General features: G+C 35.6%; 14 protein-coding genes across 23 annotated transcripts; 8 read left to right on the top strand and 6 right to left on the bottom strand.

The window, feature by feature from the left end:
* Positions 1-21,881: 21,881 nt before the first annotated feature.
* Art7 (arginine methyltransferase 7) lies at positions 21,882-27,756 on the bottom strand. 3 transcript variants are annotated; one of them, XM_076122929.1, is made up of 9 exons: positions 27,691-27,756; positions 27,252-27,487; positions 26,887-27,132; positions 26,363-26,541; positions 25,863-26,088; positions 24,930-25,705; positions 24,622-24,770; positions 24,077-24,233; positions 21,882-22,416 (listed from the first exon to the last, which is right to left on the bottom strand). In XM_076122929.1, the coding sequence occupies exons 2-9, from the start codon at positions 27,463-27,465 to the stop codon at positions 22,312-22,314; spliced, it is 2,052 nt and encodes a 683-aa protein (XP_075979044.1). In that variant the 5' UTR covers positions 27,466-27,487; positions 27,691-27,756; the 3' UTR covers positions 21,882-22,311. The 3 variants fall into 3 exon arrangements, with proteins under 3 accessions (XP_075979044.1, XP_075979042.1, XP_075979043.1); XM_076122927.1 differs by having other exon boundaries at positions 27,557-27,750; XM_076122928.1 differs by having other exon boundaries at positions 27,628-27,726.
* A 370-nt stretch (positions 27,757-28,126) lies between these two features.
* Positions 28,127-33,618, top strand: Cyt-c1 (Cytochrome c1). Its single transcript, XM_076122688.1, has 7 exons — positions 28,127-28,282; positions 28,591-28,641; positions 29,199-29,347; positions 30,267-30,393; positions 31,184-31,301; positions 32,457-32,638; positions 33,000-33,618. Exons 1-7 carry the CDS (start codon positions 28,178-28,180, stop codon positions 33,228-33,230), a joined length of 963 nt encoding a protein of 320 aa, XP_075978803.1. The 5' UTR covers positions 28,127-28,177; the 3' UTR covers positions 33,231-33,618.
* An 814-nt stretch (positions 33,619-34,432) lies between these two features.
* On the top strand, positions 34,433-37,602 carry BHD (folliculin). Of its 2 annotated transcripts, XM_076122822.1 has the most exons (7): positions 34,433-34,912; positions 35,301-35,486; positions 35,993-36,128; positions 36,322-36,584; positions 36,795-36,993; positions 37,088-37,190; positions 37,419-37,602. In XM_076122822.1, exons 1-7 carry the CDS (start codon positions 34,646-34,648, stop codon positions 37,555-37,557), a joined length of 1,293 nt encoding a protein of 430 aa, XP_075978937.1. In that variant the 5' UTR covers positions 34,433-34,645; the 3' UTR covers positions 37,558-37,602. The 2 variants fall into 2 exon arrangements, with proteins under 2 accessions (XP_075978937.1, XP_075978938.1); XM_076122823.1 differs by lacking the exon at positions 37,419-37,602 and having other exon boundaries at positions 34,436-34,912; positions 37,066-37,190.
* Positions 37,603-37,938: 336 nt separating this feature from the next.
* On the bottom strand, positions 37,939-39,740 carry RpL18 (ribosomal protein L18). Its single transcript, XM_076122825.1, has 4 exons — positions 39,677-39,740; positions 39,462-39,548; positions 39,068-39,329; positions 37,939-38,166 (listed from the first exon to the last, which is right to left on the bottom strand). Exons 1-4 carry the CDS (start codon positions 39,677-39,679, stop codon positions 37,967-37,969), a joined length of 552 nt encoding a protein of 183 aa, XP_075978940.1. The 5' UTR covers positions 39,680-39,740; the 3' UTR covers positions 37,939-37,966.
* Positions 39,741-40,437: 697 nt separating this feature from the next.
* On the top strand, positions 40,438-44,263 carry LOC142978328 (kelch-like protein 10). Its single transcript, XM_076122719.1, has 7 exons — positions 40,438-41,318; positions 41,390-41,571; positions 41,730-41,941; positions 42,245-42,393; positions 42,699-42,885; positions 43,193-43,315; positions 43,395-44,263. Exons 1-7 carry the CDS (start codon positions 40,476-40,478, stop codon positions 43,583-43,585), a joined length of 1,887 nt encoding a protein of 628 aa, XP_075978834.1. The 5' UTR covers positions 40,438-40,475; the 3' UTR covers positions 43,586-44,263.
* Positions 44,264-44,446: 183 nt separating this feature from the next.
* On the top strand, positions 44,447-50,135 carry LOC142978387 (15-hydroxyprostaglandin dehydrogenase [NAD(+)]-like). The gene is made up of 6 exons (XM_076122824.1): positions 44,447-44,750; positions 46,973-47,096; positions 47,774-47,880; positions 48,197-48,370; positions 48,626-48,780; positions 49,096-50,135. Exons 1-6 carry the CDS (start codon positions 44,658-44,660, stop codon positions 49,199-49,201), a joined length of 759 nt encoding a protein of 252 aa, XP_075978939.1. The 5' UTR covers positions 44,447-44,657; the 3' UTR covers positions 49,202-50,135.
* Positions 50,136-50,158: 23 nt separating this feature from the next.
* tral (LSM14 family protein trailer hitch) lies at positions 50,159-58,138 on the bottom strand. Of its 6 annotated transcripts, none has more exons than XM_076122815.1 (10): positions 57,903-58,138; positions 56,823-57,236; positions 55,532-55,641; positions 54,693-54,971; positions 54,467-54,557; positions 54,023-54,240; positions 52,240-52,406; positions 51,913-52,059; positions 51,490-51,623; positions 50,159-51,365 (listed from the first exon to the last, which is right to left on the bottom strand). In XM_076122815.1, exons 1-10 carry the CDS (start codon positions 58,021-58,023, stop codon positions 51,358-51,360), a joined length of 1,689 nt encoding a protein of 562 aa, XP_075978930.1. In that variant the 5' UTR covers positions 58,024-58,138; the 3' UTR covers positions 50,159-51,357. The 6 variants fall into 6 exon arrangements, with proteins under 6 accessions (XP_075978930.1, XP_075978931.1, XP_075978932.1 ...); XM_076122816.1 differs by having other exon boundaries at positions 54,693-54,956; XM_076122817.1 differs by having other exon boundaries at positions 54,693-54,944.
* Positions 58,139-58,748: 610 nt separating this feature from the next.
* On the top strand, positions 58,749-63,850 carry barr (non-SMC condensin I complex subunit H). The gene is made up of 12 exons (XM_076122993.1): positions 58,749-59,029; positions 59,410-59,574; positions 59,798-59,998; positions 60,283-60,445; positions 60,682-60,790; positions 60,979-61,152; positions 61,318-61,442; positions 61,604-61,816; positions 62,010-62,247; positions 62,487-62,664; positions 62,837-62,947; positions 63,041-63,850. Exons 1-12 carry the CDS (start codon positions 58,901-58,903, stop codon positions 63,341-63,343), a joined length of 2,109 nt encoding a protein of 702 aa, XP_075979108.1. The 5' UTR covers positions 58,749-58,900; the 3' UTR covers positions 63,344-63,850.
* Positions 63,851-64,113: 263 nt separating this feature from the next.
* Positions 64,114-83,377, bottom strand: tud (tudor domain containing protein). 2 transcript variants are annotated; one of them, XM_076122464.1, is made up of 12 exons: positions 81,289-83,377; positions 80,987-81,184; positions 78,843-79,018; positions 76,629-76,712; positions 75,057-75,227; positions 74,310-74,465; positions 72,629-73,656; positions 69,709-69,857; positions 69,234-69,395; positions 68,594-68,760; positions 67,832-68,067; positions 64,114-67,630 (listed from the first exon to the last, which is right to left on the bottom strand). In XM_076122464.1, exons 1-12 carry the CDS (start codon positions 83,185-83,187, stop codon positions 64,860-64,862), a joined length of 7,197 nt encoding a protein of 2,398 aa, XP_075978579.1. In that variant the 5' UTR covers positions 83,188-83,377; the 3' UTR covers positions 64,114-64,859. The 2 variants fall into 2 exon arrangements, with proteins under 2 accessions (XP_075978579.1, XP_075978580.1); XM_076122465.1 differs by lacking the exon at positions 74,310-74,465.
* Positions 83,378-83,655: 278 nt separating this feature from the next.
* On the top strand, positions 83,656-85,070 carry JTBR (jumping translocation breakpoint protein JTBR). Its single transcript, XM_076122897.1, has 4 exons — positions 83,656-83,910; positions 84,080-84,234; positions 84,445-84,538; positions 84,843-85,070. Exons 1-4 carry the CDS (start codon positions 83,855-83,857, stop codon positions 85,009-85,011), a joined length of 474 nt encoding a protein of 157 aa, XP_075979012.1. The 5' UTR covers positions 83,656-83,854; the 3' UTR covers positions 85,012-85,070.
* Positions 85,071-86,368: 1,298 nt separating this feature from the next.
* Positions 86,369-87,846, bottom strand: Mt2 (tRNA (cytosine(38)-C(5))-methyltransferase). Its single transcript, XM_076122895.1, has 3 exons — positions 87,619-87,846; positions 86,927-87,405; positions 86,369-86,847 (listed from the first exon to the last, which is right to left on the bottom strand). The coding sequence occupies exons 1-3, from the start codon at positions 87,677-87,679 to the stop codon at positions 86,386-86,388; spliced, it is 1,002 nt and encodes a 333-aa protein (XP_075979010.1). The 5' UTR covers positions 87,680-87,846; the 3' UTR covers positions 86,369-86,385.
* Positions 87,847-88,228: 382 nt separating this feature from the next.
* Positions 88,229-100,734, top strand: LOC142978148 (sphingosine kinase 1-like). Its single transcript, XM_076122466.1, has 3 exons — positions 88,229-89,012; positions 97,881-97,980; positions 98,310-100,734. The coding sequence occupies exons 1-3, from the start codon at positions 88,363-88,365 to the stop codon at positions 99,159-99,161; spliced, it is 1,602 nt and encodes a 533-aa protein (XP_075978581.1). The 5' UTR covers positions 88,229-88,362; the 3' UTR covers positions 99,162-100,734.
* Positions 100,735-100,768: 34 nt separating this feature from the next.
* On the bottom strand, positions 100,769-102,123 carry LOC142978149 (uncharacterized). Its single transcript, XM_076122467.1, has one exon. The coding sequence runs from the start codon at positions 101,934-101,936 to the stop codon at positions 101,136-101,138; it is 801 nt and encodes a 266-aa protein (XP_075978582.1). The 5' UTR covers positions 101,937-102,123; the 3' UTR covers positions 100,769-101,135.
* Positions 102,124-102,279: 156 nt separating this feature from the next.
* LOC142978367 (armadillo repeat-containing protein 8-like) lies at positions 102,280-114,462 on the top strand. The gene is made up of 14 exons (XM_076122787.1): positions 102,280-102,464; positions 102,549-102,762; positions 103,003-103,209; positions 104,155-104,386; positions 105,617-105,751; positions 106,526-106,628; positions 106,877-107,092; positions 107,423-107,494; positions 107,669-107,804; positions 107,930-108,021; positions 109,901-110,080; positions 110,325-110,471; positions 110,811-110,980; positions 111,337-114,462. The coding sequence occupies exons 1-14, from the start codon at positions 102,441-102,443 to the stop codon at positions 111,374-111,376; spliced, it is 1,968 nt and encodes a 655-aa protein (XP_075978902.1). The 5' UTR covers positions 102,280-102,440; the 3' UTR covers positions 111,377-114,462.
* The last annotated feature ends 344 nt before the right edge of the window (positions 114,463-114,806 follow it).

Raw genomic sequence — 114,806 nt, 5'->3', positions numbered from 1 at the left:
GTTAAAGCGACAATGTCCAGGGGAACGCTATTATCGCGTTCCGACAACTAAAAGGAAGTGTGGGGAATCCATTACTGAGTGAACGGTACGTGCAGAATTTCCGCTAAATAAATTATATTTAAAAAAAAAAACATCGATTCGATTTGTGATCGTGTCTGTGTGCCGCCGTGTGACTCGGTGTGACGCATCCGCAATTACGCGGGAAAATCAACGGCTACCGGCCTAATGGATCTAAAACTTCTTTTTCTTGAGAAAATTGTCACGTAAGTATGTCGATGAAAGACGTGTCCCCAACATGGATGAACAAACCGGCTCCGTCACGCGAGAACACAGAATTTCCTTGCATACCGTTAGATATTTTTAAATTTCACACTAGTTTTCTCGTAAATTGCTTTCCCGATGCTATAAAGTACTTTCTTTGGCGATATAATCCAATTAACAAGTGAAGACCGTGTGAAAAAACTCAGCCGAGAAAAAAACGGTTAGCATTTTTACTGGCAGCATTGCAATGGAATGGTTGTAATTATATATTACACCTTTAATCCATGTTTATTTCAAACGTTCGTTGGAAATTGAACTTTCACTGTCCGGAATTTTGATGCAATATTACCATTTAATTTTAAGTTTTCACCATAATTGATACCACTACTAGGTAAACAAACTTAATAAGTATGTGCACTTGTTGCAGTAAATTTCGTGACCAATTTAAAAACTGTCAATCAGCTAATTTACTGTATTACTTTCGTTACACCTGCGTTTCCTAAAAAGGAGACTTCGTGAGCCATACATTTTGGTCACTTTTAACAACTGACCTTAAAAGTGTTATCCGAGACAGTTGCCACTTGGATCAAAGCTATAGACATTTGAACTAAACCAGTACCAATGTGAGCTAAGATAAAAACAAATCCCTTAACTGATATAAAACAATATAAGGCTTCACGCGGCGACATTCCACAAATCTCTCACCGTCAAGAAGGCGATGGGCCGTCTCCACACGACAAATAGCCTCGCCGGCCGCCGCAGGCTATCTATTTTTAATCGCACACTCTAGGAAGCTGTCTAAGCCGTTTACAAACGTTTCCCGATGATTGCGAAACCCTTGCTCATTCTACCTAGCTAATTATTCCTTACTGTGATGAATTACCCTTCTGTATACACTTTATGCAAATAAATGGTACCCAGATAAGATTGATGTATACATTTTGTGAAAATTGCAGGCTTTTATGCATCGGTTACGCTTTAAGAAACAGGTTCAAAGATACGGATATTAGATTGAGTTGTGACTATTAATCAGATGACTTTGAATTAGTGGAACTAATTGTGTTATATATTATGGGTAGTGGTCTAATTACTGTGAAACTGTATTTTATTTTGTAGATGGAGATATAAAGTGTATTATTTATGAGTACGGTAGCTTGTGACCATGTGTTTAGTAAACAGTGGTTACAACAATGTCTCAGTAGCCGCTAGCACTAGTGCTGGGCCACTAGTGTTGTGCCGTTAGCTAAGTTTACAATGTAATGTAAACGGTGTATGGGGAATGCATGATTCATTGAATGATTCTAATCCTTAGCCGCGAGCACACGCAGTAAAGTTGAATGAAATATTCATGGCTGCTATCAGCTGCTTACAAATTATATTTATGTTCGTTAGTGACTATATTTCCCAGGGTTTCTGAACAAGAAAAGCATCTATAGAAAAAAATCTAGAATTTTTACTTTCAATTATTATTCCAAATCATTGTCTCGTTTAGTTGTGTCATATTCAAGATTCCACTAAAATAAAGTTAAATCACGTTTTTTTTCATAGTGTAGGCAGATACCACGGAACGCCACTTGCTAGAATCCTACAAACACATTTTGCTTCATTCACATCTAAAAATCTCCAATAACAAATCTACTGGTATAGACCACAAACAGTCCAAAGAACTATGAATCTCGCAAACCTTTGACCTTTAGCGAAAGGCTTACACGTCGACCACAGAGGTAAGATGGTAACAAGCCCTAAATTCTATGGGAACATTACAACAGCCTGATAACTTTAGCTATGAAAGCTTGGGAACCAAGTGGCCACACCTGTGAACGTTATATTTCAATGATTGTAATACACTTTCTTTACTCTTGTAGCATCTTACTACTTATTAATTCATTTTTGAACTATCGCCACTTGCACTCATAATAAGATAGGGAGAAGAGAGTCGTTTGCATTCAATACCTCTACAGTGTTTGTTATTACATATTATGCTTTTTAGGTTTTTCTATTATAGATGGATAATTCCCAAACGTAGGATGTTTTTTTCTAGACTTAGTTTACTTCCAAACCGTGATTTGTAAGCAGCTTCTAACTGTCTAAGAACAGGAACTATTCCAAAAGTAAGAGTAGTCATTAAAAACTAGTATTTCGTGGTTTACTGTCTATTCTGAATTATATGAGACGGTATCGTGGGAAACTAATAAAAATGTAAATCAGATCCAAACTTGCATTTTATTTAATATATTTAATTTATTATTTCAATTTATCTCGAATTTATGTAGAAACCTCTTAATCCCGTTAACTATGCAAAAGCAAAACTAATGTATGTCTTAGTTACACTTTAAAACCCAAACTCAACCAATTTAGATCAAATTCTATAAAATGATTTAGGAGGTAAGAGTTATGTTTCGAGTAAGAAAATAGACTATTTCCTCAAAAATAGTGCAGGAATCATAGCATGCTAAAACTACACTATAAGCAAAGTTTTATGCAAGCACTTGCATTTGACATAAAATTGATTACGTTGTTACAACTATAGTCCTGCAACTTAGTAGAACGATCGAATTTGGTGTATGTTTAAAACAAACCGCAATCGTAGACAACCGTTTTCTGCATAAGTGCATGGTCTGGACCTACATATTGTATGCCTTCGCCTCTCGCACACATTTCATATAAGGCTCTGTATAGGTAGAATTGGTAGAACAGTCAACCGAGAATCCTCTGCAATAGATCTACTTTCAGTTAGCCTTTTGAAACTTGGTACTTGTGTTCAAGTTGTTTACTGACACCTATACTAAGTTGTTAGACTATGTCCTTTTGCTATCACAAAATATGAGTATTGCGATCTTCGACATGACTAATGTAATAGTGTTTACTTGCTGTTTGAAAGTTGAACTGATAAAGTTTCAACGTGTGGACATTTGTCAACCGATCCCGCTGTGTTGCGGACTGATAATAGTTTAGATTGTACCAGTATTTGTTGAAAACGTTTTGTAACCAACATTTGAACAGATTGTGTAATGTATTTCTGTTTTTGGACATAAACGGTATTGCTTGGTTGTACAAAGTATTTGCACAGATATGACTGCAAACATCTGTTGTAAAGAAAAAATATGTTTACTAGAATGAGCCTTGTAACGAATTATTCCTGGACATACCAAAAACAGTTCTTCACCAGTTATCATTTTGTAATTTAAAAAATATATAGCATTTCCTTATATGTAAATAAAGGCCTTCTATATGAATGAATTTAGTCAATAAATACCAAATAGATATGTATGTATTTGGGAAACAATTACCAAAGCATTTCGTCTGGATTTGAAAATCACTAAAATCCTTTTGACAGTCCAAAGGAATTACCTGCTCCATACAAAACGGTAGTGATTAAGAGTAATTACTTGAACATGTGAATTTGTCTTGTTCTGGTTCTAAGATCATATTATTATAATTGATGATAGAATAAGTAAAAGCGACGGTGTCGAAATTATTGTATCCTTTGAAGTGCTAGTTTTACATCTTATAATATGAAAACTGATTGATAGATTAAATACTTGTTGAGAGAAACACGATTGCAAAGGTGCCGTAAGATTTGTTTTTAAATCTCAATATTCATCGTTATTGATGCCCTCCTTTATTATTATGCTTATGGGGAAATCTACTTATTAGAGTCACAATAACTTTACCTAAACGACTAAAATCTTTACAAGGTATAGAATATATTTGCTAGCAAATGATAGATACACATTCTTCCTACAAATTGCTTTCGTTCATCTTTTGTCATAGGGTATGGTGAAGACCATACTCAATAGCAAATGGTCAAACATGGGCTTCTTAGAGTGTATACTAAACAAACCTAATTAGAAAACTATCAGGGGGTTATCACGTATCTCAGTTGACAACTATTTGAAAGCCACTATAGTGTACATTGTTTTCTCCTTTAGATAACAGTGATTTACACATAACGTCAAAGCCGCAATGCATAGTAAAGTGGGCATCAATACACACTAGTTGTCTACTGAGATACGTGATAAGCCCGCAGGTCATACAGTCTTAGTACCACAGGTGCATTAGAAATATAATTTATCTATATTGTATGGACAAACCGACAGTTCTATGTATAGTATTCTTGTTCCCATGTGTACATATAACGTGTAATTTACTTCTTTTACTTTAAACAACTTGCTTTCAACATCTCCACTGTATGTTTCAGGGATGTTATGACCGTAACTATAACCGAAATTATATCCGAAATAAAATTGTATCCGGAATCGTATACGATATAAAAATTTTGAATAGTTTCGGATAAGGGACAAAAAAATCGTATATTCGAAATAAAAATAATCGTAAATATTAAAAGAGTTTCTATTTATTTAGGATAGAGTAGTCTAAATTGATAACTTATTCGTTTTTTACTTTGATCATTTCTTTAAAATGAAACATACCGAAACTAGCAGAAGCGAACGAATAAACGCATTTAGGACCGATGTAATGTAATAATATTGGACATTACTATTTACATCTTACAAGATCATTTATACTTGTTTTGTGGGAATTAGATAGTTAGTGACAGAGCTTATGAATACATGCAAAAATGTTAAATCAAATGTATAAAAAAGCTGTTTAAATTCCTTCTGATAAACTATCTAATAATGATTGATTCAAAAATAGTGAAAAAAGTATCGGTTATTATAACTGGTATAATTAAATAAGTATATCCGTATCCGGATCCGAAACGTGACAACATCCCTATTATTTTTTCCCGGTTTTCATCGCGAAGTACAACCACATATTATATCTATAATTACTTGGTTCCAGTTACTCGGGCTAAGTATAGGGCTGTCGGCTACTGGTGCTTAAGCTTTTTTGTTTCCCAACTCGTTATTATGTGTGAATTTTAAAAATGCAGCAACTTTGTAATTGTATGACAGTTTTTTTTATTAAAATTTCTACAAATGGATATAATTTTTCATGCCTTCTTTAATTTTTAACTATTGAATCAATTACTTTAAAAAGAGTAAAAGTCTGTGGTTGAGTTTCAGACGCAAGGCAAAACCATTCACTTTCGAAGTTGTGTGTGTATTAAAAATAACTATGTATCACTTATTCTAACATTGAAGGAACTTAACTGCACGTTTGCCGCAGTGTTTAAAGTCACCAGTTATTTAAAACATTTCTTGAAGGTACGCAGTCTCCAACCCTCATTGACGAGCATCTTGGACTCAAGTTTCATTTGTTTAATTTATTTAGCCCATAAGGGCTGGTTTTTTATCCAAATCTCTCATTCCAGTGATTCTGTCTGTTCGCAAATGTCGATAAATATTTTATTAAAGGTTCCTCAAAGCAAAAAGTTTCAAATATTAATTAAGCTAAGTGCACACTGTCCTGTCAGCCCTGTGTATCCGTAACAGCTAGCATTAGAGCGTCGACACACGCACGTAATATGTTTATCTACATTATCTTCAATGACAACTCGTTACATCCGAGGTACCGCCTTACTTCACCACTACACACCGGCACCATTTAAAAATACACATGTTTTTGCCTGTGAGTTCGGCTGCCTATAATAACCTGTGTCCACTCAAATTCGAACAAAATTCAACGATTTTTAAAGCTTTTGTAATGTGTTACAAAAGCTTTAAAAATCTTGGGACAAAGTAATTTTTGGAATATGGTGTCTTACTAAAATTATATACACGAAAGTTTAGTTCGATGTTTGTAAAAAATCTACTAAACCCCGGTTTCTGAGGTACATTTAGCGGTAGTTTATCTATATAATAGCGCTTAAACTCATATAAAAACGACGATGTACGAGATATCTTGTGTATCTGGTCAAATAAAAATACCTGGGTTGGAACAATGTATTGGATGTAGACTAAATAGTGGAAAATTTGCTAAGGTACTTAACGCCTTTTTGTTTAAAGAGAAGACGTTAAAAGTTTAAATTCTATGAACAAACAAACATTTTTCCCCGTCACATCTAAGATACAATGACGCGTTCAAAGTAGTAAAACACAGTGATTTGTACAAGCTGGCTGTTGAAGTATCAACACGTCTCATGTTGTCACTTATAATATGCACTTACAAGTTGTTTCACAAGCTGCCCGCAAGCTTGTAAACCAAAATAATTACCTCTCTTATTACACAAATATTTTTGAAACTTTAACCGGCGCTTATGTGAAAATTCCATAGAATTCCCAACATTAAACTCAGGCTTATTGATAAACCAAGTTTTACAATAAGCGATAGTTATTTTTAACTGAATATTGTTTTGTGACTTGTGTTAACTGTGGAGGTATTATTGTGAGAAATCGATCATTGTTTTAAAGTGCGAAAGGGATAGTGCCATATGCTTTGTATAGCTGCATCTCTCTCTTGCAGTAAAACAATGATCACTTGTAAATGTCAACTCTTGAGAGTTTGTTCAAACATTTCAAAGTTCAAACGAAAGCCATGTTTCATCACCACTAAATAGACATTTGTCATTCATTTTATTCTAACTAGCCCATTTCATTTCGCGTCCCATACAACGTAATGAGCGATGTTTAGCACACATAGGTCCCCTAAACCCCTATTTAATTAAAAGTAAAATTAAAGTTTTAAAGCAGACCATTTGTAAGAAAGACAAACACATTGTGAACAACGTCGATATATAAATATATTCCAGGATGCTAACTTTATACATTACTAACTTCTACCCAGGACTACAGGAATATATCTCGTCAAAAACTAAGTATATTATAATCTCTACTCGTGTTCAATCAATTTTATAACAAACACAAAGACACTCTCAAATCTACAATATTGTAAAATGTCTCATTAATATGCAAGTGATTGCTTGAAATCAACATAGAACACAAATAGTAAGATAAATGTGCACATCAATTGCGAAGAAAATGCAAATTGTTTAGTGAAATAGAACGACTGACACTGATTGCATGTCTGTTTACTACGAGTTTGTTACAGAGAGTTATTACAAGTTATGAAACAGTATATCGTCCGAATCCGAAAATCTAGTCACTTTGACTAATGTATATGTTAGGTACTGTAAAAGCCCGAACGGTGGTAAATCCTAAGATTTTCCGGTATAACCTAAGATTTACCAACTCGCAATGCTAAAAGTCCGAACAATTCTTTTATTTCGAACTTTTACCTATATTCACTTGATGATGTCGAGATGTCGCCGGAGCCCCGCTTCGCGGGGCTCCTCCTACTGGATGGTTAAAAAAAAGCCTTCTAACCTAACCTACCCATGTCGCTTTGCCCAAAACTCCTTCTTTACAACTATGTCACAGTATATAATTATACCGTGAAATAGTTATAAACATAGTTATGAGGGAGGATTTTTTTATATATCGTAACATAGTTTTTAAACTCTGGCTTGTTCGGACTTTTACCATTGAGAGTTGGTAAATCTTAGGTTTTACCGGAAAATCTTAGGATTTACCACAGTTCGGGCTTTTACAGTAACATATAAATAGGTAATTTTAAGGTTTCCTACCTAAAAGGTAAGAACGGGACCCTATTACTAAGCCTCTGCTGTCTGTCTGACCGTCCGTCCGCCTGTCACCAGGCAGTATCTCATAATCCGCAATAGAAAGCGAACGCATATAATTTACGAAAATGTTTTTCGCAAATTATGTATTTCCGCTGCCGCTATAACAAAATTTTAAAACAATTATAGACTATTCAACACACTACACAGTAAGACTTTTCAATTCGGACTCGTAGTTCCTGAGATTGGTTCGTTCAAACAAACAAACTCTTCAAATTTATATTATTAGTATAGATATAGCAGAGTTTCATCGTAACGTGTTACTGTGGCCCAAAATACACGGCTGGACATAAAGTGAGTAAAATATTAGGAATCGAATTATTTATGGACGGTTAAAACGGACGGCTTATTTTGGGATGGTGTGACGGGTTTCTTATAGGATGTAAACTCTCGAATAAGTTGTTATGCATTGTGCGTAGAAATTATTTCGTTTCTTTGTACCTACCTTTCAAAAGTCTTGTATCATATGTTGTCAGTTTTCTAAGCAATTGTTAATAAATTTGTTCTGAGATATTGCAACTTGTACAAATTTTACAGTACCTTAGTACTTTAGCTGACTAAAAACGATACATACAATTTGGTCGAAATAAAAAAGGTATCAAAATCTATGGGCTTCATCATTTTGTATGAATTAATAGGTATGCAAAATATCTACATAAATAGTTCTACGGATTTGTCACCTAGACCGACTTGTATGTTTATATTCAAATAAACGCCAAGTTATATCGTGATTGGACAACCGATTTTCGTGTAAATAGTCAGTATTCAGAGCCTGCGGACGTGAAACAACATCACATATCTTGTGCATGACACAGGAGCTGTACTAACTAGCTTACTACTAGTTACTCTCGATCATATTAATTTAATGTTATCACTTCATAGCGAGCTTCTAGTGCGTTCCCATAAATTGTCACTGACCTTTCAGCCAGTGTATTTATAGCACAACTCTAATCGCGTTGATATATTGATATTGGACAGTAAATTTCATGCTAATGAGCCTGGCAACACTGGCTAGAGGTGCGACTGTACTAGCGAATTGCAACTAACGCGCAATTACAAGATGGCGCGCTTAGAATAATGGCAAACATTTTATTTATTGCGCTATTGAAAATGTATGAGAATGAACAAATGTCGTGGCAGCTGATTGGCTTAATAATGCTTAAAAGTCAAGTAATAAATAATGATATTATAACACTATTTATTAGGCAATTAATCGATCAATTGACAAAACATGACATTTAATATGACACGTGGCTAACATTTTACAAGAGTTTTGTTATTATACAGAGTGTTAGGCAGATGGTTGTCTAAGCCAAACCTGCACCTGGTCTGGACTGTTGCTCACACGTTGAGATCAATTTACTCATTGTTTCGGAGATGATACTTCCAATTCTTGAAATTGTGCTTTTTGGTCTGATCGGGGCGGACTAAATAAAAGTTTAGTAAATACTTACTCAGGGTTCACTTATGCGCTAGTTTGTAACCTAAGGGTACGATTTGATATTAACTCGAATCCAAGTTGATCGATTTCAAATTCGATCCCGTCGAGAGTAAGTCTTCTGGGACCTATTCGTTTAGACCACCGTCTAGCCTAGGCCTCGGGCTATAATCAGCTGCTCAGTTCAAGCTAAAAAGCAGACGTCAGTGTAGCTTTTATAATAGTTAGGTTGATATTTTAGGGATAATAATAATTGTCAAATAAATATGAACCTTATTGAGTCCTCAGTCTAAGTATCTATAATCCCACACCCTACTATTTCACAGTGCAGGTACTATTGACTATAATAAAGTATAATATACGCTAATTATTGTATTAGATAGCAAGGTTGATCAGAACAGTGGAGTACAAATTATAACTGACCCAGTTCTCAAGACCATCCCACTCATGCATTCTACTGGATCGTTACATTCATTTGATATTAAAATCAAATACTATGTTGCTAATATCAAATTAATAGGTATAATCGCTGTACAATAGGATACAGGTTTCAAATATTCTTAAGTAGCGTCCTACACGTACAGTTGAATTTTTAGCTGAAAATTTGGCCTGCCATAAGGTAATCTGTCTTAAAATTATAATTCTGTATTGAAATTCAATAAAAAGCTAGGCATTTTTTCGGATTTCATTATCTTAGTTATAACAATAAACGAATACTAAAAAGATCTTATGCGCGGTAAAAACTCAGAATCGGCCTGCGACCAAGGCTGATGCAAGTCGGTCGAAACGTCGGGTAATAAAAAAGGTATCGTATCGTACCTTTAAATTATCCAAAACCCATTATGTAGATTAGTATTAAACTACTTTACTTAAAAAAACAACGAATTATTACAGCTGGTGCAACAATCCTTTAAGGAGTAAACATAACTAATCTTTAAGATCATTATTTCCCTTAATTCCGTACATTCAGTTTAGTGCTATGTACCCGTTATGTACAACCGTTGCATTTAGTTAATGGCATCGTTTGCCCGTGATTGAGTAGTGGGACTGCAACCTAAATACCGCGCGGAATTACCTACACCTTACTTATGAATACTCGATAACGTTGTTCATTGCCACGTTTATAACTAATACATATATACTATGACTTTGCTACATGAAGGGAAAATGCCTATATATTTCACTTTGATTGAATGTATCAGTTTGTCAACTAATATTCAAATTAATTCAGTCTAATCGTGCATCGCACTTAATTTTTGAGATGTCTTCCTACTTGTTTAGTCGTGATTGATAGGTTTTATGGCTATCATATACTAGGTATAAAACAAAGAAAGATAAACTAAGATCAACAAAGATAAACTTTTTAGTTTCTCAGACATGAAAAACTTTAAACAAATATGTTAGATTATTTTCTTATCGATTGGCGATCAGCCAATGAAAAAGCTCAGCCTTAATTTATGCGACAATAGTATTGAATAGCCACACATCTATAGCATGACCACGTTAAACGTGGCTTAATTCGTCTACCGAATACTTCATAAACTGATGGGCTCGTCTTAATTAGAAATAGTAAGTAATACACATTATACTTAGTACAGTAAAGCAATCCTCTCACAGGGCGGGAGCTAGATTACAAGATCTTATCTCTTGACCTTTTCATAGTCAATTTGCTAAGTACCTGATCTGACTCATAAACAATAAATTAGGCACAACATCGGTGAGTATACTGCTAAACCAAAATGTTATATGCAAATAAGTAATTATGATCGAAATCAACAGGATATTAGTGACTGCCGGGATACTTAGAGTTAATATGCACTGTCGACAATGAATTTGTAAATCAGTCTATAATAAATAAGTAACTGAAACAGTTCCTTAATCTAGATATATATAACTCAAAGGTGACTGATATAGTGATCTATCAACGCACAGCCCAAACCACGGAACGGATCGGGCTGAAATTTGGCATGCTGGTAGATATTATGATCATAGCATTCGCTGAGAAAAGAGGGGATAAAAGTTTTTATGAAAATGTCCTGAGTCACAAACCACGCGGACGAAGTCGCGGGCAAAAGCTAGTGAATAATAAGTCGCTCGTACGACTGGTGACTGTGTTACGTTTATTTAAACTTCAGAAATATGTCTCATAATACTTCTAACTGACTGACGAGAAGTCGGGCGCAGAATGACTTTACATGTTCTACGAGAAACAGAGACTTATACTCCTAAATATTCCTAACTACAATATTTAGGACAACACTAAAAAGTCTGTACAGTAAATCCCCCTAGTAACCAGCTACTTATGTAGACAAGTATTCCAACTGTAAAAAGCTCCACAGGCTAATTCAGTCTCTTAGCAATTCAAAGAGCTAGTGGCCAGAGGTTAAATTAAGTAGAGACATTTACAGTCTCGACTAACTGTCCAGTGGCTAGTATACAGTGCGTAATAGGTCTTAAAGTATAAAGGGCTCGTTCATTTAACTGATAATACTTAATATTCGCACGGAGTCGGAGGTACGACCTCTGCAACCTTATTAGCAATCGTTTATATACCAAGTAGTCTATGGGCCGCGGCTTCCGTTGCATACTGTCACTAGTGTCAGTATGATCTTCCTGTATGCTTCGTAATATGAGAAAAACTTTGCATAATTAGTCAGAGATATATTTAATTTATGCATTAACGGGGAGAGGAGATCTAGGTTCTTGTGAAAAATATTCGACTTATAAAGTACGGCATGGAAAGGATAACTAAAATTTCAACTAAATATATTTAAGAAATTGAAAAACCTAACCTAACTACTTCTCATTCTTGGTGCACCTTCTAATTCTACAATATGAGAACACGCTTATTTTCCACCATACATATCAAAGAAGAAAAATATTTTCTATCCAAACATATTTATTTAATTACTCAAAAAACCACTAAGAAAATGAGGATAATCATTTTCTTAGTGGTTTTTTGGACCGCTTGATCGACTTTCGTAAAATTAAAATTATGTCTGAGTACGTTAGCTTGCCAACTTCGTGCTTGTTTCCGAAAGCTCATTTCTTCAAACAACGTACTTTTTACCATTGCGCTAAATAACCAGCAACCCATCGAAAAATAATTAGCAGCTTATAAAAGCAATCGTTTTTAATGAATTATTACAGGAATTATTAGTAATTTTATATTATAGAATAAAGTTTAATATAGGGCTGGTAAACACGCCCATCTTTTTTAACTGTTTTGTAAATCTATAAACCACAATTTGATGATAATATGGTTTGCCTACGGTCACTGAACATGTTCATCATTTTGATATTAAAGAGAGATGCAAGAGAGAGCCTTATGTACTAGGTTTGCGAATATTAATATTATTTGTATGAAACATTCAGAATAGACCATCAGTGACCCGAGGCTTACGGCTACTTTATTTTGGAAATACAGAATTGTTACTTAAAACTTATATAAACTTCTCTATTAAGTGGTCATACTATAGTTATTTATGTAGAAGCACAGTAATACTAGTTCTCTGCTACATTTTTATTGTTTGCAGTTGGACCAGAGTTTAATATATCAATGGGTAATAAACGGATTTTTTTATTTACACGACGTAATTCTAGTACCAATTAAGGCAGGTTTTATTATACTATAGTATTAAAGTATATTATAAAACTGACATTTGAACAATGTGGGAGGTAGCCCTACTTATAGCAGTTATATGGTTATACCCCATGATTTTCCATCGATGTTATCTCCATTATGGTTAAATACCACTATGAATCGACTCCCCTGACCTTTGCAAAGTACTTAACATTTACTATTGTATATTTCAATTGTAATAAACCAATAAATTTATAAAATTAAACATTTGTTAACAACTCAATTGCTTGGTACTGCTCGTTATAAAAGTTCAACGTTTACATTAAACTCTTGTGAAATGTTTGGGCTCTTTAATTATTAGTTTTTTATCTACTTTTAATCATTGTTGTACCGACAAGTTAATTGTTTTACTGCTGTAATAAAAATATAAGAAATACTCATATAGATGATAGATTAAAGTTGAGTGACTCGTGTATGTTGTTTCCAGGATAGCACAGTAGCTAAAGTACTACTTGTTTTCTATAAATCACGTGATAAGTTATAATCTATGGCTAACCTGTCATACGGTCAATTTATATGCTGAATAAACGCCCTCCCTCCATTAAAAAATATTTCTCATTTGTTATTGATATCGCATACCCTTTAATACAAATAGTATTAATTCTTAGTAGCAAGCTATAAGCAAAGGTTATCATTATTATTTTAAATACAAACGTAAAGTTTCATGTATTATTTACTTGGTTTGATTAATAGTAAATTATAGTTTATTAAGAATGGATAAAATCGATATGTTGAACACAGTTTTAAAGCGAGACAATCTCGATCTCGATTTGTCAAATGCATCCATGAATTCTCTATGGAAAGGTTACGTCCGCCTCCTTTGATTATAATCAGTTTTAATCTTGTATCTGTTTTAATTGATCTATTTATTTTTAATCATAAAAGGTAGCCAACTGTGCACGCTATGTTAATGTGATAACATCATCTTATTTAATAGTCAGCTCCCGATAGACGCAATGTTTGTGCTGGGTGCTCGAGCGTATTGATTCTTTGTTACATAAATTATTATCAGTCTAAATTGAAAGCAAGTATCGGGCCTATTAAAATACTGCTTATAATGCAATATATCACAAATGTACAAATGTAAATGTTGTTTAGAGAATATTTTACAAGCCTAAAATCTAAATGTAATATACATTGCATTATGCATTCAAAATCTCCTTATTTAATATGCCCAATAACACACGATTCCGTTCAAAGTAACGACGAAACTGCACGCCTAATAAATAAAGTATCGAATAAATCGTCGCATTACCGCAGTTTCTTGTTGTACGACCATATTTGCATCTTGCGATTATGACAAAGGTATTCGAAAAGACTTAATTTGGTAAACATTATCATTTGGCCGACATATCGGTATAATGATTCGAGTATAACTGTCACGATTCCTGCATAAGTTGAGTACTTAATGCTTTAATGCCGTATTAGTGGGTATTACGGAATGATGGCGATATTTAGCGGTAATACGGCAATGGTTCGCTGTACGGAGTCTTTATACACGAGGGAACACATTGTTGCACAATACAATTGAAGTCTGCAACATGATACCTCTTGTATTGTGAGAATGTATCTGTGTATGTGCTTAAAGCTCTATAATTGCGAATCTGCCTTGGAGATATTTCTTCCTATGCAAATATAATTTTTAAAAGTGCTATTTATTTAGTAAAATTTCACCAAAAAAGTAGTACTAATACATCAAAAAACTGTGAAGTTTTTCAAAACTTTACATTTCTATCTGTATCTTCAAGTATCTTGATTCCCAGCAACAAGTTGCTCGCAAGAGTTGCGTACAACGGCTTGACATCGCACAGGCAAGGCAGATATTCAATTTATAATCTCATAAATGGAATAAGGTCACTGCGCCTGCGGCGGCGGCAAAGGTTAATCGGAACACGCCAAAACACGTCACACAGTACCTTAGCGTTCATGGCGCCATAGCTCTACAATACACAGATACATTGAGCAACTGAAATCTAAGATCCGTTACGATATTTCGCGATTGATTGCTATCGGATTTGGTAGAGTGATTGTTTTGTATGCAGCCTTGTTTTGTCATGACTGTGTAGGGTTATGTCGTGGGTGACATGTTAGAAGGTTAGCTATACTCCCTTACACTTAGCATATTGTCGTGAAATATGAATGTGCTTTGTGAAATATGATATCTGGTTTATCGGTGAACTGATAAATGCTAAACACTAACACGTCGATGTTGTTACTATAACTCTGAGAAAAATGAGCTAACTATATTCTCTAAGATACTTTTAATTAGCCTCTCCATTTTCAACGCTGTATTAGATGAGTAGAATTGAAGATGCTATACTTTAAGTGTATCTTCAGCAGGTGCTACGGCTACCCACTCCCTATACATTAACACCCACTATTCCCGGCACCCCGCCGAGTCACTAAGCAAAGTTCATATAAAGCATCCGCGGCTTTTTCAATAAAAAATATCTTCAATTGTACAAGCTGTATGCTATTGTACCGCGGTGGTATTAAAGCCCCATTAATATATAGTTTCTCGTTAAAATACTCAAACAGCAGGGAGTCTAGTGTAGTGTTATCTTTGTTCATAGTTCTTGCGGCTTTCCTAGACTTTCCCATTATTACTAATGTAAAAAGTCTTTAGTTTCCAACAGAAATCTATTAATTGGCGCTAATAGTCCACCATAACTATAATGTATAATAAATTAAAGGTCTTTAGCATTTATGTTGAGACACCAATCGTACAAACCAGGAGAAAGATTATTTTTCTTTTCAGTAAAACTTATTATTTAGAGAAGCATCTAGTTTTAAAGTTAATTTAAACTTGCACCTGCTTAAAACATGAAGAAACATTCGTGATTTTTCCCATGCGATATGTGGTATCAGTAGGTAGGCGTAACGGCAGGTATCGTATGCGCAGCTTGTCGCGTCCACATCGATATTCCGCCAGTGCGCACGCGCACGGTGCATTATTCAGCACGACCCGCGCTGTCGCATTATACCGTACGATCCTTAACGCCTCGCTCACACTCCGCCCGCATAAGGACAGCCGGAAAAACTAACAATGTCGTACCTATTACATGACAAATTGCAACTATTAACGTCTGAGCTCTCTTGCTTTAAGGCAAGCAACACTCGCCCTAAGGTTTCAACTCACCGATGATTATGGAAACGTTGTTATTCTGTTCGCGGAAACGTTTTTATACGATGCGCCTTTTTAGAACTGTAACCGAAGTTGTGAGTTGCGCCACAAGAAATGTCTTGGTGGCCAGCTATGCCATTTGTTAGAATGATAAAACGGGAGCCAGTGATGGACTACGGCTGGTTTATCTACTCAGTTATATTAAATACATACCAAAGTAAATGCTCAGTGAGAAAAAGTTACAACGCGCCGCCACGGGTGACAATATATTTAATCGATCGCTATTAAAGTTATTAATTTTGGCATTAAAGTAAAGGTAATCGATTGTTAATAAGTCTATCATACTTCTTGGCGGCCATAATTATATGACATTTAGAGATAATTGATGATTTATAGTGACATTAAATAGACGTGTTAATTCTGCTGTTATTTAAGTTGCCGACGAACATTTATTTGTGGACATAAACATAACTATCAAGTAGGACCTTAGGCTGAAAAGCTTTCAAATTTTTACATAAACATAACTATCAAGTAGGACCTTAGGCTGAAAAGCTTTCAAATTTTTACATCTTAAGAAAAATCTAACTCTTTTTTTTGACTCCACATTTACAACTATCTAGGGAAAGTCATTAACTGGAACTTTAACAATCAGGAGGGTTTGGTATTTGGCTTATAAAAAAACAATTATTTTTTCCATCAATTCAGTTTTTACCAAAAACACAATCAAAATAATCAAGGACCTACTTTAGATATTACATTATCCGTTGACATCTGATCGTGAAAATAACAGATTATAATAGTGCCAAATAAAGCAAAACGACGTATGATTTCGATACTTACAAAGATCTCCCGCACTATCTTACTTGAATACAACATACTACAAAGCGCGGCAAAAACATGGCTTTATCTGTGATGTTCACCAGCCTTGCCATATTCCCTCCTCTTAGTAATGGTTCCCAGTAAACATTCATTTTCATCAAAACTAACAATGGTTCGTACAGTCGCCTAATAGTCTATTACATGGAGATTTATGTCAGAAACCGAGTAGATTGAGGCATAGCCGGCCGGATTACCATATAAGAGTAAAGATAAACTATGTAGGTAGGGATTTGTAAAGTAAAATGATTGTCGGTCCGATGTTTAGTGAAGCCGTATAAGTTGCGCACATCGATCACGAACGTTTGTATCGTGTGTTTGGACGCAAATTAGCAGGTTTCTTACTGAATATATGAGCTTGATGCAAGATAACTTAGTGTGGACGATGCCGAACATTATGTTCTTGTCGGTTCCTACTTACTTTCCAATATTATAACTTTAGCTTTAGTGATATCGATGCTTAGTTTAAAAAAGTAAAGAGGTTCATTTCTCATTTCAATATAAATATTGTACGTATGTTAATTGTCATATTTCTGAAAACTATTGAAATGAGGTCCGGGTGATCTTAAATCATGGATTCAAAGAAGACTTACCAAATTGTCGAACACGAAAGGAACAAATAGAGTATTTGTCTTATCATCAACTTGAGCTTTCCTTTGCATTATCCACTATATTACATCCTCGTTTAAAGTTAGCCAGTCATACTCAGGATTCTATTGAGTGGCCACTTGTATATCTCTGACATAACATTTGTCAACCGGCCCTGAACCTTGGTACTGCAGTAAAAACTAATATGTGCAGGAGACCGGTTCTAATGTCCAGTTGTTCGGAGTCGGTACGTCTGCGGCCACCCTTAAGGCCAGTTTTTGATACATCTCGCGAGTAACAGTACTCTGACTACGCTTAAGTGATAAATAATTAATCGAGCGAGTACAAGTATGTGTAATGATCTGTAGCCCGATTCTCTGCTACTATCGAGTATCTACAACCGGCTAGCTATCTAAATTTTGTATGAAAATCAGATCGGTGAATCTAGCGGACATCGTAGAAACTATTATGGCAGTACATTTTTAAATATCAAACTCTCGATTACGATGCCCGCTAGAGTTGCTGAACCGATTAACATCCAACATTTTTCGACAGCTGGCTGGTTATCAGTAGACGATAGTGGTAGAGAAACACGGTACTGAGAAAGGAGTATTCAATCCATAAAGGCATGACTGTAGAATTTTTAGGTTGTTTACAGCGAGATATTGGTAAAGCAACTACCAATAATATTATTTTAATAAATATGTCTTGATATAGGAACTTTCTAGGACTAGGACTAATTATCGTTAGCACATAAGTTAAGCTTGTTGAATAGACTTTTGTTTCGATTGCAATCTGACTTCCTAAAAATGTAAACAAAGATGTGTTAGAAATACAGTCCTATCAGAAATCGTTCAGTATTTAGTTTCAATTAAAAATACAGTTATAATGGCAGTAGATACGCACACTTGTTTATGTTAGTTAAACACGATTGTATCAAAACCCATCTCACCAAACTTGTTGGTCGTGTATACCTGCTTCTTAGTAAACAACATCTTAGCCCTTAGCACAGAATCCTAATAATACCTTGTTTATAAATAAAACTGGTCCATATCAACTACTAAGTATTTAAATATACGAACGTTCAACACCGGCACCTTTGAAGCGATTTTAAACTGTCAACACAATTTATTTCACTCACAATTTAGTGTTTAATAGTTTCAGAACGGCACTCGTTGCGTCATATTTACGTTTTAACGACGAACCAGATGTCATCGGAGTCATGAAAATGTTTTGTAATAGGCGTAATTTAAGACTTGGGATTATGAGGCAAACGTATGGAGATTAGAACAGATATAACAAATAGGAAATTTTAAGTCTCATGCCTATTTTATCTATATCTTGCCAAGTATTTTCTGCTGTCAATATTTAGCGGGTAGTTGGGTATAAGTTTCTGTGACAGCAGACGTAGGGAAATCTTTTAGAAAGTAAGCACCTATTACTCCTGCAATAACATAATTCACTTCGGTCATAGTTTAAGACACTGTTTCATTTAAGATTATCTATATACTGTGACTCGGTTGGTGTTTTAGTTATTTTACGACAAATATACTTAGACGTTGATAGTGGCTCAACGGCTCGAGAGACGAGCGTTTTGTATAACGCTAAATCATTATTCCTGTCTTAATAAATTAGCTTGAAATATAGTAAGGTTAGTGCGACAGTAAAGATAGCTTACTAAATCTTAGAACAAAGTGTCTCGTCAACACTAGTCTAGTAATTTACCCTGTAGTATTAAATTTCATGTAGACGCCCCACGCGGCGCATGTAAATGAAACATAAATCACTTCCCACACTTGCATACACACGTTTATTAGTTATTACAATAAATCTACGACAAGGACAATTACGAAAATCCCATTACATTATACGAAGTACCGTGTGGGAGATAACGAGAATAAAAATAAACATGCAACAGTACTGAAGCAATACTGCACTCATGAAATTGAAATGATCATTGGTTCTAAGGTGTGGCTCTCGGATACTTGCAGTAACAGCGTTTAAGTGCCATCACGATTACTTTACTGGCCTTAGATAAGATTGAGACTTAATAGGCCGAGATATTATTTCTTCGTTATTTCGCAATTTATTTTCTTGCAGACGCCATAAAACGATTAAAAAATCAAGTAAAGAAAGATTTATGATTAGTATGTATGCTTATAATAACAAACAAAAATATCTTCGGCCCTTCAGTTTATTTCTTAGAAAAGCATACTGTTTACAGTTTTTAACCCAAGCACAGAGCGCTAGAAATAAATGGTTTAAGATTCTTCACACGCCTTTTTCAGTAAACATAGCGATTGTCACATATTACATTAAGTACCTACCTACATACGTATTTGCAAGTTGTTTGCTCTTTGTTGTTCAGTTTAACGTTTCTTCTTGGGTGACCAGCAATATCTATTGGTCGCGAGATTTTAGGAGAGCCAGCACATACCTACAGACCACCTACGAACGTTACGTGATATGAATGAATTAGTATTCGTTTTATTACCAGTAAGGTAAAGGTTGTAAACTAAGGTCCCTATCCAAGTATGTAACACTTCATAAAAATATGAGAGAATAAAAATCACAGTTGCTCACTTTTGTGCAAAAGTAAGCAATATTTTAGCACTTTTTTATATGAAGCATTCATTGTTTAAGAAGAGAGATGAGCATTGAGCATTAGTTTTTTAAGACGACGCACGCAAATAGACTCAACGCATGTTCATCGCACAATATTTGTTTTATATAGGAATTGTTCACGCAACTTACAGCTGTAGTAGTGGCAAGGCAACCACTAATGTAAGCATAATATTAAATGTTAATCAATTGCCAACTGTTCTGCTGTATTCATTAACAATTTATGAACTAATAACTCCTATAAGTTATAAGTAATAGATTCAGGTATTTTATCTACGATATCAATTATATCCAAGTATTCGTTGCACCTACATTCACCCAGTGGGTCAGCTAATCGTTTACAACATTACTGAGGTCAAATGTTATTCGCCTTAGATCGCACATATTAAATGTCAAAGATATGAAATATTGAATGCAAGCTGACGCCGACCACTTAATAAACTTATGACATAAAGCTCTATTCGAGATACAATGTTGTGAATATTCGTTAAGCTTTAAGCAGTATGATGTTATGAAATTTATGAGTTTATGAGTTACGGCGAAGGTAGGACAAGAGATAAGAAGGTAGGTAAATAACTATGAAGTAAAAGTTTCTAATTTCAAAAGCAATGTTACAGAACTTGCAAGATAAAGATATGATTAAACACTTTGAAAGCAACTAAAAACATAGAGAAAGCTCCATAATTCACAATCTTGATAAGGATCATAGATAGAGCATAAGTTAAGTCTCTAAAATTCCCTGTCATCTTACGAAAAGCCTGCTTCTTGTAGTCTGCAGGTGTTCCTCACCTGCCAAGTCATAACTTCCACTCATGAAGACATTTGACCTCGCTGATTACAGTGATCATTAACTCTGCACCTTACATTCCCAGCCCACTGCCACTTCAGTTTACGCGCCCGGTGGGCTATAAGTTATTCAGCCAAAATGAAATGCACAATAATCTGCAACGCACGACTATTAACGTTAGCAATTATTTGTTGACCTCTCGATCTCGTAGCTATTAAACCTCTAAGCTGACCCAACGCACTTTATTCCCGTTGAACGCTCGTAACAAGTACCCATAAAAGTAAGAATTTGAAATTGAAAACACGTACCATTCGTGTGAAAATTACTCGTTAAAACTAATAAAAATGTGATTTGTTATATTTGTCAATGCGAGCGCTGTACGCTATGATCTCGCTGACCCTAACCGACCAGTTACAGTACAGTTATCTATTAATATCAATAAATATTCTGCTTTTAGAACTAGGCTTCGTGGGTCAAGTCGTAAACGAGAACGCTATTCGTGAGATCAGTTCTATGGGCACATTTATGTAGATGCGGATTTCCGCGATGACTGTTATGTGCATTTATTTAACTTTAGGCGCTCACAATTCGCCATTCGATCAACTGGAATACTTCTTTCATCCACAAACTGGAAAGCACGATGATAGATATACTTACAGCTAAAGCTAAATAAATGTTCGTCGTATAAAGAAAGTAATAAATCAAATGAAGTCATCAAACCTTTGTCTAGACGGCTAGCGATCTTGGCTCCATACAGAATCAGATACATCTAACTGTTCAAAATTCTTGTGATAAGATTATTGATAACATTTATTCGTCTAAGGAGTCATTTCTCTTTATGACACTTATGGTAGAGTGGTTTTATACCCCTTAATTTACCAACACATCCTCCGATCTATGGAGGACATTTCCATCCCATCGCACACTATAACGTGCCAAAATACATATCTCTATTTTTTTTAAATGTTAACCGTAGAAGCAGTAATGAAACAACAGCACTCATATAAGAATCTATGTAATATTGTATAGGCATGCCGATCCCACTCACAGTGGGACGAATAGACACAAAAAATTATTATATTTATTCACGTCAAATATTTGTAGTACAAGTAAACATACTTCGGAACAATTCTTTCATGACAGGACTTCATGATTTTAAACATGCGACACCTCATTTTGGACCTAGGAAAGATTTTTTCAATCCGACCATATAAAAGCAAAACTTAAACAACAAATAATTTATTTAAATTCATATTATAAAAAGAAGCAGCGTCGCCGTCATAAAAAAGAAAATGATTTGTCGCATATTATGTAAAAGACAGTATCATGAAAGAATAAAAATACTATCGGATATTCTATTTTAAATGCTTGAGAATAAAATCCATTTCATAATAAACTTAGTATCTTCTTGTAAATCTTCAGAATTATATTATTGTTCTTCAACTAGGTCCAATTTGATGTCAAAATGTCCTTTATTAAGGTCGAATGTGACTTGATAGCTCCAACGTAGTGAGTCCAACTCGTACGCCTTTTCCTGTAACAATATATTATTTATTGAGTGCTAGAATGTCGTATGTAATTGTATAATTGAACTACATTTATGTGTACGGTGACTAGATATTAGGATCTGTGGAGATTATTTGCTTTGGACTTGGCATGCCCTCAAGATATGTGTCATCGAACTTTTAGGCAAGGTTTCATCACGATATTTTTTTCACCGTTAGAACAAGTGATAATGATTTCGTATACGCACTTAGATGAAATAGTAGTAAGTTATAAAAATAAGTGTACTTAAGATCAATATACTCAGTCTATTAATAAAGTTGATGCGTTTCATTTGTCTTCAAAAGAAACTTTCGAACCCTCAATCACTTGCTTGGGTATATGCTTAAACCGAACGAGTATTACTATATCACAAAGTTAAACTAGTTTTTATTTTCTCGACACAAATATGGTAACACTATTGACAAGTAATCAATTTAATTACCTGGCAACAGGGAAGTAATAAGTAAACCATGCTTTATTGACTCATTATAAATACAGCGCTCGTTTGTATAACTAATGGAAAATGCCGCCATTCTAAATAATAATATATTACACTACTTTATTGTGTTGACTCTTATATATTCCCAATCAGGCATTATTATAGATAAATTTTAACATATTCAACTAGTGGTCTATTTCTTTACATTGCTTCTTCATTGCGAATAAATCTTGATTAAATTAATTGTTAGTACAAACGATGGATATAACTATTATCATTACAATTTTCTATGGAAATTAAAACACTAAACCTGGCCTTAACTTCATTGACCACAGTACGAGCATGGTCAAATAGGGAATTTAGAATTGCCTAAAACCATCATTCCATTACTTTATAGTCATTGTTCCTACTTGACTACCTTTTACAATTTGTCCCACTTTACTTTTTTTTTTAACCCATTACTGTCCCGCTGCAGGGCAAGGGTCTCCTTCCAGATAAAGGGGAGAGGTTAGGCCTTGAGTCCACCACGCTGGCCCAGTGCGAGTTGGGGACTTTGCATGCCCTCAATAAATGTATTAAACAATTTTTTTAGGCATGCAAGGTTTTCTCACGATGTTTTCCTTCCAACGAAAAAATATATTGACACAAATATCTATGTGATCAAGTCTATACACTGTACAAGCCCGACCACTGTTAACTCTCGTAACAAGATACAACAACGGCTGATCGCTTTCAACGCGCACGTAATTCCCGCACTCACCCGCCTAATGACAGATTAACTGTTAATACTGCATATTAAATGACCAAGTTAAGCTTATGCGTGTAGGGAGGCCAAGTACATGATGTAATGTGGTGTATTGGATTCGATGCCATAGTGTTTATTTAAGTCATGCATTGTATTCTCCGTTGGCTGGACGCGTTACAAAATCGCTAGTTTTATGTAATAAATGAATAATATTTGAAAACATCTGAATATTAACCAATTCGACAGAGTTCATTTGTCTTCACAAAAAATTGAGATGTAATTCATATAATTGATGGGGACATTTTATACGAAAAAAGGGGTAGTTTTGGATTATTTCATCACATTTGGGTTACCATTGGTAGAGCCGTGATCGAGTTTTGACCTAACCAAAACATTTTGCTTTACCTTTACTATACATAATCATGTCCATTTTTATATACATACCAGAAATATAAAACTCCTTACCAATATCTTAACAGCTTGTCTGGTGTGAGGGTCCCAGTCGACTCGCTCGCCGACCACGGGCGTCTGGACCGGGCCACAACTCTGTCTACCACCGATATTCCACACCGCCCATACAGCGAAGCCGTTCACTAACTGAGCCACTGGATTCTCGGTCTTACTAGAAAATTCATTAAAATAATTCGGTTACTATTTTTGTTGTTGTATTATCCGTATAACACTTTTGTTCCTTCACATGTTTAATTTAGTATTGTAAAGAGGAGTTTAATAAAGCTAACTATAATCTTTGATTTGTGAAAACATTTGAATAATTAATAAAGTCAGAAATTGTTGATAAAATTAATACTAGGTTTATCATTTATTATTCATTCATAGAGTAATTTTTACCACAAGGTAATCTTAGATTGTTAATCCTATAATCAACTTCTGTATATTATCTAAAGCTGAGTATCCATTTGAGGCAGCCTCGGGTCGAAACATCCGCTTGGCAAGTGGATACCCAGCTTAATACATTGTACTTTTGTAAACGAACTTATCAGTAAACTTACGAGATTTGTTCTACGCCGTCGGTCGCATACGTAGACTTCAGGTCTGTGAAGTCGACGGCGAGTAGTTTGACCGGCTCTCCTCGACTCTTGCAAGGATACTCCCATAGCGGTTGTGCCTCTATCTCTGAATCGCTTATTGTTCGAGAGGACTGAAATATAACATTGTAACATATGTAGACAAATAACAGGCTTATAATTTAAAAAGTATTAACCATGGTTGGTTATATACTTTGATAATTACAATCATCATCCAGATGTATTCTATGGATATTGTTTTATTTTTAATTCGTATGTAGAATAAAAATTACCTCAACTAATCTGTCAAATATATCCATGTCAATTCCTTCACACCTTTGCAAAGGTATTCTTATCTTATGTAGATCTTGGAACTCCACTGGCATCGCCCATATTTCACAACCTTCAGGTATTATTGACGAACAATTGATCAACTTATCCTTGTACGAATGGAACAAATGCGCTAGTTTCAAGTTCTCCCAGGGCAAAATAGCATTAACAAAATTAGGATCACAAATAATGTTTGTCACTTCATTCAATATTTCATCAGAAACCTCTGACACAAAATGTATATTTTTCAAATCATTCGTCGCTGCATATTCATTCAAAATACTTAGATTTAAATTCATACTCTCTAGTACATAGACTGCTTTCGCGCCAATTTTTGCCGCCGATAAACCCATGAGACTACTGCCATTCAAATCTAGAACGACGGAATTATTTGTGACCGTGTCTTTTAACTGCTCTAGGAACCTTTTACTTCGTTTACCATCGTTTAAATACGATACGTGAGTTCTTGACAAAGCCATATGGACACCACAGTCACAAACAGGTCGTGGGTATTTTTGATATTTGTTTTTTTCGTCTTCTAAGAAGAACCATAGAGAATATTCGTCTTGGCAGGATATGAGTGTGGCCTCTGCGCCTTTCTGGACGGTGAGTTCTTGAGGTAAGTAGTAAACTGCTTGCATCCAATGATCGCGCCATGGTATGGTGTCTTGTGGTCTTTCTGCTGCTAAATCAGCATCAGGGTGAGTCCACCATGGAGCACAACTAAGCACTATTTTACCTGAAAAGAAAGTGGAAATAAACTATTATCTGCAAGCTATGAAAGGAGAATAAAATGACTAATATGTCTTAAGTAGAGTATTAATGTGCTTAGCAGCCTATGTATTATTTCTTTCATGATTAGTTCTAAAAAATATTAGTAATGCCTAATTGCTAACCTTCAGTATCCATATTTAGTTCCCACCACATAAACACAACCTGTGCTTTCCCTGTGTCAGTTGCATTGAAGTCCTGTTTCACTGTGCGTTTGAATATGATCGGCGTGCGGCCAGACCAGTCGTAGTAGAACACTGGTATAGGCTCGGACAGCTCTCTGAATGAGCTACGAGGGAGTTGGGAGAGCTGCAAATCGTGGACTGCTGCTGAACCGGCACAGTCTTTCATCTGGAAATTGTTAAATATTTACAATAAATAATTTTTCATTAATTATCCTACTGTGTAACAGGACAGGGTTATGTGTTTTTTGCAAATATTTTATAATTCATTCAATACACATTTATATCATTAAAGTATTGGCATAATTTTGAGAAGCTCCATCACTGTCCATTAAGACAGATCTAACAAGGTCTGATGTATTATCAAAAGAATGATAAAGCATCAAATAAAAATAAAAAATACTTAATTCATTTCTAATTCTAACAAAAGAATTTATATTTACCCTTTGTGGTGTTCTAAGCACAACATCTAGGTCTGCATCAGCTAAATCATTGAGTTTATTCCACTTCCATAGTGTGGAGCACTCAATAACTTGTGCGTAAATAACCGCTGAGTCTGGTACAACAATGCAGTCCTCCTCCAATAAGTACTTGTGTGCATGAGAGAATGTGGACAGGGCTCCTGTGAATCAAAAAATAAAAATTGTAAGAAGAATGAATGTTACGTTAATTTCTCCGAAAAATATAACAGGAACAGTTAAGTTAGGAAAATTTACAAAAACAACACTATAATGACTAAAGAACTACACCTGACTATTAATATGCCAGTTTAATATAAAAAAAAAGCTAGTTAGTTCCACAGTAGCAAAGCAGAAAATACAAAACAAAATTGATTAATACAGATTTGTTTATTACATACCCCATAAGGAATATAATTACGCTTCTGGTTTATTTATCTATTACCTAACTTAGAAAAATGAAATATATTTTTGCTATACCATATACATAATTTCAAACATTTACATACCTTCTCCAATCAACTCAGTATCAAAAACCTCAGTGACAAGGATGTTTGCTTTCCTCTTCATGTCACCGTTCTCTCCGACTGTTATGTCCGTAGACCTCTTAGGTACAACATGTATCTTATCCCTAACTCCATTACGTTCCAGAATCTTTAGACAGCACTCAGCCATGGGCAGGAAGGCTTCACAGGCTACTATTGAGTCCGCTCCACATCGGGCGGCCATTATGGATAGTAAGCCAGTTCCCGTACCTGTGATAATACAAAAACATTGATATTAAATATCATTTTAGCATTTGAAAATCTCTTTAACAATTTCGTCATTACTGAGAGTAAACTATACAGGCGCATATTAAAATTATCACACAAACCTATATCCAAAACGTGAGCCTCCTTTCCCTCATTATGCATTTTATTTATTGCAAGCTGCAGAGCTCTGTAATACTTCTTGTTTCGCTCAGTATCGTGCAGCATGTCAGCGAATGCCGATCTTGCGATTTCTTGATGATAATCATACTGTTCGTCTTGTACGTCCCACTCGGTGGTCCCAGTAATGGGATTCTTCTTCTGCGTAAACACTTTCATCGTCGAAACAGATGTTTTCGACCTACAAGATAGTTTTAGAACTGGAATTCAAATAATAAAACACCGGATAACCAAACTCGTCGTGATATACCTTTTAACTATAAAAACACTACAAAACCTATTCAAATATGTAAACCTCATTTAAATCAGCATTACATGAACCTTAAATTGTCACCCCTGTTATTACCAACTATATTAAATCCAACAAATACATGCAATTATAACCTCAAATAATTATTTGTGAATTTGTTTTATGGATGACAGACTTGACATATCATTGGCATTTCAGTTGACTGACAGTTTCGTCAGCCGTTCTGAAATAGGTATGTAATAATAAAAAATTGTCGTAGCTGCCACACGTAAAAATAGATTTTGATTTTGCATAGGCTTTAGGTAGGTCAGTACATCGATCACTACATCATGTTATAAAAATAATAATTGCATTAAATAATATGCAACGAATACGACAACAATTTTTGGTAAAGCGGTTAATTTTTAATAATAATCATTTTTCCATGGCCAGTTATTTAAATGACAATATGGTTGTCGTTTTGACAAACTCTGCCAAAGTACACAGTCAAAAAATTCAACATTATTTATCTATTTATTTACGATATATTTACATCAGATTGGTGCTTTTATAGAAAATAATTTATCAATATATTTATCGTGTTGTGTTTTTTTACAAATGGCAGTAACTGTTGTGTCCTAGATGTCAGTCGATTCATCTTTCCGACGTTTTGCTATCATGGCGGCCGCCGTCGGTAGGATTTGTGGGGCACGACTTTTGAAAAATTATGGGCTAGTTGCACCCCAGGTACTGAAAACTGTTCTAAACAATTAGACGTATAGTTTAAGTTGGTAGAATGTACCCATAAAGTGCTCTGTATGTTACTAATGACGGCGAAGTTCAAGTTCGAAGTGTCGCAAGGAACTGCAGTATTTTATCAATTTGCGCTTAACTCAGAGTCTTATAACGTGTCAAGGGTAATGATGTGGATGTTCAAGATTCCCTGAAGCGAAAATATGTACAAGTGTTCTATGTAATTTTCACGGGCAAGTGATAACCTATTCTGCATTATGTAACAAGTTCATACAAAATCTAATGGAGGCCGTACATTGCAGGTTTGTCAGCTGTCCACGAACACTCAAGGATGGACAAGAAACAGGAAACTGGTGAGTACTATCACAATCATTTATAGTGATAATCAAATTTTATGGAGTGGTTATGGTGGTCTAGTATACATGCGTGTTTTATGTTATAGTTATTGATTGTGCAATAATAAAACACTCCCATTTCGTTGTTTCTCATCTTGGATTAACAATAAACATTTTCCATGACCATTATGTGTTACAAACATCACTATCAAAAATCTATGCTGTGATTGCCTGAACCTTGAAATCTTTCACATTTGATAACAAAAAGATATTGTGTAACAACAATAGTACAATGTGGTAGTACTAATTATGGCTCATTACTATAAAATATATCATAGAAATTTACATTTTAGTCTTACATAAAGAGGTTTAGTTGCAAATTTATTATTGATCCATACAGATTTACTGTTTTCAGAAAATACCATGTAACTTATAACTAAAAAAGTGTTCAAGTATCACTCATAGCAATTAATGACTAGATAATTAGCACAAACCTTCTACTAATAGATAAAGATAGTACATTAATATTGCCCTTATTCTTTAATCTTAGTATATCTGTGTATTTTTTTGTTCAGTGGCTGTCAACACTGGGTGTGGTGGGTGGAGGTGTTGGGGCACTGCTGTTTGCTCTGGAACAGTCAGTCCAGGCCTCGGGGTCGGAAGCCCATGCACCTCACCAGCCATGGTCTCATGACGGCTGGTTCAAATCTCTAGACCACGCTAGGTAAGTCAATTATTAAACTAAAGACTACTCATTTATGAATTTATTTACTAAGCCAGTTTTTCTTTTAGTACCGATTTGGTAAATACCATAAATATATTCACATTTTTATCTAAAAGAAAATCCAAACTTGGGTAATGGGGAGTAGATCAATGTCAAACAGTCTTATATTCTTTAATATAGATAAAAAGTAATGACATGGCCCTTACATATAATCTGTAAAAGGTAGTGTGATGTAATGTACAATTTCTCTTTGCAAACATTTCCCTTCACTGTAACAGTCTATTTAAACTTAGAAAGCTTTAGTTAACTGCTTTACCATTGTATGAGTCATACAAGACTTAATTGTTTTTATAATTATAATGCAAAAATTATAAGAAGTATGTAAATCTTTTCTAATGTTGCCCTACTGATATAAATCTAATGCAATGTTGCCAATTATTTTATAAAATTGGTAGTTGCTTTGTATGAATAATCTCTTTATACAGTTGTATGTCAGCTATTTGGACTTCCTATTATACAACAATATGTTAGCATATTATCAGTAGAACAAACATGTTCACTATTTTAGTTTGACAGTTATATGTAATAGACATTAAAATATCCTTGATCAGTTTTGTTCTAGTTGTATTAAACATGGTTATTTTACAGGACTTTGGTTTTTACATATTATTATTACAATTAAGTATAAATGCTTGTAAGATGCATAAAATGATGCCATTTTATGAACTAATGTTTTGGAAAATGAGTTATGCAACAAATAATTTTATCCTTTAAGACTCATTGCATTATAAAATTATTATGCTACATCAGTCATCCAATAACCACGAATATAATACAATTCACCAAAAATGTGTCATAACATCTAAATAATAGCATTCGGCATGTATTTTTCCTAACACAAACATTTTATTGTGTGCAGTGTACGTCGTGGCTACGAGGTGTACAAACAAGTATGCAAGGCATGTCACTCACTGCAGTACATTGCCTTCCGAAACCTCGTCAACGTCACCCACACCGAGGAGGAGGCGAAGGCCGAGGCCGCTGACGTAAGTCTATATAACCCATAACCTATTATAGTAAAAAAATACCAAATATAGTACATTATTCCATAGATAAGTAATACATTTTGATGTAGTAAAAAAACCTGTATTTAATCTTCTTGAAAAAGGGGTTTATGAACTGAACTGTAACTTTAGTTACTTAGCCAAACATGGCAATTTTGGCAATATTCCAGCAGGTCCATGCCAAATTGTTGTAAAGTTACTAAATGAATAATAAAATATTGTGAAATAGTTTGTAAGTACAAATAAATATTTACTAATGATACAACTAATTAATATTTAAACAGCATACTCATCAAATTACACAACTTTATGGTGTATTTTAGCTTCTTGGTAACTTAATTATGGTGCACTTTTACTAATCTGTCATTTGGAAATGAATGTAGGTTAAGGTGATAACCTGCCCCAATGAAAAACCTAAGTGTATGACCTAAATAAATAATGCGTTGGCTATTGGCCAAGGAAATTTACGTAATACTATGTTTTTGCAAAAAAAAATGCCTAGTGTTATTTCCTGGCACTAGATTTAAAAGCTGTATTTGAATGGGGATCAACAAATATTTTTATAAAAAAAAGACCATGCGTGGCACGTGGTCTTTTTTTCCTATTGTAAGAACTCGTGACAATCTTAAAAATCGAAAACAAATTTCGATTCTAATGATTTGGTAAACTTTAAAAGTTCAATTTTGCCTAAATATTTTTTTTTATTTATTACGATTAATACGTTTTTTTTTCGTACGTAACAAAACCCTTAACAGAGTATATTGGTTGGCAGGTGATGGTCAGAGACGGTCCTGATGAGGAGGGCAACTACTTCGACAGGCCGGGCAAGCTGTCTGACTACTTCCCGTCGCCTTACCCCAACGAAAATGCTGCCAGAGCTGCCAACAACGGTAAGTCTACTTGCTAGTTTCATATAAAGGCGTAAAGTGGGATTGACATAACTCCGAATTTACCCAGATTAAAATTTATACTCTTTTCAGGATGTCAGTTCATTTATACTATTATGATGATTTTGAGGCATACTAATCGAATTTCAGTTCAAAGTAGAGAGAGAGAGAGGCAGAGGGCTTGTCGAGCCGCAATTTTAATTACATAGCGAGTTGTCTGTCACATCTGTCATGTGACGACGTCCACTTTAGGCCCTGCGCACTTAAACGCTCACATTGTGCTATTGGGAGTTACTAATAATTTATTATCTCACATTCCATTCTAATCTTTAACGTATGGCAACATCTATAATTTTCGTAAAGCCGTAATGAAATATTTTCATGTGCTGACTCTTAACGTTATTTTCCCTCGTGTTTTATGATTTTTATCGCATAAAACGCCCTGTTGACTGACTGCACCTATACAATGAAATTAATCATTTTGATATGCTTCATTCAAATGTTTATAGTCTTAACTACATTGTGTGCAATAGAAGATTGAATGCAATGCTTCACATGATTTGAAAAGATTTCATGTCTCAATTACTTTGAATAGAAATCCAAGGAAAAAGGCTTTTTTACTTTTTCTGTTTGTCCTTGACCAGATTATATCACGAAATATTTTTAACTGGATTTGTAAATATAAACTTGAATTGATAAGGCTTATCTTACCAATGACCTACACTAACTCGAGGCAACAAGAACCAAATTCAGGCTATTTTTTGTTTGTTTTCCTACTATCTGACTAAGTGCCAAAACTTATAGACAAAAGTGTGGGCGATCGCTTATAATGTTAAAATGTACTGTTAGGAAAAAAACTGGGTTTGGATATTCGTTTAAAAAAAAGTCACGTGTTTTAGTGTTGGACAAAACTCTTATGACAGCATACAAATACTTTTTTTTTTGCAAGCATGTTCACCTTTTTTAATAATTTTGATAAACAGAATAAATCCTAAATGTTCATAGGAAACTGTTTCTATTTGGATATTAAAGCTATATTTAACTAGTAAAGATGTCAGGATAGCACATTAATTTCTTAACCCTGCGTCAAAAGCTGGCCCACTTCTTTACTATGTGTTATGAACAAGTTTTGTAATGTATCTTTCGTATTGTTATCAGGTGCGTACCCTCCGGACCTGTCGTTGATCTGCTCGGGTCGCAAGGGCGGCGAGGACTACCTGTTCGCGCTGCTCACGGGCTACATGGAGGCGCCCGCCGGCGTCATACTGCGCGAGGGACAGAACTACAACCCGTACTTCCCTGGCGGCGCTATCTCCATGGCACAAGTACTATTCGACGAGGTGAGTCACATGTTTTAAACCTTTTAAGAAACATGTTTTATCTTATTAAAAACCTCCGTCGTTTTTGTAGTCTAATTATTTTTTAAAGATACTTTAAAGTTATATTATGCTGTACATATATCCTGATAATGGTGACATTAGTGTCAATATTAGACTATGGTGGTTGTCACATTTGACTGAGAAACAACTAGATTCCCAAACATGTGAATCATTATCTAACCATATGTTTAAGCAAGGTTATTGAAGGTCACGGATTTTATAAGTTGAAGGAGATATGTTTTTTACTAAGTTGCCCTTCAGCTACTGTTTCATGAGTGCTTTATTATTATAAGCAGTGATATTGAACACGTTTGTATTGTAGGCTGCGGAGTACAGCGACGGCACGATTCCGTCGGCGTCGCAGCTCGCCAAGGATGTGGCGACGTTCCTGAGGTGGTGCTCCGAGCCCGAGCTCGATGACCGCAGGATCATGACCATCAAGGTCATCGGCATGTTCTCCCTGCTCGCCGCTGTCGTATACTACTTCAAACGGCATAAGTGGAGCACTATGAAGTCCAGAAAATTAGCCTACAAACCCGTCTCTAAGAAATAAACAACTAACAAAATACCGTAGTATAAACAAACGTTTTAGACAATTTTTTTTCGATAGGCACAGTAAAATGTTATTTGTTTATAATATTAAATTAATTTATTTTATAATTCATCGCCTTTACTTTTCCTCGAGTTCATGATCATGTAGCTTGCTGTGACCGCCGTTACCATAATGTCATAAGGTTTGTCGTGCTGGGTTTGTGGGAGATACTTTAAGTAACGTTATCGATTAATAGAGCATTTCGTCATCGCGATGTTGGATGATGTTGCACAGTCAAATTACTTAATCTTAGGTAATCCAATTATAATAACTGTGCTTGTGATTTTCCATTGAAGTTATAACTGCAAATCAGTGTACAGTTGAATAAATGAGTTATTGAAAATCATAAGTATTGGCTTTTTAATGTTGTACATTTACCTTATCCTTTTACCACTCCCATAATATTTACAATTAATCATTTACCTACTTAGATTTGTGACAAGTCTTACTAAATCTAAAAATGTTGAGTAACTGAAAGATTTCCAGTTACCTTTTTCAAATTTTTACTAGTGTTTTATATTCTTGGCTATAGTTTCTATTTTAGTATTAATACCATTTTTAACATCAAGATGGATATATATGTAAGCTCAGTACTAGAAGTGTAATTAATATAGATGTATGTTTCTGAGGATGAATGTCGTTAAATCTCGAAAAATAATGAATAGATTGTAATGGATATCGCACGAAGGTAGCATACTCGTATACACTCACTTGATGAGATGCTTTTTAACCCGAGGAACCTTTACACGCGGGCAGAATCTAGTTGGTCTATATTTATATGACCACATGAGCATGAACTACACTTTTTCTATACTGAAGAGATGTTATTAGGTACCTTCTTGATTTGATTTTCACTACGGTTGGCAGAGATATAGACGAATGGAAATAAATAAAATATGCGCGCAAATACTTTCACACAAACAAATTACATTATAGAGTAGGAGAGCAGGCAAATTAAAACTATAGGTAGATAGTAGATACATAGGTACATACAACGAAGTACGTAATAATAAGTACCCAGATTTGGGGACTTTAACTCGCACTTTCTTGGCGAGTTACGAATTTTTACATTGGCAGTACCAATTTGACATTTGTTGTCAATTTTGTCACTGTAAGATGTTGCAAATAATCGAAAAGCGTTCCAGATTTAGAATTAAAGTATTTTCCTTCCTTGTTTGTCACGGCTTGAATTAAGCACACAAGAAAGAGATATATTATAATAGTGCCATCGTTAGTAATGTTTTATGCTAAAATTTAACACAGTTTGAACGTATTGACAACTGACAAGAGAAAGATGTAAAGAATTTGGACTACCAAATAAAATAAATTAAATTATTGAGATAAATAAAACCCTTTATTGCTGAAGTCGCTATGAAATGAATGCTATTGTTGGTTTGTGCCACTTTTGTGAGGCTCATGGTCCACGGCCACTTTTCTGTACATTCACAACCGACAATGAAAGTCATACTACAGAATCTTCAAAATCTGGTGTTCAGTGTAGTGGATGTACATCTCTTGGACCAGAAACAGTATTTGTATCGAGAGACGACGATGGCACGATATTCTGCAGCAGAGAATCAGTCCCTAATGCCGATGTGACTGCGTTTTTGAGACAAGCTGCTATAAGAAGTATCACTTGTGAGGTAGGTGTGTTTTTGCTTTCTCTTATCAATATTGAGATAAAATTCGATAACTGATCTCAGTGCAAAACTATAGTTTTTACAAATACAGCTTTAATGCTTTCAACAGTCATGAAATATGCTTTTATTTTGAAACTGACTAGCATTGCAACTAGTACTAGCATCTGAAACATGAAGTGAGATGAAGAATAATTAATAAAATAATAAGCAAAAACACGTAGAGAATTATATACTCACATATACTGTGTGTTTTATAATTTATTCGTGTAATTATATGTAATTGTTAGTATTCCCAATTAAACAAATTAATTAAAAATTGTACCCATTCTCTTTACAAAGTTAGTATGATTGTCTATAAATTCATCAGAGACTGTATTATTCAAAATAACAGGTAAACTGGAATAAAGAAGGAGGAGTAGTATACTTCAGTGACACCCATGGTCATGTACTGAGCCTCACATTTCAAGTAAAAGACACATGGGCGAGGGGACTGAAGAGATGGTTCTCTATTGTAGTGCTTATGAAGGACAAGATGTTGTTGTTGAATATAACTCCGCTGCTGACTGAACATATGCAGGTATATTTATTTTATGTAGAATTAATATGCAGAAGTTGTTGAAGACAGAATATGTTTCTATTGTTATGTGGCATTCTAATGTGGTTTTTGTAAAGTCAAACTGTCATAGTTAAACAATTATTTTTGCTACATAATCAACTTTTAATATCTTAGCCAGTGGTTCCCAACCCTTTCTTAGCTCGGGACCACTTTTATATTATTCTTGTTAGCAGGGTCCTTTATGTAAGTATATTAAAAGTAAAGTGTAATAATCATCCTGAAAATTTAAATTTTAAAATCATTTGCAGACCTTTTTTTGACTTCTGCAGACCACTGGTTGGGAACTACTGATCTAAGCAAACATTTTATTAATCTTGTATCTAAGCCAACCTTGGTGATCTTTTATCTAAACAAACCTCTTACTATTTACTGAGTAGGCGACTAGGCGACATGCCTAACCACCACCACCACCACCACCACCAACTTACCTAAGTTTGACATGCCTAAGTATTCATGTCTGATTACAGAAAATAGCAAAAGAACTACAAGAGTTGGCAGATGTGGTGTATGATGCTGAACAGAAGGTATGCTCACAAAGAGCCTTGAGGTTGAAAACTGGCAGGAATGACTTTGGACAGTCCAGATCTCTGATGCACTTGACTGGTAAGCTGTTCTAGTTGTTGGTTTAATAAGATAACATAAAAACAACACAGACCAGTAACTAACATAAAAATTTTGGATCATGAAATATTCTAAAGACATTGTACATTCTTCTACATCATCTCTCTTCACAAAGGTGCCTATTGGACTACATTTACATTAATTTAAGTTTTTGAAGGCATATGTTGACTTACAGGTAGTGAAGATGTATTCAAAAGGCTACACTCAAACTTTACGTGGATGCTAAAAGCTGGAGCCCACACATATTCAGAGAAGCTATACACCAGCCAAGATCTACTCAAGAAGTTACAACCACAGGCTTTGAAGAATTCAATATTTGAGCCAAGTACTTGCTCTGTGCCAAATGATGAGGAATGCATGTCTCTTAGAAGTTTAGAGAAGTTGTTAACTAAAACAGTATTTAAAGTATTAATGTATTGTACATTGACTGGAGTTTATGTAAGTTATGATTTGTTTACTTTTCTCCTTAGCTCTTGAGCCTTCACATCAACATAATGATTCCTTATGACCATAATTTCAACAACTACCTTGAGTCTAGAAAATCTACTTGCTTACAGATCTCTTTAGAAACTTGTATACTATTGGTTAGATCTGTGTAAAGTATTAAGTTTTGTTTTATTGTTACCCACTGATTGTTTTGTTTTTCAGATTGTAATAAAATCGAATAAAATAGAAGCAGATGCCATAATAAAGGGATTATCTAGGTTATTGCCAGTGAACCAACCAAACTATACTAGGATTAGTATAGCAAAAAGTGATGAAAAGCTGCTGACTTCTGTATGTCTTGTGGAAGAAGTAGAGAATGGTAACTTTAGTTATAAGTGGGCAGGACCGTTACCTGTCAAATGTAAGTGTATCATAGTTGATGCTAATCTTTCAATTAATGCTGACACAATGGTGGTATTTTTGAGATAAATAGTGGTATAATCTTTTTATTTCAGATCCTACACTAATGAATAGAATAGAGAATGCAATGAACAACGAAAAATTCAATGATGAGGTGCTTCATCAGCATGTGAAATCCCTGCAACTAGAATGGTTGGGGTAAGTTTCAGCTTCATACTGGATACTTACTACATAAAGGATTTTTATACAATTCGCCTATGACTAACAAGTAGACTTGATGAAAGTTAACGTCATGTGTGATGTGTATAAGATAGTGTTGAATTAGATTGCAGTAAATTATGAATTTCCTAATGTTTCATTATTACTGAAATATTTGCGAATTTATATTTGACAAAAACTAGAAATAATCGTTTGTTTACATTTCAGCATAGCAAAAGCAGTAAAACCTGCCATTGCATCCTCAGGAGCAAGATCAGATGCTGTTGCAAAGTTGAAGCAAATATTTGGAGTGGCTCAGCATGATGAGTCCTTGCTCAATCATTGGATGAGTGCCTTTTGTATCTAGTAGCATGAAGCATATAAGCAGCAATATACATCTGTGATATTTTTACTGGCAGTTTTTTTAACCATCTTTACCTGTAGAATCTATTGATAATAATTGTTGTAACTATAGTTTGATTTGCTTCTGTCTATATAATTAGAAATGGAGAACTGTACAACTTTACTTAACTAAATTAGATAATCCTTTTCTAATATGCCAGGACAAGGTTTGTATGGGATCAACTAGATCAAAATTCCCACAGGTATGGAATAAACAAGATAAAATGGTAATATAAGAAGTCGGGCCAGTTTGCTAGTTAGCCAATCAAACCTATCTACATGTCTTAAGAGTATAATGATGTCTCACTCCATTCAGGTCACTTATTCTAGAAATTAAACCACGAAATTAGATTGTAGTCCTTATATTTAAAGAATTACACGTTCGAGCGACGGCTGGGTCGCGCGCGTTCGTGTCCCTTGGACCTCACGTAGGGCTTAGTGTGTGAGCGTGGTGCTCCGGGGGCGGGGCCGAAGTGACGGACAGCCTCACGAGCAGTGCGCTGACCTTGCAGGAGCACGGTCTTGGCGCCGGTGGGGGCGCGCAGAGCGAGCTGATCGAATGTCAGGATTTCACCTGGAAATACACAATTTACATTATTGCTACCATTCTGATACATAAATAGAGTTTCCCCATGGGGATGGGGATAGTCAGAGATAAAAGCACACCACCCCTATGTAAACATTAACTGATCTACACATGTAAGTTACTGATGTGAACAAGAAATGAACTATAAATGATTAACATGTTAGCTGCTTTATGTTTGTCTATAAATTGGTAGCTGTAAAACATTTAGATCAGTCTCGGTTATTGTTGATCACTAGCCACAATAAACAAAACTTACAACAGTCAGTCAACATTACAGTCTATCAAATTGATTTTAAATTTGATATAAAACAATAATTATAAGACAAAACTAATTTATTTACTAAGAATAAGACTAAAGTTTCAATGATTATTTCAACACAATACTTGAGTTAATTACTAAACAAGGATCAATGACCTTTACATATAGTAAAGAATATTTTTACACAACAGGGAGCAAGTTGTACTAATACTGAAGTAGAATTTGGAAAGTTTCTTTAGGTACTTAGCACTGAAGCTTAATATTATTAATGGCTGCAATAACTAATTACTTCAAACAAAGCATATAATTAACACATAAACATAATAAATTGATAGAAAAATGGAACAGAAAAGGAAATAAATGAAGTGTTCATATACCCCAAACTAGAATGTACCTGACAGTTTCAAGTAATAATTACTTTGTAGCAGCCAGAGATATTCAATAAATCAAAAGCTAATATAAAATAAATTTCAGAATTTGTGGTATTTCTATAAAAGAGAGCAGATAGATCACAGAACAAAGAACAATTCTGAACCTATTCCAGCACTTTCACTTCAGAAGACCACTGGCATATCACAGACATAACCTACATGCTTTATAACCTCTTTAGAAAAACATCAACAAACTCACCTCCAGCAGCCAAGATGCGAGCACGGGCCTTCTCAGTGACGTGCAGAGCAGCGACTGTCATCTTGGGCACTGTGTACAGCCTCACGTCATTGGTGATGGATCCAACAACCACGGCGATCATACCCTCGCGCGTTGGCTTCTTCATGTGACGCGCCAGGCGCGACAGCGATAGTGGAGGCCTGTTGATGCGGCTCATAAACAGCCTGCGCAGGATGATCTGGTTGAACTTGGCATTTGTACGCCTAGCCAAGTACCTGTATAGCTGCCAAACAATAACATGTTTAGGTTAGGACTAACTTGTCTAAAGCTTTTTATTACTAATAACCATGAATAATAGGTACAGAACAAAGATAGGACGGGAAATCTGAAGTACAGGTTGCACAGTTTTACTTACTTTTACAAGCAATCTCAGGTACACATCCTGAGACTTGACTTCGGTGCGCCTAACTTTCCTGTCGTGTTTGTGGTTGATGTCGATACCCTGAAATACGTAAAGGAACACATATTGATAACACTGCTGTAGATATTTAGCACAATAAACTCTCACAACACTTTGTATTTGTCACGATTTTCATAGATTTATTTCATTTTCTCGTCAACGAAACTCACCATCTTGACAACCGGAAGAAAAAGAGACTATAGACAAAATTATTTGTTGACAGCTGGATTCGATGCTGCCATAGAAATAAATAATGCTTCGTTCAAAAACGTTTAATTTTGTTATGGCAATGTTAATTCATAGACAATATAAACCTTATGTAGTGAGTGAACTCTTTAGCGAATATCTCAAAGTTACTCATTAATATATTTTTTAAACAGAATAATTCTTAGTGGAATTTTAAATATGAATTTATATTACTAAGTTTAATTTTAGCCCAATACAACCTTTAGTATCATTGTGCAAGTAAATTAATGGCACGATTTCAACATAAAATATTACGACTTGCTCCTTTGATTGCAAGAGTCAATCTTACGTGAGAGTAGTTAAATAAAAAAATGAAGGGAATCGTTCTAACTTAAAAAAATGACGCAAGTTCTATAGTGTTCTAGGGAATCGAACCTAGTATACTTAGTTATTCAATCTATCAGAAACATTGTCTGGGTTACACATATACATATGCGCTGGAGGCTCAGAGCTTTATAATTTAAAGTGTATTATAATGGTTTTAATCACATCGATTTTCCATAAAGAATACCTTTGTAAACTAATCAAACGAACAAACAAACCTGTCAACTAAAATTACGTACAGACCTAAATATTTTTTGTTACAAGCCAGATATCAAAACCCGCAGAATCTACGGAAATTCAAATTATGATGCCATAGGGAATTAAAACAAATGAATCTACTGTCGCCAATTCTGTCATCGCGACAGATAACAAGTTTCGACCGCCGTTTTTTCGAAAGGAATGGAATTTAACTCGAAACATCGAAAATTATCAAAAAATAAAAATTCTGTTCGTACTCCTTCATCCTCAAAACCCAGACTGACCAAAAAGAAGATCGTTACGCGAAAACGAAAATGCGTGTGCCTCCCTGAAAATTATTCAGTTGTAGAATTCCCTTCAATATGGAATGAACTGCGGCAGAATGATCAGCTTTGCGATGGGACCATCGTCTGCAGGGACATGAAACCGATTCGAGTACATCGGGCAATACTCTCAGCCGTTAGTCCGTACTTCAAAGCCATATTCATTAATTCGCTGAAGAAAGGAGAGCCCGAGGAAACTGAGATATTTGTGGATGTTCCTAGTTACTTTATGAACTTGATTCTAGATTATGCATATACGGGGACATGCACGGTAACTGCAGAAAACGTGGAATATCTCCTGCCATATGCAGATCAATTCGATGTTGTTGGTGTAATACAACTTTGCTGCCAGTTCCTTTTACGCGAACTGAGGCCGCATAACTGTCTTGGAATATTTAAATTTGCACGATATTATTTCTGTAGTGAGCTAGAAAAAAAAGGAAAGTTGTATATAAGGCAAAATTTTAGCAGAATACTTAAGGAATGTATTGAATTTAAATCGCTCTCATACGACGAGCTAGAAGATATTTTGAGAGACGATGAACTGAATGTTCGAAATGAGGAAATAGTATTCCAAGCAGTTAAGACATGGGTTGAGCACGATGTAGATAGTAGGAGAAGATATATCCCATCTCTTCTTCTATGCGTAAGATTTGGTCATATCAGCTACAAATATTTCAAATCAAAAATATTACAGTGGCAACCGGTCGCTGACGATGAGGTAAGAGGGTAGAATTTGTCCAGGGTAATAATATTACTTTTGTAAACTCAATTCATTCTTTTGTGACACAGAAATGCCAAGAAGCTTTATATCCAGCCGTGGTATTCCTGACATTGTTGGATTCTAGACCCGGCACAGAAGCAGATCTAAATGATCCGTTGGCAAGACCTCGAATACCGTTTGAGATACTTTTTGCAGTTGGTGGCTGGAGTGCTGGCAGCCCCACGAGTTTTGTAGAAACATATGACACGAGGTAATGTTTTGTGATTGTAGTCGTTCAGTTACGATAGCACAAGGATTGAAGAATTGTTACGACACTGATGGTTACCAATGCTTTGATAACATCTCGTCTTCTCTTGATTAACTCCTAATATTAAGTTTCTAGTAAGCTCAAAATTTATTTGACTACAGGGCAGACCGCTGGTTTCTATCCATCCACATGGATCTAACGCCTCGTGCCTACCACGGTTTGTGCACGTTGAACAACCTGATCTATATGATCGGAGGCTTCGACGGCAGCGACCATTTCAACACGGTGCGGTGCTACGATCCCGTGGCGAACACTTGGCACGAGAGAGCCTGCATGTATCAGGCGAGGTGTTATGTCAGCGTGGTGGCACATGGTTAGTGCAGAACCTTTCAATGCCAAAATATCTATAATAATACTAGAGGCCGCCCACAACTTCGTCCGCGTGGAAACCCTTCCCGTGTAAATCCCAATCCCTCGGGAAGTCGGGTCTTCAGCTACCTAACTTATACCAAATGTCATCGTAATCGGTTCAGTAATATTTGCGTGAAAGAGTAACAAACATCCATACATACCTACATACATACATTCTCACAAACTTTCGCATTTATAATATTTGTAGGATTAGTAGGCTATAACAATCCCGTTCAGATGTTAAAGAGTCCGCTTTTTCAACCAGATGGTCTAATATACGCGTTGGGTGGTTACAATGGTCGCACACGCATGTCGTCTGTGGAGCGCTACTATCCGGACAAGAACCAGTGGGAGATGACCACGCCGATGAACAAGCAACGCTCCGATGCCAGTGCCGCCTCTCTTGGCGGAAAGGTATCAATGTTATCTCTGTATACTTCGAATACAGATATTTTTCTGATAGAGATCGCCGACTTGATTGACACACTGATAAGTTGTCTCGATATGGTTCCCCTTGGAAAATTTATTAAACGAACTATAAGAAGTTAGATTTAATAAACTTTTATAGGTTCTTATTTTTTATTGCTGTGCTTATTTGCGATTTTGAAATATTAATTTGTTTTCGTGTTGAATTTATCTTAACGACAATTTATTTAGAGGATATAAGGGATACTACATTCTTAAGCAATACTTTGAACTTATCCGTGACCTTTTTCTAGATATACATTGTGGGCGGTTTCAATGGGCAAGAGGTCCTAAGTTCTGCGGAAGTATTCGACCCTGACACGCGACAGTGGAGCTTCATCAGGTCGATGCTGAGCCCGCGCTCGGGCGTATCTCTTATCGCCTACAGAGAATGTCTGTATGCCCTCGGAGGATTCAATGGATACAGCCGCTTGAATACGGGTAGGTGTTTAACTTATTAAGTACAAAGTTTATATTATTGGACAGAAACTTCTGTAATGTAGAATAAGGTATTGCAAAAAAGAATATACGAAGATTTCCGGATCAGCTAGTAAAAATAAATTCGTGATACAGAGGGGGAATTTAAGATTTGGAATCCCTGGAGCAGAAGAGATGATACCTAAAGAATAACCATGTTATTCGATGCAAAGTTAATTAGGCTCCTGTTTACCACTGAAAATTTAACGCTGTAGAAGCATGTAAGATACGGAATTATTAAAGACAAGTCCGATTTATTTATTGTTCAAAGGTGAGAGGTTCAATCCGCAGCGTGGAGGTGACTGGCAGGAGGTGACAGAGATGTTCAGTGCGAGGAGTAACTTCGCAACTGTACTGCTGGACGACATGATCTTCGTCATCGGAGGCTTCAACGGTAACATACTTCCAGAATGGTTATTATTAAAAAATCACTGCGAAGTTTTGTACCTATTGATTGTCTGATGTATTTCTAGGTTCGACCACAATACCCCACGTGGAATGCTACGATGGTGATACAATGGAGTGGTATGACGCTGCACCAATGAATCTCAATCGATCAGCTCTGAGTGCGTGCGTCCTCGCCGGGCTGCCCAACGCCCGCTCCTTCTCGTACCTGGCCAAGGCTGTGCCAGCCGCTGGCGCCGACCAAGCACACCACTCCTGACCGCCCCCACTCACCAACAGTATATTACAACCCCCACTTGATGCACTTACCCCTCGTGTCTCCTTCGCTCCACCACACACCACCAATGATGGCTAATTTTCGGATGTGTTTTCAAGAAAATGACCTATTTGTACTTCCGGTCATGGTACTAATGTGATTGATACCCATATTCTGTGATATTTTGATTGTACATAGAACTTTGTGAATTTATTTTATGTATCGTAAATCATGGTGGAATTGCCTTATTTTATTATTGTACAGATCATGTCAGAGCGTATTTTGTATTTTATTGTTTTATAATATAATAATGTAAAGGCATCGGCCTAAAGTAAATGGAAGGGAACGCGCGTATCCCTAATATGAATATTTTAGATATTGTTTTAAGGCGAAGGACTTGTAAATTTTCAAGTTTTTGATGGTGTAGTTTGTGACAAATTTTATTTTCGTATATTTGTGTACAGTTCGCGTCCGTGGGAAATCAGAGTGGTCGCGTTTTGGATGTGTGTACGATATTGCGGTAGACGGAACCGTCGCGATATTGTTGTATCTGTGATATTTTTCACTTAGAACATGAAAAAATTCAAAAAAAGGTAAAATTATTATTTTATTAATTTCCTGAAAAATTTACTGTACCTGATTGAAAGATTGAGAAATTGACAAATAAAGAAAAAACTAGTATCCTATGTTTTATTTACCTCCGCCCTCGCAGGCGCTCCCCGTAACACACGAACCTAGATTGAAAATTACACATAAACCGCTCTTTGAGTAGGAACTCGCACCGGACAAAACTGCATTGCACTGGGGCAATACATTATCCACCCACAGTCCTGTTTCAGTGGAGTAGCTGTTAACCATACATCCGTATAACAAGCCTGAATCAACGTGCATGGACAGCGAGAGTGGAGTGCAATCGTGCGTATATTTACTACTGAAGGGGGATTTGGGGAGAAAACGGGAGACCGCCCCCTCCCGCCGCACGGAGTTCCCGACGCGATCGAACCACAACGAAGGCGGTAGTGAACGCGGTCGTTTCGGGGCGCGGCGCTCTCCACGAATAGAAAAATAATCACTCATGGAGCTGAAAGGAAAGGTCGCCCTTATCACCGGTGCCGCTGCTGGCATCGGTCTCGCCTACAGCGAGGAGCTTCTCAAGCAAGGAGCCAAGGTGAGTTTTTATTCCGAAACAAACATGACTTCCTCCGCGCATGGCGCATTACCAAAGTAATTTTAAGTTCAAGGTAAAATAAACTGTTGAATGAAGTACTGGAAATACGCCAACATTGTCCACATATCATTAGGGATTGTGTGCTAATTGACAGGAAAGGAGTTCCCTTACGAGCCGGCATTCATTTGTATTGATTTTTGTCGGCGCCCCGGTCATTGGCGTGATTGTTTTCCTTTGAAGTTTCTTTGTGCCTCTAACTGCGTTATACAGATGTTTAGACGCCAGTACCGGCTATTACTGATATTGATTTTACTTGTTTCTCGTACGACTAATGTATTATTAATTAAACATGTTTCTACTTATCTATTATTTGTTTTGAAATTCTTTGTTTCTATTTCTACCACCCCAATTTAGGCTTTTATTTTGAGTCATCTTGAGTTAACTAGGCCTGAAATTCCCAATAAGGATTTCCTTCAGTTTGATCAAATTTTTACTACACATATATCTGCTGCCAGTATTAAACTGCACATCTGGTGCAATGGGAGTGTCTCGATAAATATCGTGAATTATCGGCCGCACCACGTGCATACAAAAAATAGTGAAATGGTTTAACGAAATAATATAACGGGTGTTTCCACATTCCAGTAAGCCATAAGGTTGTAGAATGGAAACTCAGTTTTTTCTATTTATTTTGCTTTTAATTTACCTAAAATCGCTAGTTAGTGTCCAAAGTCTGTCAAAGCACTCATTAATCCATCTACTCGTATAACTTAATAATGAGAGGAGGGTAGCCACTAGCCAAAGCTAGAGCTAATCAATTATTCGGGATTACGATTAAAAATGAATAAAATTACAGATTTAAAAAACTTTCTTTAGCAATATTATTGCTCTGTTATTTAGAATTAGGTACTTGTAAAGACTATGGAAACGTTTTACTGATCGTACCTAATGCACAAAAAAAAATCGCTAGCAGTAGGTACTAATATAACACTGACAACAGCTTTGCGCTAAAGAGACATACCTACGTAGGTATTGGTAGGCAGGGACTAGGGAGCGAGGTGCACCAGACATGACTAAATGAATTACGCCCGCATCCCATCACTCATGGAGTCACAACTTATAGCTTCACGTTACTAGATAAGCATTAACTTGCATTCGTACAATGATACGGTGCACAGAAACAACAATGTAATATGGACAATGATTAATGTAATTGCATGAAGCCCGACGTAGTTATGGGAGTTGAACGCCATACTCCGAAAAGTTTTCTGAATATCCCTGTATTAGGTCCTGTGTTTTATGTAGATGCCCGACTTCGGCCATGTTTATTATGTTGAAAATTTTGCAGTCTCCTGTTTGTCAACTAAGTATCTTCACGCCAGACACAAAAATCGATTAAGCCGTCAAAGTAATATAGACAATCTGACTTTCACATCAATAATTCGTGTACTTAGGGACAAGTCAATAATAATCATCAATTATATTATGTTAATTATTTCGCACTAATCACTATGCAAATGACGATGTAAGCAAAGTAGGTTCGTATCTAGACAGAAAGGGTTGAAAAACCCTTGACACATCACTAACAAAAGTCTACTTAAACCTAAGCTTATAACTAGTCTAATTAAATCTTTGTGAATAATTACGTTCAACAATACGATGGCGTCGAGAATCGGGATTAACGTGGTTTAGATCTCCTAAATGTTGAGCTTAGGTAGACTTGTGTAAGATCGAAATTCTTACCTTGACCTAGCGCGACCCTGATTCATACAAAACATTGGCTACAAAGGAAAACAAACAAGACGCGTTTGTTTACATAATATATCTGAATATGTTTATTATGTGACAAATAAGACATTTATATCATGGTCTACATGTTGGTTAGGAACTTAGGAAACATAATGCTAAAGTTAGCGGTCTACAGATTCAGCAGACACTCTGTTCTACACGACTTCCGTTTAAGTTCACAAATTAGCAATTCTGCTAGTGTTTTTTGACATCATCTAATCATCTGTTCACATTTAGCATTTCAATCAATTGACCTAAAACCGTTATGGATTATCACCAAAATCTCTTTCGTGAGTCCCGATAATATGCATGGAAATTATTTCAGTACTTTACAGTTAATCCTGGCTTCCCTACGCGGTTGGCATAATTGATTAAGTTCATGTTTTTGTAAGGTAAAATTATAGTTCGCAAAGTGCAATAACGACACTTTACAGGTTTCGATATGCGATATCGACGCGGAAATCGGCGAGCAAATCACCGACGAGTTGGGCGCCAAGTATGGCAGGAAGAACGTGCTGTTTTGCCGCTGTGACGTCACTGACTATCCCCAGTATGAGGGTAAGTAACCTAAATTATTGCTAACTATAGGAATAAATTCAACCCCTTTCGTTTTACGCCGCTATAAAAATATGGATCGATATTTTAAGCCTAGTGCGTGTGGTGGTACTTATTCTTTAATGGAAAAATATTTGTTGTAGGTACTTACACTAATATCGCTTTTAATAGCTTATGATATTTTGTTTTCATAAGAGACGATGGGTTTAAGTTTTGTTTTTGGTTAAGTTAATCAAATCGGATGGTATTGTTAGATTACCAATAGTAAATGAATGTTTAAAACTTTATTCTAATTAGCTTTGAGTGAGAGCTTTTCAAATTTTGTACTGCATCCAAGTCCCGATAACATGGGCTAATGGTAATAGGGACATAGGTACCTAGATATAGGTAGGTAGATAGTGTAGGTACGTCCTCCCTTGTTAGCCCACCCCTTTTAGCTCGTTTTTCGATGCGGACAAACGCATTGCGTAAACCTATTACAATCTATTTGGTCTCGTGAATTTATTTATGTTAGGTTTACCTCCACGCCGCCGTTCCATCAATATTGTAGGTAGTACCAACACAGCCCGCAACCGTCAACAATTCAACATAGCCTTTTCATATTATTGAGAGATCTGAGGAATTTCGTACTTCAGCATTAAATTTCCGGTCTGTTAAATAATTAAATGAATTATTTACAGAGGCGTTTGAGATGACAATGGAAGTTTTCAACCGGCTTGACATCGTGATAAATAACGCAGGCGTTATGAACGATCGTTTCTGGGAGCTGGAAGTCGATGTCAATCTTGTAAGTTACCTAACTTTTATTCACAAATGTACTTGTCACTTCCGAACGAAATATTTTGTTTATTGTTTGTTGCGCGGGAAAGTAAATTTAAAATCAAAACTTGTTATTTTTATTCTTTTTAGCCTTGTTTGCTCTTTAAACTTAACTTTTGTGTCGCAATATGAAGAATGCCTAAATGTTATTTTTTTATTGCACCTACTAACAAGGTACTTATAAGATTCAAGTTTCTACGAATGTTTTACCCTTTTTGTTTATCTATTATTGTCTCTTCAATTCTGCCGATCAAATCACACGGTATTTTGCGGTTTAACTTCAGAATGGTGTGATACGTGGCACGTTACTGGCGTATCGGTTCATGAGCAAGGACCGCGGAGGGCAGGGCGGCACCATCGTGAACACCGCGTCCACTGCGTTCACTAGGCCGCAAGTGTCCACGCCTATCTACACGGCCACTAACTATGCGATTGTCGGCCTAACTAGGGCTTACGGGGTAAGTTACGTTAAAGCAGAATAAATTAGCGAATTTGCATCTTTAAAGTGAAATTTATGCATTTTCTGGAGTGATAGGCTGAGTATGAATACTAAAGTAAACTAATCTTAGTGAACTAATTCTTATGTATTGAAAACATTAGCAGAAAACTTTAATTGCAACATACAGTGCAGCTTAAATCTAGGCTAAGCTCATTCAAAGATGTTGGCACCACAAACTGCGAGAGTACTTAAGATCTCCTAAATAATTTTCTAGGATCAGTACCATGTAAATCTGACTGGGGTGCGAAGTATGGTCATCTGCCCAGGGCTGACAGATACTGGTCTGGTCAAGGAGATTCGTAAGCAGCTCATGTCTTCCGAGTATGAAGCTGCCTGGCAGAGGGATAACGCTAACAGCAAAATTCAGAGGTAAGTTTTTAATAACTATAAAATTCAGTGGCGGGGTCCTATCTGTCTAAAATTAACGGGTATTTTAAGAAAAAATATAACAAGGTTTAGCCGTTGTTACGTTTTTAACGTCCACCATAATTAACTAGCAAAATATAAAAAGAATACCGGATAATGTACGCCAAGAATAGATCACTGATCACGTATCCTATTCTTGTATGAGATGACAGAGGGATTATATCCGGTGAATGAGCAGGATCACCTTTTTACGGTCACTTCCGCCCACGGAAAACCCTTTAGGAACTCAAGTAAAATGATCAATTTGATGTTTTCCAGCTCAGAGCACGTCGGCCGAGCGTTAGTTGAGATTCTGACAAAGGGGCAGAGCGGCTCAGTGTGGATCGTGGACAATGGCACGCCGGCGAGGGAGTGGCGCGGTTAATCTTAGACCTAGTTACTCCTTATTTAGTACTTGTGCGGAATAACGGATCCATTGTGAGTCGAGACGGGTGAGAGGGCTAGTCATTGGGTTACGGTTAGTTTCGGTGAAGGGAGATTAAGATATTACTGCCACAATCCGCCTCTTACTAAGTTATATTTATTATTCAGGATTGCTGATAAACTGGTACGGTTATGGGTTAAGACTACATTATATTTGGTTGATTATAATGCCTATTCCGTAATTTTTAATCGATCACAATGGATATCAACGCGAATCCATTATGCATCGGAGAACATTCACAAATGTTTAATGACAGGTTCTAATGTAATAAAGTGAATGTGCTCCAATTTAAGCAAATAAGAATGTATGGGCATGTATTTTTACGCTCAAGGAATAAGATAGACATAGAATACGCTTCGGATCTACTTATGAATAAATTCCTAATAATTCTTCAAGTATATTTACGAAAACGGATACATAACGTGTTTAGAAGAGTGGTCGTGGTTGTGTAAATATTTCTTTCTCGTAGAACTAAAGCCTATTTGCGTAAGGCATTTATATTTTGTAAGAAAAGTACTTAAAACCTGGAAAAATATGTATTGTATGATATAATGGGCGTACGTCGTAACATAATCGTGTAACTTTAATCATTGTAATGATATTCATATTGTATACAAACAAGTATGTATTTTATGCACATACTTTGTATTTTACCTGCTTTGAGATGTAAGTTACGGATGTTTAACATTTTGTTACCATGTTATTGTCCTCACAATTGAGTATGAATGATTGTATTCATTGACATTTCTAATGTTTTTATAACATTTTTTTATAATGTATGTTGTTTATTGAGTGAAACTGGAAGCTATGCTATTTGCCGAGTATGTTGTGTAAAAGCTTAAATTATTTGCAATAAAATTGGAAGTTCTTTTTAGCTGGTTGTTTAAATAAAATCACTTTTTGGAAGATTTGTAGTAAAGTTATATTTTTATATTGATACAATCACCAGGTACAGCTTTTGAGTTACAGATTTTTACAAATATCATACTTTGTCAAAGTTTATTTCAGATTTTGAAAGAAAAGGACTTCACGAACACAGCAGGTAAAACAATTCCAAATTAACTAGAATTCAACAGTCCTTTTCTATGCTGATTGATACGAAAATTTATGTGAAACGAATAATAAACAGACTTTACTAGTTTGATATTGTTATCAATCAGGTTGGCGGCAGGGGCTGTCGCGTCGCGTGAGTCGCCTCGCGCTCAGCCCGTACCCTCATCACTCCACTGACATTACAAAGAGTGGCAGCAGTCCTTCTATCACATTTATTTTAGAACTAACTACAAATAAACGACAGTCAATAAACACTTTACATTTATAACATGAGGCAGCCTCTAACCCACAATGATTTATATAATTACACATCAAATATCTGGCCAGCAGGTTGTACAACTAATGTCCTCGTAATTAATTTGTCTAACATTCAATAGGACTGCTGCAGACTGTCGCTCGCCATTGCTAGTTAATAAATAATAATGGAGGCGCAATGACCAAAGTGATAGCAGACCGTTTAGTATTTTAAATATATGGTTTAAACCTAAATAGGCACAGTAAAACAGGTGAGGAGATAAGCTTCTTGAAAATATTTATAATTCATCGCATAAATAAAATGTTTCTATGCAATTCACATTACATAGCCTCCCTGAAATTTACAAGTGTATCTCCCTCACCTCCATACATTGGCATCTTGAATCACATGTGTAAGCCTAACATCATAGCTATTGGTCGACTTGTGACATTATACAATTCAATTTAGTTGATGCCAATGCTCTGGCCAATGTGTATTATCGCTCACCACACTCCTATACTTACATTATACTAACTGTGAGCCTTCTCAGTGTACAGACATTTTGTTCTGTCGCGCGCTTACGGGAAATTCCATCTTACTCCTTCCATTATATTGGATACAACACTATCACACCAAAACAATGTCCATCGACTTAAATCTGCACATCTGTATAACTTCCCGCAATGACATAACTTTTATCAAACAATACAAGACACTTCATCACCAAACTAACACTTTTCCGTCACTGTTATGAGTCCCTGCGATAATATATTTTAGTTTCGGTGTAGCGGTCACGCTTCGTCTGTTCCTACTTGGCTGTAACAACAACAAAAATATTATTACAACTTGTTCCAACCACTTAAAGTTAACATAAAGGATTATGGGATTTCTTAATTCACAAGACATAATTTAAACATATGTATGTGTGTGAGTGTATTACCTGGAGTGGTGGATGCGATGGGCGCAGTGGGCACGGGCGCGGTGCTGGACGAGGCCTGCGAGCGCGAGGTGCGCGGCCCGCCGCGACCGCCCCGCCCGCCGCGCATCGAGCGCCATCTGCCATCATCTGAGAAACTGCAATAACAAAAAACATCTAATTATTCATGAAAACTTACAGCTTGCTCTCTATATCCCTAACAGAGTCCTTACAAAAACATCAATTAAGTCGAAAAATCTCGTATCTTTACTTATAATCGTCGACGTCGTAATATCGACTGACCGTGTTTGGCAAGCTTATACTTAATCTTTTCGGTTTATATTAACAGAGCAAAATAACTTCGTCGATTACGGTCATACGGTTTGTAGATATGCAGCTAACTAATTAGAATTTTGGTGTGCCTAAAAAAAATATGTAAAGACGTACAATTGGCTAGGCTGATGCTGCGGGTTGTGGTGACGCCAGCCACCACGTCCGCGCCAAGCGCCGCGCCTCGCCGACGCCACGCCGAAAGTCTCCGAGTTCAGCTTGCGCTCTGTCCTCCAATCCGTTCGCTGGCTGCGGCCCTTTGACCTGCAATACATCAACATACTCTATTACATATGTTTGATCACATGACTTATTACTTAAACAAACTTCAATTAAGAAGATCAAACGAATGTACATAGTGTAGTATTTTACTATATCTAGTCTGCAATTCATATTCCAAAATTTAAAGTGTAAGTACAAAAATAAATTATGAGTGAAACCTACCTCTCAACAGCTTCACATGAGATATTATCAAAGAAGCTCTTGTTCTTGTCATATCCAGTAAATCCATTCTGGTCTTCATCGACTTCGGGCTCACCCGCTCCGGTTTCATTACCAGAATCGTCTTTCTTATCAACCTCGCCCTGCGTGATAATAATTACTTCAGACTCCTGTGGTCATCAGAAATTAAAATAAATTAATAAAGTGCATAAAACAAAACAAAAATCTATAATAATACATGGGTAAAATAAATTAACAGAAATATAAATAGCCAAGTAATAATTGTATAGAAAACACGTTATTTTCTCATTTCGATATTTAACCAACATTTGTGTAATTTCTAAAATCATGTCTTAACATCTGCTATGGTCCATTACCGCCAATAATAGTTGTTTACTGTTTGACTGACAAATTAATGGTGAACAATGCATTATCCATTAATTACGGGCGGCGCAAAAACTTTGCGTGTTAATTTGACATACGTTTTTACAACATGGGATTTTTTAACAAATTGTTATTAATTGGCTAATGTCGATTATAATTGCAATAAATAATTTTGTTGATGAAGATACCTGCTTAGGAAAATTTGTTAAGACTATCAACATGGCAACAACCCGTGAGTTAAAGTATTCAACAAAACAAACAAACAAGTCTAGTTGTGTTAAACTCCATTAAAATGAAATACAGACTTTTATAAAATACGTTCTAGTTACGATATTATTGAATAATAAAAACTACTTACTATTGTCAACTCATTTGCTTATATAATTCTTGGAAGTGCACTGAGATTGGTCGAGCGTAACGCGTCGGTTCGCGGAAGGTAAATTGAAAAACAAATTACAGGAAACTAAATTAGATCAGCAACTGCGTCTTATTATGTTATGTCTCAACGAATATTTTTTTAAGTAAATAAAAAGACAGATTTTAAATCCTATAATTTTCTACAAAAGGGTTGATGCATTATTATTTTTCTTATTTTCGCTGCAAGAGTGAACTGTTTGAGAGGGTAATTAATATTACTCCGATTCTGATTTATTCCTATCAAACTAAAGTACCATGTTTATTTTTATAAGACCTACACAGTCAGCTAAGAATTTCCTTGGATGAACTGTACTTATTTACATTCAGTGGTGACGATATAAAAACCGCAAACGACGCAGCGCGCCGCTCCAGAGGACCCTAATGAGCATGACTTTCTATAAAAAAGGAGGTAGCAAAAGAACCGTTTTGTCGTCATAGTAACCCATCTAAAAATAGCCTGTAGAATGTATTACGTTTACCATTGCAAGGTGTAACCAAATACGATTATACGTGCAATTATATCATACGCCTATATAATTTCCTATTGAATCACGTAAAGTGCTCATACCCACGCTACGACGCAAATCTTACAATCGTTATGTAACTCTTTACGTCTTCAACGTCACTTTGATGGTGTTACAGTTAATTCAATACTATGTAACATTTTCGTTTTAACTACTGTAAGTTTTACAATGAATTATTTGTCTGAATCAACCCAAGCTGGACACTTTGTTATCCAAATGACGTACACATTGATTTACCACTCATTGAAGCCATCAACTTCAAAACCACTCAAATGAAGTATCATTTCAGATACCTATTCTAGAAGCAAAAGTATATAGTAAGTATATTATTATATGTCGTAAATATTTTGTCTTTTTTCCTAACACGGAGAAAATAAATGCAGTCAAATATCTTCATCAACAAATGGTAACTGAATAAATCTACAAAAAATAGTAACAAATTGTATGAATGAGTAACTCACCTCAACCTTAGCATCTCCATCAGATATCTTAGTCTTGGCAAGTTGGCTGCGAAGCTCTTCAAACTCGGTATTGGCTTGTTCGAAATCATAGTCCTTGTCGAACTTAAGCGTATTCTTGTTGCGGGGAACGAATCCGCGACCACGGCCGCGGGGCCTTCCTCGCCAACCACCACGGTATCCCTGGCCTGTGTGGAATACTGACGTGAAGTTGTCTTGCCCTGTGGATAAACATTCTTTATTATATAGTTGTCCAAATGGATTTTAAGAGTATTAATTATTTACTTATAGAAAATGGAGAACATTTTATTTATCGTTCAAGAACTCATGATTGAATCTACATAATTTCCTGGTAAAAACTGAAGTATGCTGCTGCAAGCCGTTCTGATTATAGTTAGACAAACTAAACTGTTAATACAGTTAAGTGTATTGTATAATTCGTCTTACCATGGTGTTGTTGATGATGATGAGGTTGTTGACCCTGTGGCCCTTGACCATGTCCTGAGTGACCGCCAGCATTCTGCTGGTGTTGCTGATGCTGAGGACAACCAAATACACCATTTTAATTCGACATCTATGAAGCTATATATAGTGCATCTGGCCAGAAAATATTATGCATTATAGCTAACTGGAAAAATACGAAACGGTCATAAAATTTAGTATACTGTCTTACCTGCGGCTGGTGTTGCTGATGCTGGTTGTGTTGCTGGTGCTGGTTGTGCTGCTGGTGGTGCGGCTGGTGCGGCGCGCCGCCGCTGGGGTAGCGCGTGCGGTTGCGCGAGTTGGTGCGGTTGCGCGCGCCGCCCGCGTGCGCCGCGTGCTGGCCGTGCGCCGCGTGCGCGCCGTGCGGGCCCTTGTGCGCCGCGCCGCTGTTGCTGCCGCGCCGGCTGTCCCGCGCGCCCGACCCGCCCGCCACCGACCCCACCTGCGCGTCCAACTGTGCCGGTACTCTCTTTATCCACATTACACTACAGCTTACGTCGCTAAAGTGACCGACGGTGACCCGTCTCGCTATCTTTTCCAGGCGGTCGTGTATCATTACGGGAAAATTTTACTGTTACTACTTTTCCTAGTTTCCTATAGTCGTCTCGACCAATTATAACGAACATAATTTATAAATTGAAATGTTTAGAATGAAATGGAAAGGTAAGTAAATAATAGATTCGGCACATTGAACCTGTCGGGAAATATATTTAACATATTAAAATCGACGTGAATCAGACGATGCACGCTACTATTGCATGAATGTACTATTTAACTTAAATTAAAATTGGCAGCGAATGAATATTCATTGTGCTTTGTTTCAATTGATTATGATTTATATACCTTTGATCATAAAGGTTAATAATTACTTCAAAACTTTAAAGAAATACCATTACAATACCATTTTTTCAAGCCCCGCCGAGGCTTAAATTTGGATTAATTACTTTAGGAATGTTGAAGAAATGCCATTGACTTCAGATTTTATGCATAATATTGTCACATATAAAGAGCTGATATGTCTGAACATACCTGGGTGCCTTGGTCAGCGGTAGGGCTCTTCCTGTGCGCGCCAACCGCGGGAGTTCCCGACCGCGATGCACTTTGCTGAGATCCACCTCCAATAAGGTCAAGCATCGAGCCTACAAATCAATACTTTATGAATATTTGTCCAAAAATAAAAATATCTACCGTTGAATGCCAAGTAAAGAGTCACAGGAACATTGTGCATAATGAGAATGAATTTGAATGCTTAGTAGGCACATATTACAATTTTAAAGCATGATGATTCAGTCATACTGAATATCTTTCACACATATTTGTTTACCAAATTCCTGTAAAATGTAATAGTTTGACCTGTGTTTTAATTATAGAAAGAAACTTGCAGAATAAAAACTTTATGAATATTTTTTTTCATTCTCAATAGGATAATTTATTTCAGCTTTATTAAATTAGTTGGCATTCAAAGGTTTTTAGTAAAAAGTCAACACACTACAAAGCTTAAGCTTTTGATGAAACATATTGCAGTATCATGTGTATGTATTTTTGGTTTTTGTACAAGCAACAGACCAAGGAATGATGAAATGCATTTTGCGATTTTTCTTTTAGTTATTGTTTTAGAGAAATTCATGCATTTTTGTTAGTCTGTTAAGCTCATGCTGTTAAAAGGAGACTAAAGTAAGTTAATCTTTTGCAATTAGTAGATTAAACAGGTGTCAGTTATAGTTTTGTTATTATAGTATTTTTCTAAATGAATTTTGTTAAACAACTTCTCTCAAATTTATTAGCTTTACTTCAGGAAGTATAAGTGTCTGTTATAGTTGGCATTTTTTTGTATACTACCCTAAAAATGTTAATATAAGGAAATTACTGTGTTAGTAAATTAATTACATATATGATTATTTAACAAAATATATAACATAAGGGTGTTCAACTTAACATCCAACAGATTCGAAAGGATTGTCAAAATATTGTTCATGTTTATTATAATTAACCATAAATATACTGTTAAGTTATGAATCATGAACATTTGGTAAGTAGGCCCTGTATATTTAAACTGTGAAATTTGGTCAGTACAACACACTACACAAAAAGGTTACAGTGTATGTATAAAACATCAGTTAGTAATTGCATGCAGTTTAGAGTGAAAGCAACAATTGGGTTCATAAAAAGATACTTTATAGTATACTTGTCATATATTGTTGTTATTTAAAGATTTTGCTGTTTTCTTATTATTTTTGTAAAAGTATCTCTTTATGACACTGCAAAAATCGCAAGGTAGCATGTATTGAAGCAAAAGCTAAAATTAACCATGAACAAAAACCTTGGTCTTTCACTTGATTGGCGTGATGCGCCACTCCTGAGCCAATCGGAGCTGTGGCCGGCAGGGGCTGGGGTGCCAACTCCACAGAGGTTTGTGGAGACAACTCACTGGTCTTGTTGAGCTGAGCATGAACACCTCCGGGGAAGCCAGCCATCGGGTGGTACTGAGGGTAGGGAGTCTGCCCGACCACCGGATGGTTGTATTGGCCGGCGAACTGGCCCGGCGCCGTGCCCGCGCCGAGTGTCGGCGGGACAGACATCTGCATGATGGCAGGGTCATTGGGCAGTGACGGGACATTGTTGAGCACGCGAATATCCTTGATGTCAGATCCACGGAACAAGATGTAGTCATACACCTGGCTTTGAGGCGCCACTGGGTACTGCGTCTCACGATCCTCCGTGCCGAATGATCGCACTACACATAAAAAACAACAACACATATGGGTAAACAACTTCAGCTGATAATACTATGTATAAATTAGTAACTCATTACATAAAATCGACGGGTTTGAGTTTTTAATACTTAATATACCGTCAAAAGTAGTTCAGTAAGATTGTTCACCGTTTTCACAGTAGCATCTTGTACACAATAGGAGAAAAAAACACAGATGTAGGTAGACGTAACTTCCACTCGCCTACTCGTCTTCAGATGGCGATAAAAGTAAGAGATTCCTATTACGACGATAGTATACCGTAAATACGTATTCCCAATGAAGAAAATAAGTTATTGCATACATACATAGACGTTATCAACGTCATCAATGTGAAACCGCGGTCATAGGCGGGACCAACAATTTCACTTTGAGGGTAGGTGAAAAACAATGTGCTACATTTCGTAAAATCTTGAAAAACTACAGGGAAAACGCGCATCAATAACATATAAGACGCTTTCCCAAACAATAAACAAAGATGGGCATAAACAGGAGGGAAAAGGAGAACAGCTTTCTAGAGAAGTCGATCGATGTTCCTATAAGAAAAAAACGTAATTCATACGAAATACACACCGAAAACGACATATTAGTAGCGATTATAGTGAAATAGGAGTTTGTTATAAAATAACAGTATCCATTTGTCAACTTACCGCTAGCCAAAGCGATGGTACATTCCTGAGGATCGACGGTGAAAAGCCGGCCTTCGTATCGAATGTCAGCTTTAGATATTAGGCTTATTTTGGAGCCCAATTCAGGCATTCCAGAACTCATAATGTCACTCTGTAAATAATCCTCCGATGTTAAAGATTTTTAACGATATCGTCGACCATTGAAATACAGCCACCGAACAAAATGACTGACGGGAAGTTGGCAACAAGCGATGCGTTTACAAACAGCTGTAATAAGTGGGGGAAATTTGAAACCTAAGTTATTGATCTTAAAAAAATATACAAAAGATTTAAAAAAAGCGATAGGTTAAACTTTCTACCTAGTACATACCTAGATAGCAATAATGTGTCGACAATCATAATATTAAAATTTTAAGTTTTACAATAAAAATAAAATATACCAAAATATCCTTATATCATGAGATTACTATTCCTAACACTAGATTTTTTTTCTTATACTTACCATGAATGATATTTTCCGTTATTTCGATTGTATAATATTTATTTTTCGATATAAATAGCCTATTACCGTTATTACTTTTTAAAATGAAAGTTAGTGAGAGTGTTTGTTTAGTTTTTTATTGATTCACGCCAGTTCATGCAAAAACTAAAGAAAGAACGGACATATATGAAACTTTTCAGCAATAATATTAAGACATTAGTGAATAGAATAGGTAACGCAAAAGTAGGCTGTTTCCGCAACATAGCTGTTAGATAACCACTTTTTATTTTATGATCTGATTGTAGTTAGTCGACTGTAAACAGATTTCAACTAAAATAAATAATAAATACACTTTTGTTATCTGTTGGAGCATCTCTATGGTACAAACGTCAATACGTCAAAAAACGTCCGTTGCCGTTGGATTTTTGAGTTGACGGAAATATCCAGATTCGTAAATAAGTTGGAAAACGTAAATAAACTCTATAAAAATACGTGTGGTAAAAAAGTGCCTACCAATAATTTATGTGTCGTAGACGTTATGATGATAGAAACTCCAATATCTACTAAACCGGCCTTTCCCAGGCTGAGTATTGGCGGGAGCAGCAACAGCTCTATCAGAAGAAGGAGTTTGATACCACAAACACGACCAACAGGATCTAAAAATGAGGTTTGGAACATGAACATACTATCCTTGTACATAAGATCATACACTATTCCTATAATTAGCAAAGCAGCCACCCTAAAATTATTGTTAGCCCTGCTGCGGGGCAAAATGCTATATTTACTAAGTTTTCAAGCTGGATGGTCGATGGAAGTTAGCAGATATTTACATGTTATTAATTGCTACTGAGCAGTGTGCTGCCGGGCAACATGCAGTTTGATTACTGTTGTAGTAATTAATTATTTGTTTATTTATCCATTATATTCAGTAATGAAATAATGCTTACTCTTATTTATTGAAACTACAAATGCTTGAATTTTTTAAAATCATAACACTTTGATCTACTAGGCTTTTATTTTATCTATCAATAAATATGGTATTGGCAGGAACGCAACGATGATGATGCAGAGCGCTCATCGTTGGTGGCTTCTGAGCGTGCGATGGCGACATCGACGCCGCACCAGGCGTCACCCCGCCGTGGACGCGACACAATGTCGTCATCACCTCAGAAAGAACACTTTCAGGGGTGTCTCAAACTCTATGCTGAAAATGTAAGTTAGATTGTTCTATATCTCACTATTTCAATTAACTAAAATGTAGTAAAAGTTCTGTTTGTCACTAAACCAATTAAATAAAATAAAGATTTTGTTTTTATTACATTTATTACACTATAATTGAACCACTCAAACAACTTTCCAATAACTCCCATTTTGCATTGAAGGCTAGATTTTCCCTTGTCTTTCTTAAACAAGTATCTACTATCTATTATTGCAGAAAATAACAAAAGACAACGCATGGAACCTCCAACTGATAGACTTCATGAGCAACATGCTGCGGCGACACGACTCCCGCATGGAGAACTTACAAACAGCGTCAACTGTTGTAGATGCGTCTGCCAGGATTTACTCCTTCAGGGTGGATGCGGTGCATTATGATGTACTCAAGATGGCTGGCGGATTGAGTAAAGCTGCACAGGTGGGTCAATCATAAACTACTTAAATTACTGAAAAGTATTTTTATTTTATTTAAAAAATAACTTATACAAGCACTAGAGAGCCTTGGTAAAGTTGATTATTTAAATGTGTACTGCCATTTGGTCTATTGTTCTCATTGTGTTAAGTTTTTTCACTTATGTTTTATCCAAAGCTTCAGGTAATAAGCAGAAATAAAAAAAAATTAATATGTCTATGGTTTTTTCTACAATTGTAGATGGCTATAAACTATAAAAGTAGAGCTCAAGTAATTCATATTCAATTCAGACAAAGCGCGGTAAGAAAGATGACGATAACGGCACGCAAGATGAAGGCGCAGTGGACGGTGAAACAGCTGCCCCCGTCAAGAAGAAAAAGAAGAGGTCGAAAGGCGCCATCGCTGCCAATCCAGAGGTGTTCAATGGAGACTTTGATACAAATGATTGTATTGGTAAGTTATTTTAAAGTTTCTGACCAATTATAATATTTGTCATTCAAGTTCTGTTATAATAAAAGTATTGCATTGTACAAACTTAGCCACACTAAACAGATCACGCGCCGTTGCCTTGGAGCAATGAAATTTACTGTGCACCTTATAATAGTAATGATTAGTCAATTAAAGTTTGTAATTGATATTAAAATTATTAATGGGGTTTAGGTTTTCTAAGAGCTACTTTTTATTTTCAGATCCTTTCTTTGAACGGTTGGCGGCGACACAGGGCGACGTTACGTCATCCAACAGAGCATTTAACGCGACGTTGCCTATTCACGACAAGACTTTAGCTTTGATATTGAGGTAAATACTAATGTTGTAAATTTTTAGACATATATTATACTCAAAAATGTTTGAAATACACACGCATTCGCCGCAAAAAGAACAGTTTAATGTGAAGCCTGTTGCCATACTCCAGGCACATTTCCAAAGTTCTATTGACAAAAACCTAATTTTAATTTCCAAGTATCATTTAACTATCTATGTTTTAGAACTGATGACCGATATCTAGAAGAGATTAAAGAGAATATTCCGGAAGAAATAGACCTGTCTGAGCGCATCACTATATCATCCAAGTTGTTACCGGCTTTCATGGAGAGTGATCACATCTGCGAGCCATTCACTGGCTTCTCTATCAGTAACTGGGATCCAGATACGGAAGAAACGTAAGTCTCGAACAGAATATTATAAAAGTTTTTCGTTAGCTATAGCTTCTTTAAAATTTAAGAATTCCTATCATCTTACCTAATACTATCTATTTATTTTGATAATACCAAAACACTAAACTAAATATTTGTCCCTTGTGTTAAATATTTCATTCTGTTTTTCAGGGATAATAGAGTGACCAACTGGGTGGAAGAGAATCGATTGAACTTGTCACAGCAAGCCCTCGCTTTCGACGTGAATGCTGAAGTAGAGCCTATACCAATGGATGAACCAAACAATGACTTATTTGGTAAGAATATTTTAATAGGTATAATATTTTTTGTGCTTCTGACTGTTCTGTTTTTCGGCTTAGGATTTTTGCTACACTTCATTTGGTGCTTTCAGGTGTCTCGTATACTCAAGGGAGTTAATGTTTTATCGTGACTTGTAACTGTTGTGTTATGTCCGCAGAGGACGAGCCGCTGGGCGGCATCGAGAGCGAGGAGGAGGCGGACGTGGCGGTGGCGGCGTGCGTGGCGCGGGCCGGGGCGGGCGGCGCCGTGGCGCGCCTCACCGACATGCGGCCCGCCGCCGCCGCCGACACGCGCCTGGAGTACTCCTACTGCGGCGCCATCGTGGCCGCCTGGGCCGGGCCCTCGCACTGGCGCCTCAAGAACAACAGAGGTAAACCGCTCTTCTATGTCGTCATTGTCTTCACTATATTTTTGTTATGTTCCGCGCCGTGTTTGGCATCTGCGTGGATAAGCCACATCGATTAGTTATTGGACCCGAGCAGAAAATGCTTAAAAAACCGATGCCGGTCGTTGTTAAGTTCTTCTAGTATTGTATACCTTGCTAAAAAATTCGACATTTTCAGCATCAAAAATGTCTGAGCGCACACAATCGACGGCGGGTCGCCTAACAGTAGAAGGCAAGAAGCCGCCTAGAACGAAACGCCAGCTAGACTTCCTGGGAGTAGGCCTAGCGTTCGACTGCCGGTCCGACCCAGTTGGTGAATACGAGCCGACACAACCCGCCAAGATCATGATCAGTAGGAAGACGCTCGCTACTGGACACACGTGGAATGAAGCTAACTTTAAGACTCCTATTGATAGGTAAGGATAATGGAAGGCGAAAGCATTTTTCTTTCTTTATATTGGGTCTGAAATAGTTTTCGAATAACTTACTTCTTTAACTTCCTATTAAAAGTCTTACATACATCAGACGCAATTTTGCGGCATTAGCATGAGAATAAAACTTGCCGTATAAGAACAATAAAATTGTATCATTATAAAAATTATTGAAGAAAATGTTATCAAAAATAGTTTTAACTAAAAACGTTTCGTAATTTCAGAGGACTAGACGAATCTCACTTCCGTAAACTGTTCTTGCGGCGCAACGTGATGATGATACGCAAACGTGACTTGGAACAGAGCAAGCAGCCAGAGCCAGAGCCCGTAACAGTTGAAGAAGCTAGAGATTACGACTATAACAACGAAAATGATGCCTCATATTGCCCTAATAATATACCGGTAAGTTGGAGACCCATAGACAATTTGCCCTATCAACTAATGCTTATAGCCGGTTGCCGGCTTTTTATGGTTAAAATTAGGACGTTCACAATAAAAACCTATTTTATAGTAGATGTATATTGCAAAATGCAGAATTATAGTTGAATTAAATTACTGTTATTTTGTATCGCAGGATGGTGACGACTGGGGTAATGAAGATGCCACAGCAGCAGGTGAACTGCACGAACAAGTGAAAGCTTCGGAACCTGAGGAAATTGGCGACATGCTGGAACCACCTACTAAGGTAATGATAGCGACTAGACTAGTTTAGTAGACTGTTCAAGTATGTTGTCTTATTAGCATTCGAAATGTTGACTAATATTCTAATTATTTTTAGGTCGCCAAAATCTTCATACCATACGCTATGCGAGCGAAAAAGGTCGACATGAAACAGCTCAAAAATTGCACATGGAAAATGCTCACAGAAAATACACCCGAGTGTGAAAAAGAAGATGTCACTCCAACAACTTTCTTCTCTATCTACTCACGACTGCCCAACAAATTGTCGTCCAACATGCGCGAGTCACTCAGCGTACCTCTAGCGTTGTTGTCAGTGCTACATCTAGCCAATGAGAAAGGACTAATACTAGAAAAGAACGATGATCTAAATGATATTGGAATTGTAGGCCTAATTAAATAATTTATAGGATTTTTTTGTGTATAATTTTGTATGCTTTTTTAGATTACCTGTATGAACGATGATTCTCAAACCTAAAAATAAGTTAAATTGGTAATTATATTTCTGGAAAATTAATGAATTTTTCTGTTTTATGTTACTCGTTATTTTCTATTTTAACCTTGTGTAGTGACAACATCTATATAAAACTTACATTGAATCAGAACCTGAGTTCTTTTACATTGTTACTATGTCCTTGTAAGCTGTATAAACTTGATTTTGCTTGTAAAAGACTTTGCTTTTCTAATATTCATTACACTTTACTTTCTAGAAAGAGAGGTAGTAATTCATATTCCTTGTCAGTGCTGGACATTGTAAATATCAATTGATTGTCATATATTTTTGTAATGATTTTCTTCGTATAATAAGGACTATTAGTAAATGCCATAGAAACATTGTATAGATGTTTTTGTAAGTCTTTATTTTTATATCGAATGTTGTAAATGTAGAATAAAATGTACGACTAAATGATTAAGTTTTTTTTTGTATTTTGTCCGTTTTACAGACAGGGGTGTCTGGATTTTTTGGACCCGTGATCCGTGCTTGATTACTATGCTCCAGATATGGGAAATAATATTGTCCCCATTTTAGTTAAAATTCGATCGCTTTCGAGGATGGTAAACCATGGTACGATCGTAATAATTCTCTCACCCACTCAAGTAAAAAAAAAGCTACTCAGTTTTCTGTACTGCGATTACATCTACGGCAGGAAGGATCAAATAATAATACAAAAATACGCATTTTACACAGCTTTAATAAAAAAAGAAACATCCTTCTACAGGTCAACTTCTGAATCTTAATGATTACTAACAAAAATAACCAGCCATAAATCAACATTTAGCATCTGTGTTTATTATATAATTATGAATATTGTGAAGGGAATGTGTAATTACAATAAACATGTATGTACACCGAAATATTCTCGTAATCTAAAATCTGCAATCACTCAACTGGTTACTATATCAAGAGCTTTAGTTTCAACAACAGACGCCAATAACATAAAGAAAAAACACTTAAAACATACAATAATGAGTATTTATATAAAGAAAAATATATATTCACGAATAATTTGCAATGATAACGTTTGTTCTCATAAAAAATCTGTCTTGTCTTAACTTGTCCAATATAAACTGAGGCATAAACAATATAGTCCAACAAACAAAATAAAACTGTGAATCACAAACATACGCCAAAACACAACCTTATAATTTACTTCTACATAGTACCTACCTAGTATAAGAATAAATATTTTTTTGTAGTTATAAAATGATAAATTGGCACTGGTTCAACCATACCATGCAAAAATAAAATGTATCAGTGTATAACACATTTAGTCACAGTTTATTGCTTTTAAGAAGTCTACAAGATTTATAATATAATACAATATAGTCATTGGTGTTGGTACATTATGCCTCACTGAAGAATACTTTATTTGTTACACTTGTATTTTACAAACATCTTAAATTTAAAAATGAGCAGTCTATGTTTTTGTTTCAATTTCTTCTGTCACTTTCTTCTCATCAGACTTTTCAGTTACTTTTTCCACTGACTTTTCCGTCACTTCTGGAACTTGGTCTGCAGACTTTTCTGTACCCTCTGTAACTTTCACTGTAGAGTTTTCTGTAGCATCAGTTGCCTTTTCGTTAGGCTTATCTGTCTCTGCTGTTTTTTCTTTGTCTGCAGACTTTTCTTCTGTTTTCGTAACATTTTCGGATGCCTCTTTGACTATTTCAACAGGCTTTTCCGTTTCCTTAACACTTTCTTGTACTTTCTCTATTGTCGTAACATTTTCTGTTGTGTCTGGTAGTTTCTCTACTTCAGTGACATTTTCGGTAACTGCTACTTTTTCATCATTGACTTTTTCTGTGGGTTGAGCACTTTGAGCAGGTATTTCAGTAGTAACTTCCGAAACTTTTTCAGCGACAGAAGGGGAAATGTCACCGCTAATATATCCCGTGTCTGTGTTTAAAGAGTCTTTGGATTCATCACGTTCAGGTGTCTTTATCACTTCGCTGGTGGACTCTTCATTATTTTCACTTTTAGGGCTCAACTCTTCTGATTTACTTTCAAAAGATTTGTTCTCTATGACAGTGTGGTTGCTTTCCATACTTTCGTCTAAATCACCTTGTGATGTATTGAGATCAGTTTGTTCATTCGTAACTTCGTCTACCTTTTCCACAGATTCACTTGAAGTTTCACTTGTGATAGTAGTAATAAAGTCTTTGCCATCAACCAACAGTTTGACTAAAATTGGTTCCTTTGTGCTATCTAAATATTCAATTTGGAATGTGGTATCTTCTATAGTGAGCTCGTCAAGTTTATTTTTGCCGACTTCATTCAACGTACTGTCACTGAGTGGTGCGGCGAGCCGGCAGCATTTAGCCAGCGGTTCGATCACGGCAAGATCTTCAGGTAACTGTTTAAATTCCTCGCATTTAGCCTTATTGCCATAGTCTATAAACTGTACATGGAAACCGACGTCACAGGATTCTAACACTTTCGCTCTGTACCACTGTTCATCTTCCGACCAGAAAGCAGCGCAAACTGATCCTACTTTTAAATCTGAAACTGGCTCAAATCCAGGACAATCATTCATCTTTACAGTTACTTTGTCGAGATCTGATGTCGCATCATCTAAATGTACATAGAATTCTTCAAGACTGTTAACAAAGCAGATTTTGCCGTTGCTAAGTATATCTTGACCAACTGGAGTTGGTCGTTCATTTGGCAACTCTTCGCATAATCCGACGAGCTCCTCAGTCACAGACTTACCTTCAAGGTACAACTCTACAATAGAAATATCTCCCGAGGCAATAAATTGAACATTAAAAATAGTAGCTCCCTCTGCTGCGAGCTCGTTAAATTTAATCTCTGATTTTCGTGACCAAGATTTAATATCACGGGGTTTCTGTAAGGCACATTTTCGTGAAAGGGCAGGTTTCGTTTTCAATTCATCTGGAAGACTTCTCAGTTCATTAGCAATAGATGCATTGCCATAGTCCATGAAGAGGACTTCGGTTCCCTCTGATCCATCTACGATAACTTGAGCTCTGTACCACGCACCATCTTCAGGATATTTAGCTGCGCAAATAACACCCTCCTCCTTTTCTTTTAGTTCAGGGAAGTTTTCGGCGTCAACCATAGCTGCTTCCATAGACTGTAACTCGGAAGTGGCGGTTTCTAATTGAATCCAGAATTCGGATGGAGAATTTACGTGGCTGGCGAAGCACGACGGTAGATCTCCACAGTCGGTATCTTCAGATCTAGCCGCGTGTCCTTCAGTTACCAATTTATCAGTTAGATTTTGGCCATTGACAAAGATATCGACATAAGTAGTAACATCTTTAAGAACGATCAAGGCATCGACTGGCGCCGATAAATCACCAACTAGCTGCGTGAAATAATCAGAGGCGGGCTCTGACCACTGTCCAGTGCCCGTCGGAACAGCATTTACGCTCGATTTGATGGCATATCGTTCTACATCCCTCAATTGATCAGGAATTACTTTGATCAATCCTGGCTGGTTGTCAAGTACGTCTGTGTTACCATAATCAATGAACCGAACTGTTGTAATATCAGAGTCTGAATCGAGAATCTCAGCTCGATACCATTGATCGTCGGCCAGGTACTTAGCGATACACAAAGTGCCCAGTTCGCGGTTTTCGATGTCAGTGTATGTGTCAGCATTGGCTTGGAGCTCTGCTTGCATTTCTTCAAGCTTGTCTATTTTATCAACCATTTGTAGCCAGAAATGTCCAGGGGTGTCAATATGGCTGATGTAAACCTGGGTGCAGCCTTCAGGTAATGAAATAGGCTCAACAACAGGTGTCTCTACTTTTTCCTCTTCTGCGGATATTACTTTGGGAGTGGCTAACTTTTCGTTGACCAACTTCATGGACAAGTCCACACCATCATGGTGTAAGTTCGCTAGCCATCCGTCCGTACCAAATGACAATGTTACTTGGACTTCCTTTTCATCGGTCCACTCTTTAAGCTTGGCAATAGCGTCGTCTTGCAACGCGACGAGTCCTAGACTAGCGACCAATGCTAAAGCGCAAGGTTCGAAGAATTTAGGGTCCAGTTTCTTGAGAGATTCCTTAGCGACAGTTTCAGTGTTGCCGTAGTCGGGGAACTGCACTTTGACTTGTGTTTCCTCAATACTGATTACTGTGGCGCGGTACCAGTTGCCGTCTGTAGATTTTACTGCACATATAGCATCTACTTCGCAGCACGGTAAATCCTCAGGAGTTCCTGTTCAACCAAATAAAACATTCTTTACTAACAGATCGTCGACACAACACGAAAAAGTATATTATTCGTCGACATTGGTTTAATAAGAATTATATGTTAACGTTGATTTAATCATGAACACTTTTTGGACAATTTGATGAGGTAGACAATACCCTACTTAAGGTGGGATAACGTCGAGACAATCACGTTTTTGTAACTTACCTTCTTCATAGAACTTATACAGTTCATCGAGCAGTAGCGCGATCTTGTCACCATCGTTAGACTTTTGCAGATAGAACTCGTTGAGGTTCTCGATGTGCGAGATATAGGCGACGCCGAAGTTGTAGTTGAACACGGAGCGCATGCACAGTTGCACCACCTCGTCGTACGCGCCTTCATCAGGCTCGAATATCGCGATCTTATGACCTGACACCGCGTCGTATAGTGTCGATACTAGGCTGCAATTATTACATACAATTTTAGATATCTGCGACTATATGTTTTAACAAAAATTTGCGAAATAAATAAGTGTCAAAACTATAAAAATAAATGTCCTTTTAAAAGATGTTCAGTATGTTTAACGAGAGAAGTCACGAAGTAAGCATTAAAACAGCAAATAATAAAAATTAATTATCATTTACTATGTGCCTATTGTTATAATTTTAAGTTCATGCAATAATGCAGTAACAGGAAACGTAAACTGATGCATCGATTGCCGAGTTTTTAACGTCAAATTATTAAAACTTAAAAAGAAAAATAAAGCAGTGTATGATTTAAGACTAACTAATATAATATCTGACTCACTGCCACCACCTAAATAAGGATTTCAATAATAGTTAAATTTTAATCAACTTTAGTCAAATTACTTTAAAGTAACATTATGTATTAAGTAAATAATATTGTTATGTATTATTTATGAGACTCTTGTCCAGCAGTGGGACAGTATGTATGGGTAAAAAAATAATGTATTAAAGTCATATTTACCTAATTCCTTCGACATTATTGATGTAAATAATGACTTTGTTGCCGGTCAGTTTTTGTTTAAGCTCCTCAATGGTCATCAAAGTTTTTGATTCAGCTGTGTAGTTGTTCAAGCAGCATTCCAATGATTGGTAGTAGTATACGCTCAACTCGGTCGGTAGTATCATAAGCTGAAGGAAACACATTTAGATAAAAACTAGTGCTACTTTCAGTTACGTAACTATGAAGTAGCGAAAATACTTAAAATACAGACAACTTAACAACTAGAGCATGACTACAAAATGCAACTATACTGATATTTTAAAATAGGTATTAAAATAATGTTCTTGTAGTTAAGTTTTTAGTAGATTCTGAGAAGTGGTTAACATTTCAATGCCCAATGAACCACTTTCAGGGCTGTAAAATTATTGGGACAAATCCATGTTAAGACAGAAGGACGAGATATCATAATTCGATATTCAACAAGGGCTGACTTTATACGGTCACTCTATCGTTCTCAGGAATTTCGTAGACGACTGTTCAGAATGATAAGCGTAGGTGTCTGCATATTCTTAGCTGATGGATAGAGGCAGGCTTTGTTTTTTATGTAGTCAACCTATTACTATACTACTAATCATTATACTGGTATCATTTTAAAACTTACATTTTCCAATTTAGTGACGATTTGGTTTCCATAGTCTGGTAACGTGGCCTTAATATTGGCCGCGTCGGATGCATCATCCAGTATCGCGCGGTATATTTTACCTTCGTGTTTCAATGTGCAATGAATACCGTCTACAAGGGAGTCCGCACTCAATGGGGTTAGCTGTAAACAAATTATTTTGTTTTATAATAAGTTAGTTATGCATCAAAATATAAATGTGATAAGTTTATGTAAAAGGCGTAGCAGGAAAATAGTATGCTTTAATTGAAGGGAATTCCCCTAAAATTATAAAAGAACATCATTAGAGTTAGGTGTTGAGCAGACCTCAAGTCGGGGAATTCCCGTAAATTAAATTTTGCACTCATATCTTATATTATCAGTTATCACTGTAGTAATTCATTTCAAGTGACTTCTACAACCTAATTCCAATTGATAAACTTGTAATCACAGTAAAATTGTATTTTATTATACGTACTTTGCTGGAGTCAAAATTAGCGATAGCTGTTTCCACGAGTGTCGCTTTGTCCAAGTCCAGCTGTACGTGGAACTTCTCGAATGACTCGACGTATGTCACGCGACAGAGAATCTGCTGGCCTACTATGATTGTTAGATCTATCGCTTCATCTGAAACAAGATAATTATAATTTTAGATCACCTGCTTCTGCTATAGAGAGGTTATTTATCAGGGTGTCCACAGCTAATGTTCAAAATAATTCCCTGACTTTCCCTGACCATTTTTTTTAATTTCCCTGACCAAATTTAGGCCGTGTTCAAACCAAACTGACTGTAATTACGGGTATGACATATTTTCTTTCACCAATATTTAAATTAAACAAGGCAAGGATGGATAAAGTATGTAGGCTAAAACATCGGGTAACAAAAATTATATTACCGTTGCAGACATTTGCACTATATTAAAATGGACGAGCAAAAGTACCGAACAAAAAGCGTAACGAATTCTCATTAAATGCATTCACTGTGTCAATTGAAATAGCTAGTTAATAAGCATTTTAATGCAATCGTATTACAGTTTGACATTAATTTATTTTGTATATAAAACAGTCAGCATCCATAAAAGGCGTTATTTAATTGTTAATTATATTTGAAGTTTTTTGTGCCTTATTTTATTAGTTATGGTCTTACGCTTTTTACCGTGGAAAGGATAGGGATTTTCATGATAGTAACTATATTAAATATAATTCAATTATCAATTTAACAATGACAAACTCGACTATGCCAGAAGAAAATCAGATTGCTGTGAAATTAACTGCAATACATGAACAAAATGTTGCACCCGCACAGTCTATCGTAATTGTAAAATTTTGCAAAAACGTCATTTAAATATAACAAGAGGTTGCCAAACGTCATAGTCATATTATCACGCCATGACGCCACAATAAGTAACTGTAGCGTGATCTTCAACAGCCAGTACTTACGAGTATCAAGAATTTGACATTTAAAATAAACTGAATGAATAGTTCTTACGCTACCCGCTGGAGGCGCTGATCAGATTTTCAAACACAATTTATTGAGCTAACCGGTTGTCGAAAGTCAATAATTAAGGAAATCGTTCCTTAGAAGTGTGGAGGCAACAAAAGACGTATATTTTGGACAATGTATTGATGAAAATCTTTACCACGGTAACACGCAATTCATAATAATTTAGGTTGTATTTTCTTGTGTGCTTCGATAAGATTAGTTGACCAACTAAAGTTAGTTCTTTTGTATGTGTCCTCGGACTTGTATTTAAGGTGTATTAATTTATATTGAAAGCAATCATAACTAGTTAATTAAGTATGTAATTATTTGTCGTAACGACATAGAATAAGTGGACCTTTCGTCTCTCTATAATATTAAGTGTAATTAATGTCCTTTATTACTAGGTATAATGGTAATTTTTATGTTGATTATTGAATTATTTTACACCTTTCTCGTCAAGAGTAACGGTGGTTGGGTGTGTGGCGCTTGAAGATAAATGCCAATTAATTGTGTGATTTTTACTACCCATATTATCTATCTATATCTGTCTATCAATATTTATCTGTATTCATTATATTTAATATGTATTCCATATAATTATGATACTGTAGGTATTATTATATTATAAATTTTATATATTGCGATAATTGGAGCCAAATGTGTTTCACACGATTGGCGGTTAACAAAAAGCGAGCTCAAAAACAAACAATAGTCATTTTACGCTATTAATACTACAGCTAAACCACCTGACTTGAAATATCATAACTAAATTTCTAAGTCCATTAATAGTATAAATGTTTGATTGAAACTAAGTCGCTCGATATACTACAAAAACAACATCTGTTCTACAAAACTCATACCGAGCCGAAACGCTCAATATCGTTATAATATACATCGAATTATAAACATCTTTATTTATTAAATAATATTTAAATTATGTATGTGTATTCTATTATATGTATTACATATGATACTATTATTGGTACGTATATATTTAATATTATATTAATTGATCATATAAATTATCTGGTATAATCTACAAGTGCCACAAAAACAATCTGACTGGTGAAAATGACATTATGCAAACGAACACCACACTAATAATACAAAATATAGGTTAGATAGTTACATGAGAGTGAATTCCTAAATAATAATTTATTTTAATATTAAGGTATTGTAATATTACGTCATACAATAATAGACTTCTATGAGAATGTTCTCGAATAGTCACGTTTAGTGTTAGAAAAATAGTTGACTAAAGTTCCGTTCATACTGACGTTAACGTGAAGAAAACTGCGATTAATCAGACAGCTGACTTGTATATACCTTTCGGAAAGGAGTGGTTAGGGATATAAGTCGTTTAGGCAAAAAAGGAATAAATTAGGTGCGTGTTTTTTGACGTTTTTAAAGATGGTGTAGTTAAGCATGCAGTCAGCTTCGAATAGTCTGCGTCGTGGCGCGCCGCGTCAGTGTGCACGGAACTTCACTGTTCGGTCACTTGTATCACGAAATCATTGCCACTTAATACTTTTAAGATTTATGCACTATGCTATAATATACATATATAAATATAATAATATTCGTATTGTACTTTTAAGTCATAATAGCTCAATAATTTATGGAACTCTATGAAATTGTAATAAATAGTCTTTAAGCAACTATTATAAATAAACTTTAAAAAAATGCTTCTATGGCCTGGATTAAGCGTCGGACCAGAGCATAAAATTAAATCCCTCATTTTACAATCACTGGGAAAAAATCTCAATTTTCCCTGACTATCCCTGACTTTCTCTCCTTTCCCCTCAATTTCACTGACTTTCCCTGACCACCTTAACCTTCCCTGACTTTTCCCTGACTTTCCCTGACTTTCCAGAATGTGGACACCCTGTTTATGTTTCTAAGCAAAGTGATTATACCTTTTAATGTTACAGACGACTGATGCTCAGATAGTTTGGCCAGTTGCTTCTCAACTAACATGTCAGCGACACTGACACCGTTGTTCCACAGCGACACCTTGTACTGCTCTTCAGCAGTATCTTGGAACACGCACTGGTACCGAGGCGCGTTGAAACACAAGTCTATCTCGGGGTCCGCTTTCCACTCACCATCTGCAGGCACTACGCCCATCAAAGAACAATGTATTGCCATTTTGGGCAGATCTAACAGCTGCCTATCCATCTGCCAAATGTCTTTAGCGTCTACCAACTGCTTATTTCCAAAGTCAACGTATCTAACGATGAACTTTGAGAACGGCTGGACGGAAACAATCGTTGCACGGTATAACACCCCGTCTACAGGGTATCGAGCTAATACTGAACCGCCGACTGGAACTTCTCCACTGTACGACTTGACACCTTTGTATAGTTCCGGTATTTTATGCATCATCTCAAGGAATTTAGGCTGCAGAGATAATATTTGCGTGTAGAAACTCTCTGGTGATATTATCCAGGTGACAGATACTTCGTGTTGAGCGCCGATTTCCACTGTGGGTTCCACGAATGGGGTGTCCAAGGGAAGTGGTTCGGGTAGTTCCTTATACTGTACTTGAGTGAACTTGCTGCGGGGTTTGTAGGGAGGTGCGCGACCCGAGCGTTCACCCCTGCTGTCTTGTGACTTGAAGCTCTTTTCCGAGCGTTTATCGTCAAAGGACCTTTCAGCGCGGTCTCTGGGTGTGAAGTTACTTCGTGGTGGTCTATCGTTTCTGTCATTTCGGAACTCTCGTTTTTGGTTCCAGTTTTCTTTCTTATCTCCCCAGTTGTCACGTCTGTCACCGCGGTTGTCGCGGTTATCACGGTTGTCGCGGTTGTCACGATTGTCGCGATTGTCACGATTATCGCGATTGTCCCGATTGTCGCGTCGGTCCGGACGCTCCGGCCGATCTCTTCCACGGCCCCAGTCATCAGACCTTTTGTCTTCTCTCTCTTCTTGGTTATTATATCTGTCACTGTAAATAGAACTGAGTATTTATAAATATTCTAAACTTAATCGTGTTGTTAAAACAAAGCATCGATTAGTCGATTAATTGTGATAACAAATTCGTTCGACGTTAACTTATGCCTCGTTAAATTATGAATATGCATAAACCACACCAAGCAAGTATTAACAAATTAAAAGACTATGCAAATCAAATTAACTCAATGAATCATGACAAGGGCAATAAAAATGTGCTGAAATAAGAACATAACAGTAAAACGAACACAGTGCAATGGAATGTTATAAACAAGAGCTGCAGATATGCAACGTATTCAGAACGCTTGATACAAAATGTGCGACGTAACCAAGCGTGACAAGCAAATAGTGCGAGACAACTAGAACGACGATACAACTATTAATGCTTTACTTTATCATTATTACCAAGCATCGCGCAATCATTAACACAATACGATTTGGGACTCATTTCACCTTCATCAATATTTTAAATGTTGGAATAAATTATACAACAAATTCGTCGATCGTCCAGAACAATTTACACTTGAGTAAACGTGTGAAATGTGCAGAAAGACGATCGAGGAATAAATCAAGCATTAATGTTGTTAGAGCGCAACAAAAACTGTCGTCAAGAGGCGTGTGATGTTCGCGTGACATACACCACTGTACCGTTTTAGTCTGTCCTGAACAGACGGGCCTTTAGCGTTCTGAGCGTCCATGGACGCCGCCTCTGCCGCTTGCCTTAGCCTTTTGCCGACCCCGCTGCCATCTTTCTTCCAGTTAGGCTTTTGTGCGGCCTTATCGTGTTGTTCCCTAGGTTTTCTTCTGTCGAATCATTTGAACCGATGTAATTGACCGTCTAATTTGTTACATTGTATTGGGGAAAGTTGTACTAATGAATAATGAATGCTTTCATTTTTTGCGAGTTACATGATTCGTGTTCGAATAATGCAGTCTACTTTGGCAGTACTTAAAAACGTACAGCTTACGCAACTTATACGTGTAATTTATTATCTTAAATATGAAAACTTGAATAAAAATCAAGTGGAAGTATAATATATAGGGCTCAACGACTGTCAAATTAAACCGGACAGCTTTGACGATTAATAAATGGGACGGTTCACAGATTCACGCGACATTCAAGGTAGCAACGCTAGCAAAAATTTGCATTTCCTGAGTTGATAGTGGGTTTAGGAACATAAATAAAAAAAATCTCCGCCAACTTCATAGCTTTAGATTAAGTTGTTTGTTTCTTGATTTAATAGCTATTATTGTAACGAATTCTTTGGAACTTGTCTCATCACTACGAAAACCGTCTTCAACTAAACAAAAACTATTTTCTGTTGATTAAAATTAGAATCATTATTGTCTTCGGTAACAGATCTCTACGGTATATAGTAGATAACATGAACGTACCTATCTCGTGGTCCCTCTCTATTGTCCCTATTATCCCTGTTGTCTCTGTTCTGCCTCGGCGGCGGTTGCTGGAAGGTCGGCTGTGGAGACTCCTCCCACTCATCGTCTCCACTCGGGTGAGGAGCTGCGTTCGGGGCATTGTTCTCACGAGGTCTTGGCGGTCCACCACGTCTAATTGAAACAAAATTATAATTAGAAAATCGGTAGTAAAGTCGAAAGGAAAATTTTTGCTGCTTTTCATATTATAAACTATAAGTTGCTTTGGGAACTTAATCAAAGTAAAGACGGAGTAACTTCTTTTCTGTTCAATTAACAGCAAAGGTAAAATTCTGATGATTTTTCGGAAAATTTACTATTACTGATAAAGTACATACTTTTCATATTTTTGCCTATCACATAAAATACTCAACAGTTTTTAATTCACATAGTATGAGATGGTAAATCATAGGCAATGCAATACCCATTAGTATACTTTAGGTTTAATTTATACTTAGAATTAGCATATCAACGCTCTTAATGTCGCTAATTGGAACTATACTACAATTTCTCTTTTAACATTGCATGAATAATTGCACTTAAGTATTTTCAGAAGAATGTTCAAAAGAAATATGTTCTATTCAAACGATTTGTGCAATTAAATTGCGTCATTTGATGAACAAGTTGCAGTACTTTAAATAATGTTACGTTTCTTTAAAGCTCATAGATATTTAACTTTACAAATTACAATTGGTTTCTTAAGTGTCTAATACGGTTCTAGAGTTATCAAATCACACACAAGTGCTCAGATAAAAATATATTCTGGATAACAGTTTTGTGACACACAGCTATTTATTTTCTGATTTGCTCTTAAACTATGTTTTGTTAATGGCGGTAGTCTGAGAAATTTCCAAACTAATTCACATTACATACAATATAGAAACAGTATTTTGAATGTATACAACCAATTTCAAGTAGAGGAAAATAGTGTAAGGTAGAAACAATAGAGCTATTTCTATAGATGTGCATTGAATCACTTATAAATAGTACCTAATTTATTAAGGAAAACATTAGATTTATTTCAGACTCAGATTATCGTGTGTATTAAACCAAAAGCATAGCCCGTTTTCTATTTTCTAATTAGTAAAAAAACATAAGCTATACTTAAAAACTGGATCTGTTCCGAATGATTGGTTTGAAGAATACGTTTATCACTTGAGAATCTAAATAGCGCATCGGCGCTGATGTTATACACCTGTGCACGCATGTACGCTCGAATGCCCAGCACCGTTATCATCGCTTGGCCAATACTTCGGCTTATCGGTTTAAAATATTAAATGGTTTACCGTATTATAGTTATGGAAGATATGATACGATTATAGCAATGTACTTTAAGATTAATAATCCGCCTTAAATCTGTTTCTCAAACAAAGGCACGCTTGCCGCAAAGTCGCTTAAGCCGGTAAAACGTGTTGCGTAGTATTATCTTATGCATAATAGCCGACAATTCCGTACTTAAAACATACACATTACATAATAATTTGCATTATTTTATACTGTTACAGCATTTAATAGGAAACTGTGTTGAAACCTTACCTGTCACCTCTATCCGGTCTGCCGCCAAACTTTTCGCTATGCCTGCCCGGTCCTGATCTATCGAAGCTGCTTTCCTTGTTGTCTCTAAACACAAAACGTTCCACACATTAAAACCAATAAGAAAACAAATTCCACACACACCATTACACATGATTAGTAGGTCTAAACTAATAAATCATCGCCAAATAACAGATTACCTATACATATCTGTAGCTAGACTGGTTTCAACTAAACTCGCGAGTTCAAGGAACGATGATGAAGGTCAAAGCGTCCATGAGTCAGTTCTCTATTATTACTTTTTTTGTTAGAAAATAAAAACTCCTGTTACGTACCGCGCCGGTACTAAATCCGACAGAATTATTATCGCTACAGTCGAAAGTCGAGTGGTTGGATTATGGAGATTTTTGCTTTGCTATGTTTATGTATCAGTTTGTTATTGTATTTATGCTAAATTAGTCATTCATTGATTAAACATGTATGTGAAAACACATTTTATCTGGCAATCAGTTGCGATCCGTCAGTTTATGATTACTATATGAATCACATTTAGGCGAGTTTTCAGAAATTAACGATTTAGTGTATGAAAACAAACCTGTGAAGTTAAATCTTTGTGTTCTAGTCAACAGCGCGCTACGTACCGTGTCTTTCAAAACCGAATAGCAAGAGCAAAATCAATAATACGCAAAGAAAAAGTAAAAAGATACATAAAAAGAAATACCTACTCAGTCAAAACAATTTGATGGCTCAGTACTGTTACTAAATAGATTGCACGACACGCAACTTTCGAAATTACTTTTGCCGTGATTGCATTTTCGTTTAACTAAAAGAAGTATTTTAGCGAATGAATGCTTACATTGTCAGCCTACGAAACAGAATAATCGACGATAAAGTCTTTGATTTATAACGCTGTGTATGAAAGTATTTCTAAATGATTCACGTTCTACATCTACTTACGAAGTGAAACAATTCATTTTTGGTTAATTTTACGATTGTAGACATGACGACAAGTCTTTTTAAATTGGGCTTCCTTACTTATTTCTTAATTCATTTGTTAAATAGTCGTCGTCTTCGTTTTAGTTGTATGATTATTTTTACACCAAGCGTCCTTAGCCTTTCCTTAACCCATACCAATTAGGAAGAAGGAAACCAAAATAAACTTCTCCCAAGCAAACAAACAAATTATATAAGTAAACGTAATATTAAACTTTTTCTTTTTAATGCAACAAGATGTTATAATCATCTTAATTAATTGTGTTGCAATAATTAACACAATATAGTTATTATAGTATAAGTTTATGTTACGTCGAAGTAATCTTATTAAGTGTATCATTAAATCGTCCGGTGTTAAACGCGATAAACGATTCCTGTACTTCGACATCATATATAATTATAGTTAAAATTATATCGTTACTATTGGCATTTTTATGTAATATTTATAATTTATAATTAAAACAAATGGTATAAGTTGGCACCTCCCACGCGAGTGGTCGCAGGTTCAAACCCGAGGTTACACACCAATGACTTTTCGAAGTTATGTGTGTATTAGAAACAATTATCACTTGTTCCAACGGTGAAGGAAAACATCGTGATGCAACCTTGCCTGCCTGAGAGTTCTTTAAAACAGTTCTTAGGGTATGGAAAGTCCCCAACCCGCAATCGGCCAGCGTGGTAGACTCAAGGCCTAACTCCTGCCTCATTACGGGAGGAGGCCGTTGCCCGGCAGTGGGACATTAATGAGTTAAATCTATAAATTTATTTATTTTAAAACAAACACGCAGTCTTGTTACACGTGGAGTAAAGAGAGCAAGTAGTAGTGGTACAAACGGATCCAAAAATAGTTCGTATTGCGTAAGATACGCCAGGAATTCCAACTGCAGATGGTCGAGAATGCAAGGCATTGTTTACAAAAAAGAAAGTTGGTTACGGCTCGATTTAAATCGATATTTTCTCATTAACTTTTTGTTGAAATGATTTATTTTTATCATTGCTCAATTTTTAGATAGAAAATAAACATGAGATCTCAAGGAAACCATTTTTAATTGCGACTTTTCATGATCAGGAGAGATTGTCGTCAAGAAGATTCAATCATTTACTGATCGTAGTAAATTCAAATGTCGCAATGTTCTTACATTACTCATTATGAAAACCCGGGGACCCTTGCCCAGCAGTGGAACATTAATGGGTCAAATTTATTCATTTATCAACTGTTCTTACCTTCCACGGAAGCTGCCCCCTCGCGCGAATTCCTCATTGCCCTCCCGTGGTGGTCGCCTGTCATCTTTGAAGCTTTTCTCACGACGAAAACTTTTCTTTTTTCCATCATCCGATACGCTCTCTGGAGAACTGAAGGTTTCTGGTGCGTCTTTGCGAACTGGGGTTGTTGCTTTTATCTGATAGGAATAAAAAGCACCTTTTTACCGAATTTTTTGCTCATAAACCCAATCGATGCTGAATGAATAACAATATAGAAGGACCACAGTCTAAAATGTAACCCTATCAAAAATTGTATGAACGAGTTCGTTGTGTATTTTTATCACCTGTGTAAACACATAGGTACGTATATTTCACTTATAAACAACTCAACACAGCAATAAGGGTCTTTCTAGTTTCTACACTTAAGTACTTGACATAAGAAGCATTTGATAACAAAACACTTTAAGCCTTTATGTGCCCTTTTTTGATTTACCTTCGCAACGTAAGTACGCTGACATATTTATTTTCCGTTTAAACTAGAAACGTTTCTGAGAAACATTTTGTTCTTCAAATTAATAACAAATGCGGCGGATACACCTTTATCGGGTTAGTTATTTTCGGCCATAAATAATAAGAATGAGAACGAACATAGTCACGCACGCAATAATGCAATTATGTGCATAATGCACCGTTTACTTAAATGCATTTTATCCATTATTAATGGGATTAAGAATATTTCTTGGGAATCAATTTATACTCGTAACCTCGTGTCTAAATAAATAATGTTACAGGCATTACAGCTAATTAATTCTAATACAAATACGTAACGTAAGACATGCAAGTTTAGTTAACAAGTATTGAAACCTGTGCATGTATTGTTCGTGTACTTGTTCGCATAAAATTTATGGCATCATATTTTGTTCTTCCGATTGGTGCGATAGTCAATCGAGTCTTCTGCGCTACCACATTTATGTTGTTTTCTAAAACACATACATACTTTAGCGTGTTCAAATTTGCGACACCTTTTTTAACGTTATTTTAATTTTTCATATAATGTGTATGCCACATAATTTCTCCTAATAGAGATGGGCCTAGATAGAAAGAAAACAGAAATTCCTGTATCATCATTTATACTGCCACTCAGGCCAGTTTGTCTCACTCACTGCCATTTTGTAGACATAATCACGTACTCGCTGACGTAAACATAGAAAGCATATTGCTAATTATGTCGTAAAAATATAATGTTATTAATTTTTTTTTTTCATTATTATCCAATCCGCAACTTGAAAATTTTATATCAGGCAATGGGAAGTTCGATAAGTGCGAAATGACGAATTCTATAACCGGTTCAGGATGTAATAGTATGTTATTTCGTATACCTATAAATTATATTAATGAACAGCAGCTAAAAGTTTAAAATAACGGGTCTTAAATCCGTTGTTTTAATAGGCTCACTAGACTAAATGTTAACGAATATTAATGTACTTTTATATTGGTCATAATTTTTTAAAGCAATTGGTTAATTAACTGAATTAAAAACTGTTTCATGAGCGTAGTTATTACTCAGTACTTTCGAACTTTGCGAGAACGCTTATTATTAAACAATCGACAGCTTAGAATTAATAGTTTTAATTTAACACAAGTCTGAGGTAATCAATTCAGTAAGTAAAGACGATTTGAGTCATCATCGATTATAAATTATGTAAATGCATTGGATGAGTAATGCCAAGAGAAAATAATAGATTCTTATTTGCGTGCGGTTCTATCGACGTACATAGTATAGCTGTAGTATCGAGTTCAACTGTTATTATGACTTTCTCTATAATTAACGGCGGCGGCATTGTCTACTTCAACATATTTTGACGATTCATACACTTACAGCTGTATTTTAATGCTCTTTATCCTCAACAAAAAAACTTTTTAGCCGTCATATAATTTTTAAGATTTAGAAAATCACAAGTTGTCTACTCCTTCTGAAGTACTTATTTAAATCAAAATTTTAGAACATTTTGACCATATTGGATTTACTTTATCTAGATCACCAGTAGGCACCTGTGTAAGCCTATGTTAAGCTTAGGTTTTACAAAATTTATGTTGTTAATACAGCAATAAACAATAGGTTCGGTATCAACAAAAAAATATGATTCACAATAATGAATACTCACCTCATGAGAACTCCTTGGTTGTGAGAGCTGAGTCATCCTCCTTGCTACATCCAGGGGTGGGTTGACAGTTTCATCCATGAGAGTTACTACCATAGCTTTGGATAGTATGCCTACTATGTGGGCAATCAGAGTTTTCTCAAGAGCAAGCATTTCCAGCTGATTTGAGGTCTTTGTTTCCACTGGTCTGTTTTCAAATCCCTAAGAGAAAAATGAACATAAATAAATAACGTCATTTAGACTATTGTTTATAGCTAACTTTAAACTGCTTCATTCAGTCCTGGGAATAAAAACAAAAACCTTACCTTTAGCGCACATTCCATGGCCTGTGCTGGGAATCTCACCAAGTCAGGAGTGATGGTCCTGAGATCTGACACATCAACTTCTTGCTCATTGCCATAATCAACATACATTACAACCACTTTCTTCCCCCTAGTGTCCAGGACCTTAGCTCTGTACCAATTATTGTCATCAGGGAACCGAGCACAGCATGCTGACCCCACTGGTAGGTCACCAGGTGAAGAGCTGTTCTCACAGTGCTGCCTCACTGCATCCATGACAGCATTCAAATCATCAATCTTATCAGACAACTGCACATAGAATTTGATGCAGCTATCCACATAAGACACCAAAACAGACTGCCTGGAACCTAGTGGAAGCATCTCTATCCATTTAAACTGCAATTTGTCCTTCATATTAGCCATCAGCAACTCCAGCACATTCTTATTGTCCAAATATAATTCTCCATATTGAATCAATGGTGGCCCTTCTGGTGACACAACTTTCAATGTCATGACCTTTCCGTTGACTAGCTGCTTAAACGATTCATTCAAATGGTGACCCTTCTCCAACTTTTTCACCCCAGAGAGGCAGAACCTCATAGCGAAAACATTTGGCTTCACAAACTCTTCTGGTATATCAAAAATATCATAATACGATACCATTTCTGTGTCACCAAAGTCGACAAAGAATAACTTGCACTGAGATCCAGAGAGGTTCATGACAATAGCTCGACAAATGATGCGGTCACCAGACATACGGCCCAAGCACACCGTGCCTATCATGGGAGGCTCCTTCAAACTGCTGTGTGGTCTCTTGTTTATATCATCCATCATGTCTTGCAGTTTCTTAGCATCACTCACAAGCTGTACTGCAAACAATTCTGGGCCTTCTTCAGCGAATGAGACAAATACCTTATGTTGAGAGTTCACTTCCAACAGTCTGCTCTTGTAAGTAGTAGACTTTTTAGGTGATGTGGGTTTGTTAGCTGCCACTGGTGTTGCTGGAAGTGTTGGTACAGCTGAGTTACTGGAATTGGCATGTTGGGGTTGGCGCACTGGAGCTCTAAGATTGCTAGCATTTCTTGAAGCCTTGTTGACTAGTAAGCGCTGCCCAATCAAAGATGGGTTTCCTGGTACATTCCCATTAAAAGGCAGAGTCATGTTTTGATGCTGCAGTCTCATTGCTGAAGCAGGATTAGATGGAAAGTTTTGGTTTACCAGAAAAGGTACATGCTCCGGGTAAGGTGGTTCATTCACAAAACTTGGCTGCCAGTGAGGTACAGGTTGGTTTTCACCAGAGAACTGAAGCAGTAAAACTTCTTGCTTAGCAATAGGTATAGCCACACCAAATCGAATGGATACAAGGTGAGTTGAGAGATCAGTTCCCTTGAATTGGACTGAAATAAGAGGTAATGATCGTGTTTGGACCTCAATAGTTGCTTGATATTCTGCATAGCAAAGAAGACTCTGCAGTTTCAGTAAGAGTGTCTCATCCCATCTTCCACTGGTATTCATGACACCAGACAAGTAATAATCTGTTGCTTGTCCACGTAACTGTAGAAACATAGGGTCATATTTGTCGAAGAACCGAATAGCGCTCAATGAAATCATATCCTTATTTCCATAGTCAATGAAGAGTACACCGACGAGGCCGGTGTTCAAACTCGAAATATTTATAACTTTGGCTCTGTAGTATTTTCCATCTTTGTATTTCGCGGCACAAATGACGCCTTCATGAATAGCGGCCGGTGCTACGGCTCCTGTCCCTTGTTCCAGCTTTTCGCGGGCCGCGTCGAATAAACTCTCTATCATCAAAGAAGACTGATGATCGACCTGCCCACTTATTTTCAGAAAGTGACCCTCGCCGTCTACGTGGGTCACATAAAGACGAAATATTCGAGGAATTTCTGATGGCAAAGCCATTTTATAAAAGTAAGAACTTATAAAGTAGAAACTACCGAAGTACGACTCACGTAAGTTTTCTTATTAGAAACAGTATTATAAAACTCAAGTATATTGCATCGCACTTTCGCTAAACTTATTTATAAAAAAACACAGCCAGCTTTCCTTTCCGTTAACGTTACGTTTTCAATAAACATGGCGCCTTTGTAACCATTTTGAAAATAGAGATGTTGTTACGTTCCATATTGTATAGTCGACTAAGTAATAATCGAATCAGATAGATAAGTAGATTGCAATTTAGTATTTTATTAGATGGGTAATAATATAACAATCTAATACTTATAGTAGTTAGCTTTACCAGTCATAGAATTTATTTTTTATGAAATTTTGATGCAATGTAATGTAAATGCCTTTTCATTTTATTATGTGGCTGACTGATTTGTTTATTATTCATAGACAATTACAAGGTTTGCCAGGACGTATTTGTGTGACATTCACTTCACTGATTCACTCAATAACGTCAATGTCAATCTGCCAAAACTATGATGGTCACTGGTTTATTTTGGTTTTTACAAATTTCTAAATAAGTACTTAAATAAAGAGTGCGATCCAAATGACGATTAGTTTTGAGTAATATTATATATAACGAATCTTTACGAAAAACGAGAAGAAGAACATATCTGTGAAAATGATTGAAACTTGTTCAAAAAGATGCATGTTATTTGGAACCGTCTGTTTAGGAGTGTAAGTGATACTTTCTTATCTTTTTTCCTACAAATCTAGTAGAATTTATGCGTAAAACTATCCAATACTCTCTTTCTTTAGTTTTAATTCCCCAAAACATGTATGTAAACATTATATACAAACTCAGTATTTACTTTCTGGTGTAACAATATTTTGTATTGTGTCACAGTTTGACGATAGTGGTGCTGATATTGGAGTCTCACTTAGCAGACTCTCTGTCTGGCAGCCATCGGATGAAGAACAAGACATTCCCCACAGAGAATAACTCTACATGTTGGCAACATCAAAAGTACTCAATTATTAGTGAATGCCATCCTTGTTCAGGTATGATTTTCTTTGTAACTAATTATCTTAATTGTAAATACTATTTTCAGTTCTGATTATGACATCTAGCTTAGTCTAAAAACTCAAAATATAGTAGCCACTACATGTAAAATACTGGTATTCAGCTGCATCTGGTGAGAAGCTGACTCCAACAAAGTTGGAAGAAAGGCTAGGCTGATAAATAAGCAATGTATTTTAATAATGTTTCAGACTTTGAAATAAGAAGTAAGAGCATAGGAGTATGCATACACACAAGCTTCAAAGAAATACTGAAATGTGAAAATGGTGAAACAGTCACTAGAAGGTAAGATTTCATTTTGTGAATTTTATTTTATTACCTTATCTACTCAGTTCTTAACTTAAATATGACAAATTTTAGTCACATTTTTTTTAAAATGTAAGATTAAAATTTACACAGTATGTAAATTGAATAGAATCTATTTTCTTAGCTTAAATCTTCTCACTGTAAATTTTCCTCTAACTGTCCTGAACATATCACAATGTCAAGCAACCATCTACTTAATGACCTTCTTTGAGACTTTATACAAAATGCATGTAAAAAATTATAACTTTTTAATAATTAATGGGATTTTTTTGTTATATTTCAGTTGCGACAGAGTGGCCTACTTAGAAGAGCGGGCATACTGGAAGTTCACAATTTGGTCATTTGTTATTGGAGCCTCATCATCGTTAGCTGTCATGTTAAGATTAAGGGTTTTGAACTATAGAGTGAAACTAAGAGCAAGACAAGTACTTAGTAATGGTTCTATTAATTAAAATGTATATTATGTATAAGTATTATATTATTTAATAAACATTTAATATCAATAAAATCATGGGAAATTAATGATTTTAAACTCTCACCATTTGAACATATAATATTAAAATGCAATGGGTCTTAAACACTAGGGAAATATGAAGATTATGATTCCTTACAGGCTGACTGGCTGTAATCAGCCTTTGACTATGCTTGTACAATGCAATTGAAATGTCAGGTAAACAAATGAGGTGACCTTTAATTTTTCATTCATTTTTAAGACCAGTTGCATTATTATATTGTCATAGGAACTGTACTGTCACCTAAGAATTTAAAGACATAAAGCAGAATTTGTCAGGTGTAGACAATCAAAGAGGTACATGTTTCAAAGGCGAACGGCAGGTTTGTATGAAGAATTCGTACAGCTTATGAAATGTCATGTTTAGGTTTACTTTTTGTTTTAATTGATAGCTAATATGATAAACAAGCTTATTTTAAAATTCCTATATTTTTAAAAGTTGGGGGGTAAAAGTTATGTCCATTTTAAGAGGCCCCGTTTTAGTTCGCTGAATTGCTCATTTGCTGTCAAAACCACAATCCAAAATAACACAGATGCGTAGACGTCAGACTAACAGTGACGTCTCACGAGATTTTCTTTTTCTTTAGTTGTCAAATATAACAAACAAATATGACAAATATAAGCCATAGACCAAAAAATATTATTTAATTAATCAAATCTTTCTTCCTGAATTATTAATTAATCCGGACTTCTAAAAATAATACTCCCAAATAAAAATAAGTGACTTAGTCCCCTTGATAAGTGGTACAAATTTTGTAACGAAACAACACCAACTTTAAGCTGTACGAAATCTGCCGATCTCCTTTAATGAATTGAGATTATAACAGGACCTATTATAAACTTTACTTCAATCTCAATTTAAACATAAACATTGTACTAAAAATACTTAATACCCAAAACTAACTACATACTGAATTTCATAATACCTATTCTCTTGTTGTCATAGTGATGAATGAGTGAGTCTGTATAATGTCCATGTATTATAAGGTGAGATAAGTTAATGTTAAAGGCTGGTGATTTTATTTGCCAAAATGTATTTATTGTAAACTAATAGTATTACATTTTAAAAGTGCCTAAATAATGCTAGTAATGTTAGAAATATGTAGTGGGCAATAATGTAACAAAAAAATATATAATTTAAATTATATCCCTGCAAAACATGAAATATTTTAATTTCCAGTCCAAAATGACTAATTGTGTATTATAAACTAATATTAAAATGAGGCTGTATTAAAAACCCAGTTGAAGTTTTTCATGGGAAAATGTTTCCAAATATTTTGTTCATAAAAAGTAAACTATGTTAAACAAATAAAATTTATTGTAAAAAGAGAATCTTTAACAATTCAGCAATAACTTTTACATTAACACTATTACCCAACAACCTGTAACATTGTTTCATAGTAATATCTGTAGGAAAACTATAATCTTTAGGAAATGCCATCAGCATTAGCACTTCCTTAGGTGTAAAGTACCTTAGATTCAATTCTTTAAGTGCTTCAACAAATTCTTTGCTTCCAGGTTCATGTAAATTTGCTTTTTCATAACACATTTTGACCACTTCTCTGGGTTTATCAGTAAACACAGATCCCATACCTTCAACATAATGTGTGTAAGCTTTTGTAAAACAATTGGATCTCTTAGAATCTCTATAACAGACATCAAACACCTTGCCACATCTTAGTCTTTTATCTGGTACTATGAATTTCTCTGAGACATCATCTTCTAAGATTGATTCTAAGGTGTGTGGTGGTCCATAATCATTTGGAAGGCTGGTCACCTGTAAATAAGAATTATAGTATTAAGTTAATAAAATATAGAAATTTTGTGAAACAGGTACTAATATACATTTTACTCACAATTTCATCTTTCCTTTTGAAGGGCCAGATTAAAGTATTTCTTCTTGCTATACAATAATACCTCAGCCTAGAATTAGGCACACCAACAGATGATGGACAAAGCAAAAATTCTTGAATATCAAAATTGCATTCCTTTAACTTATCTATAAATAAGTTCCTTACAGTGGATGTTTCAAAACCTTTTACATTTTCCATCAAAATATATTCAATGTTGTCCAGCTGGTCCAGAATTTCAATGATATATAAAAATGAGTTTGTTCTTGGGTCATTGTCATCTAAATATTTTCCATTCCTTGTGAATGGCTGACAGGGTGGAGACATAAGAATTGTGTCTACATTAAATTTCTTGATTTCTTTAGGAGTCAAAGATTGAATGTTCCTGGTTATTAAATGAGTATCTGGGAAATTGTGTTTATAAACAGCATTTGCAACTGTATTTATATCTATTGCAGCAGTAATTTCACCATGTAGCCCTGATTCTGGAATCAACAAAGAGGTACATAATATATTAGTCATGCTTAATACATAAATATTTTTATGAACAGGTTATTATGTCAAGACATCTCAGTCATAGGTTTCTTTTTATAATATGCACAGTTTTTTTTAACTGGTTGTGCAACTATAACGCCATAATCCCGGGATAAGTAGGTCCTGTAACGACGTATACGATATGGTAAACGCGGTAAACGTACCATTCCATGCACAATGCATGCCTCCAATGCCACTATACAACTCTAGAATTTTATGAGACATAATTAAGTCTGTTGCCTATCCTCAGAATCTCTATATATGCTTTTATTTGTGTGGATTTAACAGTTTATCCATTCAGAATAGTTTTTCTTATAGTTCAAGCACAGGTTCAGGTTAGAATTTTACTTTACAACAGCTGTGCATGTCAATGACTTTGACAGTGACAGCTGACAGATAAACAACAACGCACGCAACGACAACAAGGAAGCAAGACACGATTGAAGTGAGCTACGTTTAGTTTTTAGATCAAACCACGATTAATTAAACATAATTACGATGAAGATAAAGATGAAGCTTCAAATTAAATAAAAGCTGGAGAAGTTTCAACAATTATGAAGATGTTACACATTATATATCCAAGCTAAACAATATCTAGCATTGCAGTTAAAAGTACACACATTAACGTTTTGTTACAAACGATATTAATGTGACAACTTTGTGTAGTGCTGTAAAAAAAATCAGTCATGGCGGATATAAAGAACGGGAAGGACGTGTCAAACGTCGGCGAGGGTGACTCTGTTTCGAAAGATGTTGTTTATCTTGAAGAAACATTTTACATTCTTTCGAAGAAGAATTCAGTGTTTCGTGTTCAACTTACCTCAAAAGGTCTATCTTTAACTAAAGAAACAGATGGAAATTCAAAAGAGCAAACAATACTACTGCGCGATATCATAGGCAGTAAATGCATGAGGAGCAAGAGACGACGCCCCGGAGCCGGCTCCTGCGTCTGCAGCTCGTTGGTCGGTAATCATCAGCTCAAAGTGGTCGAAGAGAACAGCGGTGATCTTGATGAAAACGATATCAGTGCGTATCTTTACATTTATGCTTACATCCTGAAACGAAGCCGTCGTACCTTGAAAAGAGAGAGGACCACAATAACATTGCGCTTCAGATCTTTTGATAAATACGAGGATAACAACAGGGAAGCACAGAAATGGAGAACTACTATCAAATGTCTGATAGCCTGTCAACCGATTACGTATTCGCCGCCGTCGAACGATAAGAAATTACTCGTCCTTCTGAATCCGAAATCAGGGCCGGGCAAAGGTAGAGAATTGTTTCAGTCTAAAGTAGTGCCAATATTACAAGAGGCCGAAGTGCCCTACGACTTACATGTTACCAAGTACGCACAGTATGCGCGTGAGTTTGTACGTACAAGAAATGTGTACGGTTGGCGCGCAATCGTGGCTATTGGCGGTGATGGCGTATTGTTTGAGATATTAAACGGCATGTTTGAACGTCTGGACTGGCAACAGGCACTAGCAGAGGTGCCACTGGCTATATTACCATGTGGCTCTGGCAACGGTCTAGCAAGGACTATCTGCCATCTATACAAGTAAGTCATATACCTTAAAATATTAAATTTGCTATTCATATAAGATTCCAAGTTGACTTAAATTACTATTATAATTACCAAATATGTTGTATGAGTATTCACATTATTGCAATTTTGTCAACCGTGGCTAATAATTTATGTTAAAATTCTGCATTGAATTGTCATCTGGCTTGTATTCAGATGTACACAATGAGGCTAATGAACAGCAATTCCTTAAATGAAGATGGAGTTGTGTTTTATACCTACAGTTTATTGACCTTGTATAGGATGACAAATTCTTAATACCAATATTGTGTTAGTGAGAAATAATTTAAGTGTTACTTTTCGTAACAAAATGCCTGTAAGGAGTAATAACTTCTGCAAGCAGTGTATTTGTCATTGTATTATGATGTCTGATCTACTCCAATTAAGTTCTTTTTAACAAAAAATATTAAACTAAAACTGTAATTGTTTGCTTATCAACAAAAATTGCTTCAAATTACTGAGTCAAAACAACTACAAAAACTATAATAGATTTAATTTCCAAATAGACAATACTTACAGCAGAATATGTTTATTTTAAAATTCAAGTTGGAAGGTAGATTAATATTTTTCCACTTAAATTCTGCATGACAAAACATAATCATTGCATTCTTACTTAACATTGTGTCTGATTGAGTTGCTAAATTATGTAGCAAGTTTGTATTCATGCAATATTTCTCAAACTGGTCTTGTAAGAGTGTGATTCTAACAAAAAACTTAATGTCATATTGTTAGATATGCCAATTAGAATCTTATTAGCAAAATATGTATTTAATGTAGTGTTATATGATAGATAAAAGTCAGTTCTTTTACAAAATAATTGAAGAAAGGATTGTGACTAATAGTGTAGGAAAGATGGTATCATGATTAAGTTAAGACTGTTTATTTATCTGTATTTCCTAAAATCTGCATTGGAAAATAGCTTAAAAATATTTTCAAAAAATTATGTACCAAAATATGTTGATAGCTGTTATAGTACACTTTTATGTACTGTTTTGCGAAATGCAATAGTGACACTATCCTATCGGAGAAAAACGATGTTCAAGGTCATAGAAATGAAATCTTCCGTAAAAATAGGGTAAACCGCGACAAAGCCAATAAAAATAGTTTTATTACGTTCACGTCGCAGATGCATATTGCCTGAAGAAAAGTGTAGTGTTTGTTGGAATAAAGCCCAAAAAGACGCAAAACATAATAAACTTTATGACAAAGGATGCTGTGATGAACTGGCTAAAACTATACTTTTCATATTTGGCACTAAAAAGGAATTAACCTAATTTGATTCGTATTTATTCTATAACGTACTATAACAGTTTATTTTCATGTCCAAAGATTTAACAATTTGAAAAATGTTGTTTGAAGAAAAATGATATTTGTCTGTAAGTCCAGCTAATAACGAGAGTTCAAACTAGTGTTTATTACCTCTATGAGTGAGAGAAATCGGTAACGAACTTCATCTAGCAACGTTGCGACGCTCTCTCTATGGGACAAAGACATAAAAATTAAACATTAACAACTCGAGAAAGTACAAACAAGATTACCTCTTTTCGAACTACTTAAGTCTATAGAAATACCTAGATAAGAGGTGTGAATACAATATGAATGCTCTTGACTCCGACCTGTGGGTCGCAGAGATTAGACATTACGATCTCGTAAATTGTCTTAATTGCAACTCATCTACTCACTACACTAAACTAGTAGTTATACATTGTGAGGAACCTGAACTTCTATAATTGCGCGGTTTACCATCAATCATTTTGCATCCTGCTTTGTTGTGCACGATCTGTATGTGTAACTCCTAATAACATGCACATTTATGTAAGTCCCTATTTTGCACAAAAAGAACCACTAATATCTACGTCTATCGCGATATTGATTTCTTTGACAAACCCTTGATACATTCGAACCCGACCCGTCAAAATACTCGCATTAGTAGACTGGATTTCTAAAAGGACTGAAGCTTGAAGGACATACGTGAACCTTGTAGGTTTCTCAGTGAAGGTCTTCTATAAGGTCGATTGAATTCGCTTGCATATGTGTTTAAGTAAAACAAGCAAAACATAATATAAGACAACAATTTAACTGTTCTTTGTGGACTTACGCAGATTTCATTTTTGTATCACGTCCGCCAGTTAGCTGGTTTTCTTATAGCCAAAAATGGCAAAACTATGTTGAACTTTTATAAAACATAAAGATTGGTACTACGTGCGAGCTATGGTCAATTTTGTGGTATGCATAGAACATCATCACGATCAGTTTAATAGCACATGGGTACTATGCAAAGTCGAGTATGGTCACATGAGTCACATGGCTAGGGTTACGTAGGGTACTAGACTCGTTTAGTACTACTAACGTGACCGTAATTACGTGCTTGACACAATAATGAACGTAATAGATAACCTAGTTATGGTTTCTTGTTGTTATACTAACTAATAAGCACTAAATAACTGAATTCCTATTTGTTTAACGCTCAACGTCCAGCCTTGAACACTGATTACGAATTAGGATAATTATCAACGTAAAACATTGACGTGTCGTAATTATTTTTGTATTGTTTTGGTCAAGGAGAAAATATTTCGTGTTTTTAATTAGTTAGTTCGCTATAAAATGTATAAAATTATTATAATTTAAGTTATTTGCTATGTCAAATTCTGCGTCTCTCTAGCACTATCATTACCCTAATAGACTTTTGGTGTAGGGATGAGTAGCAGTGACACCATGGTATGGTATGTATGGTTTTATCAGCATTTAGTATTTGGTTAAAACTGGTTTCACGAAACATTTGTGTCTTTAATAAGGTTGTAAGCGCATTGTATACGATACATACTTAGGTAGGTCTCCTTTTCAAAACGAAGATAAAACTAATAAATGTACACATCTTGTGCACTGATGTAGGTAGCGATTTTCATATTTCATCACAGAAAATTATTCATATTGAACGCCATCCAGAACTTCCTAGATTCAGTATACAGAGGTGCATGACCCTTATAATTTTATATTATTAATTGTTAGTTCACGCGCGAGCATCTATTGTCATCTGTCGTCCATATACAGTTCCAGACTTCCTGTTGCTACAGAGAATTATACACACAAAACAACATTGACTTCGATTTCTGTGAAAAACCGTGCCATATTTCTCAAAAAGCGTGCTTTACGATACGATTTATTGTGATCTAAAAGAAAGTGATAGTGACTTTGTTACGACTGCTTACAGTAAATCGCCGGTGCATTAAAGTGTTAGGTAAGGCAAAGAGGAAATAAACAGGGGAAATTGTGTCGTCATGGCCATCAGTTCAAAACTACGTTAACGATCTTTTACAATTTCCATTTTTCGGTTTATTAATTTATTGGTAAATAGACTGCAAACTTTTAGTTTGTAGACAATATAAATGTTGTAAAATAATAGTTATTTTCCGTCAGTTAATTTCACAGTACGATTGGAGGCATTAACCCACAATTTGTTAACAAACCTCGAGTACATAATACATGGCCGTGTAATAAAATAAACGGAAGCATAAAATAGTTTCGTAAGGAAAAAATATAGCAAAAACACTTTGCTAAATGTGTAGGTGACCCTATGGACATTTTTCTATGTAACACTTCCTCGGAAAATGTCAACAACTTAGTTTATAAATTGTCTTCTAACTATAATTTTAATCAAAACAACGAGTAGTAGTTCTATGTGATGTCATCTATGAACTTAAAACATTGCATACTCATGTCGTACGCGATGGAAAGATGAGTAAAATTTGGTTCCACACACCGTCTGTTCAAACATGCAGTAATGATAATTTATGTTAATGTTGTGCTAAATCGTAAAAATCTCGGACTTTTGGAATTAATTAAATCAGTATTTATTTTTCTTTTTTAACGTTATGTTTCCTCGAAACGAAGGTACCTATTATAATTATTTTGAAAGTATTTGCCTACAGAGATTTTTCGACGTGTTCAATGTCCAGATTTTGCGTCACGTAGAATGAGTAATGAACACTCGACCCAAAGTTAAGATGTAGAAGTAGGTCTTGGTAGTAAAGTCCTCTTTTGTTAATTAATCAGATACAATATTATTGCTACATACCTAGATACGCACACTTTATATTTTCTTTATGTGATTATTATCCTCCAAGTGTAAATGACTCAACCACAAGTGATGCAATGATAGATAGCTTACAGGCACGTGAGTATATTTTATTGCCAAATAATAGACAATCTGGTAGGTACCTGCCAGTAGCCTTACAACTGGAACTAAATAGCATAGTAAATCTTTCTCGATGCTCTTTCTTCGACACGCACATAATATTTCTAACTACCCAAGCATTGTACCTACAATAATAACCCTCCAGGATACAAATAAAGGTTAGAATATAATGAGTTAGATTGTGAAACACTAATCTGAATCCAAAAGCATATCAGTCAGTACAGATTACGTGACGGATACAGGATTTAAACAAGTATTTTGTAGTACATAATTACCTTCATTGTTTAGCCGTGATAATAATTAATCTATTGTATCTATAGGTTGGGAAATTCACATATCACTATATTAATACACGCGTAGTGATTAGCAAATTTGAAAATGTTGTAATAGTCAAATTACCTTTTAAGATATCCATTATTTTATTGTGATATTAATACGTATATAATAGCAGTCGTTTATGCCTAATTGTAATTGCTTGGACGCAATATGGTGTATTCAAATTACTTGAGAGAACTGGCCCTAAGTGATACAAGGATGTAGTTTGTAAACCGGTTGTCGCTAGTTTTTTCTAAACCTATGAAAACGTGACACCGTAATGCTTTAGATAATACCTAACAAGGGATTTCATTGCATTTAATAGGTTTTAATACCTAATTAATATATGCTAAGGGCATTTTAATATTGCTTACTCACTAGACAGGGCGGTTCACAACCTATGGCCCGCTGTGTCTGACAACCAGTGATCCACTGCCGTAATCTGTTCTACAAGAATACTTTATTGGAGTTTAATAAACTTTGCATTATAGAAGCTGCTAAACTTTTAACGATCAGTGTAATACAATGAAAAGTTTCGTTAGAGAAGGGTTCAGGGACTAGCATGATAATGAAAAAATATCGTTTGTGCAACCCGTTTCAATACAATATGAATACACACAAAATAATAAAAAGTATTGTAAACATGTTGCGTGTATATGGGGTGGAAGCTGGTTTTAATAATAAAGCGCAGTTTCCTTTCATAAGGAAGTGTTTATTTATATTTTAGTGTTTTTCGTTTAAGGGCTAGGGACGCGAAAGTATGATATTATGACGATACCAAAACATTTACAAGATTTCTTATACTTATAGTATCGTAAGACATTAGCAGTTTTTGTATGATTTTACCTTAATAAAATTGAAACATTGCGTATTAATTTACAATATTATAATTATTATTGCATTATTATTTCCTTGTTTGTTTTTCATGGCTCAATGGAACGTATTGCATAAAACGACGAAGTATGTTTTGTGGTGATTGTCAAGTGCACGCAACTTGTACAGTTGCCAGTGGCCTTTTTTTTCTAATATAGTTCAAACTATTTCATATCACGTTATCGTAATCGCGATGAAAGGTCATTATTACTAAAAAGTGTAGCAAGTAAAATAATGGATTGTTTTCATCTATCGCTAATCACCTTGAAATCATATCAGCGACTTATTTTGAGCAACTAAATACGCAGTAGCAAAACATTGTGTCCGTTTGTTATAACTTGCCTATTATTGCTATTTGTTTACAAGTCTGGCACTTAAATGCGAAACTTGTTCAGATTGTGCCTGAGCCATTAAAATGTGACGGGAACAAATAGTATTGCTAAGGTACAAAATTGTAGAGTTTGTTGTGTAGCCATGTAGAGATAATCCACACAATAAAATTAAATATTACGTTAACTTAGTACTTACTATCTGCTCTGGCTGTAGTCACATACAATTCTATTGTATCCTTGCATTGTCATCGAGTTTCACATGCTTTTAATACAAAATGTACACAGAGTTATTTAGTAATAATATCGACAAGTAAATTATACGTTTAAATGAGTATTTGAACGAACACGACGCATATTTAATATTTATTTGTCACGATATTGCTAAAAACCTCAGTCCTTCTGTTTAGACGTGACTTGGCGCAATCGTTTGCTAGAAATGTTTACATAAAAACTCCATGCAAAAACTGATACCGGAATTTTGATCAATGTTGTTGCGATCCATAACCGATAAACTAGTCGACCCGATAACGTTAAAAAAACCCATCATTTGGATAAAATATTCAATGACATAGTTCTGATGGTGGTTATGCGACGTCTGTTCGTTTTGCAGGATATTAATGCGGGTAGATGGTTATTTTTTAAAATTAAATGTCACTTATATAAATAATAACAAGTATGTCTATGAGTTTAACGCCCACAAAAACGAAATCTACTGATATGAAATCATCAAACGTGCGTTGTTGAATATATTCATATTACATATTAGGAATTATCATGTGCCATGCGCGATTATGTTTTCAAGTGTTGATAATTCGTATTAAGTGAACAATGCGAAATGAAACACAATGAAACCGAAATAATATCACAATGAGAGCAAGTTTCTCGGCTCATGGATAAGTGTCAAATAACCTACTCGATAGATTTTTTAAATTCCACCTGTTAGGGTAACGAATACTTATTTAAGAGATGAAAATGGACTAAAAGTTACTTTATTTAGGTAATAATTTCGATAAAAATATCATACATTCAGATATGTAATTATCAGGAAGTTGTAAACATTGCGGAGATGAATGAACGTCAATGGATAAAAAAATATGATCTCTTATCTCTCGTATATCCTATTCGACGTGTAATGGATTCTATTGTAGCAGTAGTATTTTTTATAAATTTTATGAAGTAGACACGCGTCACAAGACTAGCAATGATGATGTTTCTACATATTTTAATGGAAAAACGTTGTTCCGGGTTGTGAGTGAACGTAGGAGGCTTGTCCTGTTTCGGTGGGAAAGTCTGTTAACGACCAATTATGATAATGTATTAAACTAAACTAGCCGTCTATATTCTGATTCACCAAATTTCCTCGATGTCATGTTACTGAGCTCTTAATGTACTACCAAAAATTGTATTAATGTAAAGAAACTTCAATCACGATAAACTTAGGTTACCTATTTGGCGTCTAATTATCATAGTATAATAATAATTTCTTGCTTCATTTTATTTATTTATCTTATAGTCTAGTGCATTGGCTAGTTCTATGTTTCGACGTATACATATTTAACCTTGTGCTATCACCTCAACGTGGTGGCGAACATCGTTAGTAAAAATATTAATGTTATCATTTACCTTGTTTTGTGGTTTGCGTTTGCGCTAATAGCCTACATTATATAAAGACTAGTATTGAAATATTTCTTTTCGAATGAGAACGGGAATTGCGGTTTTCTTACCTTCTACAAAGTTCATAAGGTGAGATGACTTTGTATCCAGTATTTTGCAGAATCATGTTTGCTTTGTGATTATGAGACGTTAAACATCGTCATACGATATTTATGAAAAATGGACATTCAAAGTCGAAGTATCCTTTTATCATGACCGTCGTTAAGATATTCTTTTACAAGAAGATAATAATGTACATAAACAGCTACAGTTCTATATTAAAGTCTGTATTGTGTTCATTTTGAAAGTTGAACAGCAAACAGGTTTGTTTGAACAAATGTTCGTGGTTTTTCTGACGCCATTCGGTATAATTGACTATCATTGCTATTAATTACGGAGTCATCTAATGCAGTCGCGGAGGTGCTTCGGAAATTAATTAGTTGCCTATTATTATAATGTGTTTAGAAGAATTATCAACGTGTTTTAAACAAAGACCAACTAACGTTAAATGTTATTTTTGTATATCCTTTTTCGCGTTAACGTTTGTGACTAAACTGTCTGACTTATTTATACCCTTTTTTATGCCTTTTTCTTTTTTGAATAAATTATGTAGTTTCCGGTAGCTATAGAAGGAAAACTTTAAAAAAATATTTGGTTGCAAATCTCCGAAACAAGTTTTACATTAATCATTTCAGGAATTCGGAATCTTTCAAGTTTCAAGTGACTTTCAGTATTAGCGCATTATTTTGTATTAGTTCGATTTTTAACTCGTATCATGTGGTCATCTATAAACAATAACAAACATTTGTTTTGATACGGCCGACGCGATCTTGTCAAGATTCACTTTAATTTTTTTTTTAAAGATATCCATTAACGTATGATTGTGACACGCTTTGAACCAAAATACTAATTGGTTCTATGAAGATAATGACTTCCCCACTTAGGCAATCTCTTAACCAGGTGAGCTGCCGTAATTGACGTAAAGATAAAGAACTACGTTCTATAATATAATTACGTTAAACATAGAAAACCATTAACTTTAGACCTTGGGCTCGCTCGATAAGGGAGATTGCATTGTGAATGTCGCTCCGGATTCGTCTCACTGTATACTGAATTATACACGGTCATGCATGATCTTTAACATATTGTTCATTTAAGTTTTATCAATAACTTGCCACACGTGACTTCTTACTGTGATAACGTTAATGTAGTTAGCTACAATTTGTTTTTTAACCTTTAAGAATTTATACCGAGACCGACGACTAACAATTATAGCACTGGAAATGTGCTACAGCTTTTCATGTTTCAATGCTCTGACTATTAACGCTCTATATCATCCCGTTAATATGGAAACTACGTGAAAAATACTCGTCTTATCTTTGACTTAAACTTTTCTGGTTATAGTATGAAAGATGTCGTTGTTTGTTTTAAAAGCTTCTTATAAAAAATATTTGAACTTGTTTTTTACCTTTCCAGTGAACCATACATTCCACAAAACCTGACGGGTCTTTCGATGGGGCTGGTTAAAGGCAAGACAGCCCCGATGGACGTCGTCCGAATCGAAACTAAAACTAAAGTAAGTAGCTACCTATGTATGAGTGATATAACATGGTGGCACATCGTCTCACTAACAGGTGGATATGTTACGTTACAATATCCAATTGAGTACGTCCGTCACAACAAACAACGAGTGCTCCAGTCACGGATACAATTAGCCCCGCGATCATACTGTAGTGTTGATATTTACACTATTATCTTATAACTTAACGCTACTCAAACGCTAATCCATTGTGTCTGTGCATGCAAAGGCCAGTGTTAGCGTCGTTGACTAGTTCTTTCAACACAATGACTGCCATGTTTTTGTACGCTCACTTAATTATTAATTAATTGTTTTTTTTTTCACAGATAATGTTTTCATTCCTGTCTGTTGGCTGGGGCCTTCTGTCTGATATCGATATCGAGAGCGAGAGGTTACGAGCGATCGGAGGCCAGAGGTTCGCCGTTTGGGCAGTCGCTAGGCTAGTCGGCCTGAGGACATATAAAGGTGTAGTGAGTTACGCTAAAATAAAGGATGTGAGCAATCTGCCTAAACCAAAACAACCGCTAACCCTCAGTCACAGCATCAGCCAGGACGGCGCGCTCGACTCCCCTGATGCGGAAGCGTTTATCGATTGTGAAGAACATTCCGAAGTGTTTACGAACGCAGTTAATGGGAAACAACATCAAAGAGTCGATTCGTGGTACTCTGTCAATTCGCGAAGAAGTGCATTCTTTAGTACGCGCGGGTCAGAGTATCATAGCGTGACGAGTAGCGGTTCAGAAATGCGGTCGCCCGTCCACGCCTGTATGCATGGACCGGCTTCCCACCTGCCGTCGCTCATGTCCCAGTTACCGTCGCACTGGGTACACGAAGAGGGTGAATTCGTCATGGTCCACGTATCATATCAACCTTATATCGGCGAAGATTTCCTGTTCGCTCCACGCTCACAGCTCTCCGATGGCGTTATATGGATGTTGATCATCAAAGCGGGAATTTCTAGATCTCAACTTTTATCGTTCCTACTCGGCGTAGGTCAAGGCGCGCACGTGGATATGACTAATGAATTCATTAAAATGGTTCCTGTTAGTGCGTTTAGAATAGTTCCGGAGGGGTCGAATGGTTACCTCACCGTGGACGGAGAGCTTGTGGAGTACGGACCCATCCAGGCCGAAATATTCCCCAACATAGTTAACTTATTAGTGCCAGAGATGAAATAACACCAAATTTCTAAATATAAGAAATATTCTTAAAAATGACTGATGTAATTATTTGAATCATAACCGAGCCTATGCAAGTGCAATAAAAGGAGTACACAATATTTGAAGCAAAGGTGTATAATGATGGTTGTGTGAGAGATATCTAAATATAAATTATTTAAAACTTTCAAAACTTTTGATTGTGGTGGAAGTTAAGTTGGTTCATTCCAAGAATGTTGTGATTTATGTTAAATACATTATGTAATTATAATTTAAATTGGTTCAATAACTGAAAATGTGATATAATTTTGTAAGTGAATTAAAGCTAAAGTGAGGAAGTAAACTAGCGGCTAGTCGAGGCTTACATGTAAACAATGAATCAGTGCCAAAATATACGCACTCTAAAACATCACTTCTTATTCTAATGTGGAATTGATCATAACACTGTTTTTGCTCAAGTATAGAGCATATGTTTGCACTTTGATTCCTATGTAGGATATTTGATTTCAACAATATCATGTTACTTATAATAACTACTGTAAAAATCGTATTATCTTATAGCTCAAAGCAAGTTATACTATGTAATTATATGAAACTTTACTTTTTATTAGCATTTATAATGTTAAAACTCTCTGTATTATATTCAGATTCATTAATGTTTTAGAAAATCTAATTGCCAGTTTCTTTACATAAGATGAAATAAGTAGGTAAGTAAAATCTGGCACTAATGAAAATGTTATTGCATGCTGTCTAATTAACTTTATAAAAATGTAGATGATCCGTCATTTTTTGTATATAATTATTGTATAAAATCAACTTGCCGTACCTTTAGGGTGAAGATTATTATTTAACTTGCCTTGATTATAATGTATGGTGTATAGTAAAATGGGGTAACTACTTGATTGATAAGAACATAATTAATTAAACAATATTTAAAAGGGGTTGGGACTACTATTATAGCTTAACGTAATTTATTTAGCAGTATTAATTATTATAGCATTATTTTTTCTGTGATAATAACTACTCTGCCATATTTTCCATTTGAAATTTCCAGTAATATAAAGTTGAAGAGTTAACTGTACCATAATGGTAACCCCATGATGAGTCTGGAGTAAAGGGATTTAACAAATTTATGTGATAATTGCTGTATACCTTTGCAACATCAAATATTTAGATTTATTATTTTGTCTGTTTTGAGACATAATGTACAAAGATAAAATTGTTGTCTATAGAATTAGAAACATATTTGTTGTATTCAATAGGACTATCTCAATAAAGACAGTTAGTTTTCAAACATTTGGTATGCACAATATTATTTTATTCTTATGTTACCTACCAATATCACAATATTTATTTTGTTGAAGGAATACTTAATTTTGTCTTGTTGGTGTTGCTGAATCAGTAATCTTTAATTTATACATTCCATGGTTGTAAGTATAGGTGTCTTTGGGCTTTTTAATACTTATGTGAGTGTATTATTATAGATATTAAAATACAGTAGCATAGTAGCAGAATTTTAACAGATAATGTTGTGAATAAAAGTTATATAATTTTCAATTTTATGAAACTGTTGTCAATAAATCATAAATCAAGAGTTGGAGTTTTTGTATTAAAACAATAAATGCAGATGTAATAAATTTTATTTTATTCTATATTTCATTTAAACCTAAGTATTTGCTTGACTTATTTCAAACATACAATATAACTTTATTTGTGATCAAAATTCATTACAAATACATAAATCTATCTGTAATTATCTAAAGTTAATTAACATAGAGATGCCAATTTTAAATACATTAACCTTGACTTAACTCATGAACAAAGTTTCTATAGGACATTGATAATAATAAGTTATTCAATCTTATCAATAAAATTTCTCAATTTATCAAAAACATTATCATGTCTAGATTATTACCTAAACATAAAAAGTGAGCTCTTAAATTAGACAGTTTATCCTAAAACAGTCTTCTTAATTTGTAAATTAGTCAATGTTGCTTATCTCAATTTAAGAGAATCCAAGCTGTCAAGTAAGTTTTGTACTTCAGAATCCACTTGCTCGCGAGTGCTCACACGCTCAAGTCTCTGACGTACAGATTCCAAATCTCCAGCATCAGCCTTCTGTATCTGCAAGTACTTACACATCATTTTGACAACTAAACATATTTCTCCAATAAGCTGCTTAGTCTCTTCAAAGCTTCCAGCCCCACTTGGACGCATTTGAATTAGCTTCAATTTGCTCTGTGCTAATTGTATGGGGTTGCGACCATTCTTATCATGAGAGCTTACATCTGTGCCAGCATCAAGCAGTTCTATCACTACAGGAATATGGTTAGTACAAGCAGCAAGGTGTAAAGGTGTATTGCCCAAAGTGTCTTTGATGTTTGGATTAGCTCCATGTCTCAATAAAGCGCGAACCACCTCGACGTAGCCGCGACATGCTGCTAAATGCAATGGACTTCTTTTATGTTCATCTGATGAATTGGGGTCAGCCCCTGATGACAATAATTTCTCCACAAGCTCAGTATTATTTGTGGAGGCGGCAAACCGTAGTTTATGGTTTCTTGATGAGCAAATAGTGCCTCCATATCTATATTTGAGTCTGCAGTGTCTAGCTTTAGTAGAACATTTAATTTTGCCGACATGATCGTGAGGTTCAGTCAAGAATTCGACGGGCATTGGCTGGCCTGCTAGGTTTATTGGTATAGCAGGAGGGCTGAATTCTAAAATACACTGTGAGTGATCAAATATTGGATTATCGCTGCTCTCATTACTCGTATCCACTCCCGAATCAGTCATTGTGGAGAGATTAAAATATATAAATGACAAAAGAATCAATAGTCTGATTACTTGCGGTTACAATTAGTGTTACTTACGTATAATAAGCACACAAAAGTACACTAATAATTAAAATTTGATGGAAATAAAAGAAGAAAGTAAACCAGACAAGTCCTCGACTTGTTTATACTTGGCGACGAGCTGTCATGTCATTCATTCATTTGTGTTATTCTTCTACTCATATTTATTGAATGGCAACCCTAAAAGTACGCAATGACAGCTTAGAAGTTGGCATAGACAAGCTTTTTTGGCATTTCTATTTTTCTGTCGAAAAAAGTAAATCAGTCAGCCTGTCAGCCACATTTCTACTGAAACGCACGCTATTGTATGCTTTGCTGTTCTTACAAAATCAAGAAAGGAACGCATCCTTCAATGACAGGTGGCTAGTTGACAGCGTATTCGGCCTCGGAAGAAATTTCGAACGTTATTTTTACCAACAATACTGCGTAAATCACAGACAAAAACATGCAACAATTAACAGTATTCATGGTGAGTTATTGAAACAGATGTTGAGTTCAAGAGCCATGTTTCGGTTTGTGATTATGTTCTTAACCTATAACATTTTGCCGATAGGATATCGAAAGTTCACGTTCATATATCGACGAGCTGTATTCGTCAGATCCAGAAAGAGTAGTGGAGGCCTTGGTCATGCTGAAGAATTCAGTAATAGGTAGCAACAGACAAAAGAGTTCAGTGATACAACAAGGAGTAGTGCCGCGTCTTCTGCAGTTGATGTCTGATGAAACCCTCGATCCTAACATAAAACTTGAAGCCACCATCACAATCGGTAATGTACCTATTTGATCTAATTAAAGTGTTTGACGAGAATAACCATAGCTTCAGATTTGATGTAATTTTTTCCATGTAAGAAACTGGGTTAAGTAGCACACAAGTGAGAAATTGAATGGATTAGCAGCAACTTATTAAATGCTGCAAAAACTGTGTTTGAAAGTGTAATTTTCAAAAAACATAACCACTATTTTGAAACTTAAAAATTGGTTTTTCAATATATTCCTATTCTAAATAGGTTCACTAGCAAAAGGCACACCAGAAAATGTAAAATCTTTGGTAGACCAAGGAGCAGCAACAGCTTTAGTAGATCTCCTGAAATCAGCACCTTTAGGCACAAAGGTGGCAGAAGCGGGACTATGTGCACTACGGAGTGTGTTTGTGCATCCGCCCGCACCAGTCTCATCCCTGCCAGCCGACATGAGCTTACTGACGAGGTTAACACGTAAGTACAACTCACTTATTATAGTCACATGTTGTACAAGTTAGAAGGTCAATGAACTGTGTGTGTGTAATTAACATATTGATGACTTGGAAAAAAAGTGCAGTGGTCATTCATTACCTTTATGCATTAACTAAAATTTGAAACTTGTAGAAAAATGCTGAAATGGCAATAACAATGTAGAATGTGCTTGGCAGTTGTTTGTTAAAAGTTGCAAAAATCTTTTGTTTATGTTCATGAACATTTTTTAAATTTATATTTCTTTACTATGGGATGGTAAACTTTATTTTAAACAATATACCCATTCTGAAAATGTTACACTGTAATTTTATAAATAATGTTGGTCTGATAATATTTACACCCTATTCGCACTTCTCTTAAGTCCCCACATGCTAATAAGATTCATATATTCATAACAATACGCAGAAATTCTCAGATTTCCATAATAATACTAGTGGTAAAGTGCATTTACTGTACAAATAGCACATGGCCCTGAATTCAGATTTTTAAATAAGATATTATTGTCAGCCTCTCTAGATTGTTGTGAAATACTAAACTTCTTTTATTACTACTGCAAAAAGTATATTTGTGGATATTTTGTCTATGTTCCACTACATAATATTGCATCTGTAATTGGCCTTATGTAAGTAAGATGCATAATATTTATGTACAATGAACATCACTTGAATTTTAATGAGTGTGTTAAGTAAAGAATTATGCATGTATGCATTGTTCTAATGTATTATACAGTTCCTATTTTAGGTATATTGTCTAAGGAGACAGTAACGAAATTAATTAAGTGTTTAGGGTGTTTTGCATACATGAATAATCTCACTTAAAACTTAAGTTTTAGTAACTAAGTCCTTCTTTTTGCTAGACCCACTTCCATGTAGTGTATTAAGTTAGAAAGAAGGATCTATATGTATAAATTCATATTTTTTAATACAGAAATAGCGTGTGACGGTTCAGCGACGGCGCGTACATGCGTGGTGCGGATCCTGTCCATCTGGTGTTGCGGCACCGCAGAGCAAGAAGCGCTGTGTGCGGCAGGCGCGTGTGAGGCGGCTGCGGCGCTCATGGTGTCGGCGCCGCCCGCCGCGCCAGCGCTTCCCGCTCTCGACCTCCTCGCCAACATGTGCTTTGAAAACTCTAATGTGTCACAAGTCGCACTTAACACTAGGTAAGTCACCTTACTTAAATATTCAGTCTATATTAATTTGTAGCAATGTTAGGTGATTTCTGAGTGAGCCTATTAGTTTACTGATTCTTTCTGCTATTTTGATTAAGAAATGATTAAGTGTCGCCGTAACCACAGCTTAAATTTCGGCTTTATCGAGTCATTCTACGGCTTTGAATATAAAATCATACTTCAACAGTTCATTGTATTGTTTACATTATGGAAGTTTACGTTTTGTATGTCATTATAATTAGAGGTAATACGCGAAATTCTGAATGCCAACGCACCACGGATGTTTCATGAGAAGTAAAATATTTCGATGTATTATATCAAGGTAGCGATATTTTACGCACTTCTTTTAACTAGTGCTTATTACTGAGACCAATCTCGTAGAGTTATGCAAGCCTGCCTCGGGTGTATATTACGACATGACTATTACAGATAATTTGAGCAACTGTTGTTTAAACTTCTTTTGATTTCAACAGTTACGCAATTCTAGCGTTAGAAATATCGTGGTTTAGACACTTTCTGACTGAACCACACAATATTATACTTAAATAGTCTTGAAAGATAGAACCTATTCATGCATTCTTAATGTTTTAATTCAATTTAGCTAACGGTTTTAGCTAACGGAAGTTCATGGTCGTTTCACTACGAATTTTTAATCTTGCCAGGTCAGAAAGTTCTTAAGACTAATTCATTAACGGAATATCGATTACGTATAATTCTTGTCTTATTTCTAACTTTGAACTCGTTTTGTTAAACATCTATAAAATGATCTTAATCTCATTACATCGATTGTGACATTGACACGACTTTGACAAAGTACAAACGGGTGCCAAGAAAAACAAAGCAGATATTTAAATACCTGAAGGTATAATGATCTGTTGAGTAGGTCGTGGTTAATGGTCAACACTGCCATTAACCAAATTGGTTAAGAGACCTAGCACATATTTGTGGTTTGGAAAATATTGTTCGTTAACTTATGCGGTATTTTTCTTCGGCTAAAATAATGATTAGATTGGAATTGGTTTTAACATTAAGCTTATCATTTAAGATGATGAAATTGTATGATACTTTATATCGTATTTGCCGCGACATAGTTTTTTCAACACGCGGAGAACCGCCAATTCCACTAGCGCCACCTATAAAAAACCCTTCATTCTTACAACTCCTAACTTTAATCCACAAATTAGCTCTCACATTTAAAAGTAATGATATATTTATTTTCAGGCATGGAGATAAAACGATACCAGATCTGTTGATGTCATTAGTGTCCCGCGACAAGCCTCTACTAGTAGCAATGTGCGCCGCGCGATGTCTTACTTTCATGCATAGAGCGGGAGCGTTACCGGCGGATGACAGCAGGTAACAAACTCAACTATATGGTGAGAATTTGACAGGATAGATCTATTGTAGGTCTATGAATACTAACCTAGATTTTGGTTTATAATTTCACTTTAGGCTAAACTTCTCCCTCGTTCGGGAGGAGACCCTTGCCCAGCACTAAGACAGTAATGGTTAAAAAATAAATTACTCTAATTTCTAAACTCAATATTACATCTCAGTTGGCAAATGATTACGTTTGGTTTATTTATGATTCGATTGAGTGATTCAGGTTCATGCAGAGTTCATATCATAGTAAAAACCTATTTCGCTAGTTATTTGTTAAAGTTACTGGACATTTAGTAAAGCCGCATTGTACATTATCTAGGCGTTGAGCGGTGAAAGTTTCAGTTATCTGTGTAACTATGCGGTTATCTTTACTGTTTAGAACAGCTGTACTGTGGGTCAAACGTCGGGTTATCTCCGCAAATCAAATAGTACAAACATGTTCGCTGCACCCGCTTGTGTTAGCAGGTTTTTACTGTAAACAAAGTTATGTTTTATACAATGATAGATATTGAAAATATAATTATCTGGGATATTTTATGCTTTTGATTATTTCCATTCTATTTGGTGTTTATGTAAACATTACTATAAGTACGAACTTAAGATTTTGGCTTATATTTTGTTGTAGATGAGGACACTTTTAAGGCCCTTATTAAAATAAATTGTAAAGAATATCAATTTACTTCCAAGTTATGCTTTCTTATTAAATATTATTAAATATTAAAATATAGTAATATTTTTCAATTGCAGAGTGGTGTTTGGTGCTTTGCCATGTTTAGCGCGACTGTGTACGAAGGAGATGCCAGAAGACATAAGAGCGACGGCCGCAGAGGCGTTAGCTTACTTAGCAGAGGTATGTTATACTTAAATCAAATAGTATTTGTTTTATTGGAACGCTAGTGCTATTTAGATTATCGTCGAATGTTTTTGTCCAATTAAAAAAAATCTTAGAATTGGCTAGTAATTTAATAAATTTGACATTGCATATTGGTGTGCTTTTAATAGGACAACATGGACTTATAACTCCAGTCTGCTGCCAATTGGTAGGATGCTCGTCACATAAATTTCAAAATTGACCCGACTTGTTTTTCTCGTTTGCAGGTAGATACATCACTTCAACGCCTAGCGGCGATATCAAACCACCTAATGACGTCACTAGCAGACATAGTCAACTGTCCGTCAGCTGCCGCTAAACAAGGCGCGTTTAAGTGCTTCGCCTCCCTCGGTGCCAACGATGAGGATATCAGGAAGAGAATCATTGAGACACACGGTCTTATGGTGCATGTTATCAATGGCATGAATAATCCCGAACCTTTGGTACGTATATAAATAATTCAGCTTTTTAGCTATCACGGTTTATGAGATACAGCCTGGAGACTGACAGACAAACAACAGAGGCTGAATAATAATAATTGGGTTCCATTTTGGTATGGAATCCTGAAAAATAGATGCAAGAGTCTGAAGAGCATGCAGTGGTTTAAGTAGGGTGGTATACCCGTCTCTGATTGAAACATGATTAATACCTGTAAAAGTTGTAAATCTATAAAGCTATGATCATCTGATCTAATCTTTAAAAAAAACTATATATTAAAAACAGATATATTCGTATTTGAAATTTATAGTGTGGTAATTTTTTTTTATTTGTAGGTGCGATTAGCTGCAGTCAGATGTTTACACTCACTCTCAAGATCAGTCCAGCAGCTACGGACAACGTTTCAGGTAAATACCTCCTTATGGAATTTACACTTCAATACCCATATTACTTTGCGTTAAAAATAAATACAGATAGCCAGTCTCGTCTGTGTTAAATTCTGGGTTTTTTTCAAGAATTGCAGTGTGTTGGTAAAAAGTTGTTTTCTTTTTATAATTTGCAGCAAAATTTTTATTTTTCAGGATCATGCAGTTTGGAAGCCTTTAATGCAGCTATTAAATGACTCGCCTGGTACGGAACTACTGACAGTTGCTTCGTCCACTTTATGCAATCTGTTGCTTGAGTTCTCACCCGCGAAGGAACCGATGTTGGATCAAGGTAGTACATATATTTCCTGAACTATATTTAATGTGATATATGCAGTTTGACCGTAGTTTAAATTTATAACAGATAATAATAGAAAATAACTTGCACATTTCTATAATATTAGTATGTGTTTACAGGTGCTGTAGAAATGTTATGTAATTTGACGAAAAGGCCCGAGGCCGCGTTAAGATTAAATGGAATATGGGCGCTTATGAATATGGCTTTTCAGGTGAGTGTTTACAGTTCTAAGTAGTGATATTTACAACATCACAAAAAATCTCAACAATCTCAATTGATATACATATATACATAAATAATAGTGATGTTCTGTAGAAAGTTTTAAAGGTACCTTTTCACAATTTTGTGAAAGATTGTAATTTATTTCTATGAACATTATATTCAAAATATTATACAGGGTGTCCCAAAACTCAACGATAATCTGAGACCGGATGAAAGGCCAAGTTATACCAGTTCTGGGAAAAATAAAAAAAAAATTCCATATCATATAGTTCAGCAATAATCGACATTTTTCAAAAAAGTTGAAATTCGACACCCTTGGTCGCATTTTCACGTCCTGTGATCACCAATGTCACAATTTCGCTGTGTTTTTTTTTTATTTCGTGATCTTCAATAAATATGCTATTAATCGTAAAACAAATTAATACACAAAACATTGTTAATTTAATAAAAAAAGGTAAGTTTTAGTGAGTCATGGTTTTCAAAAATATCGTTAGTTAACTTTGACGCTTCATATTGAAAAAAAAATGTACTACACTACCCTTGGCAAGTTATATCAAAAGTTGGCGCATTTAATGAAGATTTCAAAATGGTGCAGCACTTGCCCCTTTTCTTTCCATTAAAAATGTTATTTTTATTTGAACGAAGAGTATCCTCGCAGATGGATCGAACGCAGTAGTTCAATCTTATGACTTTCCCGTTCCCCCGATCAAAATCCAGTAGATATTTTTGACTGGGAATGCATAAAAGAAAAAGTCTATTCGAAATCAATACAAAATCTATCAGAACTTCGCCAGAAAACTGACACAGCGTCAGAAGAAATAAATGCAAGAAATTTTACTTGACTGGTGAAAAGGTCTTTTGTAAGGCGTTGCAGAGCCTGTATTTGTGCCAGAGAAAAGCAACTATTTTTAGTAAAGAAGTAATTGAGTCAGTCCATAACCAATATTTAATGTAATAAAACATAATAGGTAATAATCATTAAAAAAAAAATGAACGAACCATCGTTCTTATTTTATTATTTTCCTTAAACTAAAGCAATTGCGAATTGTTTTCCTCTGGCTCGAATACAGGCTCTGCAACGCCTTACAAAAGACCTTTTCACCAGTCAAGTAAAATTTCTTGCATTTATTTCTTCTGACGCTGTGTCAATTTTCTGGCGAAGTTCTGATAGATTTTGTATTGATTTGGAATAGACTTTTTCTTTTATGCATTCCCAGTCAAAAATATCTACTGGATTTTGATCGGGGGAACGAGAAAGTCATAAGATTGAACTACTGCGTTCGATCCATCTGCGAGGATACTCTTCGTTCAAATAAAAATAACATTTTTAATGGAAAGAAAAGGGGCAAGTGCTGCACCATTTTGAAATCTTCATTAAATGCGCCAACTTTTGATATAACTTGCCAAGGGTAGTGTAGTACATTTTTTTTTCAATATGAAGCGTCAAAGTTAACTAACGATATTTTTGAAAACCATGACTCACTAAAACTTACCTTTTTTTATTAAATTAACAATGTTTTGTGTATTAATTTGTTTTACGATTAATAGCATATTTATTGAAGATCACGAAATAAAAAAAAACACAGCGAAATTGTGACATTGGTGATCACAGGACGTGAAAATGCGACCAAGGGTGTAGAATTTCAACTTTTTTGAAAAATGTCGATTATTGCTGAACTATATGATATGGAATTTTTTTTTTATTTTTCCCAGAACTGGTATAACTTGGCCTTTCATCCGGTCTCAGATTATCGTTGAGTTTTGGGACACCCTGTATATACATTTTTTTTAAAGATCTCATCTCACATTACCAAGACATAACACCCCTTTTGGAAATGGCATATTAAATTTTATTTATTTGTTCTCAGGCCGAACAGAAAGTGAAACAGCGCATCCTGTGCTGCTTAGGTACGGAACAAATGTTTAGATTGCTCGGTGATAGCGACACGCGGGTTATTATGAAGACGTTGGGACTATTGCGAAACTTACTGTCTACCAGGCATCATATAGACGCTATCATGAGCGAGTATTCTTCGCAAGTTATGCAGGTAAAATATTTACTTATGGCTATATAATACTTACAATAATTGTAGTGAATAAGATCAAAATAATTAATTGCATTGTATTACATAGATCAATAGATAAGTAAAACACAAATCTTTTATAAATTTGTTGAGAGTTAAATTGAGTTGCCTAGTTTAATAATGCCATAATGAATGAGTAGAAAAAGCACTGTAAGCTGCAAGCAGGTAAGTTTTATTTTCATTATATTTATTTGAGTTATGTTTTCAGGCGGTGATAGTAGTACTAGAAGGTTCATATCCTGCAGAAGTGAAGGAACAAGCGCTGTGTATTCTGGGCAACATTGGCGACGGAGAGAAGGCAAAGGATCTCATCATGGCAAACGAAGATGTTCTTAGAAAATTAGTCGATTATCTAGTAAGAATGACATTGATTTAATTATTTCAAAAATATCTATTAATTTGAATACAAAAACTATTTTTCGCTATGCCACACTTACGTTCTTTCAACATAACTAAAAAGAAGGCAACTCGAGAAAAATGTTTTTTTTCATCTTTGAAATTCTCTGAGATATTAAACGTTAAACTGCGGTCTCTGCAGCAAAATCCGACACTGCGATCGTGATAACGTGTTGAGGTCGCAGCATGTAATCATTTGTGAGTGTTCAACGCTCCGGCGTGTCGACGGCACCGTCGGTCGATTCTATAGAGTCTGAATAGTGATATGGTCGCTAACCCGTGCCCCCCCCCCCCGTAGGCGCACCCGGAGAGCAAGCTGCAGGAGGCGGCGCTGTTCGTGGCGGGCAACCTGGTGTGGCGCGGCGAGGCCGGCGCCGCCGCCCGCCAGGCGCGCCTCGCCGACCTCGGCGTGCTGCGCGCGCTCAAGCTGCTGCGGGCCCGCCACGACGCGCAGCACCTGCACGACAAGTGAGTGCACACGGAATATATGCTAATTTAACACATTCGCTCCCGCTGCTGGAAAAGGGCTCTCCTCACAGAATAAGGTTTGGCCAGCCCGAGTGCAGGGTTCTCGAGGGAATCGTACCCTCGAACCTTGTTAAGGACTCGCAGTCCTGAAACTATCACAGTATTCTCCTTAATCGTTAAAACCTATGAAAAATGCATTTAATTATTGACGCGTGACTTCGAGCAGCCGTGTCGATGAGTGGAGACGGGCGTAAGACACTTCGACCGATTCCTACAATATATTATGATTTCATAATAATGTAAAAATAAATATGCGCCTCCTTGTTGTCGCATCTCAAATCTGCGTTTTGTTTCAGAGTGAAGACGGCTCTGGCGCAGTTTAATGAGTTCACATAATATCACAAGAGTCACAAACGTAAGCGTATGCGACGAAAGTGACTCCGCTAGTTATAGTAACGCTTTGTGATTCAGTCGAACGCGACAGTGAGTTCTCCAGTCATAACGTACGATATTAACGTCTAGCCCTAAGTATTTAATTGTATTGTACATACGATAAGTTCACCGATTGTTATACCGACGACGAGTGTTATTGAATTTATTTATTTTTAATTTAAGACCTGTCGACGTCGTTTTGTTGAAATGTAATTATTGATTGGTGTCCGACGAGTATCTCTCCAAAGATTCGATACGCGTTCCCGACGACAGAGGTGCTAGTACCCCTCGCGAAATGTATATTTTTGTGAAACTAGCGAATGTAGTGAAACTACGTTAGTGTAATTTAGTTAGTTGTTGATATTATGGGTGTTTTGTATGAGGTGTACATGAAATCATGGTTAGATAGCTGCTGTCCGACAGTGGATGTCTTATATTTACTTTCTGTGATAGTTTTCCTATATTACTACCTTACGGTATGATTTTTGTGTTTGTTAATTTTATTGTTTATGTGCTTGTAAATAAATCCGATTTAGTACTTAGTTACCATCTGTGTTGACATTAATACCGTTATATAAATATTAGATATTGACATAATAACCTGTGTTTAGATCTGCAGTATATCCACGGTCGGACATAATAATGGAATAAAATCGGATAAATTATGGGGAATACGAAAGTACGAACACAGTTCTCTGGTGTTATTTACGAATACTTAGTTAAATCTGTACATAGTTAATGAAACACTGTATTGTTTCGTACTTTCGTCTAGAACGAGTCTCGTATAATGGGCGGTATATAAATGGTAGCTTTTGATAACGCGTTGAATGTATGTATGTAGATAAATTAATCTGTAATACTTCATGGCTTTCGTACAAAAGCTATTTTTTGCTTAATCACGTCGAACAAGAGTCACGGTTCTATAGTAAGCTAGGCGATAGCATAATAATGTAGCAAAAAATAGCTGGTGCACAAAAGCCTGTACTTAGAAACAATTGCTTTTGGGCTATATTTTATTATAATAATGTAACTGAGGCCAACGCTGTGCATATATCTTCCGAGTATACATTGTATAAAAGTATATTTATATGGTCAGATTTCCATGTAAGTGGTGATACGTAAAGTGAAATTAGTTGACTTCAATTGAGTGTGAAACATTCATGATCATGAACTAAATGGCCTTTTATAATACTTGCCAAGAGTTTGCCTTGGGACAATTTGCTTTTGACAAACGATTCTATTCTCTTAGCTAAATTTACTTAAATATTGTTAACTTTGTAATGGTAAACTCGCCTTATGGTAGGTAATGAAATGATACTCAAATTTAAATTCATCGATTTATTTACTTCGATTGTGTCTGTTGTGAAATATTGAAGTACTGATAATACATTTGCATTAGTATGCGTTGTTGCAATCTTTAAGATGCATGTAATAATCTAAAATATGACTGATAAATTAATGTAATATTGGCTAGAAATAACAATATTATACTGAAATAGTGACATTTCGTCCCACAGCGTGTAGAGCAGTCATATTAGATATTTTCTTGGACCATACATTTTAGGCAGGGGTCTGAAACAGGTTGACATGAAATTGGTTTATTAAAATTAAGTGGTTATTCTAGAATGGTCGACAGCAGAGTATACCCTCACACTACCTATATTGTCGTTATATGACGTAAAATGTGACAAAATTCGGTTTTCAGTAGCCCTTTTTCATTCGTTTCGAGAAAACCCTAGAAATTCTCTAGTAAAAAAAGATATAAGCAGACTAACTTAAGTGTTAGTCTGTGTATTTCTCGATAGTGCAATACCGGGAGTGATTAATAATAGAGTTGCCCAGTATGGTCCAATATGTTACTTACTGTCTTACTGAAATTAGATCATGTCCATTATCAGCTCATATCAGGACTCGCGTCAGTCAAACTGATACAATATTGATGTACGTATCTGTATAAATAAGTAGATGTTTAACAATCACATGTTATTTTGATTCATACCTATGATATACTTAGTTTTCAAAAGAAACATAATTGAAACTTGGTACGAAGTGATTAAAGTGCTACGACCTTTTCTTAATATTCTAATTAAACGTAAAGTAAGTAATAGCAGTTTCAAAGCATCTAACAGTCTGTGCAAAATAAAAAAGAAAATAAATATTGTAGGCTATATAAGATCACCTGACTGTGTGAATGGTCCATTGTAATATTACTTAATTAATTTATAAACATAATTTACCTATTTAAATTCTTGCTATTTGTTTTCCCAATATTAAAATCTAGTTTTATAAATGTTTGCACTTGTTCGAGACTGCTATTATTTGATGCGAAGAACCGTGTGCAAAAATTCGTAAGCGCTAATAGCCGAAAGAAACAAATAATACCAAATAATCCTTAAAGTATTTATGAAAACCAACTACTTGCATAATTTAAAAAATAAGTTTGTTAAAATAAATTATTTTGCTCATTTCAATCGTGGTTTGTTATACAATATTTTGATACAGTGCAAAAGGAAGTCAGTGCTTTGTATAAGTTCGCTTTAATGTGCTTATAGCGGTTTTATGCTTGGTTGCTCACTACATGTTAAAGTTTAAAATACGCGTCCAACTGGTAGGTATGATTACTACCAGTATATTCGTATTTATATTTTTAAAATGTGTTCATTGTTGCCGACGTCAGGCTTTTACCTCAATTTTGTTGCTATTTTATTATTGAGGGCTACGGGTTACAAACTAAAGTTTATTATAAGAATTAAAACGTAACGTTGAGCAACCAAGTGTAAAAATATAATTTCTATTTTTCTTTTAATAAATTATATAAAAATTATGTTGAAACGACTGATAGATTAGAAATTATTTGACGAATAGTTAAGTATGATTTCAATGATTTTTGTTTCCTGACGTGTATAAACTTCGCTTATAATGTAATTATTTTCTGTTGTACTATAACCTAGATCTTTATTTTTGCTCCATTTTGACATTGCGAATTCTGAAATGTAATATAATATTATTTATGACAAGTTACGTTTTTCATGTTAATATGAAGATAATGCGAAAAATTATGTTGTTTAATTTCCCTATTATTACGAAAATAAGTAGATACTATCGACTTTCCACTTACTTATCGACAAACTTGACTAACCATATTGATTAGTGCCTGATTTCACTCCTTAACCGTGTTCTAGAATATGATTTTAGGTACTCAGTCCACATAACAATAAATAATAATTATGATGTCTAAAGATTCCCCTACATTTTTTTATAGTCACTAGATGAAAAGAGGACAATGACCTCTTTAGAAAAAAAGACAAAAAAAAAATTAAATGCCGCCATTAAATTTTAAAAATAAGTTTTCTCTACAATTATAAGGAAGTTCAGGCCGAAATACGTGAAAATA

This window comes from Anticarsia gemmatalis, chromosome 14 (assembly GCF_050436995.1).
Source record: "Anticarsia gemmatalis isolate Benzon Research Colony breed Stoneville strain chromosome 14, ilAntGemm2 primary, whole genome shotgun sequence".
In the NCBI taxonomy this organism is placed as follows: domain Eukaryota; kingdom Metazoa; phylum Arthropoda; class Insecta; order Lepidoptera; family Erebidae; genus Anticarsia; species Anticarsia gemmatalis.
The sequence above is the reverse complement of the archived record's forward strand: the minus strand, read 5'-3'. Positions and strand labels throughout refer to the sequence as shown.

Excerpts from the sequence above, each read along its gene's own strand:
- JTBR (XM_076122897.1), top strand. The coding sequence starts at position 83,855 with ATGATTGAAACTTGTTCAAAAAGATGCATGTTATTTGGAACCGTCTGT. Across the intron at positions 84,235-84,444 it reads TGAATGCCATCCTTGTTCAG|ACTTTGAAATAAGAAGTAAG; the intron begins GTATGATTTTCT and ends ATAATGTTTCAG. Across the intron at positions 84,539-84,842 it reads GGTGAAACAGTCACTAGAAG|TTGCGACAGAGTGGCCTACT; the intron begins GTAAGATTTCAT and ends GTTATATTTCAG.
- LOC142978367 (XM_076122787.1), top strand. The coding sequence starts at position 102,441 with ATGCAACAATTAACAGTATTCATG. Across the intron at positions 102,763-103,002 it reads TGAAGCCACCATCACAATCG|GTTCACTAGCAAAAGGCACA; the intron begins GTAATGTACCTA and ends TATTCTAAATAG. Across the intron at positions 110,081-110,324 it reads ATTCTTCGCAAGTTATGCAG|GCGGTGATAGTAGTACTAGA; the intron begins GTAAAATATTTA and ends TTATGTTTTCAG.
- Art7 (XM_076122927.1), bottom strand. The coding sequence starts at position 27,606 with ATGAGGTTTACATATTTGAATAGGTTTTGTAGTGTTTTTATAGTTAAA. Across the intron at positions 25,706-25,862 it reads ACTAAATATGGATACTGAAG|GTAAAATAGTGCTTAGTTGT; the intron begins GTTAGCAATTAG and ends CTTTCTTTTCAG. Across the intron at positions 24,234-24,621 it reads GACGGCGTAGAACAAATCTC|TAAGACCGAGAATCCAGTGG; the intron begins GTAAGTTTACTG and ends TGAATTTTCTAG.
- LOC142978149 (XM_076122467.1), bottom strand. The coding sequence starts at position 101,936 with ATGACTGATTCGGGAGTGGATACGAGTAATGAGAGCAGCGATAATCCA.
- barr (XM_076122993.1), top strand. The coding sequence starts at position 58,901 with ATGATGATAGAAACTCCAATATCTACTAAACCGGCCTTTCCCAGGCTG. Across the intron at positions 59,030-59,409 it reads CAACAGGATCTAAAAATGAG|GAACGCAACGATGATGATGC; the intron begins GTTTGGAACATG and ends TGGTATTGGCAG. Across the intron at positions 62,665-62,836 it reads ATTGCCCTAATAATATACCG|GATGGTGACGACTGGGGTAA; the intron begins GTAAGTTGGAGA and ends TTTGTATCGCAG.
- tral (XM_076122815.1), bottom strand. The coding sequence starts at position 58,023 with ATGAGTTCTGGAATGCCTGAATTGGGCTCCAAAATAAGCCTAATATCT. Across the intron at positions 55,642-56,822 it reads CAATCAAGTGAAAGACCAAG|GCTCGATGCTTGACCTTATT; the intron begins GTTTTTGTTCAT and ends ATTGATTTGTAG. Across the intron at positions 54,558-54,692 it reads ATCAGCAACACCAGCCGCAG|CATCAGCAACACCAGCAGAA; the intron begins GTAAGACAGTAT and ends GGTTGTCCTCAG.
- LOC142978328 (XM_076122719.1), top strand. The coding sequence starts at position 40,476 with ATGGAATTTAACTCGAAACATCGAAAATTATCAAAAAATAAAAATTCT. Across the intron at positions 42,886-43,192 it reads ATACAGCCGCTTGAATACGG|GTGAGAGGTTCAATCCGCAG; the intron begins GTAGGTGTTTAA and ends TATTGTTCAAAG. Across the intron at positions 43,316-43,394 it reads CGTCATCGGAGGCTTCAACG|GTTCGACCACAATACCCCAC; the intron begins GTAACATACTTC and ends ATGTATTTCTAG.
- BHD (XM_076122822.1), top strand. The coding sequence starts at position 34,646 with ATGAATGCTATTGTTGGTTTGTGCCACTTTTGTGAGGCTCATGGTCCA. Across the intron at positions 36,129-36,321 it reads ATCTCTGATGCACTTGACTG|GTAGTGAAGATGTATTCAAA; the intron begins GTAAGCTGTTCT and ends GTTGACTTACAG. Across the intron at positions 36,994-37,087 it reads AGGACCGTTACCTGTCAAAT|ATCCTACACTAATGAATAGA; the intron begins GTAAGTGTATCA and ends TTTTTATTTCAG.
- LOC142978148 (XM_076122466.1), top strand. The coding sequence starts at position 88,363 with ATGAGGAGCAAGAGACGACGCCCCGGAGCCGGCTCCTGCGTCTGCAGC. Across the intron at positions 89,013-97,880 it reads ACTATCTGCCATCTATACAA|TGAACCATACATTCCACAAA; the intron begins GTAAGTCATATA and ends TTACCTTTCCAG. Across the intron at positions 97,981-98,309 it reads GAATCGAAACTAAAACTAAA|ATAATGTTTTCATTCCTGTC; the intron begins GTAAGTAGCTAC and ends TTTTTTTCACAG.
- RpL18 (XM_076122825.1), bottom strand. Across the intron at positions 39,330-39,461 it reads ACCTGAGATTGCTTGTAAAA|CTATACAGGTACTTGGCTAG; the intron begins GTAAGTAAAACT and ends ATTGTTTGGCAG. Across the intron at positions 38,167-39,067 it reads TCGCATCTTGGCTGCTGGAG|GTGAAATCCTGACATTCGAT; the intron begins GTGAGTTTGTTG and ends GTGTATTTCCAG.
- tud (XM_076122464.1), bottom strand. The coding sequence starts at position 83,187 with ATGGCTTTGCCATCAGAAATTCCTCGAATATTTCGTCTTTATGTGACC. Across the intron at positions 69,858-72,628 it reads GTCGTCTGTAACATTAAAAG|ATGAAGCGATAGATCTAACA; the intron begins GTATAATCACTT and ends ATCTTGTTTCAG. Across the intron at positions 68,068-68,593 it reads AATAATGTCGAAGGAATTAG|CCTAGTATCGACACTATACG; the intron begins GTAAATATGACT and ends TAATAATTGCAG.
- Mt2 (XM_076122895.1), bottom strand. The coding sequence starts at position 87,679 with ATGTCTCATAAAATTCTAGAGTTGTATAGTGGCATTGGAGGCATGCAT. Across the intron at positions 87,406-87,618 it reads CATGCATTGTGCATGGAATG|AATCAGGGCTACATGGTGAA; the intron begins GTACGTTTACCG and ends TGTTGATTCCAG. Across the intron at positions 86,848-86,926 it reads TCAAAAGGAAAGATGAAATT|GTGACCAGCCTTCCAAATGA; the intron begins GTGAGTAAAATG and ends TCTTATTTACAG.
- LOC142978387 (XM_076122824.1), top strand. The coding sequence starts at position 44,658 with ATGGAGCTGAAAGGAAAGGTCGCCCTTATCACCGGTGCCGCTGCTGGC. Across the intron at positions 47,097-47,773 it reads TGACTATCCCCAGTATGAGG|AGGCGTTTGAGATGACAATG; the intron begins GTAAGTAACCTA and ends AATTATTTACAG. Across the intron at positions 47,881-48,196 it reads TGGAAGTCGATGTCAATCTT|AATGGTGTGATACGTGGCAC; the intron begins GTAAGTTACCTA and ends GTTTAACTTCAG.
- Cyt-c1 (XM_076122688.1), top strand. The coding sequence starts at position 28,178 with ATGTCAGTCGATTCATCTTTCCGACGTTTTGCTATCATGGCGGCCGCC. Across the intron at positions 28,283-28,590 it reads ATGGGCTAGTTGCACCCCAG|GTTTGTCAGCTGTCCACGAA; the intron begins GTACTGAAAACT and ends CGTACATTGCAG. Across the intron at positions 32,639-32,999 it reads CACAAGTACTATTCGACGAG|GCTGCGGAGTACAGCGACGG; the intron begins GTGAGTCACATG and ends TTTGTATTGTAG.